Source organism: Trachurus trachurus (assembly GCF_905171665.1).
Source record: "Trachurus trachurus genome assembly, chromosome: 4".
Classification (NCBI taxonomy): Eukaryota; Metazoa; Chordata; class Actinopteri; order Carangiformes; family Carangidae; genus Trachurus; species Trachurus trachurus.
The window spans coordinates 27,612,385-27,746,573 of NC_139898.1; the positions used below are offsets into that span (position 1 = coordinate 27,612,385).

Below are 134,189 nucleotides of genomic sequence, written 5' to 3' on the forward strand. Positions count from 1 at the left end.
AACTGTATTCTGAGTCAAGAAAAAATCAAGGCTGCTCTGCCCCTCTGCACCGGCCTTTTCTCTCTTTTTTTGCTTTGTTGAATTCAGAAAACCCAGATGAACAACATGGAAAAATGATTTAGGCTGTTAATTATAGGTCATTAGATATGGGTGGCCTACCTATAGCTCACATCTTTATGTGCAGCAAAACCTTTCTGGATCCGCATCGTTGTTATTATTTTTTTTAATTAGCTCCGTCAACTCATGGGGGCGTGTCGACACGTCCAGACTTCCATACGTGCCTTCAGTCATATTTCGCAGCAAAAACATAAATAAACAGGAGGATTTAGCCTAGAGTAGCCTGATATGTGCCCGTTATGCAGCAGCTAGTCCCCGTGAAGGAAAGTTTCACAACAAACGGGCGTTGTGCATGTAGGCTATGGACGGTGCCGCTATTAAAAAAAAAAAAAAAAAGCCAGTTCACAGTCGCCTGTCACTCACCAGCAGCTGACTGCGCTGCATGCTGCGCTGTCAGAGGAGCTCTGCTGCTCCTCTCTCTTTAGACACTGGTGTTTGGCTGCACTCTGTAGGAGTTCAGTATGAAGATCTAACCTCCATCTGAATAACGTTACCGGCCATGTGGCGCTGCTCCGCTAGTGGTGTGTTAACGGCAAAAAAAAAAAAAGAAAAAAAAAGACCGTCGGTCGTCCTGTCAGGAGGGAGGCACGAGCCAAAAAAAATAATGATTGTTCACGAGTCTCAAAACACGAGTCCGAGTCGAGTCTGAAGTCTTTAGGGCACGAGTCCAAGTCAAGTCTGAAGTCTCTGTGGGTGCGACTTAAGTGCGACTCGAGTTCGAGTCGCAAACTCGAGTCCCCATCTCTGGTAGAGAGAGGCGTGATGAATCGTTATTCTGGACAGTACTATACTTTTATATCATTATGTGAACTCAACTGTAAATGTGTAAGATTAGAGACAGAATAAACTCAAACAAAAACACTCAACTCATGGACAAACTGCGCTTTTTCATACAAAAAATAAAAAATAAAATTACCAGACTGCAGGTTGAGGTGGGCTTGAGTGTTGTCACACTCTCCATCCAGAGCCGTCAGCGTCAGGTTATAGAGCTGACCACAGTGCAGGTTGGGAAGCTGACAGCTGGTTTCGTTGCTCATGCACTCGGCTTTGTGACCATCGGGCCCGAAGGCCTGAACCGTGTAGGAGGCGGCGCTCTCGTCTTCCTCCCACGACACCACACCTGTGTCGTTGCTGCAGATCATCTCTGCGGTGACCCCCTGTGGTACACACGGCACTGCAGACAGACAGACAACAGGGCTTTAATATAACATGCAATATGCTTTACAGATGTTTAATAAAGGTGTAAAATAATTGATGACAAGCAGATAGACACCATCCTTTCGACTGTGCGTGCAGTAACAAGGGAGATAGAGCCGTATCGCCCGTAATTAGCTTAGCTCAAACACTGGAAGTGTATAGGTAGTGTTAGCCTGCCTCCTACCAAGCCGAAATCAGCAGTCAGAAGCTGATTTCATTTTAGCTCTAAACTCTGTAAATATATCACTTCATCAACATTTCAAACATTTTTAGGCGAGAAAGTAGCCAATTAGATCAGCAGTGTGTCGTTAATTTGTCTGAATACCAGCTGTTTACAATTTTGTTCGGACGAATTCGGCGCTACTCAAGCTAGCCGTTGTGACCAACGCACTTCCGGTTACTTTCACAAAATAAAACACCTGTTGCCCTTTATATACAGCAGTGCTTTTACTTTGAAATAGGAAGCTAACCTACCCTCGATGTAGCTAGCTTGAACCAAAATAAACCGTCTTTGCTTGAACCCTCCGTTTTGACCGATCTCGTCCCGTTAGCGGCATTTGACCGCTCAAGATGCCTTACAGCTCTGAGACGAAGATCGGTCCGTTTAGAGTTGCTGAAGAGTTTCTCTGATGACTTTATGTGGAGGCAGCTAACACAACAGATACACTTCCAGCGTTTGAGCTAAGCTAATTACGGGCGATACGGCTCTATCTCCCTTCTTACTGCACGCACAGTCGAAAGGATGGTGTCTATCTGCTGGTCATGGACTCGGGAGTGAGGCAAGACACATAAAAAAAAAAAAATGTTGGCGTATCCCTTTAATAAAGGTGTAAAATAATTAATTGATTGATCTTACATGTGCTGATGTCCACAGCCGAGCTTCCAGCGCTGCTGCACGTCCCGTCTGAAGCACTGACACTGATGGAGTAGTTGTGGCTGCACATCAAGTCGGTGAACAGGCACGTTGAGACGCTGCTGTTGCACGTCGAAGCATAACCGCCGTTGCCCTGGGCGACTGTGGTGTACGATGTCGCCCCTCTGCTCGGCTCCCACGACACGGCCACGTCTCCAGATTGGCAATCCACCCGGGCCTCCACCCGCTGTGGTACACAGGGCGCTGAGAGAGAAATAGGAACCTTGTTTAACGATCCAGGGTCAATATTTGTCCAATAATCATCTATATTAGGAAATAACTAACACTGATAAAAAAAAAAGAAAACACGACACAACTACTTTGCTCAAATCAGTTTCATGCATTTAGTGTGTAAAATCACAAATATGGAATCTGTAAAACCACCAAAATGTTTTATTTATTTCACTTTTAAAGTCAAATCAAACACTTTTATATTTCGAATCCTTCCAAATATGCTTTTAAATCATCTGCAGTAATGACATCTATCACTGTACCTGCTTGTAGCCAGGTGATGTTGCTCTGTGTCACATTGCACACTTCGTTAACGGCAATGACGCTGACGTTGTACGTGAAGCCGCAGACCAGGTCTGGGAGGACGCAGGACTGTGACGTCGTCTCGCAGGCGGATTCGTGTCCTTCTGCGCCGAACGCTTGGACGATGTAGGAGTCGGCCCCACTGCTCGGCTGCCACTCGACCTCGGCCGTGTTATTGTCGCAGTCCACGACAGTCACTACGTCCTGAGGAGGACAAGGCACTGGAGGAGGAAGTGAGAGGAGAGAGGTGAGGTCACTGAGCCAATGAAACAGAGGTAAAAGCTCATCTGAAAACTGAGACATGACTCCTATGACCCCTATGACTATTACTGTTAGTTTCAAGTCTACTGTTTATATGTACGACTCAATATTTAGTTTTGTTATTCAAATTCATCATGAATTACACAATCTTTTTATAAGGAGCAGATCATTTGAGCTGAAGTATTTTGTTTTTCACATTAGAGATCTTCATCTGTTCCACCATCTGTTCTTGTTTTACTTGACCCGAGAGCAGCATTTGATACAGCTGACCATGCAAGTCTCCTGGACAGACTTACAGTAATACCCTGGTCGGCCTCTCTGGTACCGCTTTTAAAGGGATAGTTCAACATTACGGCAAATTGGCCCATTGCCATAATCCCTATAGTTTTAGCAGTAGGTTTGTTACCTTTAATTGTCGGTGCAAGCTGTTTTTAGACCGGCGGAGCAGAGCGGCGAGCTGCTCAGAGCTACACTACAGAGGCTCATGGGATTTCTTGGTTTCCCTCATCAAACTCATCAAATACACAATCCAACAACTCCAAAACGCTCTGGTGGACAAGTTGTGACCTGCACATTCACCACGCTATGAGATAATAACAGAACGTTACGAGACGGAGTTGTTTTAGAGGTAAATTCATGCAAAACAGCTGATGTGTGTTCCTGTCAGGAGCAGTTTTTCGGCAAGCAGTCTCTGCATTTACCTCGAAAACAACTCCGTCACTGATAATGAAACTTCGGACAGAAAAACATTATTTGTGTACTTCCGAATAACGTATTTGGGTTCAGGTACATCCCTAGTGTGTGTATGTGTGTAAATGTCCTCTCTGTTTTTATTATTATTCTTTTTTTAATCATGTAAACGCCCTTTGAGCTACTTCCTGTATGAAAAGTTTGATTGATTGAGAGCTCACCTGATTCCACCTGTAAGCTGTAGCTCTGAGGGCTGCTGCACATCTCATTTGAGGCCACAATCACCACATCGTAGATCTGACCACACTGCAGGTTCATCAGCTCGCAGTTGGTGTAGTTGGTGTTGCAGGAGGACACGTGGCCGTCAGAGGAGCGCGCTGTTGCGTTGTAGTCCACGGCTCCTTCGGCGTTGTGCCAGTCCAACAGCGCCGTTTTGGTGTAGCAGTCGATAATCACTGAGCCGGGGGCGGGCGTGCAGGGAACTGACGGAGGGAGAACGGCATTAGGTCAGTGACTAGAGGAGATGTAGGGCGAATTCCAGTTCCTACTGTATCTTAACCCTCAACCTCTAAAATGTGCACTCCTGCGAGGTGCTAGTGCTCGATTCTCAGGATGTTAAGTTGAGGGACAAGTTTTAAGGGCTGTGTAGCCTCAATATTGAGATTCTCCGACACCACCCTTGGGAGCAAGGACTACTCAGAATGCAGTATTTTCTCTGTTAATAGAGATATAAATAATATGAAAACCACTGCATTATCTTAGTTTAGGATTAGGAGATTTTATGGATTATTTACCTCATTGTTCCATAACAATTATTTTTTATTTTACGATCTTTTGTCAATAGCCGGCCGGTGGAGACAAGCCATGTTGCGATCGTTTAGTTACAAAATTGTCATTTTTCTCGGTGGTAATGTAGTTGTTAAGTTGTTTCATCAAGATACAGCCTACTACGTAAAATGCTTCTGCCGATAATGTTATAAGATGACCGGGCTAATGTCATCTCCCGTAGCCGCCGAGTTATCTAACGATAGTTACAGTTAGTGTTTACCTTTCAATAAGCCGTGGTATGCGGTGACTTTCAGCTGAATATGTCCGTGGTTGTGGTATTTATACAGATTATTTGTTTGAATATCAATTTATAACTAACCCAACTAATGTATAGGCCACAAAAAAACTAATAACCAAAGTAATAACTGAAGGATAGTCCACAACAATTTCAAAAACATAGACCTGATGGACCCGTCGATGATAGCTGTGTTTGTGGCTTATGATTAAACTGGAAGGGTTAGACTTGACAAAGGCTGAACAGGCCGAAACGTTAAAAAAACTCTCTGCAACTGGAGCTGAGTGTGCAGCGTTCCTCTTTTTCTTTCTTCAATTTTATCCATCGCCAGCACCTCCACAACCTAGGGTGTGCGTTGTTTCTCATCTAAACTGGAAGGGTTAACAGTGTAAATATAAAAAAAATAATAAACTAAGTCATGAAATAGCCCTAAACACTTGGTTTTGAGGGCTACTAAGATGAAGGGTTGAGATTGAGGGTTAAGTGAAATGCTGTGACTTCAGTTATTCTACCTGATAAGAACTGTGTGGGTGGGCTGGGCAGACTGGAGCAGACGTCGTCTTGCGCCACCACACGGACAAAGTAGGACCGGCCGCAGGTCAGGTTGGTCAACGTGCACATCAGACCTGTGGTGTCGCAGGTGGAGACGTCTCCCTGTGTGCTCTGAGCCCGCGCAACGTAGGACAGAGCGCCGTCGCTGGCGCTCCAGGACACCAAGGCTTCGTTCGCGGAGCAGTTGACCGTCACCTCCACGTCGGTCGGGACACACGGCACTGGACACACACAGGACAGGAGGAAACGGAGAGTGAACATCTGATCCACACTGCAAAAACTCAAAATCTTACCAAGAATATTTGTCTTATTTCTAGTCAAAATGTCATTTCTAGTGAAAACAAATCTCATTATACTTAAAATAAGACTCATCACAATAAAAAGTAGCTTGTTTTTAGACACTTTTTACTTCTTTCAAGCATATTTTCACTTGAAATAATCTGATAGTGGGGCAAGTTTTTCTTTCTTATTACAAGAAGCACAAAAAACTTGCTTTCACTGGCAGATTTTTCTACTTATTTCAAGTGAAAATTAGTTTGAAACAAGTGAAAATTATCTAGAAAGAAGTTGATTTTTAGGTGATGAATCTTATTTTGAGTGGAAAGAGATTAGTTTTGACCAGAAATGAGACACTTTGACAAGAAATAAGACAAATATTCTTGGAAAGATTTTGAGTTTTTGCAGTGCAACAGCGACCGACAACATTAAACCAATAACAAGTCGCAGCGATATCAGTCTGCTCACAAAATATTCACTGAACTGAGCATAAAAAAAGTTTTCGTTTACATTGCTCATCACTCACTTGGCATGGACTTTTTTGCATTCATCAAATGCTCTAAAATATTTATTGTCTCAGATTTTCACTAGCGATAATAATTTCCTTACAGATTTCATTGGAGTTTTATTTTATTTTCTATATATAATTTTCAAACTTTACTTGAAAATATATGCTTATGTTTCTCTTCCTTCACAGTGTAGTATATTCTAAGAAATACAAAGCTATACTCACTATATTGTAAAAATAAGGAAACGTGTGGGGTGAGAAACCTTTAAAAAAAAAAAATGTTGTCTAAGTTAGAAGGATCAGCTAACCATCTGGTTGAGAGAGAGTGATAGGTCACTTCATCACTTAAACATTTAAGCCACTTAAATCTTTGACCTAATATTTATACAGTACATATTGTTTAAAAGAGAAATTGCAATAACTGTCTTTCACTTTAAGTCACCCTTAAATCGCTTCTCTTTGTTAAAGCTTGGAAATGTTGGTCTTAATATATTCATATTCATTTGAGCTTATTCAATAATTTCATTAATTTTATGGCTTTGTCTGGTTTTACTTCTTCTTGAAACGCCTCAAACTGTTATTAATTATAGTTCGACACATACTATATAGTCATTAGTTTAATAAACCATCATCACTGAATGTAATTCACCTGACTGCAGCATGTCGGCGTCACTGGGGTCAGAGTCACACATCTCGTTGGAGGCGACCACGGTGACGGTGTAGCTCTGTCCACAGTCGATGCCCGGCATGCCGCACTGGGTGCCGTCGGACGAGCAGGATCTCCACTGGCCGTTGTCCTGCGTCACCGTGGCGGTGTAGTAATCCGCCCCAGCCGAGCCGGTCCACGACACCACGGCGACGTTAGCGAGGCAGTTCATGTAGCTGGAGACATCGGTGGGGGGGCAGGGCTCTGAGGGACACAGGGAGGTTAGACCGAGACATCACAGGGAATATGTGACTTGTATCTGGGACGAATTGTAATTTTGGATATGTAAACAAATGTGATAATGAATCATAAATATTCACCAGTTGTTGTCGACTATAGTTTCTTTTTTTTTCCAGATTCCATGTTATATATTTTTTAATTTTTTTTATTGTTCAATTCAAGTGATATAGAAAAAGAGAGGGTTGCCCGCACACTCTTAAAGGATGTCACAGTGATTTTATTAGCACTTGCACAAACGTTTTAGACCGTGTGTGGTCTTCTTCAGGTGCCAATTCAAGTGATAAACATAAAGACAGGAAGGACCTAACACCGCAACACAGTAGCCAAAAAATAAATGAATTGAGAAAAAGAAAGAAAGAGCAAAACAAGAGAAGCTGAAAAAATAAACATCAGCAGCCAATCAAAGAGTTAAATAATTAAAACAGAACAAACCTTTCTCTTTTTTCCCCTTTTCCTTCATTTACCTTCCTTTCTCCCCTTTTTTTGTCCTCTTTTCCTACTCCCCCTTTCTCTATAGACTATAGTTACAACTATGCATACATATATACTGTATATACTGTATATACGTATATATATACACACTGTATAAAATATTGTCTAAATTTAATTAGTTAAAGTTTTAAGGCTTAATAATAATTCAAATAGATGAGTGAATTTAAGTCATTTAGATATGTGAGACTAGACTGCTAGCTGTCAAAGACAAACTTCTGTTCCCTTCGGTGTCAGACAAATAAAGTTTCTATTCTAAAATGAATGACGCGAATCCTTGTACAGTAGGTGCGCTTGTTTTATGTGCTGCCCCTTTCTTTAAAAGTGATAATGAGAAATAAAAAGGTCAGGGTTAAGAAGTAAAAAACCAACCGGACTTCATCTTCACAGGCCGACTGGACTGGCTCGTGCACTCAGGGTCGACGGCCTCGACAGACAGGAAGTACTCTTCGCCACACAGGAGCTCGGAGATGTACGTCCAGGTGTCGTTGGTGCTGAGCTGCACTTTGTGACCGCTGTTGGTCTCCGCGGTCACAATGTAATAGTCTACATTCTCAGTGGCGTTCCAGCTCAGCGACGCCACCTTAGAAACACAACACATTTTACATTTAGATTATAACATAATGATAATTAAATTGGTTTCAAAACAAAAGTCACACATTGCAGGGTAAATATTCACCTTTATAGAGCAGTTCAGAGAGGATATCAAGTCCACTGGTGCACATGGCGCTAAAAGTAGGAAACAAAATGTTTAGTTGTGATTAGGATGGTAAACACAGCTGTATTCATAATCGATTCATCTCCGGATCATTATCTCACTAACTAATCTATGCATCATTTGTTTTATTAAATGTCAGGAAACAAATTCCTGTTACAACGGAGCAAAACAAATCTGATTTATTTGCTAATTTCTTTGTTTCTGACCTTTAAGGTCATTTACGATGTTCTATGGCATTTTACAGTGTGTTTAATCATTTTATGGGTGACATGTCAAAACACCCTAAAAATGTCCAAGCCCTTTTTTTAAAAATTTTTTTTACTTTTTACTTTTCTTTACTTTTGGTCCTGCTTGTTTTATGTCGTCAGCTTTTGTTTTCTTTGTCTGTTTTTGGTCAGTGTATTGTCAGTTTATAAATTGTGTATGTCATTGCCTGTTCCCATTATAAATAATAATAAATAAAATAATCTGACTTCTCGGCATTTGCACCAATAAAGTCACGCTTACCCATCCGTATCATGGTGCTGTTGCTCGGCATGCTGCTGCACATGTAGTCCATGGCCACGACGTTAACGGTGTAGATCTCTCCACAGTGCAGGTCGTCCCAGGTGCAGCCGGTGGTGTTTGTGACGCACTCGTGGGTGTGGTTGTCCTGTCCCGTCGCGATGGCCAAATAGGATTCGGCCCCGTCGCTCATGGCCCAGCTGACCGAGCCCCGACTGGTCTCACAGTGTGTGTAGCTCTGGACGTGGATGGGGACGCAGGGACCTGAGGATGAGGGTGAGATGTTGAATCATCATTCATGAATCCAAAACACATGGATGCTGTTGGAGGAGAGACTGGCTTATAGTCTTATAATGTTTTTTGAGAAAGACTTATACCTCACATAAACCTGTTATTTTTGTTTTTACAACTTCAACCGACAAATGTGAAACATAGTTATAGTACTAGACAGGCCTCAGGAAACAACTTCACCTTGCCTTTACCTAGAACCAATGCACTCAAAAGGTCAGTTATCTATAATAGACTACTATTAAATTATGTTAAGTTGAAATCAATCATGTTAATACATCTGCGTTGAACAACTTGGTACATTAATGCTTCAGGTTATCTCATGTATACTCTTCTATAATCATGTAATTATTGTATAATCATGTAAAAAACGATATTATTCCTCTTGATCATGTTATATTTACATTGTACTATTTAATATACATTTCTATACTCATGTTTATATATTCAGGATAAATGATTTTATGTAATTCTTTGTATAAACACTGTATTGTTGGAATAATTGTTTGATTTAATGTGGACCCCAGGAAGAATAGTCTTCATCTTTATGAAGACTAATGGGGATCCAAAGAATACAATAAACAAAACAATAAACCCACATTACTTCATGAGACATAAATATAAAAGAGTCCCTGTACCTGTTTTGAATTGTACAGGCAGACTCACGGCGCTGTCACACCGATCATCCCGGGCTTTTACAGTGAAGGTGAACAACTGTCCACAAAGCAGCTCGACCTCCACCGTCGTGTCGTTGGTTTGGAGCGACGTGCCGTATCCCAGGTCTCCTTCCGCCGTCACCATGTAACCTGTTGCTCCTTTAGCCGCCGCCCAGTCCAGCAACACCGTGTCGTTGTAACACGACCCTTCGACTGTGAGGCCTGTTGGCTGGCACGGTTCTGGTGACGGGAGAGTTGGACACAAATGTCAAATTACAACATAAAACTGTGTAGAGACAGAGTGTTTGGGCTAACAGCCGTCCTCAGCACTGATATGTGGGTGTGTCTCCGTTTTAAACAGAACCAGCTGGTCCAAATCAGTCATCACGGTATAAAACACATTCATATAAATCATTCAAACAGTGATATATTCGATAATGCATCGTAATAGTTTACTGTACATATAGCTAGGAAAAAAATGAACCATCATGAATATCCCAACTATGTCAGAAAATAGAAGCTGTTACGCACAGAAACAAGACAATAGACTCTAAGCTTGAAAATATAATAAATAGAAAAGGAAAAAAAGACAATTATAGCATCACATTAAATCTCAAGATACAGTTGATTAATCACTTGTTAAAACAAAATGTCCTTAAGTAGAAAATAAGTGACAATCACAATTTTCTAAAACCAAATAAAGACTCAAACCCCAGATGATCATAGAGGAGTGAGTAGTGATGATTCGCTTCAAAACAAACTCACTACATAGAGGAAATGACAAATATTTATAAATAATAGTAAGTATTCATTATTAAATCTCATAAAAATTAGATCTTATTAACATTCTCGTTTGTCTGCTCCATGAAAAAAAAGAAAAACATCAAGAAAATTAAAAAGTTGAAAAAAAAAAAAAAAAACAAGAACAGAAGAGAAGCGGAATGAAGACTCAGAAATAAAACAAAGGCTTTAAGGAAAGCAGATGGATGTACAATTTATAGAAGAGAAAGATTCACCATTTAACCAGCAACCAACATCTACACGTAATCAATCAGGCCCCTAACTAGTTAATTGATTGATGATGATGATGATGATGATGATGCCCTGTACCTGTCTGGATCTCCACGGTGCTGCTGGTGTCGCTGTAACACATGTTGGCGTAAGCGGTTACGGAGAACTCGTAGGTTTCCCCACAGCTCAGGTTGGGGAAGCTGCAGGTGGAGTTGGTGGAGTTGCACCGCAGAGTCGTCCCCATGCTGCAGGTGGCGGTGGCCAGGTACAGCTCCACTCCCTCGTCTTCCTCCCAGTGCAGGTTGGCCGTGCCGGTCCAACACTGCAGGTCCACGCCCACACGCTCAGGTTTACAGGGACCTGGACAAAAGGTTTTGTATGATTGAGGAGAAATGTTTGGTTCTGGTTTTACGTAAAGGGATAGTTCAACATTTTGGCAAATTGGCCCATTGCCATAATCCCTATAGTCATAGCAGTAGGTTTGTTACCTTTAATTGTCGGTGCGAGCTATTTTTATAACGGCGGAGCAGAACCGCGAGCTGCTCAGAGCTACGCTACGGAGGCTAATGGGATTTCTTGGTTTCCCTCATCAAACTCATCAAATACACAATCCAACAACTCCAAAATGCTCTGGTGGACAAGTTGTGAGCTGCACATTCACCACGCTATGAGATAATAATGTAATGTTAGGAGTAAATTCATGCAAAACCGCTGATGCGCGTTCCCGTCGGGGGGCAGTTTTTCATCAAGCAGTCCCTGCATTTCCCTCTAAAACAACTCTGTGTGGTAACGTTGTGTTATTATCTCATAGCGTGATGAATGTGCAGGTCACAACTTGTCCACCAGAGCGTTTTGGAGTTGTTGGATTGTGTATTTGATGAGTTTGATGAGGAAAACCAAGAAATCCCATTAGCCTCCGTAGTGTAGCTCTGAGCAGCTCACGGCTCTGCTCCGCCGTTCTAAAAATAGCTTGCACCGACAATTAAAGGTAACAAACCTACTGCTATGACTATAGGGATTATGGCAATGGGCCAATTTGGCAAAGAGGATCAGCAGCTTGAGACGTCGCTCTACTCACGTGTGCTGAAGGTCACATTAGTGTGCATCTCAATCTTGCACTGGTCGTTAATGGACGTTAGGCAGACGGTGTACGTCTGACCACACTGCAGCTCCGTCAGCTCACACCGGTTCTCTTCGGTCTCGCATGAGGCTCGGTCGCCGTCGGCTGCTTGGGCCATCACCTTGTAGGAGTCGGCTCCACGGGCCAAGCTCCAGTAGATCACGGCTGTGTCGTTGTCGCAGTCAAAGTCAGCCGACACGTTTGCAACTGGACAGGGAGCTACAGACAGGACATGGATACAATTTTAACCAAAAACACCCATTAATTAAGCTGCACTTATCTTTACATTATGGTCCAAATCAGAGTTTACTTTGGGGAAATTTCAATTAAATTACAAAATTCAAGATCAGACGGGTGTTGAAGGGATACTTTCTGTAAAGACACACTGTAAGCTCTTAAAAATCAGATGGGACAGAGCATTTCCGATGCCATGTGTCCATACATCTACATTATATCCATCAGAATTTAAATGTAGAATGCTTCTTCTACACCAACAAGGTGTCACCATTAGGCTTTGTTTGCTTGTGTTTCCAACCTAAAGCATTTACAAAGCCATTTTAAACCCATGTTGTCTATTTCTGAGCTTAGTTAGTAAAGATTACTCTCTCTTCTCTATTAACGCCCCCACTGGTGGTTCTTTTTCTGAACATGAAAATTTACCTTGTGTGTTTTCCTGAACTAAAACAGAGAGATGTAGAGGATGCATTGTCCATACATGTGTTTTTGTAATATTTATCCTTACACTGCCTGTCAAATGGATCCACATTAAGGGAAAAAAAACACGAGAAAAGGGAAGTGAACTCATACCTGTGGCCAGCAGAACAGTGGTGGAGGCGCTGCTGTTGTACGTCTCCCCGATGGCGACGACGGTGGTGTAGTAGACGATTCCACAGTGGAGACCGTCCACGGAGCAGAACGTGTCGTTGGAGTAGCAGGACAGAGAGTGGCCGTCGCGCCCGGCGAGATGAGCCACGTAGCCCACGGCGCCAACACTGGCCTCCCACGACACGGTGCCCATGTCGCTCCGACAGTCGACGTTCGCCTCCACGCTGTTGGGCGGGCAAGGCTCTGTGGGCAGAACAAAACGATGCACGGATGAAACACATACACATTCATGTTATCTATTTATTTTTAAACATACAGTAACATCTGCATCTACAGATACGGTAAACATGACATTAAAAATGCCTCCTACATTTTTTAACCTGTTTGCCAGATTTCAAAACTTTTTCCAGACTTCTCTGTAGAAAAATTTAAATAATTTGTGACATTTGAGTAATTAGATGTGTATCATGTAAATAAATGATGCAATTAATTTTATTTATTGATTTTCATTATTCTGAATTTGTATGCCATTATGTCACCAAATAATTTCCAGGAGATTGTAGCTATACAATAGCGCCAGCAGAATAATTAACCCAAATAACTTCAGATGAGACCAAACCCAGATAAGTATTAAGACAAATATATTTCCATACATTAGTTTCCATTTTCCATACTTTTCCAGACCTGGAACGGTATAAAATAAAATTCCATATTTTCCATACTTGGAAAAAGGAAAAAGTTCATGAAATGCTGTGAGGCGTATTTTCTAACACCACTAAAACAACTCTTTTGTGCATTTTGCCAAAACAGTATTTGTTCTAAGTGGCCGAATGGAGAATCTGCCAGTACTATCCTTACTAAAACCTGCTTTGTGATATTCTCATCAGCTTTGGTACAGTTATAGTCAAGGAGTTGCTGAATGCATTCAGTCACATCCCATACATAGAATCACTGGTATCATGGTGCTTTCCACTGTGTAAACCAGAGGATAAAAATGTATTTTTTCTTTTGATCAGGCATAGGAACTGTCACAATGTTACTGACACTGGATTTATATTCTCTGAGGTCTTGACTAACCATTAAGACTAAGATGATGCATATTGACCTGATAATTGTGCAGCTATTCTTGATTTATTTTGGGCAGGTCTGTTTAGGAACCTGACATCAGATGGATTTTTTTCTATTTCTCTTTTTTCTTTCTGGTTTATCACCTGATATGTACGTACGTATATGTACCCATTACATGACTGTATGATTTTTTTTTTTATACCTGATGTTGTGTCATGTTACTGTTATCATAGCATGCTTGTGCACACATCTTTTCATATTGTGTGTTCTATAATTATGTAACTTTTTTGAATATTGTGCACTTACGTGTGTATTTTGTCACATGATCATTCAGTTGACTCATCATGTGGGTATATTAGAGGTTTGCTTTCCCACCTGTTTTAGTCTGAGGAAGGGTTTCTAACCCGAAACGTCACTCCCCTTTTGGGTGATAATAAATTATTGCTCTGGAGCTTTTGTTGGTGCGTGGACTTTCCTTTTTCTTACGGTTTAGGAACCTCCAAAAACCCTAGGGCTTAGGGGTTTTGGCATCTGACATGATGCTCTCAGATGTCTTAGTTTGACTAATCAACACCCTGAGATCTTCAATATTTAGTTCACCATGATATAAAACAAAGAAAGTCCTCAAAACTGAGAAGCAATAATAATTGTTATTAAGCTATAAGTTTTAGTGACACAATCACAGCAGACTCATCAGAGACAGTTTGGGGTTTTCTCACCTGTTGCGATCATAGCAGGTTCAGTCGACATGGACACGTCTCGGCACACGTGGTTGTTTGCCGTGACACTGACGTTGTACATCTGGCCACATTTTAGATTATACAAGACGCAGTAGGTGTCGATAGTGGCGCAGGAGACGCTGAGACCCTGCTCCGTTTCCCCCTCCACCGTATAGTCGTCGGCGCCCGCAGCCATGTCCCACAGCACCTGGCCGATCGACAGGCTGTACTGAGTGTTGATGTGTTCAGGGATGCATGGAGCTGGAGGAGAGGATGGAGGAAAGCGTGGAGGAGGGGTTAACAAAACAAAGATGAATATCAAAGATGCATTTATAAAATAGAGATATAAGAAGAATATTACTTCTGAAAATACAGAAGTAATGATGAGTAAGTGGTATGATTTTAGTTTGTAACACTTGGAGGAAGGAATCAGTTCCTAATGTAAAACAGACAGTGAATAAAGACTTATTGTTCATTTATTTATTAGACTTAGATATTTTGATTTCTAAAATCCTCAGTATAATATATACAGTTCTTTGTCCAAATGTGTCTCACAGAGAAGAAATGTACCAGTACATTAGTTTAACGATGAATTAAATCACTCTCAGATTCTTTTAATTTCTTTCGTAGCTGTGTTTTATTAGAGCAAGTGGAAACAATGATATAAATACAATGAGATAATTTTAAGGTATTTCCACCACAAACTGTGTTGTTTTTCCAATTTTGTTTTCTTTTTCTTTGTTCTAGTTTTGTATCAAAACAATGACGCTTAATTAACTGATTTCTCACACAAGTTTATTTGAATTTATAGAAAAAAATACTTAATAAACTGCATGTTTTTTGCAGTTTATATTGGTGGTGGATATATTTTGGGGGCATCTGCAACTGAGGAGCTCTACAGTCTTTTTTAACTCCACACAAAGTGAAGTTAAGTTGAGCGATACAAATTTTATTATACTGCAAACAATCAGAATCTTTCTAAGAATATTTGTCTCATTTCTAGTCAAAACTAATCTCTTTCCACTTAAAATAAGACTCATCACCTAAAAATGAACTAGTTAATTTTTACTTCAAATTTTTAATTGAAATAAGTAGAAAAATCTGCCAGTCAAAGCAAGTTTTTTGTGCTTGTAATAAGAAAGAAAAACTTGCTCCACTATCAGGTTATTTCAAGTGAAAATATGCTTGAAAGAAGTAAAAAGTGTCAAAAACAAGATACTTTTTGATACTTTATGTATAATTAGATTTGTTTTGACTAGAAATGACATTTTGACTAGAAATAAGACAAATATTCTTGGTAAGATTTTGAGTTTTTGCAGTGTATTAACATTAATGTATGCATGCAGCACCATTGTTAAGCCCATGTGTTGCTGCTCACCTGTGATCAGCGGTCCCATCATGTGAGCGACGCTGCTGCAGCTCGGGCCCACAGCTTCAACAGACACGGAGTAGCTCTGGCCACAGCTCAGCCCCTCCAGTTCACAGCCGGTGGCGTTGGTCTCACAGGTCATGTTGCTGTCCGATGCGTGGGCGGCCGTCAACACGTACGACACGGCTCCGTCGCTCGGGTACCACGTCACCAGGGCCGACTCCGTGAAGCAGTCGAACACGGCCTGGATGTGTCGTGGCTCACACGGGACTGACGGAGGGACAAGATGACAGATAAGACGTCAATATGAGTCAAATATATTTCAACCAAAAAAAACAAAGACAAACCTGTTGATCATCATAACAGTAAGTGTAAATTATATGATCATTAAAAGGTAAAATTAGAGAGTGACAACAATAGGGATGCAATATATTTCAATATATTTAAAGGGATAGTTCAACATTTTGGCAAACTGGCCCATTGCCATAATCCCTATAATGTTAGGAGTAGGTTCGTTACCTTTAATTGTCGGTGCAAGCTATTTTTAGAGCGGCGGAGCAGAGCCGCAAGCTGCTCAGAGCTATGCTATGGAGGCTAATGGGATTTATTGGTTTCTCTCATCAAACTCATCAAATACACAATCCAACAACTCCAAAACGCTCTGGTGGACAAGTTGTGACCTGCACATTCACCACGGTATAATAATGTAACATTACGAGTTGTTTTCGAGGCAAATGCAGAGACTGCTTGCTGAAAAACTGTCCCCGACGGAAACGCGCATGAATTTACCTCTAAAACAACTCTGTCTCTTAACGTTTTGTTATTATCTCATAGTGTGGTGAATGTGCAGGTCACAACTTGTCCACCAGAGCGTTTTGGAGTTGTTGGATTGTGTATTTGATGAGTTTGATCAGGGAAACCAAGAAATCCCATTAGCCTCCGTAGCGTAGCTCTGAGCAGCTCGCGGCTCTGCTCCGCCATTCTAAAAATATCTTGCACCGACAATTAAAAGTCACGAACCTACTGCTATGACTATTTTCTAAAATGTTGAACTATCCCTTTAATGCACTGACAACTGGTGCAATTAGACCATCAAATACTGAGAATAAAGGCTCTATTTTTTAATGTAACAATATAATGAATCCGTTTATTTTAAGCATACCGGTGGGTGTGTCCACCACAGGAGTGGGCGGGCTGTCGCAGTATCCATCGGAGGAGACAACGGAGACGGAGTAGATCAGACTGCAGCCGACTCCCGTCACGTTGCAGGAGCCCTCGGTCGTGGCCTGACAGGTCGTGGTCTGTCCGTCGCTGCCCTGCAGCGTGGCGACGTAGGAGTCGGCGCCTGCGCTCTCGGACCAGGACACGACCAGAGTGTTGAGCTCACAGTCCATCTCAGCGGAGGCGTTCGCAGGTGTACACGGCACTGGTGAGAAGAGATGGAGAGACGATTCAGAAGGGAACTTAAAAGTCTTTTCTGTCACCTTAAAGAGTTTTTAAGTGAATATAATTGAAATTTTATTTTGAAGATTATCCCTGGTATGGTTACAGAGAGATTTTAAGCACAACTTGCTTTGAGACTTTGTAAATCTCAGTTTCACAGACTGAACAAACTATAAAGTTATATTATTGAGTTACATTGACCACACATACTCTTATATAACTCAGCAAGAAAGAAGAAACTAAATCCCTAAAATTTCACAGTTTTCCTTATGAACAAAGGTTATTTACCAAATGTCATGAAAATGTTACTGTTATTCCTCCTGATAAAATAGCTTAAGATGATACATTGTATACACAGAAAGAGAAAGACAGACTAGGTTGCCTTTTATCATCAGGCAGAGGGACTGGCGATGAAAACTAGCTTTTTTAGCTAACTCGGGTGCATTTACATTTGTTTGTTTTTTACAATGTTTATTAATGTACATTGCCCCTTGTCAAATAAATTAAACTGAAACTATATATGAAAACTTTATTTGCATTCATAGTCTGTGATAATTTGTTGTATGCAGCTGTGAATAACTTTTTACAGGTGAAAACTTGCACATTTTGTTAATACCAGTATTTCAGACTTCAGTAACGACAGTAGGCTACATACCTGTCTTGATCATCACACTGTCACTTGGTTTGCTCACACAGTCCATGTCTTCTGCCGTCACAGTAGCTGTGTAGTACTGTCCGCAGTGCAAGTCTGTCAGGTCACACCGGTTGTCAGGGGAGACGCACTCGTGCTCGTGGCCGTCATCGACTGCCACTGCTGTAACTCGGTAAAGCTGCCCTCCTCTGCTCCTGTCCCACGACATGGAGACCACGTTGTTGCTGCAGCTCAGACTCTCTCTGAGGTTCAGTGGAGTGCAGGGAACTGATGGGGGAGAGGAAATGAATATGGAAGTTTACAACTGCATTTTTTCATTTTTTGATTGATTGATTTTCACACAATTATTACATTACAGTAATTCAAATGAGGTTCAAATAAGGTTTTGAATAGAGTGAGAAGCGCAGAAAGTAGGATAAAATGCCTCAACTTCTTCTTTAAATGTGCTTGTAGCGCAATGTAATGTAATAAATCTTCACCTCATGATGTAATAACAATTCATTCTGTTGTAATCTGCCACATTTTGTAACGCAATATGTGGCAATATGTTCGTCAACGCAATATGTAATAAACTTTGTCGCATTTTGTAATAAGTTCCTACATAATGCACCAAATTATTACATTTTCTTCATTAAAAAAAGTGCAACACCTGCATATTGTAATATCTGATGCAATATGTAACAACTTATTACATTACAAAGCGCAGCAAAGTTTATTACATATTGCGTGCAAGAATTTTACTACAAAATGTGGCATATAATTACATAATGCGGCGTTATTACACAATGTGGTGCTACAGTGCTTATTTTATAAATCCTGACAAATGGAAACATAATTTCTACCAACAGTGTTTCTAAGATGAATGTGTATGCCACCGTACCAGTCCTGGTGATGTCCCCTTCGCTCTGGGAGCTGTTGCAGGTTCGTCCCTCGGCCGTGACGTGCAGGATGTAGGTCTGACCACACGGCAGGTCGGTGACCTGACAGCCGGTGCCCGGTGAGGTGCAGCAGGTGGTGCCTCCGTTCATCTCCTCCAGCGTGGCCATGTACGTCACCGCACCGGGAACGGGGGACCAGGCGATGCTGATGGTGGCGTTGTCGCAGTCCACTAAATTCTTTACATCCTCAGGAGCACAGGGAGCTGAGGGAGAGTAAAAACACTTTGAGGTGGAATTTCAAAATGAACTTCCTGACTATTTATCTCACCCTGTACAAATCAGAAAAGAAATGACATGTCGAACTAGAAAAGCAGAATTATTAGGAGCCCGTATCAACATGCAGTCAGGAATAAGTTACAAAAGTGATAAATGAAGAAAATTGGAGCCGTTCTTAAGAATAAGTCAACAAGAACACAATTCATTTGAATCTGTCATACTATATCATACAGTACCACCCACTTCCTCATCACTGAATAATTTCATGTCCAATTCATGTACTGTAGATATTGCAATACAACCCTGCTGTAAATAACATATACATATATAAATGTATCCAGTATTAATTATTTATCTCATTGCACTACTACCTCATTGTTTATTTGCACTCCTAACTGACCACCTTAATCCACATGCCACTTTACTTTATTATGTTTGCATTGTACGCGTTCTCTGTTGTATTGTGTTATTGCTCAGTTGTTGCTGTCCTCAGTCTGTACGTTTTTATATATATATATACTGTATGTGTGTGAACAAGCGAATAAACTGGGGTCAAATTCCTTGTATGTCTGCACATACTTGGCAAATAAATCTGATTCTGATTTTAAAACGCTCGTTAAAGCTACTTAGCTTGAAAATATTGAAATTCAGAGACTTTTTTGCTTTGAAGCTACTGCACCTCTGTCTGTGCTCCTCTTGACCTCACCTTGCTATGCCTATGTTTTTATTTATTTATTTATTTGATCAGGACAATGCACATTAATCAATATATCAGTGAGAAGCATCAATATAAATATGCCGGCCTTTCATCCATTGTCCTAAGGCAGGTATCATAAAAAAAAAACATACAAACATTACACCATGACAATTAGATAAAACATGTAGAAATCTTATAAAAAATAACTGTTAATATATATGAATTGTCTAATTTAATTTTGATTCTTGTTTAATGTCTTGTTGTGTTTTCCATTTACCCATCTCAGTGGTGATAGTGTTGCTGGGTGGACTCGGACACTGCTGGTCAGTGGCCTTCAGGCTGAACGTGAGGTTCTCGCTGCACTTCAGCTGTGGCAGACCGCAGACGCCCTCCGACGTGGTGTTACAGTCAAACATCTGGACGTCTCCCATGCTGTCTGTCACTATGGCGATGTAGCCTTCAGCCCCTGCAGACTCATTAAATATCAGCCAGGCCGAGTTCGTCAGGCAGTCGATCTCCACGTCAGTCAGCACAGGTGTGCAGGGAACTGGAGGTAAAACCAGAAAATTAGCTGTGCATAGTACACACATTCATAGATTTTACATGTATCTGTACAGTACAAAGTATTATGTTGGTAACCCTTTAAGTTACAGGCCACAAATTGAATGATAATGTCAAGAAATAACAAGTAATTGCGTCATAATGTCTAGAAATAGCCTAGAAATAACGGCCAATTTCATAGTAATGTCGAGAAAAAGCATGAAAAGCATGTGTAATCTTTTGCCTTTATGAAAAAACATGACATTACAATGAAACTGAATGTTATTTCTATGCTATTTCTTGACATTATTATGCAATTAATTGTTATTTCTTCATGTTCTTTCTTTCAATATCACGTAATTAGCGGCCTGTAAATTAAAGGGTTACCAAAGTGTTTTGTATCCAAGTAAAAATCGATATGTTATTGATCCTTGCCTGTTCTGATCAGTTTCGTGGGACTGTCCCTGCCCACGCATCCGTCCCTGGATGGCGTGATGCTGACGTTGTACTCGGTGCCGCACTCCAGCATGCTAAGATCACAGCCGTCGTCATCCGTGCCGGTGCAGTTGTGTCGTTGCCCTGTTTTGTCAACCGCAGACACGGTGTACGAGACTCCCGCCGCGCTGTTGTTCCAGGTCACAGATACAAGTCCGGTTCTGCAGTTCACGGTGGGAAGGAAGGACGGCAGAGGGCAGGGAGCTGAGCAGAGTGAGAGTGGAAACAGAAGAGGAGAAAGGAGGAGAAGTTCAGGTTGGGACAAAAGAGACAAGGTTTTCACGCTGAAGCAACTTTTCAAAGGGATAGTTCAACATTTTGGCATATTTGCCTATTGCCATAATCCCTATAGTCATAGCTGTAGGTTCATTACCTTTAATTATCGGTGCATGTTGTTTTGAGATCAGCGGGGCAGAGACGTGAGCTGCTTAGTGAACACAATGGAGGTGAACGGTACAGGTCGCCTGTCCCTCATCAAACTCATCAAATACACAATCCAACAACTCCAAAACGTTCTCATGGACAAGTTGTGACCTGCACATTCACCACACTATGAGATAATCATGTATAAATATGTAACAAATACTTGGAACTACTTTTGCGCTTTTGAAATCTCTCCGCACAGCAGCCGTGTCTGGGATGTAGGCTGCATTTGCCTTGAAAACAACTCAGTCTTGCAAAGTTACATGATTATCTCATAGCGTGGTGAATGTGCAGGTCACAACTTGTCCACCAGAGCGTTTTGGAGTTGTTGGATTGTGTATTTGATAATTTGATGAGGGACAGGGGACCTGTACTGAGCAGCTCTCGTCTCTGCCCCGTCAAAATAACATGCACCGATAACTAAAGGTAATGAACCTACTGCTATGATGACTATAGGGATTAAGGCAATAGGCAAATTTGCCAAAATGTTGAACTATCCCTTTAAAAATCAGACCTTTCATTGATGCCCACTTGTTTCTAATGAGATGAACTGAAAGCATCGCCTGGAGCGTCACCTACCTGCAAGCACCTCCTCTGTCGGGCTCTGGGAGCTGTTGCAGCTCATGTCTTCAGCCATCACTGTAACGCTGTAGGTCAGATTGCACTGTAAGTCCCCGACCACGCAGTGATGCTGGTCCGTCCTGCAGCCGCTGACGTGACCTTCGCTGCTCATCACGGAGGCGTGGAACCGTTCAAAGTAACCCACAGACTGCCAGGTGACGTTGAGGACGCCGGCCAGACAGTCGAGGTTGTTCTGTATGTCCTGTGGCACACATGGAGCTGGAGAGAGAAGAGAGAGAAAACATCCTGTCAATGAATGTTCACAAGTTTGATTCTGCTCCTCGTGTGAGGCCATTATATAAAATATAAAAATATATATATTAGGAAGGTTTTGTACTGAGCACTGCCATATACAGAGAGACCTGCATGATCAGCAGTATAGTAGGCTGCAGTAAATGCTACTTAGAAAAGACACGTACATGTTACAGACGAGCAATAATATTAAATCAATGCCTCTCAGTCATTAATAGCATAGAACCACAGAACTGTTCTAGTCACTTATGTGAATAAATGTGAATAAACATAACATTCAATGTGTTTATTTTCTAAAATAGTGGAAACTTTTTAAATTACTTTTCTGTTATTATAGCAGATTAGATGAGATTAGTTTAGAATATCATGTCATAGTTAGGAACACAGAAATACTAATTTGAATATATGATACGTGATATGATACGATATGCCAAAATACAAGTCGCTTAAGTAACTTTTCTGTTATTATAGCAAAATAGATTGTATTAGATTAGAATAATATCATGTCATTAAGTTAGGATTCGGAACACAGAAAATGTGAAATAAACTCATAAAAAAATTGCTTTTGAATGTGATTGATGCGTACAGGTTTAAACACAATTCAATTCAATCAGTCTTTGCAAGAGTGGTTGATTGTCTGTGCAGCAGTGGTCAACACTTACACAACACCCAAGTCAACGCACATACAGAGTAAAACCAGCACACTACAAATAATACATGCCACGATAATTAAATAAATAAATATTCATACAGTGGGTATGTTAGGAGGAAATACTTACCCGTCCTGATCATCTCAATGTTACTTTTGGCTCCAGCACAATTTTCATCGACACCAACAGCATAGACCTGGTACTGCTGTCCACAGAGCAGCCCAGATATCTGGCAGCTGGTGCTGCTGGTGTTGCAGGACCACTTGTATCCCTCCGCGTTCACAGCCATGGCTACGTAGGAGACCGAGCCCTGCGAGGGTTGCCACGACACCGAGATATTGTTTGATTTGCAGGAAGAGTTGACCCTGAGGTCGGTGGGAGGACAGGGAGCTGAGGAATGAGAGAGGAATCTTCAGTAACGTAATTTACCCATTTAAAATCAAGAAAAAGTACAGATGTAAAGTTATTGATAATTCAGTTGTATTGAAAGGAATTGAACAATATGCAGTGGGTATGGAAAGTATTCACGCCCAATTCAATTATCACCATTTGTTTTGTTGCAGCAAAATTGATTTTTCATCAATCTATACTCACCACCCCATCATGACGGCACAAACCCAGAATTTTTTGCAAATTAATTTTTTAAAAAGAGCTACACATCTCGTAACGTTCTGTTATTATCTCATAGCGTGGTGAATGTGCAGGTCACAATATGTCCACCAGAGTGTTTTGGAGTTGTTGGATTGTGTATTTGATGATTTTGATGAGGGAAACCAAGAAAAACCATGAGCCTCCGTAGCGTAGCTCTGAGCAGCTCGCGGCTTATGGCAATGGACCAATTTGCCAAAATGTTGAACTATCCCTTTAACTTCCTCTGAAAAATCACTGACATTAACACATCTGACTGGAGCATGACAGGTTGTGTCGATGAAGGGAACTTGAGCTCATGATCTACCAGCAAAGTTAGTTTAGGTCTTAACCCACTCCTACTTAATTAGCATATTCAGTATAAGACTTTCAACTTTCAACTTTATTGTCCCCAAAGGGAAATTCAAGTTACCTGTGATGATTCTGTTCCAGTCCTGTGCCGGACTCGGGCAGTTGCGTCCCTGCCCGCTGACGCTCACCCTGTAGCTCTCCCCGCAGCGCAGAGAGCTGATGTTGCAGGAGGGGCCGTCGGCGGAGCAGGTCTGCAGGTCGACGATGTTGAACGCATCGGCCGAGGCGTTGTAGTACTGCATGCCGCTGCCGGGCGTCCAGGAAATGACAGCTGTGTTGGTCTTGCAGTCCAGTGCCGTCTTTAGACTGCTGTGGGGACAAGGACCTAGACGTAGATGGAAAAGTAAATATGTAAATATAGGATCATGTAGATTAGCGGTGCCGAAAGTAATTGTTTCAAAGATGCATCGAGATTCTTGATGGGCCGATTCATCGATTTGAATCGATGCAGTTGCGTCACATAATACTTTTTTAAATGCAAATAATTCATTCAAATTTGATGATGTTGTTCACATACAGAGACTTATGTTTTGTTTTTGAGAAATTAACAAGTGCACCTTTAAGTAGGCTAAAGGCCTTTTCTTTTTCTTTGTATGTTCAGACTCCAAGGAAGAAATTTAAATGACATTTTCAATTTTATTTTATGTTAATATAAAGTTATCATATTTATCTGACTATGTGACATTAAGCCATGTGTGGCAACATAGAAAATTGGGGATGTTATGCATCAAGATGCATCGTATAATCGAATCGAACCGAATCGTTGACTGATGAATCGTAATCAAATTTAATCGTGAGGCCAGTGAAGATGCACACCGCTCATGTGGATATGCTTTATGTAAAATAAAAGTCTAAATATGTAAGTGTTGGATTTTAAATGGTAACAGGAACTCAAGACTTTTCTGGAGGAAAGTGACATCAATTATTTTCAAGATCATCTGCATCTGTTTTATTTGCTGCTCTGCTTGTGTCGTCTTACCTGTAGCGGTAGTGTAGGTCTCACTGACCAAACTGACGCAGGAGCCACGACGAGCCACCACTGTGAAGTTGTAGTCCTGCCCACACGCCAGGTTAGGGAAGTTACAGTTGGTGTCTGAGGGGTTACATTCAGCGTTGTGGCCGAGGCTGCCCCGAGCGTAGACGGTGTAAGAGGTGGCGCCGCGTGCAGAGTCCCAGGTGACCACGGTGATACCGGTGTTGCAGTCCACTCGTGCTGTGAGGTGGGTGGGGACGCACGGAGCTGGAGGAGGAGATAAAGAAGATTTTGTTTTGTTTTTTTTCAGTCACACTGGTATGAATGAAGCTACACCGACTGGATTTGCAGATTATTTACCCATCGTGTGTCTTTGAGCAACAGCTGGGTCACTGCTGCATGAATTTGTGTGGCCGATCACGCTGATGTCGTAGCTCTCGCCGCAGAGCAGCTGGTCGAAGGTGCAGTTGGAGCCGGTGGAGTTGCAGGTGGTGACTCTTCCTCTGCCGTCGGCTGCCGAAACAACCTGAGTCTGATCTGGGCCAGAGTTTCCCCAGGTCACCAAGGCCATGTTAGAGCTGCACTGTGGATTCACCAACACGTCGTCTGGTTTACAGGGAGCTGGGTGATTTAGAGAAGGAGGAGAGGTAGAGCATGAGATTTAATTAAAGAAATGGGGAAATAAGAGTGAGGAGATATGAGTTTGACATAGATTAAGTGTCTAGTTGAGAGACATATATCACAAAAAAAAAAGTTATCAGCCATCTGCAGTGTCACATCAAGTCAGTTTTGAGTAACTGAAGCCTGAATTCAACCTGTTTCTAATTAAAATCTATTTCAAAGACTTGTTAAGGAACATTTTGATTAACATGCAGGACCAAATTCATATAATCATAGAGCATTATGTAGAATAAACAAAGAAGATACAGATACAGAGGTGCTAGTTAGCAGAGTTGATTACCCTTTTCCCCATTTCCAGTCTTAAGTGCTAAAGTAAAACAGCTGCTGGCTGAAGCTTCATATTTACAGATTAAGTAAAGAAGTGTTTTTTTATCTTCTCATCTATCTCTCTGCAAGATACTTTTAGTGTAGGTGTCTTTATCAGAAAAGAAATGAAGCGCAAGACAATCCTGAATCATGAAAACACAAGACTACTGAATTTTGCTGCAGTGGGATCAAACGAAAATAACTCATCAAATACACAATCCAACAACTCCAAAATGCTCTGGTGGACAAGTTGTGACCTGCACATTCACCACGCTATGAGATAATAACGGAACGTCATTTGTCTCTAAAACAACTCTGTCTGGTAACGTTCTGTTATTATCTCATAGCGTGGTGAATGTGCAGGTCACAACTTGTCCACCAGAGCGTTTTGGAGTTGTTGGATTGTGTTTTTAATGAGTTTAATGAGGGAAACCAAGAAATCTCATTAGCCTCCGTAGCGTAGCTCTGAGCAGCTCGCGGCTCTGCTCCGCCGTTCTACAAATAGCTTGCACCGACAATTAAAGGTAACGAACCTACTCCTAAAACCATAGGGATTATGGCAATGGGCCAATTTGCCAAAATGTTGAACTATCCCTTTAATAATGCTGTATTTCAAAAGACAGTGAAGCTCTTGCTACCTGATTGCAGCGTGTAGTCGGAGCCCTTGATAATTCCACAGTCGACTGACGACGTAGTGACGACGAGGTGGTAGGTGAGGCCACACTGCAGGTTGGTGATGGTGCAGTTGAAGTTTGCAGAGTCACAAGTTGCACGTGTGCCGTCGCTGCCGATGGCGATCGCGGTGTAAGAGCCGACTTCGCCGAGCTTCGCCCTCCACTGCACTGCAAAGGAGTTGGCGGTGCAGTCCAGCTCTGCTTCCACCCTGTCGGGCAAACAGGGAGCTGTAGGGACAGGGAAAAATATTCAAGTCACTGGTGTTGAGGTTCAAAACAAATGACAGCAAATCAAATAGTTTTAAAGAGAAGAAGCAGCTTTCACTTACCTGAGTTGAATGTCAGATTCGCCCCTGTGCTGCTGTTGCAAGATGCACTGGAGGCAATAACGACTGCGGTGTACTCATGTCCACAGTCCAGCTTCACGGAGCAAGTTGTTGTGTTGGAGGAACAGGAAACTACGTGGCCGTGGGTACCGGTCACTGTAGCCGTGTAAGAGACAGCGTGGGCACTCGGGGCCCAGGACAGGACTCCCATATTGGTGCCACATTCAGCAGTGGCGGTCAGGTTGGTTGGTGCACATGGAACTAGAGAGGAATAAAGTAAGGAACAATGATGGTTATATCCAAATCATCCATCATCAATCATCAATCCACTCCTGTTATGAAAATCATATGCAGGGCTCCAGACTGCCCCAAAATGGAGGCATTTTCCCCCTAAAATTAGAGGTAGTGCAAGTAAATATTTCATCTGCTTGCAGTAAATTTGCCAACACAGGTTAAATGTGGAAAAGGCGACTCAAAGAATCAGGAAACTGCCATTACAGGTGGCAGGCCAATGTGTGTGAGGATCATTAATGAAAAGGAAATGTGAATATTTGCTGTGCAGGTCAATTTACAGTGTTCACCCCTAGATTTTCTGCTTGTGCTACTAAAGTTAGGGGCCGCTGTGCTCCTAGGAAAACAAGTTAGTCTAGAGCCGTGATATGCCAGTTGGTTTTCCTCTATTTTTGCATTTGATCACATGAAACATCAAGGTAACACTTTATTTTAAGGGGTCCTTGTTCCTGTGTATCTACCTAATTAATTACAGTGTAATTACCTATGTAACCGTATGTAATAACATGTACTTACATTGTAAATACATAGTGTATTTTGGTGTATTTACAGGTCCTTGTTACACTTGTAATAAGAAATGCCAAAGTGGCCTCTCTCTGCACAAGCATTTCTTATTACAAGTGTAACAAGGACTTGTAAGTACACCAAAATACACTATGTATTTACAATGTAAGTACATGTTATTACATACGGTTACATAGGTAATTACACTGTAATTAATTAGGTAGATACACAGGAACAAGGACCCCTTAAAATAAAGTGTTACCAACATCAATTAGTAGTTGCTTTCTGAGGATGAAAGACCTAAGATACATTCAGATATTAACCTGTATCTGCTTGTATGGGACTGCTGAAGACGCTGGTGCACTCAGAGTCCTTGGTAGCGACGGTGAACGTGTACATCTCACTACACTGCAGCCCGGTGATGACGTGGGACGTCTGGGTTGTAGAGTAGTTGGCACTGGCGCCGTCATGGTCTCGGGAGTGGAGGATGTAGCTGACGCCACGTTCAGGACTGGGATCCCAGCTTACTGTGATGTCACTGTTTGAGCAGTCGGTCGCTGCAGTCACGTTGGTGGGAGGGCAGACGACTGAAAACAAGAGAGGGGTGGAGAAAGAGACACTTTTTAAAAAAAATACTGAAAACAAAACAATAGCAAATCATAAAAAATGCAACACTGGTTTGTATGAACTTAAAGCAGAAGTAAGCGATCCGGTCGTTTTGGCTAACTTCCTGTCAGCCGATGGAGTTAGCAGTCCCCGCCCTCGTCCCTACGTCACCACATTCACGCGCATCCCTTGGCTGCACACACAGAGAGGACCGCCCCTTTATGCCGTTCTCTCTCCTCATTGGATAAAGGTTGTAGGATACAAGGAAAGTTTTCTCCTCGGCTTACAGCAGAGCAGAGTGACTGACAGACCCGTGTTTCAGACCAAACACTCTATATAAGTAATTGCTGTCGGAAGATATAACTATTTAAAGGCCCCATGCTGTGCACTTTTCTCTGGGTTTATTTACCTGCTGATATCCCTAACAAGATGTATCATTGGTTTTGAGTACCTGTGATCTGCTTAATATCGTTTATACTGCCCCTTTCTGTTGCCTCTTTCTGGAGCTCTGGCAGGCACAGGTCATTTGGCCAATCAGAAGAGAGAATGAGAACCTCTCCTCTGATTGGCTGACTGTTTTTGAGTGGAATGGTCGGGCCAATCACAGGCAAGTAACTGAAACCTAAGCTGCATTCATAAAAATTGAAAAAAAACAACTGGTCACGGTGGGCGGAGTTACCATGTGTGTGACATCACAGAAAGGAGGAAGTGCTATCAGCTCGTCTTAAAGAGAATGTTCCTACAAATGGGCGGTGTGTGTTTCTCCGTTTATGAACAGTTTGATGCATGGGGCAGTATATACGTGGCCCAGAGACCTCCCCAAGCACGAAAAAATAACCAAAATCACATTTTTCATGCCATGGGGCCTTTAAGACTTATATTAACACAAATATTCCGCTTACTTCTGCTTTAACACTTAAAATATTACAAGTATTATATTTAAAATTCTGAATATATGCAATATATCTCGACTCTCGACCCTCACCTGAATCGAAGGTGATAGGTGGGCTGGGCTCGCTCCTGCAGCCCCTCTCGATGGTGACCACGGTGAGGACGAACGTCTCGCCGCACTCGAGGTCTGTGAGGACGCAGCTGGTTCCGTTGGAGGAGCAGTTGTGTATGTGAGCATCCACAGCCGTGGCCAGGTACAGGTCTGCCTTCAGGGCGGGGCTCCAGGTGACGTGGCCCAGGTTACCAACACACTGCACGGACAAACTAACATCGGTGGGCGGGCAGGGGCCTGGTGGGGGAGGAGTTGGAGAGAGCAGTGTTGAGTTAGTTAAAATTAAAATCAATGTGTGAAATGATTAGCAACGATTATTAATGTGCCAGTTCTTGAAATAACAACTTGGATGCTTTGACACAAGTCAAACTATGATGTGTGTGTGTGTGTCAGTGTGTGTTTGTTTGGTTTGGTTTGGTCATCTAAGGCTGGTGGTGAAGCTTTCAACATGAGTCTCACAGTCTTTTCATGTGTTCATGGTCGGGCTGATTTATGTGAATTTGCTTGAGGGTGTGAAAGAAAATCAGATTAACCACATATCTGACATATCTGACCATGATACATCATGAATCATGAAATCATCATGAAACTGCAGTATTTTGTTTTCCCACAGGAGTAAATAATAACTATCTGGGATAGTTCAACATTTTGGCAAATTGGCCCATTGCCATAATCCCTATAGTTTTAGCAGTAGGTTCGTTGCCTTTAATTGTTGGTGCAAGCTATTTTTAGAACGGCGGAGCAGAGCCGCGAGCTGCTCAGAGCTGAAGGCTCATGGGATTTCTTGGTTTCCCTCATCAAACTCATCAAATACACAATCCAACAACTCTAAAACGCTCTGGTGGACAAGTTGTGACCTGCACATTCACCACGCTATGAGATAATACTAGAATGTTACAAGACAGAGTTGTTTTAGGGGTAAATTCATGCAAAAGAGCTGATGTGTCGTCCCGTCTGCAGTTTTTCAGCAAGCAGTCCCTAAATTTACCTCCAAAACAACTCTGTCTCATAACGTTCTGTTATTATCTCATAGCGTGGTGAATGTGCAGGTCACAACTTGTACACCAGAGCGTTTTGGAGTTGTTGGATTGTGTATTTGATGAGTTTGATGAAGGAAACCAAGAAATCCCATTACCCTCCGTAGCGTAGCTCTGAGCAGCTCTGCTCCGCCGTTCTAAAAATAGCTTGCACAGACAATTAAAGGTAATGAACCTACTCCTAAAACTATAGGGATTATGGTAATGGACCAATTTGCCAAAATGTTGAACCAACCCCTTAAAATGTGCAGTGTTTACTACAATAATATTGTAATTTTGGGCAAATGTTCAAGTCTGTTATGTGGCGTTCCTCACCTGTCATGTAGGTGAAAGGGGAGCTGTCGCTGCCCTTGCACTGACTGGAGAACGGACTGACGGTGATGACGTAGGTCTCGGCGCAGTGCATGTTGGGTAGGTCACAACTCGTCTCATTTGTGGTGCAGTTTTTCATATCGCCGTCTCTGCCGAGTGCCATCACCGTGTAGAAAAGTGCTCCGGCGCTGGGCTGCCAGCTCACCGCCGCCGTGTTGTTGTCACACACCAGGGAGGCGCTCACGTTCATGGGAGAACAGGGGGCTGATGGGAAAGCAAAGTGGAGAGAACATCATGCATGGAAATCAAAGGAGGTTGTGTAAACTCTTAAGTATCATCTTTACTCTCTTACCTGTCTCTATCTGTGTAACTCCAGGCATGCTGCTGTTGCAGTGCTCAGCCACAGCGATCACTTCTACGTCGTACACGCGACCACAGAGCAGTGAGGTCAGGGAGCAGGAGGTCTGGGTGGTCTTGCACGAGGCCATGTCGTCTCCAGAGTGGGCGTGGGCGTAGAAACTCTTCCTGCCCAAAGTCTCGTCCCAGCTCAGGAAGGCGATGCCGGTCTCACATGAATATCTATCCTCCACGTTTGCAGGGGTACAAGGAGCTGAGGGAGAGGAGAACAGTCGATTATCAACTGAACTAACTAACTTTGACTTTCCATCCTGGTAACGCTTAAATAAATATGTGATAATGTCAAGAAATAGCCAAGAAATAACGGTCAATTTCATGTTTTGCATGTCATATTTTTCATAAAGGTAAAAGATTACGCATGCTTTTCATGCTTTGCATTTTTTTGGGAAAGGCCAGAATTTTTCTCCAAGTCCTTGCAATTGTCAGTTACAATCAATTATTTCTGGGCTATTTCCACACAATAAATCATTATTTCTTGACTATATTTCTCAACATTACTATGAAATTGAATGTTATTTCTAGGCTATTTCTAGATATTATGACGCAATTACTTGGTATTTCTTTGCTATTTCTTGACATTATCACGTCATTAGCGGCCTGTAAATTAAAGGGGACATATTATGGAAATATCACTTTTTGAAGGCTCTTTAACATATATTTGGGTGTTTGTCTTGCCTTCCGGCCCCCAAAATGTGAGAATTGACAAAAAAATCTGTAATTTTCAGGTTCCCTATAGGTTGAAATCCATGTGGTTTTACAAGCTGTTCCCTCGGTTGTCTTCCAGTGATGTAACTAGGTTTCAAATTTGCATAATCCCACCCCTACCTGGGACCAGTAGAAGGGGTGGGGCAAGCAGTGGTTCATTTGCTGGGGACTATTTTAATTTGTGGAAATGGGGCATAATATGTCTCCTTTAAAGGGTTGCTCCAATCTTACATTAAAAAGATAATCTGTTTTAAATACAAGTTACCTGTGACGATATTAAAAGCTGTGCTCGGTTTGCTCGGACACTGGACTCCTTGTGCGACAGCCTGGACCGTGTAGTTTTGTCCACACTGCAGTTCAACCAGGACGCAGCTGCTGTTGGTGGACGAGCTGCAGGACGCCGAGTGTCCCAGGTCGGAAGTCGCATTGACGGTGACACTCAAGGCATCGTCGTCCTCGGCCCAGGTGACCGTGGCGTGGTTGGAGACGCAGTCCAGGGAGTGGTCCAGGATCACCGGAGCGCAGGGAGCTGGACACGCGGATTATCACTCATTAGTTATTAATTTGTCCTGTGGGATGATTTTTACTAATCGTTTCTGTGCAAACAAAACAGAGGAGCGCTTGTCTTTCTTTACCTGTAGTTACATTCGTTTTGGCGAGCGCGGAGCTGTTGCACTTCCCGTCCCCAGCCAGCACGGTCACAGTGTAATCCTTCCCACACTGCAGCTGCGTCAGTTCGCAGGTCGTGCCGGTGGAGTTGCAGGAGTCAACGTGTCCGTCGGCCTCGGCCACGACTGTGTAGAAATCGGCTCCGGCGCTGGTCCGCCAAGTCACCGTCACCACATCAGTGAGGCAGTCCAGGGCGGCGGTCACGTTCGTAGGAGTGCAGGGAGCTGGAGGAGGATGGAGGAGATGAGCATCATGAGTATGATGATGATATTGAAACATATGTTTTATATTTGAGGTATTCTGGTTGGACTGCAACTCCATAGTTTTTGAATATGTTTTAAACAGTTTTAACCCTCTGGGGTCTATGATCAGGACGCCTTGAAAGCGCCATAAAAAAAACGAAACTAGAGCGCAGTTGAAAGTGCAGTTTTTAAACTTTTTTTTTTTACTTTGATAGACATCATAAAAATGGAGATATGATTGTTTTAATTTGATAGTACAAAAAACATGTGATGGGATGGGAGGGGCAGGCGTTGCATTTTTTTCATATATTTGGGACAAAGTGGTCGAATCAGCTGATGAATATACTAGGGCTGCAACCAACGATTATTTTCATTATCAATTAATCTGTCGATTATTTAAATGATTAATCGATTAGTTTTTTGGTCAATAAAATGTTAAAAAATGTTGAAAAATGTCAATCAGTGATTCCCAAACCACAAGATGACATCCTCAAATGTCTTGTTTTGTCCACAAACCAAAGAGATTCTAAGTTTATTGTCATAAAGGAACAAAAAAAACAGAAATATTCAACATTTAAGAAGCTGACTTTTTTTCTTAAGAAACTATTCAAACCGATTATTCGATTATCAAAATAGTTGACAATTAATTTAATAATCGATTTTTGTTCGATTAATCGATTAATTGTTGCAGCTTTAGAATATACCAGAGACATCTGACGTGGATAATAATAATGCTAATAAAGCAGGTTAAAGTGGAAAAAATAACTATCAGATCATAAAGACAAAGTTGTGTTGAAAAAAAAAAAAGATACCAAGGATGGGCATGTTAAACATTTTTTTTATGTGGTATGTAAAAGCCAAATCAAAAGTATTCAAAAACAAAATAGGCTCAGACTCCTAATTAAACACTGGAGCTCGAGATACATCAGTTATGTTAAAGGGATAGTTCAACATTTTTGAAAATTGGCCCATCGCCATGATCCCCCTAGTAATAGCAGTAGGTTCGTTACCTTTAATTGTTGGTCCAAGCTGCTTTTAGATCGGGGGAGAAGAATACCGAGCGGCGCAGCTACACTACGGAGGCTAATGGAATTTCTTGGTTTTGCTCATCAAACTCAGCAAATACACAACCAAAAAACTCAAAAACGCTGTGGTGGACAAGTTGTGACCTGCACATTTACCACGCTATGAGATAATAGCGGAAAGTTAAGAGAAGTGAAGCAAATACTCGGAACTACTTTCTTCAGTGAACCACTGGTCGGAGGGACACAGTGTGCGCACCTCAGCCAGTGCCGTAGTATACGGACGTATCTGCAGTAAACAGGCGCTTTTGAAATCACTCCGCCGAGCAGCCGTCTAGAGTGTAAAGTCCGACTTTGCCTCTAAAACAACTCCATCTCGCAACTTTCCGCTATTATCTCATAGCGTAGTGAATGTGCAGGTCACAACTTGTCCACCACAGCGTTTTTGAGTTTTTTGGTTGTGTATTTGCTGAGTTTGATGAGCAAAACCAAGAAATTCCATTAGCCTCCGTAGTGTAGCTCCGCCGCTCGGTATTCTTCTCCCCCGATCTAAAAGCAGCTTGGACCAACAATTAAAGGTAACGAACCTACTGCTATTACTAGGGGGATCATGGCGATGGGCCAATTTTCAAAAATGTTGAACTATCCCTTTAAAAAAAATATAACTTTAATTCTGGTTTTGGACTTCTTGCTGTCTAGTCTTACCAGTTCTCGCAGACATCATGTCGCTCTTGGAGCTGTTGCACATGTCGCTGAGAGACATCACACAGAACATGTACGTCTGAGCGCACTGCAGGTCGGAGAAGAGGCAGCTCTGAGTCCGCGTAGCACAAGAAGCAGAGAAACCTCCCGCTCCCTTCAGCGAGGAGACGTAGGACCACGCGCCCGGAGCCGAATCCCAGGACACCTGCAAAGAGTTGGTGGAGCAGTCGACCATGCCCTCGACGCTCATAGGAACACAGGGAACTGAGAGGGAAAAGAGGAAGGAAGAGAAAAGCTGAGATTTGTTTGTCCAGAAAGAATGATTGAATGAATGAATCAATTTATTTTGAACATAAAAAAATAAAATTTAAAAACAAAAAAAAGAATACAAACATAAGAGCAGTGTCTGAAAAGAAGCAGGTAGAAGTAAAGCTTATATGACCCTACCCCATTCTTACTTATATAAATTAAACAGCTTCATAAATCAATTTACAACTATCCCCAATTTATTTACAATCCAAATTAAATATATAAATTATTTACAATCTTAATATCCCCAGTGAATATTAGTAATAATTAATAATAATTATATAATAATTAATAATCTAACAAAACAAACAGATTTCTTTTTTGTATAATTTTTTTAATTGATTTTTCCTTTTTGAACGAACACAATGTTTTTTTTAATTACAGTTATAAGTTATAACCCCCCTCCCTGTCACAAAACATTTTCTGAATATTGCCCGGAAGTGAATTGGTTCTTGCTTTAAACATATTTTGTGCAGTTTTACATTTGACTAGATCCCAGAGATTATGTTTTGTATTTTGCACCACGCTTTTGCACCACTTTGTTCTGCTGGATTCACCCGAACAAACTCACCAGCATCGACGATCTGTGGGACGCTGCTGTGTCCGTCACACGTGCTGCTCACGCCTCGGACCGTCACCGTGTACCGTTCCCCACACACCAGCTCTGGCAGCATGCAGCTGGATCCCTCTGTGGTGCAGCTGAGTGTGTTTCCGTTCCTATCCACGGCGGTGGCGGTGTAGTTCACCGGCTCTGATCCGGGAGTCCAGCTGACGGTTAGCACGTTGGTGCTGCAGTTCAGGGCGGTGACCACATCCTCCACGGCACACGGAGCTGACACAGGACGCAGAGTTAAAGTCAGTGGTAGTGCATCGTTTGTATGAAACGAACTGAAGTTGTTGAATTGAAAAGATGCAATAACTGATTTTGATTTTTGGCCACTTGAGGGCAGAAGAATACCACAACACACTCATACACACACACACACACACACACACACACACACACACACACACACACACACACACACACACACACAGCAGTGAAAAAAATCATTTGTTCTTGTTGCTATTGGACTCATGAACGGCACTTCTCTTCGTTTTGCACTTTTTATTTGTTGTTATATTGCTGTTGTCTCTGTTATTGTTGTTGTCTTTGCTGCTAGCTGTAAAACTAATTGCCCCAAGGGGATAATAAAGATATCTTTGGCTTATTTTTTCTGTAAGATTTCTACATGTTTTATCCATTTGTCATGGTGTATTGTCTGTATGTTTTTTATGATACCTGCCTTAGGACAGCGGATGGAATTTAGCAATTGTGCTAACTCTGGTGTTTTTATATTGATGCTTTTGCTGATATGTTGATTAATGTGCATTGTCCTAATCAAATAAATACATAATAATAATAATAAAAAAGATCAGACTTACTCAACTGTAAAATAAGTGTGCACCACATAATGGAAATAAAATATATATCAAATAAATGCTCTTCTCTATGTTTATTTGTTATAACATCCTGTCAGGTTTCCAGATAAGTCCGTTTTAGTGTTTAGTGTTTTATCTTTTTTTCCAACAGTACAGGAAATTAATATATAAATAAATGTAATAAAGAATAATCTTGACTTGTGAACCAGTAGCTTGACAAAACAATACACAAAAAACAATGTCTAGATGATCTTCCCAGTCAGCAGATGGATGCTCAGGAACAGGAACTAAATGGATCGTTTTGCTTTTTGTCAAATGTTTTTTTTAAATTGGGGTGTTTGAGGAAGAGGAATGTGTTTTTAAGTCTTCTTCAGTCCGGTTCAGGAAAAAGGAAACAGAGGGTAAAAACAGGACAGTGAGTGACAGGATGAGAGTAAATGGAGAGAGAGCAGAGGTGGCACTTCCTCTCACCAGTTGTGCGTATGACGGGCTCGCTGTCGGGACTCTGACAGTCGCCGTCTGAGGACGACACGGTGAAGCTGTACTCTCTGCCACACTGCAGACCGTCCAGCTGGCAGCTCAGCCCCGCTCCTGCATCACAAGTCACGTTACGCCCGTCGCTGCACACTGCCTTGCCGGTGTAGGACACGGCATTGGGGCTCCTGTTCCAGTACAACATGGCGGAGTCGGTGGTGCAGTTCACGGAGACGCTGAGCTGCGTGGGAGGGCACGGCGCTGAGGAAGGATACGAAACAACATGGATGACGTCCGTTAGACCGTTATATTATGTAAAGTATTTCAGAGTTTCAAAACGCTGATTTTTTTCTGCTAATCTTTACCTGTCGGCCCCTCCACCACAAGGCTCGGTGCGCTGGTGCAGGTCTCGCTCACAGCAACCACGGTGATGTTATAGAGTTGACCACACATCACGCCCTGCAGCCTGCACGACGTCCCGTTGGATACACACTCCAAGCGACTGGCATTTCTACCCACGGCGACTGCAGTGTAGTTTTTGGCGCCACGACTTGCCTGCCACGTCACTTCCATGAAACTCTGGCCACAGTTTTTCTTCGCCATCACATTAGTAGGCACACATGGTGCTGGGAGAAGGGAAAAAACACTTTAGTCAATACACTTCCTTGCATCCGAGTAGACATATTGCCTCTTAAAGGGATAGTTCAACATTTTTGGCAAATTGGCCCATTGCTATAATCCCTATAGTTTTAGCAGTGGGTTTGTTACCTTTAATTGTCGGTGCAAGCTATTTTTAGAACGGCGGAGCAGAGCCGCGAGCTGCTCAGAGCTACGCTACGGAGGCTAATGGGATTTCTTGGTTTCCCTCATCAAACTCATCAAATACACAATCCAACAACTCCAAAACGCTCTGGTGGACAAGTTGTGACCTGCACATTCACCACGCTATGAGATAATAACGGAACGTTACAAGACAGAGTTGTTTTAGAGGCAAATACAGAGACTGCTTGATGAAAAACTGCCCCTGACAGGAACGTGCATTAGCGGTTTTGCATGAATTTACCTCTAAAACAACTCTGTCTCGTAACGTTCTGTTATTATCTCATAGCGTGGTGAATGTGCAGGTCACAACTTGTCCACCAGAGCGTTTTGGAGTTGTTGGATTGTGCATTTGATGAGTTTGATGAGGGAAACTAAGAAATCTAAAAATAGCTTGCACCAACAATTAAATGTAACAAACCTACTCCTAAAACTATAGGGATGATGGGCAATGGGCCAATTTGCCAGAATGTTGAACTATCCCTTTAAGTCACTTTATGCCTAAATAATATATTACCCATTTTACTGACAACATACAGGACTAAACTTCGCTTACCTTCTTGGACAGGTACGACTGAGGGGAAACTGACACAGGTGCGGTTGAAGGACATCACCTTCACTGTGTAATCCATCCCGCACCCCAGCGTGTTGAGGCTCAGCATCGGCTGTGTGGTGTTGTGAGACGTGTACGTGCTGCCGTCTGAGATCATGGTCATGTAGCCCTCTGCGTTTCTGGACGCGTTCCAGCCGATGGTCACTCCTCCACCTGATGCACAGTCCACGTCGGCCTGCACGTTGTCCGGCCCACACGGAACTGGTCAGAGGGAAGAAAGGTGGGACAAAATGAATTAGTTGGTTATTATTGTACCATGAAAAATGGCATTTTAGAGTCTAAGGGCCGGATTTACTAAGATCCCAGATAGCGGGCGCTATATTGTTTGCGCCCGCTATAATATTGCGAGTTTGGTTAGTGCACGCAAAACAGGTGATCTACTAAGAGTAACCCGCTAAATGAAAACACGTGCAAACCGCAATATGTAAATGAGGGTTTTGCGCGTAGTAATCGTTTCCGCCATGGAGAGACTGGACAGAGAGCTGGATGGACGAAGGGACAGAATGACATTTGATCCGATGCATACAGTGACATCACGTGTGTTCATCTCTCTCGCGCTCTGTTTAGATAAATAAACACAAATCGCTACAGGGCCCAACTCGTCATATAGTGACGAACAGGCAGCCGCTGCAGCGACAATCACACACCTATAATAGCCTATGTGTGTGCCGCCCATGATCGAGTGGATTAATAGAGAGCTCAGGTGGGACACACGGATCTAAACGCTCTGACCACTGACCAGAGGGATCAAAGACGGGTGAAGGCAGCGGTGACGTGTCTCAGTCCGGGACCGGGACTGAGAGACGGAGCCGAGCAGCCAGGTACTGGAGAGGAGAGGAGAGGAGAGGAGAGGAGCGCCCCAGACGTGCCCCGTGCGTAACGGCGCGTAAAAGACTTTTAACACGGCTGAAAAACTGTTACCCAGTTGAACCCAGACGTTTACCCAGACGTGAGGAAATGCAGAGATGTAAGATCACGGGGCTCTGACAGGTATCAAATCAATAAACGCATAAGTTTTGGCGAAGTTGTATCAGTTAGTACATGGTTTTCAGACGTGGTAAATAAAGACGCAAAAACAGCCACCGCAATCTCTTCCTGGTTTGGTAAATCACATTGCACGCGCTAAATAAATCTATTTGCATCTACTCCTCCCAGTATTTTGCACGTTCTGGCTGAAACGCCCATATTTACATATTCATCAAGGCAAACACGCTAAATGGATCGCACGTGCTATTCTGCCCGTGTGAGGGACGCAATCCTCGGTGCGTCCGGTTAGTAGATCAGGTTCCACATGTGTTTGCGCGTGCAATCACGTTTGCACACGTTTTAATACACGCAAACCTTTAGTAAATCCGGCCCTAATTGTGCAGTTTGATCTTCCAGACATTGTGCTGAAAAAAATAGGGACATGCAGAGATGTGAAGTCAAGTTCCTTTAGTGCAGGGCTGCATGTATCCAGGCTTTAATGGTCCTTACACATGAATTAGAAAACACAGTATGGATGTAAAAATACCTGCAGATCATTGCAGTTGTTAGATCCTCACCTCCACTGTGGTGATTAATTAGCATTTCGGCCTGAGGGTGGCGCCCAAGGAAAGGACATATTGTTGCAGTAATCAGATCTATCTTATCTATTTCAGGACCAGTTTTCGTCAGAGCTGCACTTTGTTAACTCCTGCTGCAACTAGCCGAATTTTTATACAGGCAATACAGAGACTGGATGATGATGCAAGGCTTGATGAGTAACGCTCTACAGCTCTAGTGTTATCTATCCAGAAATCTCCTTAAACTCTACACATAAACTCTTAAATTATTTTTTTCTTGGTGTCTACACATATATTTCATGTATTGTGATTTGTTTGACGTTGACCTTAAACTGCTCATAAATTAATTTTATTCAGTAATGAGGTATATTCTCGATAAAAACAAACAGTTTAGGGCCACTCATACCGCAAACTATTTGTGCTGTTTATAGCCTGTTAGTAGTGGCAATTACAGTAAAGCTACAGTGACATGAAAGTAATGGTGTAAGATGTATTTTGAGCAGAATGTGTTCTTACCAGAGTCCAAGTAGATGGCGTCAGAGGGCATGCTGGGGCAGATGCCATCGTGGTGGCAGACAGTGATGGTGTAGAGCATGCCACATTTCAGGTTTTGCACCCTGCAGCTTGTGTTAGTGGAGCTGCAGCTGAGCAGCCCCTGGTCTTCGTCCACGATGGTGGCAGTGTAGGAGTTCATTTGCGGCTGACCGCGCCATGAAATCAGAGCCTCGTTGTCAGCACAGTCCAGGAGGGCGCTGATGTTGTCCGGAGGGCAAGCAGCTGCAAGCAACAGAACCAAAAACAAAATATTAAACTTGTTATTTTGTCGTTAAAGGGATAGTTCACCCAAAATTGAAATTGCACTCATTATCTACTCACCCTCATGTCGAATAAGGGCTGGGAGTTTCAGAGTCCTCCGTGGCTTCTCTGAGTTACAGGGGGTCTCGGCATAGCAGTGCATGTCCATATAACGGTTGCAAATGGATACCAACTGTCTTCGTAACAAAAAGACACACCAAAAAACATCCAAATACCTCCATGCTGCTCATCTGTAATGTCCGTCTTGTATTGAAGCCCCGAAATGCGAAACTGTCCCGGAAAAAAAAAAAAAAGTCTATTTTTCAAGCTTGTTTGTCACGTAAGCTCCTCTTCCCGGTTCGTCAAATTTGGACGAACCAGGGTCTGTCCTCTTCCCAGTTCGTCCAAATTTGACGAACCGGGAAGAGGAGCTTCGAGAAGCTTCCGCTACAAACAAGCTTGAAAAATAGACTTATTTAATTTTTTTCGGGACAATTTCGCATTTCGGGGCTTCAATAGACGGACATTACAGACGAGCAGCATGGAGGTATTTGGATGTTTTTTGGTGTGTCTTTTTGTTACGAAGACAGTTGGTATCCATTTGCAACCGTTATATGGACATGCACTGCTACGCCGAGACCCCCTGTAACTCAGAGAAGCCACGGAGGACTCTGAAACTTCTCCCAGCCCTTAGTCCACATGAGGGTGAGTCGATAATGAGTGCATTTCAATTTTGGGTGAACTATCCCTTTAAAAGCCTTACAGCAATATTAACCCAAAAGGAGAACAAGCATCCTTTTCAGTACCTGTCTCTATGGTGACCGCATCACTCTCAGTGCTGTTGCACATGAAGTTGGAGGCAATGACGTAGACTGTGTAGTTGGTGCTGCACTTCAAGCCCTCGATCCTACAGGTCAGAAGCATGGAGTTGCAGCTGTGAACGACGCCGTCGCTGTCCCTCGCCATGGCGACGAAGAAAGCTGCACCACCGGACCGGCCCCAGGTGGCGGTGATGGAGTCTGCTCCACATTCCTTCACCGCCGATACGTTACGAGGAGCACACGGGACTGAAAGAGACGAGACCAATCAAAAACATTTTGACAGTTTATTTAGTTGTTAACACTCACAATCAACCTGATTCTCCTTAAAGTAAAAGTATATTTATTCTCTTTATCTGCCAATTATATTTTCTATCGCTGTTTTTTTTCTGTTAAACACCTGGAAATACTGAAAAGGCCATTAAAGTGCTTGTTTTATCCAAACAATGGGAAGATAGATAGATAGATAGATAGATAGATAGATAGATAGATAGATAGATAGATAGATAGATAGATAGATAGATAGATAGATAGATAGATAGATAGATAGATAGCAGTAAATCCCTCACATTTCACAACCGAGTTTGTTTAAAAAATGAAACTTTCAAGGGGTACTATGCAAGACTGGTCGCTTTTCTGCTGTTTTGCTAACCCTCCTCCTGGCCATGTGCATTTGTTTTCAGAGAAGCCGGCAAGAAAGTAATCCATGAAGCGCTGGATAACGTTATACTCGTTACAATGTGTATATTTGTGTAGTCTTATCTGTCATAAACAAGAGATTACTAATTGCGGGGTGATTTTTTGCGCGGTGCCCCCAAAACAAGAGCTGGGACACCGGGTCGGAGGCTCTGATTTTGCAAGGTTGGTTTCCGGGCCAAGAGACGCTATAGGTGGAAGGCAGAGAGCCTCCATTCTCCCTGTAGTAAGCTACAAGTCATTTATTTAATCATCACAATGACTCTGAAGCTGTTTAATTAAGGTAAAAAAAATCTTGCATAGTTCATCTTTAACAGCTGCTCATGAAGAAAACAGTCATTGTTTCAGCTTCAAAACAAAAACCCCTAAAAGCTCTTGGTGTGAAGTGAACAGACACTTTCCCAGGATTTGGATACTTCATCTAATAACCAGACACCAGCAGCGTGACCTCACCTGTTTCAGCCACAGGCCCCAGCGTCCTCGGACTGGCACACTCATCGTCAAAAGCTGTGATGTAGACACTCAGATACTCTCCGCAGTGGATGCCCTCTATAGAGCAGCTGTTGGACATCGAGGAGCAGTTGTAATAGGCGTTGTGTCCCTTGTTGCCAAAGGCCTCCACAGTGTAGCGCAGCGCCCCCTCTGCCAGGTCCCACTTGCTGAGCAGAGAGTCCGTTTTACAGTCGGACGACGTCTGCAGATTCTGAGGGATGCAGGGAGCTGGAGAGAGGCGGACGAGTCCAAAGATTGTGTTACTTTAATGTTTTTTTTATTTGCAGTTTGCAAAAATGTTGGCAAAAGAGGTATAATTATACTGTAGAAGCTGCTGAAAATATAAGATGCCTTTCATCACATTGTCAAAAATCTATCTTGTCAGTACTGGGCCTGTACATTTGAAACAATTCAAAGTGAAGAATAAGACATATTTGTGAAGCAACTTATTCCTACAGAACATTAAAAATCAAGAAACAAGGCTTTATCCCTCATCTGTCATTTCTTAGAAATCCTTAAATTTTACTTAGTGGAGTCTTATTTGCAAAAACAAATGTAGTTTGATTTGACTGGAGGTTAATTTTATTTATGTAAAATCCACAATATCTCAGATAAATAGGAATTCCAGTAAAACTTCATCCCTGTTCTTTATATCAAATACTTCAACTTTCCTGTTCTGACTTAAACATGTTGCTTTATCCCACGCCCAATCATGATATGTCATCATTATTCATGGCTGGTTACAGAAGTTGTGCTCATCTAACCATTTAAAGAGACTCTGCAGCTAGTTGAACGATATTTTCATATCATAGGAAATGTTATAAGTAGCTTTTATTCTTAAGTTTATTCCTAGTCTTACTCTTTGTGAATAGGAGTCACAGTGAGGATGTTTCACCTTTTGTTTGATAACTACAGATTCACATATAAAGCACCTGGTTAAGACTATAAAAGCTTCCACCAGAGTTTGTTGTACAAAAGGTTGCAGCAACTTCAATGTATCCGTAGATATTTTAAAAAAAAGTGTTTGATGTCAACTTTAGTATTCATCTTGGTACAGTCAGACATAAAGTTTTGATACAGCTATGAGGAGGATGTGCTGTGGTTATGTGGTCATACCTGTGCGGACGTCCACGGTGTAGCTGACCTCGCTCCTGCACTCCCCGGACAGCGACACGACGGTGAAGTAATAGTGTCGTCCACACACCGTGTGAGTGAAGAAACAGGTGTTGTCCTCCGTCAGACATTCTCGCACCATCCCCTGGGAACAGAGAAACCACAAGTAAAGTAGTCAGCAGCACTTACGATTGTGTATATAAACTTGTTTTGATTGCACACAGCAGCAGCAGTAACATGAACGCGTTTCAGCCCTAAGCTATCCTCAGCGTTACGAACTGAAGTTGTTTCTTTCTAGTTTCTGTGCAGGGAGCATGAAGCTACAACTAACAGCACTGGCCAGCTAAATTTGTTTGTTTTTGGCACTAACTAAACCTGCACCAATCAGCACCTCAAATTATCACTAATAATAACCACTTGGACAATGTTTTGTACAGATTGAATAAGCTAAATAGAGTGAGTAAAGGTTTTTAACCTGTTTTTACTGACAGGATGTATCCAGTCTTTATGCTAAGCTAAGCTAACTAGCTGATGTTTTTTTTTAACAGAGACAGAAAAATGTTTCCCTCCATTTTCAGTCTCAGTGTTAAGCTAAGCTAACTAGCTGCTGGTTGTGGCTTGATATTCACTTATGATGGTATAATCTTCTCATTAATGAGCAATATATAGAGTGTGTACAGTTTTTTAACCTTTTCTACAGAGCCAGGTTAGTGTTTCCCTCATTTTTCAGTCTTAATGCTAAGCTAAGATAAGCTAAGCTATCTAGTTGCTGGTTGTGGCTTCATAAGTTACTCATTTTGCCGACGCAATAATGGTATCAATCTTCTCATTATTCTCATTATCAGTCTTCTCATATTCAGATTGTGCAAAGTGTTTTACATTTTTTCACACAGACAAGCTAGCTGAATGTTTCCCTCCATTGTCTCTGTGCTAAGCTATGCTAAGCTATCTAGCTACTGGTTGTAGCTTCATACTCATTTTGTGGACAAAATGAAGGTATCAATCTTCTCATTAAATGAGCAATATTTAAAGTGTGTTAAGTTTTTAACCTTTTCTAAAGAGCCAGGATGTTTTTTATCCCCCACTCCCCTTTCAGTAATGCTAAAATATTCTAACCTAATCCAACTATTGGTTGGTTGTAGCTTCAAATTGTACACAGATAATGATCCATGGTCCAGCTCTTAACAAACAACTGTTTCTTAATACTGAGATAGAGAGAGTCATAGAGAAAACACAATTAAAAACATACAACAATATGTTTAATTAAAATAAATAATACAGTCAGTACCTTGGAGTCCACTGCTTTGGCCAGGTAATAATCTGTGTTGTTTGTGCGGTCCCAAGAAAAGATGATAACATCGTTGGCACATTCTCGCACCAGCTCCAGGTTCTTGGGAGGACAGGGGACTAGAAGGAAAAATAATGAAACACATTATATTTCATACACTACCCGATAGATAGATAGATAGATAGATAGATAGATAGATAGATAGATAGATAGATAGATGTCACCTTTTTTTTAGTACTAACACTTAAGATGACTCTAAAAGTGTAATTTTGTCCTTTACATATTTAAGATATTAGATGAAATATTCCAGCTGTGTGGTTATGCAATGTCTGATGTGTTATGTTTTTATTTGATAGGATTTGAGGCCGTTAAATAAGTTTTTTCCGTTACTATCAATAATGTTGTTTAATCAGTTATTTCTTGTCAATCGAGTCTGATCAAACCATAGATAGATAGATAGATAGATAGATAGATAGATAGATAGATAGATAGATAGATAGATAGATAGTACTTTAAGAGATAAGAGAGGCAACAGAAAACAAGTAAATGGGGTTAAATATCAACATCAAAGGTGAGCGTCTCAAATCCCGTTTCAGGTTTAAAACGCCCTGATACTGAAGATTACGCTCCACTGTGGCTTTTCACTGTATGAGGTTTCAGGTTCAACACAAACACAGGTTTCATTCTGAGCGTCCCTGAACACAACACAATATGATATAGACAGTAGTGCTCAATAGGAGACCCAGTTTTCAAAGGCGATGCACTCAAATAAACGTGTGAACTTAGACGCCAAACAAAAGCGGTGGGGGGGTGAGTTGTAAACAGCTATTCCCAAATGATTTATGATTGATATGACCTCAGTAATTCTTGTCCTGAGGTAAAAGAAAACAAGGTGGAATATATTAAAAGAAATGCGACATAAGAGTGTGACCTTATGACCCATTTTTATAACCCCTGGCCCTAATGTTTAATGACATTTAATCAGCTTTGTGTAATTGTAATCGGCCTACACTTCATTCCAAGACTATAAAAGTTCAATGGGAGCTGTATTATTACACAGACGCGTCATAATCACCTTCTTTTGCCTTCAGGCCTTTTCCCAAAAAGGTTTTATATCACCAGATTGAGTCTCAAATATTAAGTGTTCGTTGACGTGCAAAGGTTGTTTGTCATAAAATCATATTGAGCATCATTCAAGTCGCAGTGGAAACAGCAGCTTAACGGTGCACAATGCGGCCGCCACCGCCTGGGGGGGTTGTGGTTGGACAGAAAATCTCAACCAGGCTCTCAAACAGAAAAGATGTGTGATATGTGAGATGAAAGGATTAACTGCCTGCACAAAATAGATGTCAGGGTGGAGCGGTTAAGACGTGGTCGTCAACCGGAGTGTTCGTAGACCAATTTCATTTAGTTACAGTATAGTTTACTTACTTGCACTCGGGGCTGTGATTGTTGGATTTATTAGTTTACAGAGAGCATAGACCAGGTTTTTGCACACTTTTGATATTATAAGTTGTTCTTCTGACTTCACTTGAAGAGAACTGGCATTTAAGTAGTGGATAATTAGTCAGATATTAGGCTACTTGTGAATGATCAAATTGTATAAGAGAAGAATTAAGAAACAAGATGATTGAATTGGAGGAACCTAAAGTAAATGTAAAACATGAAGCAACATTTTGGGTATGTTTTTCCCTCTACATGACTAATAAATTGCAATCAAGGAGAACAATTTCCAAAGCTTTATCAAGAGTTGAGGCTTGTAATGTGCCAACCTCAGATTTAAGGGGCCCTAGTTTCGTCGACCAGGTGAAGTCTGTGATCAGCGCAGCTTCGCCACGTCAACGGGGTGTGGCCCAGGTCCATTTCGCAAGATTCGTGGGCCGCGCAGTCAGACTTAGACCGGCGCAACCCCTCCCCTCGTCCCTCCCACCGGCGCAAACGGCGAAGAGGGAGGAGAGAGGGCGGGAGGGAGACAGAAGGAGGAGAGAAAGGCGTGGAGTGGGTTTGACACAGCCGAGTCAGATCTTCACCAATCAAAGGAGCTCCTCTCCTCACCTTTAACTGCGCGGCGGGTGATGCGCGCTGCAAGTTTGTCATTTTATACTTTGACATGGACGGAGGAGACAGCGACGCCAGAGGCCGAACCTCTCCCCGGAGGAAACAGCTGTTTCCCCGGAGGTCCGAGCTCAGAGTGACCAATAATGAGTTTACTAATATACTTAACCAGGATTGATCTGATACACTGAGAACCCCTACGCAATCTAAGAAACAACAACTAATAAACTAATAAAGAAACTCACATTTATTCAAACCCTGTGTATAAGATCAGAGGTGTAGGCTACACTAATCACAACATAAACACACACCATGTGGATGAAATCAGCAAGGACGCGCTCTCTCTCTCTCCCTCTCTCTCTCTCTCTCTCTCTCTCTCTCTCTGTCCTCCTCTCTCTCTCTCTCTCTCTCTCTCTCTCTCTCTCTGTCCGTCTCTTTTTTTCTCTTTTTTTTTCTGTGATAGAGATGCTGAGTACTGTAGTAGGCTATATACTGACTGTCTGATACCGAGGCTGTGGTGGACTAAGAGAGATGATGATTTGTGTTTTGTTTTTCATTACGGCCGCGTGATGCGGTCGCACGTGCTTATGAATTAATAAGTAAATAAATAAATACAGCGATCATCACAAGGGCAGAGTGGTATCTCAACACGGCAGCGACATGCAGTCATCCACCCTCAGTCCTGCTTGGGACATCCACAGCTGCTTTTCAGTGCCAGTTCGTCCCTGCTGTGTTAATTCAGGTGGAGTTTCCATTACGCGCCGACAGCCTTTGATCTCTGCTTTGATCTGACGTAAGATGTGACGGGACAATCTATATAGATATAAATTCACGTGTTGATTCCGTTAGTTGCATTAAATAGTGGTTATTGTGGATATTTATTGCATTGAAATGTGTCTGGAACTGTGGAGATCTGCCTGTGAGGTCTTGGTGACGTGTGTGCACTGCAGGTCAGTCAGCCAAACTTCCACTGCACCTGCTGCGCTCCGCGCTGCGCTGAGACTAGACCTGGTTGGAGGTGGCGAGCTTTCAGCGCAACCTCGGCGGGACATTTTCGGACGAAACTTCCACTGCACCAAGCTGAATCTGTGACGCCTCCCCCTGCTGCGCCGCCACGCCTATCTCAGTGCAGCGCGATCTGCCAATCTTCCAATCTGACTTTGCGCTCGGCTGCGCTGGTCGAAACTTGCATTAGACCGGCTGCGCTACCTTGCGCCACCTGCGCTGCGCCAGCAAACTAGGGCCCAAGGTGTTGCCAGTAGATTTTACATATGAACTTTATCTGCCTTTTATATGTGAAAGCTGTTAAAGTGTCTTCTGTGTCTCAAAAACTCAGATGTTGTAACTTGTTGTAGTGTTTGGGCTTGAAGACGACACATTTATAACATTAACCCTCTGATCAATGTAAAGAAGGGCGATGGTTTAAAGATGTGATCGATGATGGTGCAATGAAAGATGATGTTGTGTGGTGATGTGGAAGTTGAAGGATTTATCGTCATAGCTTTGATTTTGCCTGTACCAAGCTTTCTGACGTAGTGAAGCAGCATCACCCAGAGGTTTCCAGCTGTTCCTGCCTCCATGTCTTGTTTTAGATACTGAGCTGATCTCAGGAAGAGTTGAAGAGAGGCAGGCAGCTGAACAGATCTTGCTGAGTCATTTCAGGGGAAAAAAACAACAACATCCACTTCTTTGTGAAGAAGGGTCGACTGTACAACAATGGCCGAGCTGGCTGGTTATGAGAAGGTCGCATTGTCTCTATTGAACAAGCTTGGTCAGAGTGGACTGTGGGAAGGATGCCAGTGTGTGTGTGTGTGTGTGTGTGTGTCTGTGTTTTTATAAATGTTAATCTCTCGGTGGCTCTATCATTGTCTCACCTGTCTGAAAGCTGGCCCAGGTGTTGTTCACCGTGTTCTTGCAGTTCTCCGACATGGGCGTCACGTGCACCAGGTACGTCTGACCGCAGCTCAGTCCCGTGATGTCACAGCTGGTGCCCCGGCTGGTGCAGGTCAGCGCCGTGCCGTTTTCACACATCGCCGTCGCCTTGTAGGAGTCGGCCCCGAACACGGGCGACCAACGCACCTGGGCGGACTGATTGGTGCAGGTGTAGTCCACCATGACTGTGGAGACTGGCGTCAGCTCTGCAGGGGATAGACACTAGTGCGTTAGGTGTTTACTTCTCTTTTTTTTATATTCATAGTGCACTGACTTGGCTTGTAAGTTGTTTTTCAGAGGTATCACATTGTCTCTTATTGGGGACATAATGGACACGCACACTATAAATCCTGTCGTAAAGTAACAACGCATCCAACACTTGTAAAATGACCTGACAGCACCTTTGATTTCTGTCTTTTCCCAGGTTTATGTTTACATGACAGCCCTCCGCAACAAGTAGGTTGTCAGGGCATCCGAACCAGTTTCCCCTGAGGATCATATTCTTGCGTGTCTGAAAGGAACGCCTGAAGAGAGAATAGCTGACCTAGATCCTAATCACAAAGTTATTGATATTGGTTTGGCTCTGCCGACTCACTGTTGGTGGAGTATGTGTAGTCTGTGGATTCGCCCAGCAAAAGGAATTTGTTGAATGAGGACACTGATATCAGATAGGTGGAGCAGGGGAGGATGCCGTCGACATCCACCACGGGCTCCGAGACGTTCCGCACAAAGGGAGCTTCGCCGGGCTCGTCCAGGTTCTGGATGACGACCTGGTACATCAGGACGTCCTCCACCGGCTGCCACGTCACCCGGGATGTGCTGCGGCTCATCTGTTCTGCTGTCACGTCGCTTGGAGGCTGCATCACTAAAAGCAGAACATATTGTATCATAAATATCATATCATATCATAAAATCTAACAATGAACATTACTGATTCACTTTTAATTAACTACTGTTGAGGAACATTGAAGAAAAAGTCACAATCCAGTTTGAAAATCCGACCATATGGATCCATTCAACTAAAATCGCAGGAAGTGTGTCCCTGAAGGCATCAGACAACAGCTTTAGGTTTATGTGCTGGTTGTTTTGAGATACCCGCTGCTTTAAATTTACATTTTAAGGAATTATTACAGCTCAAGAAAAACTTTGTTCTACAGTCATTAGAAGCTCTATAAGAGATCGATTTGGATATTGTTATCGTATGTCAACTGATGCCTCTGTGAAGTTACCTGTATTTGTGCCGTTATATGTATTGTGTTGTGATCTCTGTCTTTTATTGCATTTTATCCTTGTTGTAAAGCACTTTGTGATTTTATCTATGAAAAGTGCTATATAAATTAAATTGACTTACTTACTTAAATTTACTTATGTGTTTCTATCAGTCTGTTGAGCAACATAATCCCACTCTCGTTTGTTACAAGGATATAAATTCCGCTATCTTAATCAGACATCCACATATCTCTCAGTACCAGCGCCAAAGTTAATCCAAAACACTTATTAGACATACATGTATAGAGGCTAAAGAGAATGTGTTTATATTTGTTTGTTTTACTGGCCTTTTGATAAATAAGGAGAGACTCTATATGTAAGATAAAATCAATATGTACAGTATATATTATATTTATGACGCTGAAATCAAAGCCTATATGTGTTGTGGAGCAGTTTTGCCAAGTTCAAGTAGCATTAATCTCAATCAACAGAGCTGGATGCAAAATTGTGGCACTTTACATTTTTGTTATCAGCTTTTCTGAACATATATATATGAAACTTACAAACCTTTACTTGTTTTTGATTTAGTAACCTGACCACATGGAGCTGGTTCAACCACAGATTCATTCAACCAAGCCTGTCTGTCTAAAGAAGCTGTAACATCCTTTAAACTCTCAGCCTCCACAAGCACGGACTCAGATTAACTGTTCACTCACGGGTGGTGACGGTCTGCACTTTGCTGGGACTCCCAGACCCGGCCTGGTTCACCGTGTACACGTAGCAGTCGTAGATGGTGGTGGGCTGCAGGTTCCCCACTACCGCGCTGCTGTTGGTGGTGGTGGTGATGTTGAGCGTCTGTCCGGTGGCCTGAACGCGCACCAGCAGGCGGTAGTAGTCCGCCGAGGGCACCGGGGTCCATACTATGAGGATGGAGGAGCTGGACAGCGGCCGGCCGAGGAGGATCTGCGCTGTGTCGGGGACTGAGGAGAAATCGTCGGTTAGAGATGCTGCATAGCTGCGCTGTGTCTGTGCGTAATGGCGCGTTTTACGCACAAAGGCTCAGAGTGAATGGACAATGACTTCATACAAGTAACATCACGAATACATGGCAGCTGGTTAAATCTATATTTCTGAATCCGAGGACAAATAAGGTGATAATGCTGCACAAACCAAAATAATATTTCACGTTTCATGTCGTATCCGCACATATCACGGAGAAGTGCTGCTGTGTCTGTGCGTAATGGCGCGTTTTACGCACGAAGGCGCAGAGTGAATGGACAATAACTTCATACAAGTAACATCATGAATACATGGCAGTTGGCTGTATCCATAAATGAATACTCTGTTTTGCTAAATACATATTAATAAATGTCCGAATTTGACGTCTGAAGACAAATAACGTGATGAATCTCCACAACCCAAAATAATATTTCACGTGGATGTCGTGTTGACTCGTGTTTCTTTACCTGTGGACGCTGTGATTGTATCCGCACACACCACAAAGAAGTACTGGAAAACTTTGAGAGTCACGCTGTACTCGGTGCCCGGTCTCAGGCCGTTGACCTCCCGCTCTCTCGCGGTCGATGGCAGCGTCACCACGACCGGTGCAAAGTTTGTATTGTTTTTCACCCGAAGATCCAAAAAGTAACTCGTGGCACCGACGTGTTCTTCCCATTTTACCAGAATGGACGAGGGGCCTGAGGGGGTGGCCGACTGGAGTCTGCACCCTGAGAGGATGGAGAGACATGGCGCTGAAAACTGCAGCTTTGCCTTGAGGAATTAACTTTGACACTGACATATTGATGAAATAATGATTAGAAAAGTAAATCCAGCCTGTATGAGGCCTGAAATATAACATCAGTTAGATTTCCTCTATACTCACCCTCTGCACCATTAGGTATCTGTAAATGACAAAAATAATAATAATGTAATCAACACACACTGCATTAAATCCAGTCAGAATCACAGGTTTTCACAGAAGGATGATATTTACCTGTGTTAGAGATACTAGTGCTAAAGAAAAGCCTATGGCTCCTAACAATCCCATCTTTGACATTGACTGCAGGGTTACATTTAGTTTAGTAAAAAAGGGTTTCAAGTACAAAAGGTGCTCTTTGTTGTTTTTTAGCTTCAGCCCAGCGTCTGTGGGAACCAATCAGTATTTCCCAAATGGGGGCAGGCTGTCCCACACTAGCCCCGGGCATCAGAGCTGCCCTGAGAACACAACAAGAGGGAGGGATGGAGGCGGGATGAAGGGATGGATGGTGAATCTACCTGTCCTGAGGATGAAGATGATCTCTCTCTCTCTCTCTCTCTGTCATACATCTGTCTACATCTCTATCAAAGCGTATTGTCCCATCACTGATCAGTCTGCCTGACAATAGCACTAATATGTTTCTGTGTTACTCTTATTTATAACCTTTAACTTTCTATTAGAATTCAGAAAACATTATTAAACCTATTCTGAGGTTGTTGTGCACTTTCCTGTTTTACTATTATGTTTTCAGACAATATCCTTCTGATTGATCGATCAGTTTAAAACTTCTTTGGAGGGCCACTATACAAAATCATATGTTATTTTGTCACTTTGGCTCTCACAGTAGTCAATAATGACATTGTTATTTCTGTTACTTTGTGATTGTTTATCCATTCGTTCAAAACGCTGTATGTTGCTCATGTCCTTTACAGGTCAAGAGGTGAAACACCTGTGACCCCGAGACATCTGGTGATGCAGAAGGGTTCCCAACAGGATTATCCAAAGAAGACCATCAGTGAGGGAAACCTGCATCAGCCTGTGTAGTCCGCAGTTGCTGCTTGTGGCGAAGCATCTTTAATATTTATCTCACCTTACACAAACTATATAAAATACATTTTTTGAAATATCTACTTACTTGGTGCAATATCAGTGATTTTATTTTTATTTAGGTCAGAAGAAAAGATAAACACTTCTTTAGCAATCAAAATTGTATTAACCAAAATTAATTAAGAATTATAGACATGTTTATATATAAACCTGAAGTCACCGCCTACAGTATCTCCAGGCCTTTCAACTTTCAAGTCAGTAAGTTGATTTTGAGACATTATTTTTTATATTTACTTTTAAGTAAGTAATCTTTATTTCTATAGCACTTTCACAGCACAGCATAAATACAACATAAATATTGTACATTACATTAAAAAATACAAAAACATACCAATAAAATAACATAAACCAAGGCATACAATCAACTAAAAGCTTGTCTGAATAACATTGTTTTTAGCTGTTTTAAAGAAGAGTCAGCAGAATCAGACGCAAAGATACTGTTGGTGTAAAGGTCACCTCTTGTTTTTTTAGTGTTTTAGGCACAGACAAAAGATTGAGACAGAAGACATTCTACATTGTGGATTCAAACTGAAGACATCAAAACTATTAAGAAAAACATATAGAGTTATGTTGTTCATTAAAACCAAAGTGTTATCCGTCACCCGACCTAAACCCAGCTGAGATGCTGTAGGCAAAACAGCCAACAAGTCCTCAGCTCCTCTGGGAACTCCTTCAAGACTGTTGGAAAAACCGTTCCAGGTGACGACCTCATATGATGACAAAATGTCAAAAAAAATATGGCATACCCAAAGAACCTAAAATCTAAAATACTGTATATTCTGCTTTGTTTAACACTTTTTTGTTTACTGCATGATTGCATATGTGTTCCTTCATAGTTTTGACGTCTTCAGTTTGAATCTACAATGTAGAAAGACATGAAAATAAAGAAAAAACGGTAGTGTATATGAATTTTTTATTTTTTATTTAACCAGGCAGAATCAATTAAGAACAAGTTCATATAATTCAATAATAGGGTGAATTTTTGGTGTTCACTCATTGAAATAGAATCTAATCATCAAACTCACAAAATGTTCAACATTATGTAAACTGATCACTCAGCTGTGAACTGCACATGTTGAACTTTACAGGTCAATATATGTAACACTGGGGACAACAATAAAAGACAAAAGAAGGAGGAAAAAGTACGAGATGATCCACTTTAAACTTAAGTAATTCAGATGAAACCGATAACATGCGTCGACCAACATTGATCTTTATCGCAGTTGTGTCATCACTTTTGTATCCAGAGGCCACAAGTGACTTTACTGACCTACTAACAACACAACACAACACATCGCAACCCGCCCCTCGATCACAGCATCGACCCCAGACCAGAGTTGCATAAAATTGTCCAGATGTTACAGACAATATATCATCGATTTGTTTTCTCTTATGTGAGATTTATTTCCCTCTTTTACTCTGTGACTGTTTCTATCCTCCTCTTCCTCCTCCACTCCTCCCCCACTTCTGAGTTACTGTAAATATCACAACTCATGGAGAGCACACGCAACGACTCCACACATGAACTTGTTTCTGAGTTAAGTGTTTTTTGTTTTTTTCTTCATGCCGGTAACAATACATGAGAACACAGTGAATGACCTGAGCCATAGAGATAAAGGCTTTTGGGAGGGGCCGCACCAGCAGAAAAGACACAAGTGCCACTGAAACTGAAGTTAAGAATTCAAACTTGGGAACTGGGATTTCATGTAAATAGTTGCACTTATATAAAACACATCAGGGCTTGGAGCTGTTTATAAATTGGGGTTTGTTTAAACTTCCAGTTTTCCAGTTTTTGAAGGTTCGAAGGCATTTTGGTGATTGTTTTTTGGGTGAATTACTAAGTAAGTTTCCTCCTAGAGAGACTAATCCCCAAGCTGGCTGTATGTAGGCTACATGCCGGGCTGAAAAGGATCTTTTATCACAGGAACATAAAAGACTATCACCTCCTCAGTCATCCTCGTTGTGTATTAAAGGAAGTCAATATGAAAGCGGACACTGGCCGCAAGAAACTTTAGCCTCCTCCCCAGCGTGAAACAACAGAGCAATTTTGAAACATGGTGAATAAGGACAAGTGATGTGAACACCTTGATATTTCATTGTGTCTGTGATATTACCCCGAAGTAGACACTGTTACAGGTCACAGGCAGTGAACCACTTATGATGCAACTTGCCATTTAACGTCGTCTGCACCTGCTCCTAGAAATGACACCACAATACAATAAGGTTAAGTATTTTGTTTGTTTTTTATTATTGTGCTGCTGACTCATCTGAGGTTTTATCAGAAAAGACGTGGAGACACTGGAAGAAGTGAGTCAGTTTCATTTAACAGTAAAACTTCCTTGTCCTCATTCAGAATGAAAAAGACGGACTGTACTCATTCAACCTTTATTTAAGTTTCATTTTCAGTGACGCTGAGATAAGAGAAGAAAAACACAAACCCTTCAGTTCTGAAGAAGCAAATGTACAAACAGTTAACAACAATACAACAAGACTGGTCCATAATTATAATGCAGTGTAGCCTGTACGACATGGTGAAATACAACAAAATAACATATGATATAAACCTCATTTCCTCAGTTCCCAATATGAATAATAGTAGCTATGTGATCTATTTAGATCCCGATTACTACCAAAAGCTCCAGTGTCTTCTTTCATTTCTGCAGAAAAACGTGAGTCTTTCCTTTGATACAGTGTCCAAGTCACGTCCTGCCAAACACAATTGTATTGAGACTGAGACTATGTTGTGAAGTATGTGGCCAGTTTTCTTTTCTTTTCTTTCTTTCTTTTTTTTTTTTTTACCAAATCCAATTACCTGCAGTAAGACCTTAAAACTAAAGGTTTAAACAAAACCCAACTTTGAAACAGCTCCAAGTCTGATGTGTTTTCTCAGTCCCGCCAAATTCCCAAGTGTAAAGCAGTGCAAACAGGCTGATCAATTAAGAGCTAAAACCGCTCTGATGGAGACTGATGTGTGATGGTGTGTGTGTGTGTGTGTGGAGAGAGAGACCCTCATCTTTTCATCCATCCCCCCATCCCTGCCTCCATCTCTGGTGGGACAGCCTGTCCCCATTTCGGGAATACTGATTGGTTCCCACAGCGACTGGGGCTGAAGCTAAAAAAACAACAACCCCAGAACACCTTTTGTATTAGATTTTTTTTATTTTTTCTATTTACTAAACTAAATGTAATCCTGCAGCCAATGTCAAAGATGGGATTGTTAGGAGCCATAGGCTTTTCTTTAGCATTGGTGTCTCTAACGCAGGTAAATATAATTGTTGTGTGAAAACCTGTGATTCTGTGTGGATTTAATGCAGTGTGTGTTCATTACATTATTATTTTTTTTTTTGTCATTTACAGATACCTAATGGTGCAGAGGGTGAGAAATCTAACTGCTGTTATATTTCAGGCCTCATTCAGCCTCCACTTACTTTAGAATAAATATTAATTGTTCTATCAATATGTATGGATCAGAATGGATCTCTGCAGCCAGTGTGTAATGTAAATGTAGATGTAGACAAAACGAAGGCATGCTTCAGTTGTATTGTTTCCTGTTTATTAAACATCGGTGACAAAGCTGCAGTTTTCAGCGCCATGTCTCTCCATCCTCTCAGGGTGCAGACTCCAGTCAGCCACCCCCTCAGGCCCCTCGTCCATTCTGGTAAAATGGGAAGAACACGTCGGTGCGTCGTTCTATTTTTTGGATCTTCGGGTGAAAAACAATACAAACTTTGCACCGGTCGTGGTGACGCTGCCATCGACCGCGAGAGAGCGGGAGGTCAACGGCCTGAGACCGGGCACCGAGTACAGTGTGACTCTCAAAGTTTTCCAGCACTTCTCTGTGATATGTGCGGATACAATCACGTTGTTCACAGGTAAAGAAGACGAGTCAACACGACATGAAACGCACATCATTTGTGCTCGAATTCAGAAGATTTAACCAGCTGCCATGTATTCGTGATGTTACTTGTATGAAGTCATTGTCCATTCACTCTGAGCCTTTGTGCGTAAAGCGCGCCATTACGCACAGACACAGCGCAGCTATGCAGCATCTCTAACCGACGCTTTCTCCTCTGCTCTTTCCTCTCAGTCCCCGGCACAGCGCAGATCCTCCTCGGCCGGCCGCTGTCCAGCTCCTCCATCCTCATAGTATGGACCCCGGTGCCCTCGGCGGACTACTACCGGTTGACGGTGCGCGCTCAGGCCACCGGACAAACGCTCAATATCTCCACCATCGACACCGTCACTATAGTGGGGAACCTGCAGCCCGCCACCATCTACGACTGCTGCGTGTACACGGTGAACCAGGCCGGGTCTGCAGGACCGAGCCGAATGCAGACCGTCACCACCAGAGGCTGAGAGCTTAATAAAGGATGTTACAGCTTCTTTAGACAGACAGACTTTGTTGGATGAATCTGTGGTTGAACCAGCTCCAAGTAACTAAGTCAAAACAAGGAGAGGTTTGTAAGTTTCCTGTTGTATTGTCATTAAATTAAATTACATGTGTTCATATGACAATAAATATTAAATGCAAATCAAAACTGCCTCAATTTTCCATCCAGCTCCTTTGATTGAGATCAATGCTACTGGTACTGGGTCTTATAAAGATATATATATCTCTTATAAAGGTCTTGATTTGACTTGGACAATGAGGTATTAAACTTCCTTTTTCTGATCTGAACAAAATCTGCAAAAAACACAACAACAGCATAATCAGTCTTGTTTTTGTGGGTTTTTTTGTTTGTTTGTTTTTACCCCTGAGGTACCACGTCCCCTCAGGGCCGTTGCTAGGAATTCTGGGCCCCCTTAAAGAATACTAAAGTGGGCCCCTCCCCCTAACTTTTCCTTTTTTTTTTCTTAGACTACGTACAGTATGTATTATCGTTTTTTATTTAGCCTTCTTTGTTTTGATGCTAATGCAGCATTACACTGCAAAAACTCAAGTATCTTAGCAAGAATATTTGTCTTATTTCTAGTCAAAATGTAATTTCTAGTCAAAAAAAATCTCATTCTACTTAAAATAAGACACATCATATTAAAAGTAGCTTGTTTTTAGACACTTTTTGCTTCTTTCAAGCATATTTTCACTTGGAATAAGTAGAAAAAATCTGCTAGTGGGGCAAGTTTTTCTTCCTTATTACAAGCACAAAAAACTTACTTTCAAACTTACTAACCCTTCACTGGCAGATTTTTCTATTTATTGTGAATTTAAGTGAAAATGATCTAAAAACAAGTTAATTTTTAGGTAATGAGTCTTATTTTAAGTGGAAAGAGATAAGTTTTGACAAGAAATGAGACATTTGGACAAGAAATAAGACAAATATTCTTGGAAAGATGTTGAGTTTCTACAGTGTACTATGAGTATTAGTCAGGGTCTTACGCAGAATAAATCAGTCATACAAAGATTAGACTACTGGGGTTTTTATGGGCCCTACTGGGCGCTGGGCCCCTAGAATTATCATCACCTTTCTCCCCTATATGGCCCTGCGTCCCCTCCTGAAATGAAAAGACTGGCTTGGTTGTGAGTGTTTATATAATATAAGACCTTTGTTTCAGATCTCTTTGATTCAGTCTTCCATATCTTTTTTTGTCCGACAACACAATGGGACAGTCTGTCCCCCGAGGTATCACATTGTTATGTGAGGGAACCAATGAAAGATCTGAACAAATAACCTGAAATGATCCAAAATAAAATTAACAAAATGGTCACAACAAAACCAAACAAACTACAGTGATAATAAAGTTTCCTATCCCCAAAACTGCGCTAAAATCTATAGTGATCTGTATAATGCATCGCAATCGAAGAATAAATCGAAGAATAAATCGAAGATATTAAATTGAGGCAACCTTATGAGATCTGTCCAACTGTTCATTAACAGAAATTCCTAATCGACCAATCACATGGCAGCAACTCATTGCATTTAGGCAAAGTCCTTACAGGACAACATAGAACGTCTCTGATTTAGGTACAGTAGACATGGTCATGATGATCTGCTGAAGTTCAAATTGAGCATCAGACTGGGGAAGAAAAGGGATTTAAGTGACTTTGAATGTAGCATGGTTGTTGGCGCCAACTGCAGAGCTACTGGGATTTTCACTCATAACCATATACTGTAGGTTTTATAGATAATTGTCCAGTATCCAGTGAGGAGCAGCTCTCAGCTAAAATGTCTTGTTGGTACCAGAGGTCAGAGGAGAATAGCCAGACTGGTTTGAACTGATAGAAAGACACCCCCCCCCCCCCCCCCCAAAAAAAAAACACTTGTTACAATTGAGGTCTTCAGAGGAGCCGTTCTGAATGGACAATATGTTGAACGTTGAAGCAGATGAGCTCCTGTCAGTTCAAACCAGGAAACTGAGGCTACAAATTACACAGACTCCAAAACCGGACAAAAGAAGACGGAAAAAACATTTCCTGATCCAATGAGTCTCAATTTCTCCTGCAACAATCGTCGGGTCTATTGGGGATATCGTGTCTTGTATCAGTAGTTGAAGGCTGGTGGTGGTGGTGTCATGGTGTGGGTGACATTGTCTTCGCACGTTTTGGCCCTCGGTGCCACACACTGCCCGAAAAACACTGAGATGCAACTGTAAAGTAACTTCCACCAGAAATGTGTTCCCATTATCACACCACCACCATGAAGAAAAGGGAACCTGAATGTGAGAGCCATCTGCTGGGATTAGTCATTATACTGTGACAAAATATCTTTCACGATACTGGCATGAGGTCAGATCAGATAGGGTCAAAAACAACCTTTAAAACATCAAACCGCATTTCTTATTTACCGGGAAAGAAGAGCCTTAACACGAGGAAATCAACAAAAAGGGGGAAGGTGCTCAGGTGTTCGCACATGTGGTGGTAGGTGTCCACAAACATTATATAAACAATCTCACTTGGTGGTGGTAAGTTACATAAGCTGCTACAGGAGCTTTGAGGGAGATTTGGGTGGAGAGATCTCTCAAGGTGTGTGTGAATCCATTTGGCTGAGTCATGTTCCATGTTTCAGTTGTGAATGGCAAGTATTCCCCTCTGAGAGTCACCTCAGTGTCATTATTGATAACCTATATTGTTTAAAAGATAATGCCAGAACTAGGCCTTTTGTGTTGTGAGGGACTTTAGGCCAACTGAAACCTGTGTTGTTAAAAAAAAAAAACGTGCAAGGCAGCACAGTGATTGGCTCGTTGTGAATGTGGAGACTCAGTGGGTTTTAAATGATCTTGGGGGATCTTATTGGCTGAAATGGAAAATAATATTCATAATTGTATTGTCATAGTGTATAGTGAGTCAGTGTGATCATCTAAAACTAAGAATCATTGTGTTTTTTTCTTAGTATGGTCAGATATATATATAAATTCTTGAACACCAAACACTTGGTGGAGCACTGTTCAATAACTCCTCAATAAGGCCTGGAAAGAGAGAGGTTTAAGAGAGATGTCAAATTATCTGTTAAAGGAGCATTAACGCAAATCCAAATTCTTAATTCGGCCACTAGATGGAGCCAGTGGCGGAGCATATAAGATATAAACAAGCTCCTAAGTGTTCAGCCATTCTCAAGTACTGGTACTCGCAATGCCACCGACCTCCCAAAATAACAAAGACAAATTCTGCATTTGCCCCACAGACACTACACTGTTGGCTATTTTCTTTGTAAATTTAGTTATGGCTCCGCCCGACCTATCTTTTGCATATTTCAGCTTATTTTATGCTATTACTGCTGTATTTGCAATAATGCTCCTTTAATACATCAGAAATTACAATACTGTACAGTTGTAGTTGCTTTCTCGTGTGGCTTCTTTGATTGTTTGAACATTAAATATGGTGTCCCCCAAGGCGCTGTTCTTAGACCTCTCACTTTCATATGGCCTCATTTATTAGGTTGTGTAAAGCAACATCTGGCAATATGCTGATGACATTCAACTATTCTTTATGTTTTATTCTACAGATGAGTTTTAAGCCTAAATTTGTTTTATATTCAATATAAGTATGGAGGTTGCACTAGTATAACGAAAAAAGTGTGACTGATGACTGAACCTGAAAGGACACTAAAGTGGCTTTTTATTAGTTTATGCAACAATATTTATATTACAGGTTGAATATGGAGAATGAGCAGAATACCACCATCTATTGGTCAAGATAGGCAACAACAACAGAAAAATAATTCTAGCAGTCGGTTGCCAGACCATTGCTAAGTAAAACACATACCTACTATCAGTGATATTGTGGTAATTTAGAAACTGTTTTTTAATTTTGTGTGTTAAGGTGCATTAGTCATTTAGGTTATCTGGATTGACAAACATACCATTTAGTTTTCTTAGGAAAAGGCTGAGTTTATTATCATTCTAACCACATCTTGTATTATTACAAGAATGAGGGATTCTCAACATCACAAACACAGCAGGGTAAATATAATAGATATGGGTTTTGCAGACAAAACCAGGTATGCCCCAAACCTGTGTTTGCGTGCCCATGTGCATACCTGCGTGTGTGATGTGTGTGCGCAGGTGCTCATGCTTACGCTTCATGCCACCCCACCATAAGTCAGTACCCCACTTGGGCCACCCCTTTCAAAAATGTCTGGACACGCCCCTGACAGACTTTAGCTGGGAAAATAGTTTTGCCTCCAATCAATTCAATCAATGTTTGAATTAAACAAATTTCATAGGAAATTCTAACATCAGTTTATTGGTGATGATAATGATAATTAAATTTGCCTTCCACACCACAGTGGGTGTCCCTGGTTAAGAAAGTTTGGATGTTTGTTGGGTTTTCTTGTGACAGATTTGTTGATTTTGTTGTGGATCATTTCAAGTTATTTATTAAAATCTTTCACTGGTTTCTCCATCTAACCATCGTGTGTGTGATGTCTGAGCAGACAGAGACAAGTTGAATCATGGAGGTTTGAAAACAAAACATCTGACATTAACGACAGCTAAACGTCTCTCTTTCCATCACAGGACGAAGAAGTTGGTACAAACATACACACTACATTACAGTAGCTACAAAACAAACCATAAAACACACAGACAGTGCTGGGAACTCTTTATTAGCATTAGAAAGATGCATCAGGTTTACAGAAACCACAGTGACACAAACTCCAAAACACTGAATTCATCCAGAGAACAAGCAGCAGCAGCACAATGTCTCTGCCTGCCACTCATCATCAGGAGGCTTCCTACTTCGGGCTGGAGCTATGAAAGTTATTTTTCAATTTGGTCTCAAATTAATTCTTCTTATAATGAAGAGGCGAAAGGTTTTATAAATGCTGTAAAAAGTCTTTTGGGGTTCTGTTGCTGTTTTTTACTGATTGATCTTTTTCAATTTTCAATTATCAATCAGCAGTTTTTAATTTAATCATTTTGGATAAAATCAATTTGCAATTCTCAAAGTTTGATTGTTATAACTTTAACAGTGCAGCAGATAAATTTAGTTTTTGTTTTTTTTCAATTCCAGATGCTGCAGATTACCTGTTGATCACTTGTCTGTGCTGTTCTTATATTTAAGTACTCGATCGTGTCTGTTGGGGTACAATAATGTTTTTTTTTCTTGGCCATGATACATAATTTAACATCATAGAATCTCAAACATTTATTTTATCATTAATTTCTATCATGGCCAACAGACAGGCGTGTTTGTTCTTGGTTCACGGTTGTTCTTCTGTTTCATTGTCAGATCGACTTCGTCCATCTGAGTAAGGACAGTGCAGGAGGAAGAGGAGGATGAAGAAGATGGAGGTGTTGTTGTCTGGAGTTTTCTGTAGAGAAGAGGCTGTCAAGATAAAACAACAGGTATCACATTATATTTGTTGGATTTTAATGTGAGTAGGCGTAAGTTGTTGCTTACCCCACAGTCCTGATCTTAAAAAAAAAAACAGGAGCCCTTTTAAAAATCTACTAAATATATTGATTATGTATCTTTCATATCTTACCTTTGTTGCTTTTTAAAATAGAAATTGTAATATTTGCATTTTAAAAGCTCACCTCTGAGCTTTTCTAATTCCCATGAATATATTTTTTTCAATTTATTATTAATTGTTTTTGAAGATGACAAGAGAAAAGTCAAGAATAACAAATAATAAGTGTCATTTCTGACTATCAAAACTTTTATCTCTTTAATAAATCATTAGGCTTATCCTCCAGATGCAACGTACTGTATGTTCTTACCATGGGCTAGTCGACGCTTCTCTTTCCCCTGTAAATGACTGAACAGATTGAAGTGATATTAGAGAATTGATCATCATAGATTACATCCCCTTTCAATATTCTCACATAAAGTATTAGAAACTGTTAAATTCAGATAATTTGAACATGGTAACTCACCTGTGCCAACGTTGCTGTCCGCGCATGTGACTACACAAACAGAAACAAACAAGGAAAAAAGAGTCAAAACGTTGTTATTCATGTTCATAATGTTTCAACTGTGTGTTAATCCTGCACACACGGTTCATAAAGCAGCATAAAGAAACCGTCCCTCATGTGCAGACGGTGCTGTCCATCCATACCTGAGTACACTCTCTGAGGACAGAACAGGACTTTGCTGCCCTCTGCTGTGAGCGGCGCCACCACCACATGGTAGATGTCTCCGCACTGGATGCCGCTGACGTCGCAGCTGTTTTCCCCGGGAGAGGCGGAGCAGGTGTAGTTGTTGCCGCTGCTCATCATCTCTGCGACGTAGCCGTGGCTGCTGCCCGAGCTGCGCCAGTACACCCGCAGAGAGTTACCCGCCATCCTGTAGAGCCGGACGCCCGAGGGACAGCAGGCGCCTTTACGAGACAGAGACAGTGATGTGTGTCGTTAAACTGCATTGTGTTATTCTCTGCAGACGCTGAAGAAGATACTCAACAAACACCCTCCACTGCAAAAACTCAAAATCTTTCCAAGAATATTTGTCTTATTTCTTGTCAAAATGTCTCATTTATAGTCAAAACTAATCTCTTTCCATTTAAAATAAGACTCATCACATAAAACTTAACTTGTTTTTAGATAATTTTCACTTGTTTCAAACAAATTGTCACTTGAAATAAGTAGAAAAAGAAGCACACATGGCCAACTTGCAGAATTTATTGCATTGCAATGTTTCGGTGCTAGACCTTTTTCAAGCAAGTTGCTAGTCGAAACCGAAACGTTGCAATGCAATAAATTCTGCAAGTTGGCCATGTGTGCTTCTTTTTCTACTTATTTCAAGTGACAATTTGTTTGAAACAAGTGAAAATTATCTAAAAACAAGTTAAGTTTTATGTGATGAGTCTTATTTTAAATGGAAAGAGATTAGTTTTGACTATAAATGAGACATTTTGGCCATGTGTGCGGGAACTCTTCTTTTTCTATTTGGACTTAATTGTCACCCTCCGACGCACCTGCCAAAGAAATAGATGTGAGAAGATTTTTGCTTTTACTTGAAACAAGTAGAATAATCTGCCAGTGGAAGCAAGTTTTTTGTGCTTGTAATAAGAAGAAAAACTTGCCCCACTATCAGATTATTTTAGGTGTAAATATGCTTGAAAGAAGTAAAAAGTCTCTAAAAACAAGCTACTTTTTTTGATGAGTCTTATTTTAAGTATAATGAGATTTGTTTTGACTGGAAATAAGACAAATATTGTTGGTAAGTTTTTGAGTTTTTGCAGTGTCCTGACTCACTGGAGGAGAAGCCCTGGTAGGAGCAGTTGGACCTGCGCCCGCTGTGGCTGTACGCCTCCATGGTGACGGTGTAGTTTGTCCCGCAGGTGATGCATCCCATGAGGCAGTGGGAGTCCTGGGTGTGGCAGCGTGCGTGGCCTCGCGGCGACGTCAGCGAGGTGATGAACGAGTGCGCCCCTTTGGCGTGAGACCACGAGACGTTGGTCATCGCCTGAGTCACCTGAGCCACTATGAGATTCACCGGGCAGCACGGCTCTGGAGAAAGAGGATGGACACACGAGTTAGGGTCTGCAGCCAGCAAAGGAATAAGAATACCATTTACTATTTACTAAATGTTGTTTATGAGACTGATAGCTGCAGGAATGGACGACCCTCTGAACATGTTGGGTCTGCACTGTGGTACTATTATATCTGTGTCATGAAGGCAACAACATGAATTAACAAAGACTGAACCAGCTATTTTCAATAACCTGACCTTATACAGGTCATGGAGGTCAGATTTTGGCACACACAGTCACAAATTTCCAGGAAGTGACAAAAGAAATGGAGCAGATAAAAGAAAAAATACAAACAGATTCAATAAAACGTTTCATTTAAGTGTTGAGATTAAAGCTGCAGAGTTTAGGATGATAAAAGTGCACGTGTGGATGTGTTTCCTTACACAGTGTCGACATGAGGCTAGTTTGTTGTCAACCACAGTACAAAGGTATTTGTACTGTATACATCTGCATCTGTTTGTTTATGTAAGACATAAACATCTGGATTTAGCTGGATGATACACTCCTCAAACATAATGTAAATCTACAGGCTTTACCTGCCAAATAACATATTCTATAAATCATGCATCTGAACTTATGTAATAATAAAATTGAACTACTCCATGTGCAAAAAAATTGTCTAAACTGAGTCCAAATAAAAGCTGCAAATCTATAAATGGTTCCGACACTTGCTGAATGAATACAAGGCTCGGTTGTTTGACCAGGTTGCATGGCTTTCTTTAACACTAGGGCCCTAGTTTCGTCGACCAGGTGAAGTCTGTGATCAGCGCAGCTTCGCCACGTCAACGGGGTGTGGCCCAGGTCCATTTCGCAAGATTCGTGGGCCGCGCAGTCAGACTTAGACCGGCGCAACCCCTCCCCTCGTCCCTCCCACCGGCGCAAACGGCGAAGAGGGAGGAGAGAGGGCGGGAGGGAGACAGAAGGAGGAGAGAAAGGCGTGGAGTGGGTTTGACACAGCCGAGTCAGATCTTCACCAATCAAAGGAGCTCCTCTCCTCACCTTTAACTGCGCGGCGGGTGATGCGCGCTGCAAGTTTGTCATTTTATACTTTGACATGGACGGAGGAGACAGCGACGCCAGAGGCCGAACCTCTCCCCGGAGGAAACAGCTGTTTCCCCGGAGGTCCGAGCTCAGAGTGACCAATAATGAGTTTACTAATATACTTAACCAGGATTGATCTGATACACTGAGAACCCCTACGCAATCTAAGAAACAACAACTAATAAACTAATAAAGAAACTCACATTTATTCAAACCCTGTGTATAAGATCAGAGGTGTAGGCTACACTAATCACAACATAAACACACACCATGTGGATGAAATCAGCAAGGACGCGCTCTCTCTCTCTCCCTCTCTCTCTCTCTCTCTCTCTCTCTGTCCTCCTCTCTCTCTCTCTCTCTCTCTCTCTCTGTCCGTCTCTTTTTTTCTCTTTTTTTTTCTGTGATAGAGATGCTGAGTACTGTAGTAGGCTATATACTGACTATCTGATACCGAGGCTGTTGTGCTGGACTAAGAGAGATGATGATTTGTGTTTTGTTTTTCATTACGGCCGCGTGATGCGGTCGCACGTGCTTATGAATTAATAAGTAAATAAATAAATACAGCGATCATCACAAGGGCAGAGTGGTATCTCAACACGGCAGGACATGCAGTCATCCACCCTCAGTCCTGCTTGGGACATCCACAGCTGCTTTTCAGTGCCAGTTCGTCCCTGCTGTGTTAATTCAGGTGGAGTTTCCATTACGCGCCGACAGCCTTTGATCTCTGCTTTGATCTGACGTAAGATGTGACGGGACAATCTATATAGATATAAATTCACGTGTTGATTCCGTTAGTTGCATTAAATAGTGGTTATTGTGGATATTTATTGCATTGAAATGTGTCTGGAACTGTGGAGATCTGCCTGTGAGGTCTTGGTGACGTGTGTGCACTGCAGGTCAGTCAGCCAAACTTCCACTGCACCTGCTGCGCTCCGCGCTGCGCTGAGACTAGACCTGGTTGGAGGTGGCGAGCTTTCAGCGCAACCTCGGCGGGACATTTTCGGACGAAACTTCCACTGCACCAAGCTGAATCTGTGACGCCTCCCCCTGCTGCGCCGCCACGCCTATCTCAGTGCAGCGCGATCTGCCAATCTTCCAATCTGACTTTGCGCTCGGCTGCGCTGGTCGAAACTTGCATTAGACCGGCTGCGCTACCTTGCGCCACCTGCGCTGCGCCAGCAAACTAGGGCCCTAGTGGTTGTGTATATAGAGAAAGGGGGCGACATTTACATAAAATTGATATGAAAATGAGTAAAAAATTGTAGATTACTGATAGTAGAAGACTGAGAGAAGGTTATGAATACATTTAGTTTGACATGTCTATTAAATAATTCAGTAATTGACTCTCCTTTGTCCTTCCATCAGGTGGGTCGGTCCACTCACCTGTCTCCAGAGAGTCAGAGTAGCTGGGTAAACTCTGGCCGGCGGCGCTGTTCGCTGTGACGCTGACCTCGTAGGTGCAGCCACAGGGAAGGTCATTGATGTCGCAGCTGCTTCCAGTGCTGGTGCAGGTGTAGCTGCCGTCGTCTCCCGTCGCGCTCACGGTGTAATTCGCCGCCCTGTTGCTCGCCGACCAGCTCACACTGACGCAGGAGGAGTTCTTCGGGTCCAGCATCAGATTCATGGGCATACAGGGAGCTGAGGGAGGCGGAAGGAGCAGTGATTAAACATATAACTGAGTCCACTGGGCAGGTTTCAGGTTCATTTCTACATCATCACATCAATTATACAATTATACAATTACAGTCATTACAGCTAAATAAACAGGCTTTTATCATACAAGCTTCTTTACAAAGGTCATTATACACTCAGTGACCACTTTATTAGGTACACCTGTGCATTCAATGGTATTCCTACGGCTCTGTTGCAAATTCAGCTTTTATAAAGCTTCTTTTTACATTGTCATATCAGAGAGGTGATGAATCTAGCTTAGTTTGTGCTTATTATTAATTTGGCACTAAATGGTGTTGTACTGGAGTGTGTTATATTCAAATTCAGTATAACAATAGCACCTCTGAGGAATAGGGATCAAGTAGAATCAGCTCCTTTCTGCCAGTGACAACAAAAAAACTAGGATTTTATTAAGCCTCAAGAAGAAAAGAAGAAAGAAAAGAATTCAGAGCTGTTGTATTGTATCATGAGACTGGTTCAGTGTGTTTATGACTCCATCTAATGTGGTACTTTAAACTTTATACCTAAAAGTTGAGCCTCGTTATGCTTTTAGTAATACTTTTAAAGGGATAGTACAACATTTTGGCAAATTGGCCCACTGCCATAATCCCTATAGTCTTAGCAGTAGGTTCGTTATCTTTAATTTTCGGTGCAAGCTATTTTTAGAACGGCGGAGCAGAGCCGTGAGCTGCTCAGAGCTACGCTACGGAGGCTCATGGGATTTCTTGGTTTCCCTCATCAAAGTCATCAAATACACAATCCAACTATTTTATCTCATAGCGTGGTGAATGTGCAGGTCACAACTTGTCCACCAGAGCTTTTGGAGTTGTTGGATTGTGTATTTGATGAGTTTGATGAGGAAAACCAAGAAATCCCATGAGCCTCCGTAGCGTAGCTCTGAGCAGCTCGTGGCTCTGAGTTTGATGAACGAAACTAAAAATAGCTTGCACCGATAATCAAAGGTACGAACCTACTTCTAAAACTATAGGGATTACAGCAATGGGCCAATTTGCCAAAATGTCGAACTATCCCTTTAACAAAGTAGCTTGTAGCTTTAATCAAGATGAAACATGAAGAAATTTGGTGCTTGTTGTATAAAGCAATACCTTATCTTTTTATCGCCTTCCATATTGAATTTGATGTGAAGTTTCTTATACAGTATGATTAAGATTTTGATTCTGTTTATTTTTATGTGAACTCTAAGAAACACAGTAAGACAGATGAGTGTACCGCGTGCAGTCTGTTACGCAGATTTATGTGCTGTAAATATAAATACAGAGTTTTCTACCTGTGTCTTTGGTGTGAGCTCTGCACGCTCGGTTGCATCCGCTGATCTCATTGCAGGGCGTCACCACCACGCTGTAGGAGCTGTCACAGCTGAGGTCGGAGAGGGCGCAGACCGGGGCCGTGTCGTTACACAGGATGACCTCTGAACTGTCCACGGCCCGAGTCTGGTACAGCTCCGCCCCCCTCGACGCCGTCCACATGATCTCCAGAGTGTCGGGGCTCACCAAGGAGACGGACACGCCCTCTGGACAGCAGGGCACTGAGAGAGAGACACAGGTGATGATCACTGTTCTCTCTAAGGTGTTTTACTGTGCAAATGCACACTGCTCCCCACCTCTTTGCCCAGAAGACAAAAAAAGTTGCACACTCAAATATCCCCGACTAGTTTACTGTTTATTTCTCCCTAATGTGCGCTTCGAATTGTGAAATTTATGACCTTAAGCGTGGTCTGTAGTGCAACTACAATTTACGTTTTTGCTTGAGAATTATTATTAGGCTACTGTTCATATCAAGAATGCTTCTGTGCCAAGAGTTGATGACACCAACTTGATTTTAGTTATTTTTTTCATATTGTTCATATGGTAATAAATGCAAAATCTATTTTGCATTAATAATATTGTATTTTGTTATCATTAACTGTAACTGACCTGGATATGGAGTAGCCTAGGTAATGTTGTCAAAATAATCTGTTATTAATCATAATAGTAATAGCCAAATGTATTGGTTTTTAACCAATTTTTATACTTGTATGTGTCCTTTGTTTTTAACCTTTGCTGCGAGTACTTGTACTATGTGTGGTTGTAGGAAATATGTATTATTATTGTGTTGGGTATGGCTGTGGTATGTATGTGTGGATTGTTGTTTTGCACCTGCACTTTTGATGTCCTTCCGCAACGAAGTTCCTAACGGAATAATAAAGTACTTTTGAGTTTGAGTTTGAGTTGAGTTAATAGTAATAGCCAAATGTATTGATATTTGGAGTTGGAGAGGTGAGGCCATAGCACCAGCATGTGGAAGTACTGTGTACGCTTAAGCTGTCACTCACAGTCGCTCAAGCAGGTCATCAGGGGAGTTGAATTTCTGCTCAGGAGTTTTGAAAATTAGAGGGAACATTGGTGATGATGCAAAGGTGTAAACACACAACAAGACAAGATGGAGAAATAAAAAACCTTAACACACTCTGCTGCGACTTACAGGTGGTGTAGTTGAGCATGTTTCCCGGGGGACTGGCGCCGGCCTGGTTGAAGGCGAGCACGGACATCAGGTAGGTGTAGCCACACTGGCAGTGGTAGGTGCAGTTGTTGCTGGTGGTGTTGCAGGTCTCCTCGCCACCGTCGCTCCTCTTGATGAACGCCACGTAGCTGTCAGCGTGAGGCGCCGTGTCCCAGCTCAGCGTGCAGTTTCCTTCGGTCGGCTCCGTCAGAACCAGAGACTCTGGAGGGCAGGGGACTGACGGACGGCACAGGAGCACGGTGAGGTTAGGGAGAAGAATCTGAGCTAATACTGTCTCATTATGGATCCATAACTATCACTGATGTGCTAGTGTGGTGTTAATAACATCTTAGAAACATGTAGAAAATGTTATGGATGGATGTTCATTATATCTTTACCAAAACTCTTTTGATTTATCAAAAACGAATGATTTAAATTTTCATGAAAATTCACACTGTACTATGATTAAGTGTGATGATTAGAAAAGGAGCAGAAAGAGGCGGAATGTTAATTTATCTGGTGAAAAACTTTCTGTCTCTTTCTTTCCTTTGTGTTTGAGGAAAATATGACAGTAAAATAAACAAATTAAATCTCAATTATGCACTGTGTGCTGCAGCTCATATATGTATACAAACCTTTTTTCCCTACTGTAAGTCACACAGTTTCCAGAGAGTCCCAGATTTAATCTCAAACAATTACACCACTACCAAACTTAATAATGCACATTTTTCCTAAACTAAAGCAGTTTACTCCACACATCTAAAAAAAAAAAAAAAAAATCTGCAGCTTTCAAATGAATTTCCCAAAAAGGACAATAAACTAACTAAATCTGTGTGGACTCACGGTGTCTCAGTTGGTTTCTGATGCTAAACTGAATCCTAAAAAACTGTTCTTGTTGTACAACCATTACCTACTACTATTCAATTAAATGCAAAATATGCACATAGATATACTGTATATTTAGATATTTTATGTAAGGCACATGGATAATGGTATTTTGTTTCACAATAGCAACATTTACTGTAATCTAATGCTTTTTTTCTCCTGGGTCGAAAAAGGATCTGTCTGTTTCTATCTCTTTTGTTTTTTTTATTATCTGAGCCCATTTCATCCAACTTGTATTTGTGCAGTATGTACAGTGGGGAAACACCTGATCCCCTGCTGCCCTTATTTCACTTCAGCCTTTATATGATTATATTATTTCTGGATGTTTTGTTGATATTCTGTGTCTTTGATAAAATAAACTTACCATAAAAACTACAGACCGTACATTTCTTTGTGGGGGAGCACACTTGCAGAGATCAGCAGGGGATCAAATACTTATTTCCCCCTCTGTAAGTCAAAATAAATCATTACCAGCTACTACTGCTACTCACAGGTGATGAAGACTTGGGGGCTGGAGGGGAAGCTGGGCCCGGCCTCGTTGGCGGCGGTGACCTGGATGACGTGCACCTCTCCGCAGCCGACCGGAGCCAGGGTGCAGGAGCTGGACGTGGAGTTGCAGCTCCGGTTCTGGTCGCTCGTCACAAAGTACTCGACGGGTCCGTAGACGTCGGCCTCCAGCTCCCAGGACACGGAGAGCCCGGCCACGTCGTTACTCCACACCACAGAGACGTTGACAGAGGACGGTGTTGGAGGTCCTGTTGAATCATGAAGACACAGCGAGTGAGGCATCAAACACACATAGAAACACACACAAACACATTTATACGCATACAAATCAATATGTTTCATACAACTATGGATCTAGACGCAGTATTTCTGATATCATATTACTTTTTTAGGTAAAGACTAAAGCGTAAGACTGTTAGCTCATAAGATATGATGTATTCCTCTCAACACAAACACATTACAGTGACATTTATCTATTAAATTTTATTTCATAGCTTTATTTTAAGCCTTTCCCTGTAGAGCTTATTTTTTCCTGTGCCTCTATCCAGTCTATTATGTGTTGCAATAAGCCACTTGATGCTTGACTGTATTATGTCCTGAAGTGTCTGTTTTGATTTTACCACTAGGAGGCGCCAAAGTTACACAATTTAACATAAAGGAGCTTCGATTTAAAACTTTTATGTGTAATGAAGTGTTTTCTATTGTGGTTTTTCTACTTCAGTAATGGTTGAAGGACAATATACTTTCTATTCTTAAATGTAGAAACATATGAATTAATTCTATTATGTCTTTTATGTTTTTTGGGGAGTTTTTATACTTTATACTTAGCCTACCTACTTACTTTTATACTTACCTATTCTATACATCACCTAAGTCACCTAATGTGTATAAATCCAAATGATCAGACAGATACTAGAGATTTCTTTGTCACATGGCTGCCTAATATTGCTTTTTTATATTTAAAAACATATCATGCAACAGGATTATTGGTTATAGCAGCTGTTGTTAGTGTCTGTGTGTCCTTACGTGTTGTCTGGTTGACGTACGCGCTGCCCTCTCCCTTGCGGCCCTCGGGGTCCCAGGCGAATCCCCTGATCATGTAGAGGGAGCCGGCGTCCAGGCCGGAGATGGTCAGGTTGGCGTTGGAGGTGTTGTGCTTCGTGTTGGTGCTTGAACCAAACTGGTAGACGGACAGGGTGTACTGGACCGCGTGGGCGACGGGGGGCCAGGTCACCACGATGCTGTCGTTGCTGGGGGAGGAGGTGGAGAGCTGAGGAGGAGGCAACACTGTGGAGGAGAAGGAGGAGTTGGACATATGTGAGAGAGATGTTCAGGGGAGTCTGTGTTGCATGTGTGTAGGTGATAAATAACTCCATACAGGTTGTAGTTACAGTAATGTAAAAAAGATTATTTGTCTGACTGGGACACAAACAAACACAGATGCTGTGTTTTTGACTGTATTAGCAAAAACCAAGTTAAAGCAGATATCAGTGGAATGTTTTTGTTAATATAAGTCCTAAATAGTCCTATTTTCCGTCAGCAATCACTTACATGAAGTATTTCAGCCTAAACACGAGTCTCTCCGTCACTCTGCTCTGCTGTAACCCGAGGAGAAAATTTTCCTTGTGGGATACAAGTGTTATCCAATGAGGAGAGAGAACGGCATGAAGGGCTGTGTGTGCAGCCAAGGGATGCGCGTGAATGTGGTGACGTAGCACGAGGACCAATTGATGCCTGACAAGGGCGGGGGCTGCTAACTCATGGTGCGTTCAAAGAAACTCGTACTTTGTGTTTTTCCTTCCTGTGAAGTCATACCAGTTCGATCTGGTACGAGTTCACGGGTCGGAAGTTACGAGTGGCCGTTATAGGGAACTTTCACAGACAACAGGATGGTAAAAACACGAGCTACGGGTTACCTGGAACGCTACCAAGTCGTAGTTGTGACTTGAAGCTGTAACTTACGGTTTCAAAAGCCTGCCTTGAACGCAGCATTAGCCGAAACGGCCGTGAAGCTGATATCTGCTTTAAGCTTTCTGAGTACTAAGACCTAACACAATATGGACTTTAATGTGTTTAAGATTTTACATATTTACAGTAGCCTACATGGGCCTTCAGGCTGTGTGGTTATGCAATGTCTGATGTGTTGTGTTTTTATTTTATAGGATTTAATTGAGTCAAAACTTGACTCAGTCCAAGTTAAAGGCCTTTACTATGAATAATGTTAATGAATCAGTTATTTATTGTCAATCAAATCTGATCAAACCACAACACACCATCCATTAATAACTCTAAGTAGACAGATAGATGATGATTTGACTTTTCATCTCTGAATAGGTACCTAGAGATGTTTTTTGGGGGGTTTCTTTACTTTAATTATGACTCATTTGTAATTTTATCACTTGTAATTCATATTTTAGAGAAATACTTAAAGCAGAAGTAAGCGATCCGGTCGTTTTCCGGCTAATGCTGCGTTCCAGGCAGGCTTTTGAAACCGTAAATTACAGCTTCAAGTCACGACTTACGACTTTGTAGCGTTCCAGGCAACCCACTCGTGTTTTTCCGACCTGTTTTACCTGTGAAAGTCACTATAACGGCCACTCTAACTTCCGACACGTGAACTCGTACCAGATCGAACTGGTACGACTTCACAGGTCGGAAAAACACGAGTTACGGGCTGCCTTGAACGCACCATAATGTCTTGTCAGCCGATGGAGTTAGCAGCCCCCGCCCTCGTCATGGATCTATTGGTCCTCGTCCCTACGTCACCACATTCACGCACATCCCTTGGCTGCACACACAGCCCTTTATGCCGTTCTCTCTCCTCATTGGATAAAACTTGTAGGATACAAGAAAAGTTTTCTCCTTGGCTCAGAGCAGAGCAGAGTGACTGACAGACCCGTGTTTCGGTCCAAACACTCTATGTAAGTGATTGCCGTCGGAAGATATAACTATTTAAGACTTATATTAACACAAAAATATCGCTTACTTCTGCTTTAAGATTTAAAGGTAAGACTATTATCATTAAATGCCATGTGAAATGTATTCACATAACTACCGGTAGTTGTTTATAGGAGTTGACAAAGACATGATAACTGCTCTTTATCCGTTTCCTGTTCTGCTGTAACATGGATCTGGCGTCTTTAAAGTCGTATCTCAACTTTACTATGAAAAAAAGAAGACATTAATCACTCTCTTAAAAGTCTGCAGAGTGATCCAAAGAGGGAACCTGCTGACTGAACTGAGGCAGGTAACTTGTCACAGAGTTTGGGCTGAGACGTTAAAGTGGCCTTTGTCCCAGAAATAGGATAAATTGTAAAGATTCATATTGCTGGTTGCATGTTTGTTGAGTTCATTCGGATCATATTTTGCCCCCTGAGGTAGAGGTGGAGGTCTGAGGTGAGAGCTCTTTTGTGTGTTGTGTGACACAGGACAAGAGGGTCCGGTTTGGTTTCCAGATCCCTGAGGGACACTGACTCATTCCTCAGGTACACTGAATAAACACTGAATTTACCGTAGATGATGCGTGTATAGGTTGATAATCTCTCTGTCTGTGAGGGACAATGAGGCAGATCAGGTGACCTCTGCAGGGCATGAGGAGCAATGACAAAAGTGCTCAGTGTCTCTCAGTGAATACACGACTCACTTCTACCCATCGGGGATTATTTGCTCCATTTTCTGAAGTTTCGTTTCCCAGATGTGGACGAGGAAGAAGAACAGCAGAACAATAACGTGTGACGTGAAACTACCTGTCTTTGCAGTGATGCTTGGAGACGGCTGGCTGCGGCCTCCGCTGTTGACGGCCATGATGCTCAACGTGTACTCGGTGTACGGCGCGAGGGACCCGATCTCGGCGGGGGAGGAGGGCACTGTGTCTTCTCTGTAGAAACCGTCAGAGTCCTGGATGCGTATGATGTAGCTCGTGGCCCCGGCCTTGGGGTCAAACTCTGCTATCAAGGTCCTGCTGTCCTTCGGCTTCACGGTGTGGATGGCAGACATCTCCTCAGGGGCTGAAGGAGTCACAGTCACAGAAAATACAAACTGTAAGATTCAACCAAATGGGTTAGTGAGGTGCAAAGAGATGGCCTCCACTTCTAGGAGTCGAATAATGGCAAATTATATTTATTTTGGTGTAAATCTGGGCCTATCATATACTGTACTGTACAGTGGCATGCAAAAGTTTGGGTGCCCCTTGTCAAAATTTCTATTACTGTGAACAGTTCAGCAAGTGGAAGATGGAATGATCTGCAAAAGGCATACAGTTAAACATGAAACAATCTTTTTTTGCAATATTTTAAGCAATATCAGTGTATTATTTTTGTTTTCTACAGATTTAGAATAATAAAAGGGAAAACAAAGCAGCAGCCTGCAAAAGAATAGGAAACCCAGGAGACTTGAGCTCTCAGATAACTTTGACCAAGGTATCAGACAAGATATTTGATGCTGCAGGCCCTGCTGCAGGCCCTTTACCTTTTATGTTATTTTGAAAATGTCAAAGACGAAATAAAAAAAAAAAGATTATATTGTTTAAAATGTAAAGGGAATGTGTCATCTGTAACTTTATGGCCTTTTGGAGATCATTTCATCTTCCACTTGCTGAACTGTTCACATTAACTTGCCCAAACCATTGCATGCCACTGTATGATATTTAAGGTATTTAGGTAGGAATAAGCCGGTATTTCAAAACAAACAAAAGACACAGGACATCACAATAAACTTAAAATAACACCATTATATCACTGAAGCACTATAGATACAGTAAAATATTCTGTCCCTGTGTGGGAGCAGGTGTTGACCTCACCTGTGGAGGACTCAGTAGCAGCAGAGCTCAGTGTTTGCTGAGTATCATCCAGAGCTTCGACCGTGAAGACGTAGTCGATGTTTGCGGACAGAGAGTTGATGGAGCCCATCACCGTGTTCGGACCAAACGTGGCGAAAGCGATGGTGTTGCTTGGTGAGCTTCTGGCGGCGACGGAGACTTTGTAGGAGGTGGCTCCGGAGAACCTGGTCCACCTGAGGATGGCAGTCTTGGATGAGACTGAAAACACTGTGACTTCCACAGCTGATGGGAGATGAGACGAGAGAAAAGGAGCTCATTGTAGCACATGTCATCACTTTGAGACGTGGATTCTTTCAGATAAATGTAAAAAATACAGACTCATTCATTCTCAAAATAAAGTATAATGTTAAAAAAAGAAAGAATATACAATACCTGTCCCAGTTGCAGCCTGCAAATATAGATGAGAAAATATTATTATTTTTCTGTTACATATTAATTTTCCTTTTTCCAACATAAATAAAATATAATTACTTTACCTGTGAACATATACTCAGCAAGACAAAAATCCCCAGCCACGTCATTGTGCCCATTCTTCACGTCTTTCTCTACAATAACTCCTCTCACTGTTTCTGACAGTGTGCAGCTTCCTTTAGTTTTTTTTTTTAATGCTTCACTCTTTACAGTTTTACCTTTTCTCTAACATACGTGGTGTCTGTGTTCCTTGAAATACCTGCCATTGGCCCCTCCCACTGGTAGCAAATGTCCAATCATAGCGAAGCAGAGAGATGTAACTGTAGGTTGAATAGCAGGAGACCCAAACACCTTTGTGGCTAAAGGCGTGATATTCAATATTCAAGGATGTAGTTGAGATGCCAGGAAATACAGGGGTTGGGTAGAGGAGCTGGACTTCCCCCACCTAGAGGCCTTAAAAACACTCCCTTTCACACTAGTATGAATACATTTACTAAATTTGTAATTAGTTAAGCTAATTGTATAGAAGCCCTGTTGTGCCAGATGTTAGTATAAGACAAACAGGCTGAGCACATATTGAAAAACATATTCACAGGAACTGGATCCACACAGGAGGGTGTTGGACATGCCTCTATGAAAAAGGTAAACATGGACAAAAAATACATTAATATACATAAACATACATAACTACACTAACATTAATGCAATAATATAAGCAGTGATACATATGTATAAGTATGACTTTTAAAATAAAATAAAAATCATTACCTATTACGTCATATTTTGACTAGGATCATCAAATAAATTTGTTGTTTTTCTATTACAATAATAACTTATAATTTTGATTAGTATCGCAGAAACTGGTTAAAATGGGGGCGTTTACTAACACTTTAATTGTTACTTGGTCATTTGTTTTTAATGTTTTCCCAAAACACTTGAGATCTAATGGAAAGTTTTGAGAGGGTTTAGGTTCAAATGGGTCAAGCCTAAATCCAACTCTATTAGTATTAGCCTACGAGAAATGAGTTTCATCAACAAAGTCTCCTACTATTTATTTGACTTTTGACACTACCTTTTTTTTTTTAAAATGTGCAGTATAATATTGTAAAATTGCATCAAACATTATTTGTCTTTTACCTACTCGTCGGTTTGGATGAACATTTGTGGCTGTCTGTCTGTGGGGAGGGGGAAAAAAAACTACAACAGCGTCCGACGCACACTTGATGACGCAGATTACGTCAGAGCCCGTGGACACGGGACAGGAAGTGGCGCGGAAGGAAAGAAAAAAAAGATGGCAGCGGGTTCACAGTACGGGCTGAAGAGGATAGTTTGGAAAAGTAAGTTCACCCCCACTGAGATAACTGTGTATAACCCAAGTGACACTCCTTATTACTTGTTTTAAAAGACGTTAAAGTTGTTATAAGTGACGCCGCGGTGTTTGTTTTATCGACTGTTTCCTCCCCTGTGACTTTGCATGTTGAAGTGTCAGTGAACGTTACACTTCATTCTGTAGCTCGTTATTATTATTGTTTTGTTTTTTGTGTGTTTGTTTGGACAACGGAAGTTCGGGGATAGTCGACAGGTTGATAATCGTGGGAAAACGTGGGTGGCCACACGGAGCTGTCGTCGTTTGGTTCAGGCTTAGACACTGGGCTGGCCCGGACACTTGTAGCCAGTCAGTCCGCTTTTAGCCCGGAGTGAGGTCGCTTTCCGCCCCGAGCCCCGCCTCGTATCTCCGGGCTGCAGTGAACACAACACACCGGCCAACGTCAAACTGGGGTTGTAACCTAGTATTTGAGACCATAGACATATACGTTTTATGATATGTATATGTGTATGTTTGAAACCAAATGTTCAAGGTCTTGTCTCGGTCTGAGCTGGACCTGGGATTTTCTTTCTCAAGACCAGTCAAGACCACAGCTGCAGCGACACCTTTTTTTAATTGCAAACGTCTCTCTATCACTCACTCACTTTGGTTTATGTAATATAATTCAATTATTTTAGAAAATTGTTCTACAAAAGTTGGCTATATTCTTGTGTAATCATCCATCTGTAAAACTTGGTTGCACCAGTGTCAACAGTGGGAGGAGACTTTAGCAGGTTCATGTGCTGTATTACTCTGTTCAATCCAAACTTGGTTAGTTTCAATTAAATATGGTATTATATTTTACACCAAATTATATTTTCTTTTTTAGCTGAGGAATAATGTAAATATCAAGCCAGTGCCACATGATTATTATTAGTAATGATAAGTAATGGTCTTGAAAATGGTCTCGCATTGGTTTGGTCTTGGGCTTGTTGGTCTTGACTATAACACATCAAACCGACACAATCGTCTGTTTTGTATTTGTTTGTCATCCATGTACAGTTACAGTAAGGCATGATTTTGATTATCTACCATGCTAAGGTTTGACTCTACACATAATCTGTTAAAAGTAGTGTTGTAGTCAAGATCATCTAACCCAAGTCTGAGACTAAACCAAGTGAGACCATTTTCATGACCATTAGGCTACTGTATTCAAATCAGTACCAGTCCTTATAATAATCATGTGGCTTGATATTTACAATATTCCTCAGCTAAAAAGAAAAGATAATTTGATATAAAAGCTAAACCATATTTGGATTGAACAGAATAACACAGCAGCAGCACACAACCTGCTAAAGTCTCTCCCACTCTTAACACTGGTGCAACCAGTCTGATGTTTTTCAGATGGTTACACACATGCATGCTTTTCTGTAGAACACTTTTAATCATCTTAAAGTTGTTGAATTATATTACATAAACCAAAGTTGAGTGGGTGACAGAGAGACATTGTGATTAAAAAAGAAAAGATGTCACTGCAGTTGTGGTCTTGACCGAGACAACACCAAGACCAAGCTGTGAAATGTCAACTGACACTGACTGAGCCCTTTGTCATGTAGAGAGAGTCTCTATTAAACATTATTGGCTTAAGTTTATATTGGATTCAGGCATGTTTTTTATCTGATTTCTTGGATTTTCTTCATCGTTTATCAAGCAATCAAGGCGCAGCAATAAGGCTGAATGAAGATTGCAACCTGTCAGACAGATTCTCTCTTTAATTATTGATTGTTCATTGCAGTAGAAAAATAAACCATTGTGTCTATGTGGTTTTTCTGGTTATGCACGATACACACCACCAGACACAACTGCCTTAATGTTGTGGCAGGACAGGGAAGGGACATGACATTTGTTGTGAAATGTAACGTGCCACAGTCTCTCTATTATATCTCTATCTCTATTATCTTTTTTCATAATTATTGGAAGCCAAAATCCTAATCCGTAATACTAAACCCTAATTGTGTCTATAAGATACTCATGAAGTGCTATGCTTTTAATAGGATCCAGCGTAAGAAAAGTAGATATGATGGCACTACACATGTATTTTAGAAATTTCTTTATCTGACAAACCATCAAAATAACAAACAAGTTTTGACTTAGGGTACTTGGGAAGAGGGAACCAGATAATGTTTTGGATTTTTCCCTTTCAAAAAACAAAAAAAAGTCACTGTGTTGTTAAGAAATGTGGTTTAGGATTAAAGAAGAGCAAACATAATGTCACACTCAGCTGTACTTAACACTGACTCAGCAGCAGTAACTAACTGGTGAGTAAAAATAGCCCTTTTCCTTTTCCTGGTTGTAGTCATGTTGTTTCTCATGAGTCATGCTCTGTGTCTCCTCCAGGGATAGAAGACACCATTATCGCAGACTGCAGAAAATCTGAAGTATGGAAGGTAGGACGAGACCCACGGTGCAGAGTTGAAACAAAACAAGCACCGCATCGTTTTGACTCAAAACACAGCTCTTATCTCTCCATCTTTCAGTGTTGCTTCTTTTCACATGGAGCGTGTGTGGAACATGATTTTACTGACTGCTGCTGTTTCTTTTTCACAGATTTTGATTCTGGATTCTTTTACCACCAAGCTCCTCGCATCATGCTGCAAAATGTCAGACCTGATGACAGAGAAAATAACAAGTAGGCCCCTCTTCCATGATTTTTCATACTGCACCTTTAATATGCTGAATAAATGAAGATGATATGTTATTGCCTTAAACTGCTCTGTTAATATCAGGGATGCAAACAGCGCGCCGAAAAGCGAAACTCGCTTTTTTCATGACCAATTAGACCAAGTCTTAAATTTGTTGAATTATTGTGTTCAAGACTTAAATAAGACAGCTCTTAAATTTTCGTATGCCCACCATGGGCGAGCATTTCGCTCGCATTTGCCCCTAAAAAAAAAAAAAACATGTGTGAACCAGGAAAATCACAAAAAAGAAAGAGCACAACCTGCGATTGGTCAAAAACTACAAATCCCACAATCCTCTGGCCTCAACAATAACAGTAGTTAGTGTAAGTAAGGGAGAGTGGAGCTGTCGGTGAAAAGAGGAAACAACGCCACGTCTGGTCCTGTTCTATGTTGTTGGTTCACACCGTCACCGCTTATTCGTTACGTCCGCGGTGTAAAAGGCCGTGACGCAAAGACGCGATTAGGCGCGAGACGCGGTAGACGCGACTTTTTTTTTTTGCGACGCAATACACGCGATTCTTTTATGGCGACGGGACCTTCGCGTCTTCGTCTATTTCATCGTGTTTGGTGCCAGGCAAACACGAGGAACGCTTTTTTTTCGCGCGAGCTTTTACGCGCAACCAAACGCGAGATACGCGAGATACGCGATTTAGCGCTCGTTTTCACTCGTTTCAAAAAAAAATTCACGAGCCCGCCCATTTTCACTACAACAATTTTTTTTTTTTTTTTTTCAAAGGAGGTTAAATCGAAAGCAACTGGACTTAGTTATTTACTTATTATAACTAAGTCCAGTTGCTTTCGATTTAACCTCCTTTGAAAAAAAAAGTCTAGGAAGACGTTTCACCTCTCATCCAAGAGGCTTCATCAGTTCATGTAGCATCTGACCAGGCTGGGACTGGTCCAACTATCTGGTGTGGAGACTCAGTATAAGTCCAGTTGCTTTCGATTTAACCTCCTTTGAAATACTATGACCTGGACAAATGAGAATATGCACAGGCCTACAACAACATTTCTGCTCTCACCAACCATGGTAACGACGCACAGTATACTGTTATGAGACACATTATGCATCCCAACTGTCTTTTTTTTAGAGGATTTTTTTTTTTTTTTTACCAAGAATGCGCCCAAAAAAATCATGATCCAGGGGCCAAAATTCGAAACAAATATATATATTTTTTAATCATAATTCTCATTATTCTCCTGATGTCGGTTTAATGTAAACAGATTGCGCTGATATGCGTCATGTGACAGCGGGGCAGAGCTGCAGCTGCTGTGCTGTGATGGACCTGATCAGACTGGTGGTGGTCCACAGTCAATCAGTCCCAGAGCCTTCCTATTCACCTCCAATGTAGACGCGACGTGCGCGCTCGTTACCCAAAGCGGCGCGTATCCGCGTGCATTCGGTGCGACGGCGCCGCCGTTTCCCCCCCCCCCCCGTGCATGTCCGTTGCTGTGTCAGGCAGGTGTCTCCCACGGAGCTCTGCCCCGTTTCTACGGTGAAGGAGAGACGTCGCCTCCGCGATGTAGAATGTGTTCAATTAAAGTGAAACTAACACATTATATCGGCTTTATTTCTTCAGTTTATTTTAATAGTAATAATTATGACTAACATTCAGTGAAGACCTAAAAATCAGTATCTCCAAAATTTAAATATTGCAATGGTTTTTATTTTTTTAAAGCATTTTTAATATAGAAATGTTGGCCTTCTGAAAACTGTCCATCTATATGCACTCAATACTTGGTTGGGGTTGAACTACTGGAAATAGACTTTTCTGTGATATTGTTAATGGTGATTCCCCCCCCCCCCCCCGACAATTCCTCTCTTTTTTGGTCCTGACCCGTTTGCATCCCTGTAATATATAAATATATTTTTAATTCTCTAGTTGTGGAGGACCTGTTCAAAAGCAGAGAGCCTGTCCTAGAAATGAAGGCCATCTACTTCATGTCACCAACCGCTGAGGTTTGCCGTTATAATCCCATAACGATCATGTGGCATTTTTGCATTTTTGCAGTTTCAGTCTGATGATTTTGGCTTGTAATTTCTAAAAAAAAATATTTCATTTTACAGTGTGTGGAAGCCTTTATTGCTGATTTCAAAAACAAACCCAAGTATAAAGCAGCATATGTTTATTTCACTGACTGTAAGTAACCAAAAACCAGCCATTCATGTATCCCTAGTTGTAAAAAATAACTCATAATTATCATGAAATGTTATTTATTTTTTATTTTCTTCAGTTTATATGCAAATTAAAAACACTTTGGTCCCACAGACTGCCCCGACAGCCTGTTCAACAAAATGAAGACGCACTGTGCAAAGTACATACGAGTCTGTAAGGAAATCAACATGTCTTTCATGCCGCAGGAGTCACAAGTGAGTGTCTGCAGTGTTTTAGTTCTTTTTAGCTTCTTTTGTAACGCTTCATTTCCTCTTTTCGTGCAGATTCTTTCGCTTTCTATCCAAGCGAAAATTTCCAGTGTTGTAGTTTGTTGTGGTTTGCCTTTGGCATGACATGCCTTGAACATGTTGCTGCAGGGAGGAACAGATTTACAGTGATGTCAGGTCAATGGGTGTTGTCCACTTGTTGCTATGATGTAATGACTTTACAACTAGTAACTGTGTGTTTTTAAAGGGATCGTTCAACATTTTGGCAAATTGGCCCATTGCTATAATCCCTATAGTTTTAGGAGTAGGTTCATCATTACCTTTAATTGTTGGTGTAAGCTATTTTTAGAACGGCAGAGCAGAGCCGCAAGCTGCTCAGAGCTACTCTACGGAGTCTAATGGGATTTCTTGGTTTCCCTCATCAAACTCATCAAATTCACAATCCAACAACTCCAAAACTCTCGTAGAAAAGTTGTGACCTGCACGTTCACCACGCTATGAAACCAAGAAATCCCATTAGCCTCCGTAGCGTAGCTCTGAGCAGCTTGCAGCTCTGCTCCGCTGTTCTAAAAATAGCTTGCACCATTTCAGTTTATATCTGTGCAATATATTGCTCTGTTTATTTGTATTTTATATTTTTGTGTTGTGAAGCACATTGAGTTGTCTCTGACAGGATATGTGCTATATAAATAAATTGTCTTCTTCTTCGTCTTCTAGTGTTAATAATAGTGTTGTGGATTTTTTTTTCTTTTTTCTTTTTACAATTAGGTGTTCACATGTGATAATCCAAAGGCTTTCAAGAGCATCTACAGTACAAACAATCCGGACAAGAAGAAGACACTGGAGACACTCGCAGACCAGCTCGTCACGCTCTGTGCCACGTTGGACGAGTACCCAGGGGTCAGATACAAGAAGTAAGCCAGAGAAGAAAGGATTTAGTTTCTCAGTTTAAAGCACACAACACCTCAACCCCCGAGCGCAGTGACACCTTGTACAAGAAAAGCTAGAGAGCTGAGGCCAGAGAGTGCGTTACCTAACAGCTCAGAGCTGCGTCATACTAGAAAAGACGTTTGGTACCATGTGTTGTCTGACTGAGTACACAGAGAGGAGCAATGATGTTTAAGTATTGCTTCACACATACATATCACATTAAAGGGATAGTTCAACATTTTGGCAATTTGGCCCATTGCCATAATCCCTATAGTTTTAGCAGTAGGTTCGTTATCTTTAATTGTCGTTGTGAGCTATTTTTAGAACAGCAGAGCAGAGCCGCAAGCTGCTCAGAGCTACGCTACGGCGCTACGTTCTCATGGACAAGTTGTGACCTGCACATTCACCACGCTATGAGATAATAACAGAAAGTTACGAGACGGAGTTGTTTTCGAGGTAAATTCATGCACAACCGCTGATGCGCGTTCCTATCAAGGACAGTTTTTCAGCAAGCAGTCTCTGCATTTGTCTCGAAAACAACCTTGTCTCGAAACGTTCTGTTATTATCTCATAGCGTGGTGAATTTGCAGGTCACAACTTGTCCACCAGTCGCGTTTTGGAGTTGTTGGATTGTGTATTTGATGAGTTTGATGAGGGAAACCAAGAAATCCCATTAGCCTCCGTAGCGTAGCTCTGAGCAGCTTGCGGCTCTGCTCCGCCGTTCTAAAAATAGCTTGCACCGACAATTAAAGGTAACGAACCTACTCCTAAAACTAGGGATTATGGCAATGGGCCAATTTGCCAAAATGTTGAACTATCCCTTTAAAAGTGACAGAAAACACCATTAGTGTATTTCAAAACACACACCTCTGCTAACACACTGCCTGATTAACTAATACTGGTATCAGAGCGACCTTGATATGTATTGATTTTAAACTCACGGCGATTGATCTTTTTGTCATAACCAGAGACAGCAACATGGAGAACGCCAAGGTCCTCGCAGAGCTGGTGGACAACAAACTGGCGCATCACTACGAGCTGGATGACAGTGGCAAGAAAAAGGTGAGACGCCCGCTGAGCTGAACAAAGAGTGTTGACAGAGTAAACACGGTCTCAGACCAACGAGTCAGTGGAAACTGGTAAATACAGTATAGTCTTTACCTACCTGGTGGCCTATCATGTAAAAGAAAAAGAAGCACACTCCCTCCTTTGCGATAAGCAGATTAAGGTTTTGTTGCCCTTGACATGAAATTTGAAAAGGGGGAAAAAAATCACAGTTGGTGCTCAGTAGCAGCTCAATAATATAGTAGTATTAGTAGTAGTTTATTCGATCTTGTGCACAAATTGTTACAGTCAGGCATCAATCAACATTCAATAATGCATTCATTAATTCAATCTTCAATTCATAAATGTTAGATAGATCAAAAAGGTGCATGTAAGCTTGTAAGTGCCTGCCCTTTAATTCTTCATTTCAGTGAAACCTTTGGAGCTCTTTGTGGATTCATTGTAACAGAAAGTAGCAGAAATCTTATAATCAACAGATGAAGCCAAAACAGCATTTAAGTTGCAGTCAAATCCCAAATGATCAATCCAGTTTATAGCTTTCTATCATACTATGTTTTAATTTCTTTATGAAAGAAAATTAGGAAAAAATGCATTTTTATCTCAAATGTTTTTATCTGTGTGTTTCCTCCGGTCACCAGGGTAAGACTCAGGCCCAGCTGCTGATAGTGGAAAGAGGCTTCGACCCCGTCAGCCCCATCCTGCACGAGCTCACCTACCAGGCCATGACCTATGACCTCATTGATGTCAAGGAAGACATCTACAAGTAATACAAGCTTTTCTCACTGTGGTTCTCCATAGATTACCCTTTTTTTTTTTTAGATTGAGACAATAGAAAGCTGGTTGAAAATGATAATCTGTCTGTTTTTGTTTTTGTGTTGTGTCCAGGTACAAGGGTAAAGATGGCTCGGAGAAGGAGGCTCTGCTGAACGAGGACGACATGCTCTGGGCGAGGCTGAGGCACAAGCACATCGCTGAGGTCTCAGAGTAAGTAAACAATACCCCAAAAGATTGATGTGCCACTTTTTTATGTTCCTACACCCAGTCATGACCCCCTCTGCTTGTTTTTTTTTTACAATAGACAAATTCCCAAGATGGTAAAGGAAATATCTGCTAGCAAGAAACAGCCAGATGGGAAGGTACAGTTCTGTGGCATCTGCTCATTTGCTACTTTTATCTCTTCAAATTTGTACTTATAGATAAATATTTTACATAAAATGAGTTCCTTGAGCTTATGTTTTTATGTCCTTATCCGTCTAGATCTCAATCAGTAATTTGGCCCAAATGATGAAGAAGATGCCGTCGTTCCGTAAACAGCTGACAGAGGTATGTAATAAATTATATTTATTCTATTATATATAACCTTGTGACCACAAAGTTCAACTTGAATCAACTTCCAGGGTTGGATGGACATTTTTGAAGGTATCTGACATGTCATTGGTAGATGTACAGTATCATTTGCTTCTGGCAAATTACAGAGCTGAGTGATGGTGGATGGGTGTGGCGTCTCGAAAGCCTGTTATTATGTGTGCTGCTGCACTTATGCATTTTTATTTCAGCAAAATGTATATCATTTGGCTTCTATGATAAGTATCTCTGTAGCAAATAATTAAGAATATCCTTTTTTTTTTTTCTTATAGAAAGCCGTTCATCTGCAGTTGGCTGAGGACTGTATGCAGCAATTCTCAAACAACGTGGAGAAACTCTGCAAAGCTGAACAGGTTTGAAAACTGACATTAACTTTCCAGGTCCGACCACTGGTCATCTCCAAAAGCTAAGCTCTGTTTTATTATTATTAATGTTTTTTACTGCACTGTGTAGGACCTGGCCGTGGGGGCAGACGTGGACGGGGTGAAGGTGAAGGATCCCATGAGGACCCTGCTGCCGGTGCTGCTCCACCCTTACAGCACCTACGACAAGATCAGAGCTGTGCTGCTCTACATCTTCAGCCTCAATGGTACGACTTTCAGACTGTCTGAGCGTTAGCAGTCTGTCAGGTCTCTGGCTTTGTACACATACACTGCTTAGAGACCATTTAGAGGGCAGACTGTTAGTGACAAATAAAGAACATCAAGGCAGTGACACCAGGTCACACAGCCAGGATATAAACTGTAGGGCTGCTCATTTCCTCAGGATGTTTCTAGTTAAGAAAAACAGAGAATTCCTCCCAGAAACAACTATAAAATGGACCTAAAACCAAGAATCCCTCATGTCGACCGGGCGGACAATTAGTTATCCAAGACGATACAGCTTCAATAAACCACTATAGATTTTCACACTGGTTTGTTTGTTTCGTTGTGAATGAACAGGAACAACGGACGAGAACTTGAACAAACTCATCCAACACGTAAAGATCGAGGCTGAACGAGAATTTATCCTGAACTGGAAAGAACTGGGCGTCCCCATCATCACAACGGTGTGTGAGGAAATAATTGATTGTGTTTGATTTTTGTGATTGTAGATGAGTTCTTTATCCTGTGTGTCATCGTGTTCACGTCTTATTGTTTCATGTGTTTTTGTCTCCAGTCTAGCATGTTCTCTCGCAAACCAACCAGGCGGGATCGTTCCCAGGAGCAGACGTACAACCTGTCCAGATGGACTCCCGTCATAAAAGATGTGATGGAGGTATGACCAGGCATGCTGTACATTTTATTTGTTCTATTGTTATTAGCTATTGTGCGTAGCTCCAGAATAAAACAAACTGGATGCAGTGAGGATTTAAAAGTGGGTCATACATGGGATGTAGAGTATGTCAGATGTGATGTAAAGGTGTAAATCTCACATTTATCTGGATCTGGGCCACTGTAGCCTCTGAATTCGTGAGAAAACTAATGAACAGAAGTGTGAAAGCACGACAAAAGCAGGTTATCAGATTCAGGTCATCTGTGAGTCATACTGTATGTTTGTGTTGTTTTTCTTGTTCTGCTTTATTCATTTGTAAAGAACAACATCTTGGGGACGTACAAGGCAGAATAAAGCAGCACTTGTATGTTGATCCCTTGAGATTCTCTCTTAGCGCCTTCCCTTTGTTTGTACTGATCCTCACATGCCTTTTATTGTACGTTAAATGTGTCCCGTAGAAGCAGCTTTTATAATAAGACGATGTGTTGTAGGTTAAAAGACAGATAAGGTGTCACAGTCACCTGTCGCCATATTGTAGATGCAGTTGTCTCATTTACCTTTTCACTCTGTCTTATCTTAAAGTTTGCTTGTGGCTGTTTGTTTTGAATGTGGTAAGTTTTATGAGTTGTTAACCACGAGACACCGATGAAATTATATTATTTAGATTATTTTGAACGCTGCTGTCGAGTCCAGTTCTGGGAAATCGATTGGGAACTGAGAGGCAGAGATATCACAGTGCCGTCTAGTCATAAAATCAGGTTATTTCCAAACGTACAAATATACTGAGTCTCAGTTCTCTAATTCTTAAGTAGTGATATTGTCAGGCTCATTGTCTGTTACTTTCCAGTTAATATGTGAAAAGTGATCTGATAGAAGTGAGCACCTGCAACCTGAGCACCTGGTTTCCTGTCAAGTGTGGTGACCAGTTTCCAGCAGGAAATAAGATTGTTTTTTTGATGTGTTGCTTCATAAGACATGTGATATAAGTTTAAACCAATCGGCTCCTTTTGAAATTGGGAATTTGGGAAATTAGCGTTCTTGTAAATCTGGTGGAGGCATCTTTTTATCTCTTTAAATAATGAATGTCTCTGCACTGTTATAAACTAAAAAAAAATCTGTATTTATCAAAAAAAAATCCATTTGCCAAGAACAATGAGCCTCACCAGTTCAAAACACACTCAACTAAAAGTTTAAGTACGAGACTATGAAAAGCAGCAGAAAGTTTCTCTCTTTTGATCTGTGTTGTGACCCCCACCTGCACCTCGATGCTTCCTGTGGTTAGCAGCAGAAATAGTAGTGTAGTTTTTCGCTCTCTCTTTAGCTCCAGTTAAACACCTGCAGATGGAGTCGTTTCTAGGTCACGTAACCTTGTAGCAGCTGTGAATAACGGCACCACAACCACGTTCGTCTCGGTTCTGTTCAGTGTAAATGATGTGGATCTTATTTTTTTATTTTATTTAAGGACAATGTGTGCTTGCATTACAATAAAACATTGCTTACAGAACATTCAATACACACCCAACATTAAACCACATGCACTACAATAGCAGAACATACCATACTATAAATAAGTAGTGTTTAGTGTAAGGCAAGTGTAATGTACAAAATTTGCAAAGGTGCTTGTTAGAGAAGATAAAGTGCTGAGCATGTCAGCATCTTGAAGTTGTTTTTCTTTGAGTGAAAGGCCAAACTAAAAGAGATGAGTAGCATCTCTATAATACTTACTGTACATACAGTGTGGAAAATAAGTATTTTATTTGACTTGATCAAATGTAGATTAATTTATAACCTTTATATGATTATATTATTCCTTTTTGTTAATATTCTGTCTCTCTCTGTTAAAATAAACTTACCATAAAAACTAGAGATCATCCATTTCTTTGTGGGGGAGCAAACTTAGAAAATCGGCAGGGAATCAAATACTTATTTTCCCCACTCTATGTCTGTATGACTCTAAGCAGGACACCTCATAATATGTACCGACAAAATCAAAGCTTAGATGATGATGAAAGAAGTAACTTCTACAAATATGATAAGATATGATAAGGATGTGTTTTTCCTCCTTTCAGGATGCCGTGGAGAACAAACTGGACACCAAAGAGTGGCCGCACCAGTCCGAGTGTCCTGCTGCCTGGAACGGCTCTGGGGCCGTCAGGTGGGTTTCCAGTAAACTGGGTCAATACGCTTCTGATGATCTGAAATGAAACACTTGTGATTATGTAAAGGCCAAACACTTCCTGGTTTTTTTAAAAGTGTTTCTTGCTGCACGATATTCTCATATTTCTTCACACCACTGGTTATTTTATTTTAAGAGGCGGCTCTTTCTCTTTCATTTTCATCTGACGCAGACAGTGAGAAGGTGATGAGTTGGTGCCCTCCACTGATCACTTGTGCTACTGCATTCAGCTTCAGCTTTGTCATAATGCCTTTGATTTTTTAACTCTCTGGGTCTAGTTTTGGAATATCCATCCACTGTCTGCCCTTGTCCGGATGTTTTTCTGATTATTTCCTTAATTTGGACCTGAAGCCAGCATCCTCTTTTAAATCTTTAAGTCTTCATTAATCCTCTATTCAACCATCCATCTATCCACTCTGCTCCACAGCGCTCGTCAGAAGCACAAAGCCAGCACCCAGGACGAACGCCGGGGCGGATCACGCCTCATCATCTTTGTCATCGGAGGAATCACCTACTCTGAGATGCGTGCGGCCTACGAGGTCACCCAGGCGGTCAAATCCTGCGAGGTCATCATAGGTGAGCGTTCACACAAGAGTAAAATCACCAAACCTTTTTCTCTGGTGCATAGAAAGAATTTGCATCTTTGAGCACTTTGATGTCATTTCATATCTCATAGTTAAAGCAGAAGTAAGCGATCCGGTCGTTTTCGCTAATGCTGCGTTCCAGGCAGGCTTTTGAAATCGTAAATTACAGCTTCAAGTCACAACTTACGACTTTGTAGCGTTTCAGGCAACCCACTCATGTTTTTCCGACCTGTTTTACCTGTGAAAGTCACTATAATGGCCACTCGTAACTTCCGACCTGTGAACTCGTACCAGATCAAACTGGTACAACTTCACAGGTCGGAAAAACAGGAGTTACGAGTTTCCTTGAACGCACCATAACAGTCCTCGTCCCTACGTCGCCACATTCACGCGCATCCCTTGGCTGCACACACAGCCCTGCATGCCGTTCTCTCTCCTCATTGGATAAAAACTGTAGGATACGATAAATGTTTTCTCCTCGGCTCAGAGCAGAGCAGAGTGACTGACAGACCCGTGTTTCAGTCCAAACACTCTATGTAAGTGATTGCTGTCGGAAGATATAACTATTTAAGACTTATATTAACACAAATATATCACTTACTTCTGCTTTAAGTGGCTTTCATCTCTCTACTAAAGTATTTATCCACACCATAATTTGGGATCTAATTGTTCTTTATATGTTGTTTTCAGGGTCTTCCCACATCTTGACCCCCATCAGTCTCCTGGAGGACATCAAGGCCCTGAGCAGAGGCCCCATGGAGATTATGACAATAGATGAGAGGAGCAACGCCTGAGCGGTCTGACCCTCCATCTAACAACCTCCCCAAACTCCCTACATCTCTTATCACCCTGCACAGTGCACTCAACTCAACTCGACTTCCTCATCGGAAGACTGAAGGGAATTTACCTTACGCTCAACTTTATGTTTTAATACTCTTTTTTTCAAATCTAATGCACATTTACAGTAGGTATGAGGACACATTCTCTTCTAAGCAGTTTTTTTTTATTGAAAAGCTTTTGCCGTAAGACTGCAGTCTACTTATGGCCCTTAATATACACAGCTTCATGTTGACATTCAATGATATAGATCACATTAAAAGTGAATTGACCTCATCCTACTAAGAGCTTTTTAAAGTAAAACACCTGCTAATCTTTGTTTGCTTTTGTCCTTGAGAGAAAACTGATGATGATACATGTTGAAAGACCCGAGATTCTTCAGAGGCGAAATGGTCGGGGGGGGGCGGGGGGATAGCACAAAGCTAATGTATATACTGTATGTAAGCACTGAGTCCCTGCTCTGCCATTTTGACTTTTTCAGTCCCTGCTGTTTATAAACACTTAAATGTAATTTTTGAAGAGTGTTTTTAACATAGAATATTTACGTTTTTTGTTTTTTTGTTTTTTCCTCTAAATTGAACAACTGACTAATAAACGGATGAAGTGGTTCAAGACAGAAGCCTTAGCTTCACTTTTTTGTTAACGGTTGTGACAAGAGAGTTAAAAAAAAAACACTGTCAGGGAATTAGTTGAGTACTTGAATTGGCAAAATAGACGTGATAACAACTATACTACAGGAATTTATGTATGTGTGTATTTGGATAGTTAACAAAGTCAAAATAATCATAATAGCATTTAATAACTGTGGAGAGTCAGAAAAATAAGTATTTTAATATTTATCACCAAAAAATGACCGACTGAAGAGGTAATAGGTGAAACAAGGATATTAGGAGATTTGTAATATTATAGATCCCATCTACCCTACTTCTTCTGCAGGTATTATGCTATAGTTACACTGTATCGAGTTTGTTAACCACATACTAAGTCTGTACACAATACAGGACAGTGTACATGTTTCCTGTGTGTTTTCAGGACGACAAACATGGGAGGGGTGTTGAATCTTAAAGTTGCTGAGGAGGCTTTGTACTGTAAGTGAATGCAACGGATGCTTCAGTGAGCTACATTTATAGAAAGAGAATTAATGGATGGATCCTTTAACCCAGTGGTGTAACTTAATAGCAATGAAAACAAAGGCACGGTATGAAATTAAGAGCCTTATTTAACTCACTTATTTAAATAAAATAGATGAAGATGGCTCTGAACTAGTCTCTAGTACTACGAATAGTAAATTTAAACCATAACTTAATCACATATCATCACCTGGTTATAATAGTGGGGCCCAAGACTTGAGGCAGAGATGTGTCAACACTTATCAAGGATGTTTTTGTGTTTATATTTTGCCAGTGTTTACAGTTTTTTTTAATTTTATTTTAGGACACTTGAAGAATTATCCGAGCAACGAAAGAATTTAAGGTGAAATATCTAAGAGTCAGCCACCATTACCTTAGCTACTCCAGTGACAAAGGCTGAAACTAGGCACTGCAGTGTCGCTTACAGGAAAGGTTTCATGTAACACACGGTCTGAATGCACACACTCACAGGGTGGTCCTGCCTCACTAATCCTATACAGAGGGCCACTTACCTGTAACAAGGTGATCCTGCTCTGTCACAGTGACCTACTTTCACTCTCCTCTTCTGTTTCTATTGATTTATCACCACACAAACTCGCTCTATTGTGAAAAACCCCTACATCACCTACTGGGCGGAGAGCAGCGGCCCAAAATCCTGGGTTGATTTCCATATTCTAATTATTCACAGATTTGTCAGAAAATTATATCACTCCAGCATGGTCATTCAAGGCGTCGCCAGTGAAAACATCCAGCTGGAAAGTGCTTTTGGTTATGCCATTGACTGTGTGTTATAAAAAATTATAATACATATATAGTCAATGAAAAATGTGATGATGAAAGGCAGGGTGTACCAGAATTAGGTACTAGCAACAGCCCTGCATTCAAGTCCAAAATCATGTCCTCCATTCTCTGTAGCTTGAATGAGACTTTTACTTTAACTTTAGTTTATTAAGCTGTTTTTTCATCTTTATACTTCACCTCTAATAACAAATATTATTTCAGATCCTAAGTGCTGCTTGTAGGAAAGCAATTATGAGGAAGTGGTTAAAACTAGAAAATGACATTTTCAAAATGGAAAGAATTACCTTTGCCATAAAGCCAGGTGTGTTTTTGAAAATGATGTGAAAGATGCATTATGTGTAGGCTATGGCGCACCAGTATGACCATCTTTTATCTAATGCTAAGTTTTATGCCCCCGGCCGCTCCCCCTCTTTTAACCTTAACCCCTTTTGTAAGTTTTTTTTTTTCATCATAATGGTATAGCCCTAGATTTCATGTCTTATTATAGCGTAGAAGGACCAATCAATTCATCTCTGTATTATTTATGGAATTGCAAATATGCTGCTGTGTCATTATTTACAGATGAATGGATGAGAATGGTTTGTTCTGCGCATGTGCGAGAACTCACCTCCTCCACCCCGCCCGCACAGGTTCTACTGTTGTCATGACAACTTGCGTTTAACGTTGCAGAGTCAAACTTCAAATCTGATCGTGATAGTTAAAAGTTTTCTTATCTAATGGAGAAGCTAACCTTTAAAACTAACTCTAAACTGTAAAGTCACTGCTGCTGTGCTCCACTGGAGTCAGGTGAGTGACTTCCAGAGAGGATAACGTTACTACTCACCACCGGTTAAAATGCAGTCGACGACCTGTGAAGGTGCCGAGGCAGCCGGGGGGCGTGAGGAACCGGAGCCCGAGCCCGAGCCCGAGCCAGGGGCGGGGATCGGCAGCGATAGCAGCCGCCACAGAGGAGCTGAAAGCCGGGAGGAGAGACCAGCAGGGCTCGGTGTTCAGGTGTGGCCCGACGGATCCAGATATGAGGGAGAATTTGTGAATGGGCTCAAACACGGCAGAGGAAGGTACACGTGGGCAGAGGGTGAGGTAACTAATGTTCACATCAACAAAACCTGCTCTGTATATTTATATTTCTTCTTATTTATTAATTTAGTCTTAATCATAATTTATTATAAATACTGCTTTCTTTTTACTGCTATTGCCATCTGCTATTAGCCTGTCATACATTTCTTTTTTCTGTTTTGCTGTCTGCTGCTGCAACCCTGTTAATGTCCCTGATGTGGGACAAATAAAGGATTATCTTCTTATCTTAACATATTTTACTAAAAGTGAAAGCACTCATTCACAAAGTGGCTTCTGTCTGAATTTCCTTTGGGACCAATAAAGTATCTCTAAGTCTAAGTCGATAGATAGATAGATAGATAGATAGATAGATAGATAGATAGATAGATAGATAGATAGATAGATAGATAGATAGATAGATAGATGTACTTTATTGATCCCCAGGAAATTACTATACTGAAAAGTATAGCTGCTGAAAAATAAATGTATTGATAATACCTACACACAATTGCATTATATTATTGTAATATAATTACTTATACACAGCTGTTGCTTTATATCTCATGTATTTGTTATCAATAAAGTATCTAGGTAAGGGATAATGTATAGTTCGGATGTTGTTATGGAGAAATAAACCCCGACAGAAGGCTTCGCGTCGGGGTTTTAATACTTCATGAGCCCTGTAATAATCTGTAATAACATATGACAATGTCTTTCATTTCATTTATTTCATTTATTTAGATCTCCATTAGCTTTGGCAAAAGCCATCGCTATTCTTCCTGGAGTCTACTTTCACAGATGAACTGTCCATTGCAGTCGATAAATACAAAAACACATCACACCATAAACACAATAACAACATCCATAACCACAACAACTCACAACGATCTACAAGACAAAACAACAAAACATAAACAATACAAACTTGATAATTATATGAAACTGATCTAAATCTACAAAGTAGCCAAACTCAAATATGTAAATAAATCTGAAATGTAAGTACCTCAATACTGTATGGTAATGTCAATGACAATATAACTAAGAGAAGAAACAGAGCAGTTTTGCCAACTCACCAAGCTAACTGAGCTCAGTTTTAATAATGTAATGCGTGCGCTTCAACAAAGTCTGGTAGCTCTGAATTTTTACTCAATCTTTGCTTTATTTTTGTTACGTTTCTGTTGGGTTTTGTCAACTACTGATGGATACCTCTGTGGGGAGAGGAGTTTGTTCAGGAGATGAGCTTCTTTCATTGAAAAAAAAAAAAAGCAAGTCTGGAGGATGCCACCCTGTTCCAGCTGAGATGAAGGGATGTTTTCGTGGTTGCCGTGCTGCTGGTGCAAAGGTCAAAGGCATTGAGGCCCTTTCTGTCGTCAGTCATCATATGTGTTACGTCGGCGGTGTAAAAGTCCGTAATGCAAAGACGCCTAACACGCAACTTATATTGCAATCAATTTCTAATTTTGTGACTCCGCATTTCTTTTGTACGTTTTTTATTTGTCATGATAGGTCTTAAATTTCATCCATAATGGTCTTAAAAAGGTCTTAAAAAGTCTTAAATTTGAGCTGGTGAAACCTGACCTGAAGACCCTGTGGGAAATGTCAACTCTCTCTGCCCAACAACAGTGATGAGCTGGAGATATTGGTGAAGACTCAGAAAGTAGACGATTTGAAATCATCACAACACTTGTTTACATCCCATCCATGGCAACTGCTGAAGTTCTCCATGAGGTCGTTGCTAGGATACAGATTAAACATCCTGAGGCATCGGGAGACTTCAGTCATGTTTCCCTGATGGGTTCACTGTGGGATGTGGTGGAGAGATGCACAGTACTGAAGATGGTGGAGGCCACTGAACAACTCAGATCATCCACTTCACAAAACCTTGATGTACCATGAGAAAAACCAGCGGTGGTGGACGGCTCCTCTCTCTTCAGCACTGACGGCAGAAAGGACCTACAGTTCATCTCCACTTCAATACCTTTGACCTTTGCACCAGCAGCACGGCAACCAGGAAAACACCTCTTCATCTCAGCTGGAACAGGGTGGCATCCTCCAGACTTGCTCCGTTGTCACTGAAAGAAGCTCCTCTCCTGAACAAACTCCTCTCTCTCCACGGAAGTATCCATCAGTAGTTGACAAAATAGACAAACATACAAAAACACAACAAAATAATAAAACTCAGAGCTGCCAGACTTTGCTGCTCCCAGTTGAAGCGCATGTTCATCTAGAAAAGAAAAGAAGATCTTTTCTACCTGTCTAGCTTTTTAATTCTTCTGCAAATGGTAGATGAGCTGCCAGACAAATTATCTTATCTTATCTTTAGAAGTGTTATCATGGTTATGTTTTTTATATATATTTATTTATTTAAAACATGTAAAACAAAATAAGGCATAATTTCAGTTTGTTCCTTTGTCTGTAAATAAAATAAACAAGTTGATAAACAAAATTTGGAAACAAAAACACATAAGCATAATCATACATATTCGACGTGAGAAGACGCTGTGCTTATTGAATCCCACCCCTTTTCCACAAATCATTAAAAAAATCGATCGATCACTTGTCCCACTTTCTTAATTGCCCTTCATTACACTATGTTAGGGAAAAAAAGAAAAAGAAAATGCGTAAATGGCAGAAGTGATTTATGTAAAACCTAATGGCATTTTTCTGTCTCCTGGAGTTACTCCAAATAACGTCGCTATTTGACATCCCTGTCTGCTCCTTTGTGTAGATCTATGACGGCTCCTTCTACAAAGACTACAGACATGGGGACGGGGTGTACTGCTGGCCCACAGGCCAAAAGTTCACCGGCAAATTCTACCTGAACAGAAAAGAAGGATATGGACAACACGTGTTCCCTGATGGATCCACCTTTCAGGTAAACTACATGGATGGTGGCAGAAGATATTTGAGTAGTTTTTTGTTTTTCAAGTTTCTAAAAAAAAAAAAACTTCTCCTCTTCTCTCAGGGTTTGTTTTATGCCGGCCAGAGCTTTGGTCCGGGCGCTGTTAGTTATCCTGATGGCTGTCAGGATGTGGGTCTGTGGCACAGTAAACGCCTGCTGAGGCTCTGCACTGCTCTTGAGGACGGCTTCAGCCTGAAGAACTTTCCAGAATATGCTTCCTACATGGACCCGGCCGCCACCACAGATTTGACTCAGGTACCTGGTGACCACCGTGTCCCTAACCCACAGAGCCACTGATTAAAGCAGCTGCATTAGTATTTGGTGATAAATTGATTTTAAAACAATGATCCAGCCAAGAAGATGTAAAACACCTCTCAAAACAACACTACATCATCATACCTGGACTTATTTCTTAAGCCCGTGGAAAAACGTTGCCTCCGAGATGCAGAATGTGTATTATTCATGGGTTGCAGTGACGTCACGTCGAAGGGACCGCCGCCATATTTGTGTCCGATTTGACAGGTCTCCTCATATGACAGCATGCAAACCGCAGGATGGAAATGACAGTTTCTTGACAAAATGACAGGGTTTCATACATCCTGTCTGGGTTTATATCTCTATAACAACAGACTAACTCTATATTATCCCACTTATTACACAGTTTATTAATTAATTAATTAATTTGAGACGTAATGTTGATCAAAGTCCTTAGTCCGGTCACTTCTCCGCTGTTTGCTCCTCACCCTCCTCTCGGTCGACTCGTGTGTAGTTGTTTTCAACGAGCTTTTGATAATCAATCAGTAGATTGATGAATTATCATGTAAATGTTACGATGTGCGCATTTATGTTGTCCTGTCTGTCATAAGAGATGACGGTTACGGGACACGTTTGTGTCACGGACTCGCGGTGGCACCATAGAGACACAGCTGGTCACAGCTGTGACACTGCGCTGGCCCGTCCGCTCTGATCGCAGGTTTGGTTCCAGCAGCGGTGAGGGAGGCAGAGAGCCTCCACTCTCCCTCTAAAGCTACAAGTCATTTCTCTAACATCACAATTAGTCTGAAGCTGGTAAAAATGAAACACAAGGTAAAAATCCTTGATAGTTCTTCTGCCCTGCTCCGCTGATCAGAGTGGCGTCCCTAGCAACGGCCCGTTTTACTTAGCAACGGTCTGTTATACAGAAATAAAAAACCCTAAATGAAGAATCAGTGAGTAATTAATAAGAAAGTAATCAAAATGCAGAATTCAATATATCCATGTTGTTAAAAAAAAAGTGAATCCACTCTTATTGTGAGACTTGTCACAGCCCATGCTGCCACTGATAGATGCCTGCAGTCAACTATTTATTCCGCCTATAACTTTACGTCTTTTGGGATGGAATAAAACTGCAGTCCGGGTTTTTTTTCAACAGCACAATATAATCCTGGCATCTTTCAAATAACGTCAATTTTCGGTCTCTTGATTTCCTCCTACTACTCCACTTGTTCTGGTAACGTGACGCTGTGATCTGTGTCCAGATCGCCCTGATTCGGACACAAATATGGCGGCGCAGAAACACAGTGACGTCATGTGAATCTAATGAATAGAAGAGAAACACACATTTCAGACAGGACCGCTGACTTGTATCATCAGAACAGACAAATGTAATCACAGAAGGCTGAAAATCACTGGACATGTCTGTTGTAACATACAAATCAACAGTATAAAGTAGAGCTGTCAAGGTGTATGCAGTAGTTAATTATCAAATATACTTTACCTACAGTATCACTCCTATCGTTTCCAATGTAAAAAAAAAAAAAAATCCATCGGAAAAAAAACAGGCAAAAAAAAAAGAATCCAGCGGGAAAAAGAAAATCTATTGAAGAAAAAAAACGGCTAAAAAAATAAAATTAAAAAAAGCGATGGGTCGGGTCCGGGCTATCTTTTGGCAAATTTGGGTAAATTCTGAGCAACAAACAGGAGAATAGGAAGGCTTTTTTGGCTGGCCCTAATACTCCTTCGTAACATTCACTATGTAGGAAATATAATGTAAAACAAAAATATGTACTGTTATGTACAAAAAATATTTAAAATAGAGAAATGTATATAAATACATTATACTGTATATGTAGTGCTTATGCAGTCAGTCAACATTTTTACTGTAAGTGACCTCTGTCTTTCTTTATTCTCCTCACCAGCCTCCCAGTCTCTCTGCCAGTCGACACACAGAGGTCAGGATGCGCTCTGGGGTAAAACACTGCTAGAATCAACCATTATGTGACATGTGCAACTTAACAGCAAGTCAACTCCGTTTCAGGTGCGAGCGGACAGAGAGCTGCAGATAGATGAGAAATTTATCCTCCCCCCCGACATGGAGTTTTACTCAACCGACGCCGACCACCTGCCCCTCCCCCCCGGCCGCAGACGGGAGCTGGATCAACACTTTTACGCGGAGCTGTGGGAGCCGGAGGTGAACCCGTACAAAGGCTACAAACGATTTCCACTCAACAATCTGCCCTTACAGGCCCGCATGCAGGCTCACATCCACAGGAACAGGTCAGTCGAAAGATGTTACACTGTGAAAAAGAAGAAAAGAGACTTACACATCCTGCAAACAAATGACTAGTGTGTGTGTGTGTGTGTGTGTGTGTGTGTGTGTGTGTGTGTGTGTGTGTGTGTGTGTGTGTGTGTGTGTGTGTGTGTGTGTGTGTGTGTTTCTCAGGCGACTGGCAGAAAACGTTGGCTGGGATGTGGCTGCCGTTCTCTCTCTGAACAGGGACGGTTTCGGTCCTGAAGGTTCTCTGGAGCTCGGCTCGGAGCAGATGATACAGCACGCCGCCCGGGGGGAACGGGAGGCTGTTTTTCGTATCGTCCGCGCTGGTTTGATCCACCCTGATGTTGCAGATTCACGGGGACACACTGCACTGATTGCTGCCACGGTAACACATCACTAGTTTTTTCTTTTTGCCCCTTTTGTTTGTTTGCTTTGAGAAAAAACTGTTAAAATCAATATGTTTTAGGTTTTTTTGAGTGGGGTTTATATTCTCACTCTTTGACTGCTTTCTGTTTGTTGTCCCTCTCTGACCTGTCAGGTAAACTGCCATAATGACGTCATCAACCTGCTGTTGAATATGGGTGTTGACATTGACAAGCTGAACTGTGAAGGCATGTCTGCCCTGGCCGTGTGCCATGTTATCTACTATCCTTTTCAGTCTCTGCACACCGCTGTGGCTGAACCACTTGATGAATCTCAGGTAAGACTGAACAAATTGCAGTTTAGTGGTTGTTTAATGGTCATTTTTATCGATATCCACAATGACCAGAGTGTTTATCCATTAGACCTTGGTGATTATCTCCACATCTTTCTGTGACCATGATTCTCATCATCATCAAACTTTGCAGAGACACTTGTGGTTCCCAGATAATCTATTCTAATGACAAAGTGTTCCTCTAGCTCCATCCTCAGGTCAAAATCTGAAACTTCATCATAATCTAACTGCAGAAGAAATTACATTTACTTTACTTCACCCGCAACTTTGCTTTGTGTTAAATAAAACTAAGCATTGTCATTGTGAGCATGTTAGCATGATGTTAACACTGATCTAAGCTCTATGCCTGATCAATTTCATATATGACCTGTAGTTTATATATGAAACTGATAAAACTTCTACTGTAATGTGTCCTCAGGTTTCCAGGTCTCCATCTGCGTGTGAGAACAGTTCCCAGATCGACCAAGTGGGTTTCACTGCAGAGACACATCATGACAGACCCCAGACCACTGACCAGTAAAGATACAGCAAATACCGCTGCTTATATCATTTAGAAAATGTCACATTTACACATGTATGGCTCTTAAAGGCATAGTTCAACATTTTGGCAAATTGGCCCATTGCCATAATCCCTATAGTCATAGCAATAGATTAGTTACCTTTAATTAATAATAATACACAATCCAACAACTCCAAAACGCTCTGGTGGACAAGTTGTGACCTGCACATTCACCACGCTATGAGATAATAACAGAACATTACGAGACGGAGTTGTAAATTCATGCAAAACCGCAGAAGCGCGTTCCTGTCGGGGACAGTTTTTCGGCAACCAGTCTCTGAATTTACCTCGAAAACAACTCTGTCTTGTGGCGTTACGTTATTATCTCATAGCGTGGTGAATGTGCAGGTCACAACTTGTCCACCAGAGCGTTTTGGAGTTGTTGGATTGTGTATTTGATGAGTTTGATGAGGGAAACCAAGAAATCCCATGAGCCTCTGTAGCGTAGCTCTGAGCAGCTTGCGGCTCTGCTCCGCCATTCTAAAAACAGCTTGCACCGACAATTAAAGGTAACGAACCTACTGTTATGACTATAGGGATTATAGCAATGGGCCAATTTTCCAAAATGTTGAACTATCCCTTTAACAACAGTGTTTCTCAAAAACAAGCTGATGTGTGTGTTACAGTAATGATCCCAGTTTGTTTTATTTCTTTCAGGACAGCAGGAGAACTGACAAAGCACGAGACACATCACAGTCAAGTGTCCAAAGACAGTGAGCTCATCACCGAGCTCAGGCCTGGACTAAATGACCCCGAGATGCCCGGGGACAGTGGACACCAGCTGGAGGAGGAGGAGAGAGAAGAAGACAGGAAGGAGACACAAAGAGAGGGAGAGGTTCAAGAGAGAGAAGAAGAGAGCAGCCGTAGGGCGGATGAGGGAGGGAGCAGAGGTGAGGAAGGAAAGAGGGAAGATGGAAGTGAAGGAAAAACAATGGAGACAGACAGCGAGTCGGGAATGGAGGATGTGGAGTTGAGAGAGGAGGTTGAAGAAGATGTGGAGGAGAGAGTGAGGCATGTTGTTCACAAAGAGGGCGAAGAGGAGAGGGGAAGTGTGGAGCACTCCATTCAGGTGTTGGACGGACACATCGTACTGGGCAGCGTGCAGTGGAAGGAAAGCCGAGCCGAGGTAGCAGCCGTCGTTCAGGCGTAAAACACAGAGTTCCCCCTCCTCCTGTGACTGGTTCGATACGTCGGTTCGTGGTTAAACTTGCTGTCATCTGCTCCTCTGTTTGTTTGTCTTGCAGCAGGGCAAAGACAAAGAGCCGACCCACGATCATCAGACCTTCGACTCTGCCTGCTCCGTCAGCAGCTACAACATCCAGGTCACAGAGGAAGTGATGCAGCGAGCGGCCGAAGCTCTGAGTCGCACGGGGTTTCCCCAGCGCCCGGACACGCAGGAGACTGTCCGCAGAATGGCTGCGATGAAAATGGAGTCAGTTCTGTTCCTCTGTCTTCTCTTTTCTCACGCTGTTTGATAGGGCTGGGACTATATGCTTTTCTCCCGATTCGCCGATTCTTCTATGATTTTTTTGGATGCCGATTCGATTTAAATTGCGATTCTACGATATTGCAGATTTTCTCGATTTTTAGTCTGCATTTTTAACACCAGTGAAACAGTTGAATGATTATGATTGTCTACAGACTATTCCAGGATAATACATATATACCATATACCATATTTCCCCCAAAAATACACATCACATGTAAGTCAGTTTTTAAGATTTATTCAGCAGCAATGTTTACTGGACTGCATAAAAGAGGCAAAAAATAAAAGAGTATAGAAAAAACAGGCTTCTGAAACCTTTCTGACAAATTGAGATATAGACTGAGATAAACTGCTACATTTTAATATTTATCTGCACACAAATACTGTAGGAGTCTATAAATTAACATACTCCGTTATAAAGTGAACTTAAACCATTTTCAAAACCTGTACTCTCTGTATGTAAAAAAGGCGAACAAATGCACATTGCACAATATGATTTAAAAATCGTCAAAAAAATATCACAATACCTATGTGAATGGATTTTTTTCTCCCACCCCTACTGTTTGATACCTGCTCAGTTTGTATAATGTTTCTCTCTGTGTAAGTTTTATGTGTGTCGTGTGCCCAACTGACCAGACACCGCCTCCGTTTGAAAACCATCAAGCTGTTACTGGATCGAGGAGCCGACCCAAACGTGTCCAAGGTCCCCATGCCCGTCCTCTTTTTAGCCGTCATGGCCGCTGACACTGAGGCCGTCAGGAGGCTGCTGCTGTGTGGGGCTCGCACCGACATCCCCCTCCCACCTGAGGTAGGAATTAGTGTTTTACTTCCTCCAGCAGAAGTTTATTTACAGAGAAACCAAAGGAGTGATATGTGAGTAAAAATCTCATATCTTGAAACAAATGCACAAAACAAAAGTATATTTCACTGTTCAGCCCCTCAATCTCTTATCCTTTCTTTAGAGGAAAGGTCTTTATCCCCTGCATGTAGCCGCAGCACTGCCAGGTCCAGCAGCTCCCACCATCACAGAGCTGCTGCTGCACACAATCCCCGACCCAGATGCACAGGCGTGTGACCAGGATGAGATCTATGAACCAGATAAGGTGTGTGTGTGGGTGTGTTTGTTCTTGTACATGAAGATTCATTTGATTCCCTAGTACAGTAGTTACTGTTCTACCAAAACGTTTCACTCTCCGCTCTCGGTCTGTTACAGGTTTCCAGGAAGACTCAGAAGCCGCTGAGCACAAACCAAGCGCCACATCTGAAAGAAGGAGGCAGGACGGCCCTGCACGTGGCCTGTCAGAGAGACAGCGACTACCAGGTCAGCAACACACACTCACATCCACAACAACACAGTATACACAAGCACTGTCAGGAAACATGAGGCCAAAAGACTGTTCAAATGTGTAGCATGTTGCACAGATCATCACACCACAGACTGGTCGGGGACATATACATATAATGTTACAAGGACCAGCCATGCATGCAGAATGTATTATGGCATTTTACATTGAATAGTCTGACAATACACTGTCTGCTAATGCACTTTAGGAATTCACTACTTTTTTTGTGATTCTCTAATAGCACTTATACTGCACTTTAGGATTTCACTACTTTTTTGTGATGCAACTCTTGTTATGTAATGTATTTGTATTGTAACCGAGGTTTGATTTACCGTACTGTGATTGTATTAGTGGACTGTGGGACTACAGATGGAAATAAGCTCCAGAGCTAAATCTGGCATATTTACAACAGTTTTTTTGTATGTTCATGAATATGCAGAGTCCCATTACAAATAAATGAAAAAAAAAGTATAATTTTCATCCGTTTTCAACAGCTGCTGGGTATTTAATGCAGCACAGAGATTTGTGAGAACATTGTGAGTTTTTCCTCTCAGTTATATGTTGCTCCCTTCAGTGGCTGTGTGTGTTTGTTGGTCTGCAGAACGCCAGTAAGGTTGTGGCCCTCCTGCTCTCCCACAGAGCCAGCACAGACCTGCTGTGGAGTGGACACTCGCCTCTCTCCCTGGCGATAGCAAGTGGCAATGACCTGGTAAACCACATACACACACACACACAGATTGAGAGACGTGCACCTACGACACAAATGTCCACAAAAACTTTTACTCTTTCTGGTCCTGTTCCTTTTCTCTGCTCAGGCGGTGGAGGAGCTGTTGAAAGGAGGCGCGGATCCCAACATCCCCCTCGGCCACGGGGTTGGCAGCGCCCTGTGTGCTCTCGCAAATTTCAACTACCACTTAGGCGGCAACAGAGTGAAGCTGGTACTGAAACACACACACATTGTCTGGCGTTTCTAAACTTCCAGCATGCATCTTCCTAAGAGAATTTAAATTGTGTGTATTTTTGATTTTGTACTTATTTTCTTATCTTACCCCTGTTTTGTTTTTTTTACTACTGTCTTGTGTTTTTGTCGTGGTTGACTTGCACCACCACAGAGTAGAGCTTACACTCTCAATAAAGCCATTCTGATTCTGATTTTTAATTAGTAAGCAAAGGAATATACTTTGAATCATCTTCTCCGAGGATCTTCAGGTAAAACCCAGTCTCTGTTATGAGTCATTCACTCACGTGTCTTTGTGTCTTTGTGCTGCAGTTGAACATGTTAGCCAAGGCTGGTGCCGACATCTTGATGCCAGTTATGGTGGGAGATATTGTGGGAACTGCAGTCGACTATGCGCACTCCTCCTTTAACCAGGTAACGCACCTTTTGTGATGACACTCTTTATATTTAGTTGAATTCAGCAAACTTAAATTCATTCACTCAGTGGTCTTGGCCCTAAATGTATTGCACAAATATTCCATGTATGGAGGTAAAATCTGCCTAAGGATGCTTAAACCTACAGTGTTTTCTTTACAACCATACTGTTTATGTGCCTTTTACTTGTTTTTATGCCTCTTTTGTTTCTTTTAAACTCATTGAATGATCTAACGCAGTGGTTCTCAAACTTTTTTTTATATCAAAGACCCCTAAACTGACCACAAACCCCAAACTTTTGAAATAAACACCAGAAATACACAAATATTTGTTCTGAGACTGAATAATGTAACTTTTCTTAGTCAATGTATGTTCAAATTACTGCCAATGGCATGAATTTTTGGAAAAACGATGAGAGATTTCTGGGAAAAGAGTAATATTTCTGGGGGGGAAAATTGAGAAAAAGTTGGGGACCCACTGATCTAACGCACTACAAAAATAAATTTGCATGGCTGAGTGCAGACACACATACTGTACAATACACTAGTTAATACTGCATTATGTTATATACACCCACACAGTCATATTGGTGCATAACACTACAACTTCAATGACCCTGCAGAACAAGCTTGTGAGTATTTCTTTCTTTCTTTTCTTTTTTACGCTGTATAATTTAATCTGACCATCTGTCTGTTCGTTAATATCCAGGACTCACGTATTGCCAACACTCCCTTCCACGCTCTGAACATGCGGGAGAGGGAAACGTTCAAAGCGCGGCGCCACCTGCTGAACATGATGAGGGATCTGCTGAGGCGGAGGGTCGGCCAGCTGGAGGCCGAGGCGGAGGACAGAGAACGGCAGCTCGCCCTGGATGGTCAGTGCAGTGTATTTGTGTTTTGGTTTGAAAAACATAAGACCGATGTTTTGCTTTTTTTGTTTTTTGACACATGGTTTGAAATCATAGTGGCTGTGTGTGTGTGCGTGTGCTTGTGTGTGTCTGTGTGTGTACTAACAGGTTCCAGTAGCGCTGAGAGTTTTGTGGACAAGGAGGCAAAGCTCAGCTGTAAAGGCCGACCACAACACAGGTACGCACACACCTTCATATGTGGCACCTGGATACAGTCACTTCTTCTTCTATACCCTATCATACTGACTCTTAAAGGGATAGTTGGCCCATTGCCATAATCCCTATAGTCATATCAGTAGGTTTGTTACCTTTAATTGTCGGTGCAAGCTATTTTTAGAACGGTGGAGCAGAGCCGTGAGCTGCTCAGAGCTACACTAGGCACGAGGCTCATGGGATTTCTTGGTTTCCCTCATCAAACTCATCAAATACACAATCCAACAACTCCAAAACGCTCTGGTGGACAAGTTGTGACCTGCACATTCACCACCTATGAGATAATAACGGAACATTATGAGACATAACATGCAGAGACTGCTTGCTGAAAAACTGCCCCCGACGGGAACGCGCATCAGTGGTTTTTCATGAATTTACCTGGAAAAACAACTTTGTCTCGTAATGTTCTGTTATTATCTCATAGCGTGGTGAATGTGCAGGTCACAACTTGTCCTCCAGAGCGTTTTGGAGTTGTTGGATTGTGTATTTGATGAGTTTGATGAGGGAAACCAAAAAATCCCATTAGCCTCCGTAGCGTAGCTCTGAGCAGCTCGCGGCTCTGCTCCGCCGTTCTAAAAATAGCTTGCACCGACAATTAAAGGTAACAAACCTACTGCTATGACTATAGGGATTATGGCAATGGGCCAGTTTGCCAAAATGTTGAATTATCCCTCTAATATAAATTAAGCCCAACTTTATGTTTTCTTTCTTTAGGACGCCGCTGTTTAAGTTCTGCTATCACTGCGGCCGCTCTGTGTCGGTGAAGCTGACCCCCTGTAGCCGCTGCCACAAAGTCTTCTACTGCTCCACGTCCTGCAAGCTGAAAGCGTGGGACGAAATACACAAGGAAGAGTGTATCCGGGCGACAGGTGTGCATTAGGACCACTGCCCCCCCTCCCCAACCATGACAAGCCAGCGAATGCAACCTCTGAAATCCTGACTCAGCAGCACTGAAGCTCAGACCAGACATATCACAGAATAAGCTCCTAATAAAGTAACACTGTGGAAATTTGTCATTATGTTTTGAATCTCACCTCAGATGTGCACTGAAGTATCGAGACTTCCTTCCTTCCCTTCAGCTTCTTCCTCGTCAAATCATGTTTCTGTAATGCCCTCATCTTTGCAAAGTTTGCTATAATCTAAAATAAATACCGACCATTAATGTAAAGCTAACTAACTCCTGTAGAGATGAGTGATAGATGCAAATTTGAAAAACAAAACAAATTCTCACTGTTGTAGAATCAAGTCCAACATATTGGGACATTTGGTTTTAGATTCTGGATGATTAGAGGATGTAAATACTCTGTCTATCTGTCTCTCTCAATCCAGCGTCTGCAGATGGCGTCCAGAAGAGAGTTGCAGTTGCATTTAAAGCCCAAAAAGGGCCCAGGCCCGCGACTGTCAAGTTGAAACCCAAAACAGTCCCCAAGCCCACAAGTGTCAGGCCGACACCCCGAAGCCTCGCCAGGCCCCTGGGAGCGGCACAGAAAGCCCTGAAGAGCCAAGTCAACCTGAGAGCGGCAGAAAAAGTCCCGCAGAGCCAAGTCAACCCTGGGCAAAACTACAGCCACAACTGAGGAACAATGAAGTTTAACTTTACCTACATAATATTGCCAATGGACTTCTGTTATGCATCATGTCTTCTCTGATTCTGAGTCTTAACTTTATATATTTGGCTGAATGATTATGACAGTATTTTGTGCCATAATATAATAATTATCCCTTTGGTATATTTATACCTGAAGGTTTGCAAATCTATAATAATGTCAAAATGAATGAATCCAGTAGGAACCAGATTTGCTTTTTTTATCGCCATTTTTAAATGCTATGATGACTGATCTATACTTCTGTAATATAGAGACTAAACCAGCTTCACACGTCATTATTTCACAGCAACCGCAATATTATACTGCTTCTGGTTATACTTTGAGGACTGCAAGTAAAGACACCGGTTCAAACAAACCTCCTCCACAAACAACATCAGGCTGGTTCAAGCCTTTTAAGAAAACAGCCCTACAGGTGATGACTAATGAGTATTGACGCAACTCATAATGTAATAACGGTTTATAATGTAATAAAATCATGAGAGCATAACGTAATAATAGCTTTGTGCATAATGTAATAACTTATCACATTAGGAGCCTTACTGATGTAGCTCATAATGTGATAATGGCTCATATTGTGAGAAAAGTGTTGCATAATCATCAGTTTAGAGTAAGTGCTCAAAGATGGCTGGCCAGCCTTCAGTAGCAAACTGACACTGGTTTAATATGTGCAAGGAAAGTCACATCCAGTAGTATGTCCAATACTGATTGATCCTCGATATGACTGATTGTCCTGAACACAGAAACTCACATTCACAGAGAGATTCTGAGTTGTTTGATGAAAAAAAAAAAGCCCTGATCTTAATTTGTATAGGTCCAGAGAAGAGAGAGATGTGTTGTTGTGTGAGCGTCTCTTCAGGTGAGTTTTCCAGTCTCACCAGTGCAGCAGCACCACCCACATCTGATAGGTTGCTGTTGTGACTCCTGCCTTGCATCATATGCGTATTAGTCATCAGTGGGACGGACGGGCAGCCGTGGACCAGACTACTGTGCCCGGACATTTGCAACTTTGCCGGAGAAGCCTACACCTGTAAAGACGCAATCATTCATAACCACCGGAAGAAACTACTGTACTTCTTTAGAGTAAACACCAGCTCACAGTCTGTCCGAGAGGCGGAAGTGTCCTACTGTACACTACACCGCTGTGCTGTGGTGTTTTGCATGTGACTGTGTTCAGGTTCAAAGCGGCAGAAATGAGCAGCAGCAGCGACCTGGAGGAGCAGGAAGACGAGCTGCTCGCCCTCCACAGCATCTTCAGCTCGGAGGAGTTCGTCCGGAACGAGTCGAAACCTGCCGGAGAAATCCGAGTGTCAGTGGAGCTTCCTGCGGACTTCACTGTGGCTCTGACAGAAGGTAAACAAAACCAAATACAAGAAAATTAACGTGTATTAATTCATATTAACTGAAAGGATTTGGACTTTCTGAATTGTAACATGTTGTTGTGAGATATTTTCGATGCTCTACATGGCTGTCACTGTGTATGAGAAAATACTACTAGGCTACTGACTGAATGTTGCCACTATTTAATGACATCTAGGCCTAAATGTGTCACTAAAATAAATGTTTGACCTCAATAACCACGGTTAACCTAATTTGAAAATGAAAAAACTAAATATAAAACATAAATAAAAGGAGAAAAATAATATTATGTTATTATTTAGCCTACTGAAAAGGAAATTTACATCATATTTCATCATTATGTTCTTTTTTATGGGATTTTTGTGTTACTGTGAGTTATTTGTACGTTGTTTTGTATATTTTATCACTGAGTTTTATGCAAATTAGCTCAGGCTGTATATGCTTGACATTTGAATCACCAAATGAATATATAAGCAGTCTAAAAAAAAACATTCATATAACTATACAGGCTAATTAAGACAGAAAGAGATAGTTTGTTAGGTATTGTGAGGTGTAATGTACTTTGTTCATGCTGTCTTGTTGTTTTCCTTCCTAAGGTGACGCAGTGAGGCGGTATGACATATCGTTCCTTCCACCTCTTCTCCTGACCTTTGAACTTCCTGATGATTACCCAACCTCCTCCCCTCCCTCCTTCACCCTCACCTGCAGCTGGCTGACACACACACAGGTAATCAGTATGTGCAATACTATTGTTTACATTTACAACCCCCCGCCCCCTCCAGTGTGTGTGTGTGTGATTACAGATGATCTATAAAGATTGCCTCAGTCTGCTGTGTGTGTGTGTGTCCGCCCTCTCTCTCCCTGCAGCTCTCAGCGCTGGCCGCTCAGCTGACGGAGCTCTACCAGGCCACAGGAGGAGCTGTGGTGCTCTTCTCCTGGGTGCAGTTTCTTAAAGAAGACGCCCTCGGGTTCCTGGACATCCACACTCTGCTGGAGCTGCACTCTGACGAACACAGAAACACTGCACCCTCAGAAACAGACAATAATAAAGACACTACTGGTCTCAAGTCAGGTTCCACAGACGACCGAAGCTGTGAAGTTTCAGATCTCCCTGCGTCACCCTTGGAGGATCAATGCCTGAATTTGAGTCTAGCTGATGGACAAAGTCAGTCAATCTCAGACCAGAGTGGTCAAAGCTCAACTACACACGCCTCGGATGTAAAGGAGGCTGGAAAAACCTCCCACAGTTCAGAGTATAAGGAGAATTCCTCAAACGAAGACGATGTTTCGGCCTCATCTGTGCTTCCCTCCGGCTCCTTGGGTGAAGATCAGAGTGGACGAGAAGGAGCTGCTCCTCCTGCATCCTGTCAAAATAAAGCACGACGACCTCGACCCCCCTCCTCCTCCGGTCCGTCCCTGACTCCATCTCAAGCTCTGCTGTCCCAGCTGCTGATCCATGACGCGGCCCAGAGACAGAGGGCGTTCGCCTCCACGGTGTTTGACTGCGGCGTGTGCTTCGTGGGCTCGCTGGGCTCGGACTGCGAGCAGCTGCCTGACTGTGGACACGTCTTCTGCCGGACCTGCCTGACCCAGTTCTGTAAACTCCAGATAACGGAGGGGAACGTCCAGAGCGTCACCTGCCCTCAGGCGGACTGCACAGCCAGCCCCACACCTGCACAGGTACTATCCTCACCTGTCTGTCTGTCTGTCTGTCTGTCTTTACATTCATTAAGTGAAAGGCTTACCGGTAGGTCCAAAATGTAAATGTAGTAGTGTCAAAGGTAAAAGCTCTAAATAAACATTGTTATTTACTTTTCTTGTCTTTAATATTTCATCTTTTTGGTGTTGTTTTTAGTTTGACCTCATTTGTGAAAAAAGCCACCGGTCATCCGTAAGGCAAAATAGCCTACTTCGAAGAGGTGCTGGAGCTGAACTCTGAAACTTAGAAAACAACAAAATAGCAACCTCACACTCAAAACACTGTGCATATATCAATTTATTGCAAGCTTTCGGTCATTGTGACCTTCTCACAGTCTATGGACCTTCTTCAATGACCGATTGATATATGCATATATACTGTATATGCACAGTGTTTTGAGAGTGTGGTTGCTATTTTGTTGTTTTCTAAATTTGACTTCATTTAAAATGTGTTTATATATACAGTATACTGTATATTGACCCGTAGCTTGTGCAGCAGCTTTGGGCAACAGAAGTTGTATCAAATGTGGTATTTGAATTAACTTTGACTTTGATGTATCAGTATACAGACCGGGTCCGGGTCACCAACGACATGCAACATGTGAATTATACCAACTTCAGTATTTAATGTTTTCATCTGTAACAATGTTTCTCATTTTGTAAGATGTTGTGTGTTGTATTTATTATAATCTGTGGAGTGAAGAGTTAGATAAAGTCAAAGACAAATACATGTGGATTAAAAAATAAAAAGCAGCGAAAGATGGAAATGCTGAAGTACAGTGCAGAGTTTCCACCTCTGCAGATGTGGCCAGATGTCAGACATTTGCTACTGTAAAAATGAACGGATCAGTCTGATATGTAATGATGATACTTTTTTAAAAATTTCTACAAAAGCATTTTTACCATGCAACTTCTTAGTATCCATGACTAACACAGCTGCAATCAGCTGATATCAGCTGATATCCTTGGTCTAAATCAACAAAACAACATATTATTTATTGGAAACAGAAATCTCCTTTGTTTTAATCCAGTGTTTCTATCTTTTTGTGTCTTTCTTCTCTCTCTGATTTTCTAATTTTCTGTTTTTCTGATTTAAAGGTGAGAAGTCTGGTGGGGGAGGAGCTGTTCAGCCGCTACGATCGTCTCCTGCTCCAGTCCACTCTGGACCTCATGCCTGGTGTGTTTCTCTTTATTGTCTCAACTCAAGCGCCTTTTTACACCAGAGTGACTCTAATATGATTTATTTTCTCTTATGTGCAGATGTGGCGTACTGTCCTCGGCGCTCCTGTGGCTCTGCCGTCATCCTGGAGAAGTCCAGCACTGCAGCCATGTGCTACGTGTGCAGCTTCGCTTTCTGTGTCACCTGCAGGAAAACCTACCACGGAGCAGGCGACTGTCCGCAAAAGAAGGCCGTGAAAGAACTGATCGAGGACCTGCAGCAAAAACACGCAGAGCTGCCGGAGTCTCAAGGTACACAAGGACACATGGAAATGTCACTGTGTGTATTTATTCAAATGGTAGAAGTATTGAACTGTTCTACATCTGATACAACGTGATAGAGAAGAACAAGTTTTAGAGAAACCGTTCATCAAATAATCTGGATTCTTTTATCTTTCAAGTAGCAGAGAGGAGGTATATAGTAGAAAACCTATTTGTCCTGCCAGAGGGTCCCATCCGGCCTGTGGGATTATGTGAAAATGACATAGAAGACGAAGATGAAATTGCACATATTTGTCTCAAGAAATTTCAGATTGTTCATAATGTTTTATAAAAGGATAGTACATGATGTTAACATCTTAAAAATGTACTTAAAAAACAAAGGGAAAAGTTTTGAGTTCTCGTTATTCATAGGTTATTATTATGCCCCTGAACTAAAATGAGTTTGACAGCCCTGCTTTAACCTCTAATGGGAGTCATGTCACAGGAGTGAGTCTTCAGATTGTGTGCATGCAGATGTGTCTGAGGCACTGGCTCTTGGTTGTGAGGTATATGTGTATGTGATACTGCTGTTTTAAAGTTTAAAAGCTCTGCACTTCTTTGTTGTTTACACTATTATTGCATTGTATTATAATTGTTTTAACTATTGTAAAGCACATTGAGTTTGCCTTGTGCATGAAATGCGCTTTATAAATAAAAATTGATTGATTGACTGATTGTTGCTGTGTGTGTTTTCCTCAGAGGGGATGCAGGCGCTTTGGGAAGACTACGCCAGTGGCAGCCAGGAGAGGCAGCGCCTCCTGCAGAGCCGCTACGGCGCCTGGGCGCTGCAGTGCGACCTGGAGGACAGTCTGAGCGAGCACTGGATGGAGTTCAACTGCAAGAACTGTCCTCACTGCTTCTGCAGGATTCAGGTATCTGCTGTTCGCTCACCTGTCGGCATTTACAGGTGCATCTCAATAATGAACTAGAGTATCATGGAAAAGTCCAGTTCAAGTCAAATAGCCACTAACCAAGTATGTATTGCATATAGATGGACTTACTTTTCAGAAGGCCAACATTTCCATATTATTTCCATTATATATATTTTTTAATTTGTCATATTAATTTTTCTTTGAGATACTGAATTTTAGGTCTTCATGTGAGCCATAATCATTACAATAAAATAAATTAAATAATATTCTGTGTGTAATGGATCTGTCTAATGTATTAGTTTCACGTTTTGAATTGAATTACTCACATAAATAAACCTTTCTATTCTATTTTATTCAGATGCACCTGTATATGCACATATCAGACATATGCACTCCTGAGCACAGTGTGAGAGCAACGTCTCCTCTAATACCGATGCTGCTGTTTTATGTTGCAGAAAAACCAGGGGTGTAACAGCATGACATGCTCACAGTGCAGGCGGCACTTCTGCTGGGCCTGTCTGGAGAGAGATCCAACGGGTGGCCACTTCAACGACAATCCCTTTTGTCTTTATGAATGGAACTGACCCAGAGCTTCAGCCCCGTTGACCCTGGAGGGAGCCGAGTCAACACGTTACCTGTGTTATGCTACGTTAACTGCACAGACATTGGCTGCACTTTACAGTTTATATAAGTTGATTGGAGTTGATTCTCATAAAAAAAGGTGTAAAAATAAAACAAAAACAAATCATGACATCAACGCAATTTGAAATATAGCTCTGAATAAACATAAACATTAGACACTTTATGGTCTTTTGCTGCAGATGGACAGTTTATACACCAACGGCCAAAAAAACATACAAATGTCACAGTAGTCCCACTGTCTATTTACATTTTAAAACAAAAATATCAGTGATTTCCAGTGAAGCCAGTCACAGACGTGTTGTGACCAGTAGATGGCGCTAAATACCAGGAAGTTTTAAACAGCTCTCAAGCATCCTGATGAGATTTCCATCTAGTCATATCTAAAAAAAAATTAGGATCACCAACTGATTGTTGATTTCATTTCCAACCATTTATTCCAATTATTTATTTGATTAATTGCACAGAATTGAATATGAATCATACCGTGAGTTTTTCCAAATGTCCAAGGAGTTCACAGCATGAAAGAACAGAAGCGAATATTCACACTTGAGAGGCAGAAAATCACATTTTGCTTTAAAAAAAATGACGTAAACTGAGAATTTGAGACTCCAAACTGTTTGTTTATCAATTGATCGACTAATCAATGAAACAACAGATCATTGTAGCTGCAGTTTAGAGGGCCGTCAACTCAATTATTTTTTAAATATTGTTAAATCTTTCTGAAGATGTCCAACACCTTCACTGTCACTCCCAGTTCTTCAGTCGTTTCTAAAGGAAACCGGGTACTTTGTCAGGTACTTCATGGGACCTTCTTCTTCTTCTCACTGACTGACTTCCTGTTTTTAAAACCCCACTCCGTCCCTCCTCCTCCTCTTCCTCCTCCTCCTCTCTTCCTCCACCGTCCTGTCACAACACTGAAACAAAGACCAGTGCAGCTCGTCCCCCAGGCCGACGAGACATGATCGGAAAGCTACAGCTGTCTCTCATACGAAGCCAAGAAATACTGGCCCTCTGTCTTGTTGTCTCTCTTTGCGTGCGTGTGTGTGTGTGTGTGTGTGTGTGTGTGTGTGTGTGTGTGTGTGTGTGTGTGTGTGTGTGTGTGTGTGTGTGTGTGTGTGTGTGTGTGTGTGTGTGTGTGTGTTTCTGTGTCTCTTCCAGGAAAAATCCAGTTTCCACATAGGGGTCATCACTTCCCCCATAAATGTCTAAACAACTGTTTGCCTTACTGACCCACAGTCCTCTGCAGCAGGGCCTGGAGCTGTGGAGCTGTGGAGCTGTGGAGTTGGACATGTTCTTGTGGCTTTTTACAGTAAAAAAGTACAAAGTCAAAATGGACAAAGTTTAGTATTGTGCTCCAAAGAAGTCAAAATATAACTCAATAAAAGCACAAGTAAAAACAACTCACAGATTCTTCTTCCGATGAGTCCTGACAAGATTCATGTTGGAAATATGAACTATTTAGCTCAATCATACCGAGGTGGAAAAGTTTGTCCTCACATTTAAAGAGGAACTGAGCAGGATTTTTAGCTTAACTATGCTACATTTTTACCTTAATTAAACCAAGCACCAAGACACAAACGCACCCCGTAACCCCATAATAGATAAGACTATAGTTATCGTATAACTTTATTTCCCGCTCTATTGATTGATTTCTCGCTGGCTTCGTTGAAAACAAATGCACCTGGCCGGGAGGAGGGTTAGCAGAACAGAGGAAAAGCGACCGGACTTGGATAGTTTCCCCTTTAAGTTGTCACCTCTGTTTAAGAGTCAGTGGCCGTTCTACAGCTCGCATTTACACTTCCATAGAAATAGTTTCTGATAAAATCACTTATTTAAATCCTCTCGGCATGGAGCAAATACTAATTCCAAATCTGAGATGATTTGTGTTTTTTACCACAGAGACCTCCCCCCTCTTTTTTTTAAGTTAAAATCTAAAACTGGGGATGATTTTGAAGCTTGATTAGGCCAGTGGTTCTCAAAGTGGGGTCTGGGACCCCTAGGGGTCTTACCTTTATTTATTTATTTTATAGAATTTTTTAACTTTTTTTTTTTATAGATATTTTACCACTTTTTCCTAGAAATTTCTCAAAATTCTTTCCAAAAATTCAGGCCATTGACCATAATTTCAATGTGAATTGACTAAGAAAGTAACGTTGTTCAGTCTCAACAATTATTTGTGTATTTCTAGTGTTTGTTTCAAAATGTTGTCCAATTGGGGTACATGGTCTAATTTGTGTCAATCTAGGAGTCCTTGATGTAAAAAAAAGTTTTAGAACCACTGGATCAGGCGACTGCAGCCAGACCCCTCCTATACAGTACCATCCACATTCCTCCATGTTGTGTTTAGACCTATTGTTAGAGCTGTATAATCTATTTCACACATAATGCACATCCTGAATAGATTTAGAAATGTTAAATGATTTCACCTTGAGGGTCTTGGTACAGGAAATGCTGCCTATTGATATCCATAAATGACCTTTAATGTCTTGATTAACTGTGATTTTAGTTTATGTTGCTCCTCATAGCAAGGTGTGTTCAGTCTGACAACTTTCTCCCGTGTGGTTAATCGACTGCACGGCCTATTTCTGGCCTTAGATTGTGTTCAGACGCCGCTTCCCATGCTGGAGTGTGTAACAGATCAGAACCAAAGAGAGATGACAGCCCAGTGGTGTGTTTGTTCAATCTGCTCTACAGGAAGTGTTCGTATTGATGTCTGAGTGAGGGATGGAGCTGTCAATCATCCTCCTTCAGCTGTCTGTTTGAAGCGAATGCTCACCGAGCCCTTTGTGAACCGCAGTGACAGACGCAGAATTATTGCGAGCCGTGGTTGAGCTGCATGCACGACTGCTGACTATGTAAGTGCAGAAAAAACTACTAAGTCATTGAGTTTTTTTTTTTAGGGTTTGAAACTGAATTTTAAATAAAGGTGGTGTCTTCAAAACCAGCAGAAATGACACCTGATGCATTTTGAGGACATGACGTTTGATAAATTATTCACATCAAGGAGGGGGGAAAAAAACTGATTTTGGAAGGGAGAGCAGAGATCTATAGTTTTATTTAATAGGAAAAACTGCTTGTTATGCATTCGTTAAAGTAATAACAGAGATCTAATGCACCGCTGCTCCATACTGCAGCGTCCTGACCCAGTTTGAGCACTGATTTCATATCTAGAAATGTAGAAAAAAAACATTGTGGACCATCACTAAAAAAAAAACAACAACTAATAACGTCACCCTGAGGCCAGTGCAGCTCATTTCAGACAATCTGTTCAGGAGATTTGTGCGATATCTGTCTGACAGACAAAGAAAACTACCGGCGGCACAGGAACAGCTTTTCATGGCAGAAGTAATAACACGACTAATGAGTAAATCCTGGTTATCAGCGCTGTGAAAAACTAGGCTACAGAGACAGAGAGACAGAGAGAGAAGAGAGAAGAGAGAAGAGACAAGAGAGAAGAGCCTCCTCCCTGTGAGCCAATAAGAGCTTCAGATATAGCAAGACGCTGATTTCCCCCGGAGCTGTGGAGGAGAACGCACACACACACACATTAGACACACGTTTACTGTAATAATCATGGACTCGTATCAGTTATTTATATCATCTGCACGTTTATTCATCTGTCAGAAAACACACACACATACACACACACGCACACACACACACACACCACAGCCTCATTACATCAGTCATCCATCCACTCAGTCAGTCAGTCAGTCAGTCAGTGGTGTATTGGCAACGTTGTTCAGAGGCACTGGAAGTGTGCTGAGGTTTTCACAGAGTACAGGAGTTTATATACTGTATATGTATGTGTATATGAGGTGGTGGTGGTGGTATAGTTGGGGGGGGGGGGGCAGCAGGGGGAGAGAGGGGTCCTAAAATCTGTCAAGATTGACTCAGTCTGCGGACCAGGATACATGGGGCCTTTATGTGAGACAAACTGACCCCCCTACCCCCCCACACAACCATCCTATACTGTATGATGTGAATGAGCCACATTAGAAACCAATGTAGCTACACTGACATTACATCCTGATAACTTCCATCGTCTGGTGCCAGTTTCACAAAGACATTTCAGTCTTAGTCTGTTAGTTAGTTTGTTTTGTTTTGTTTTTTTGACCCAAAAACATCAGAGTGAGCTGGAGATAATGAGTTTAAAAGAGAGGCAAAGATTCAATCTGTCTTCATTTCAAACTAATTGTTTCATTTAACAGCATTTTCAAGTTAAACCAGGATTTAATCTGGTTTAAGTATTCAACCAGATTTACAGTAAAAACTACAACAGTAGCGGTATGATTGTGGAAGCTGTGGACTATTTATCTATTGAGGCTTTTTACTGTATATTGCTACTGTTTTGTATCATATGTTGTTTCTGTTGCTATTGGTTTTTATTGCACTATTTATATGTTTTAAGGGCTGAGAGGGAGCCAGGGCAGAATGCATTTCATTGCACTAATAGTACATTGTACTTTTTAATGTATATGACAAATAGACTAAGCTTGAAACTTGAATTTGAGCTTGTAGTATCTTGTAGTATTGTAATATCCCACAATGCATCATGAAAAGTAGTGTTTGAAAGTGTTTTTCCATTTATGCAGCGAGCTCGCTACACACTCAGCTACAGTTACATTGAACTTCCTCCTCCTTCACCACCAACAAGGATTAAACTGGTGTGTGCAACAGAAATGATTATTCAGACTTAGATCTGAAGTCTGACTTTGTGAAACTGACCCCAGATCAGCTGTGTCTTATTTAATCTCAGTGTTTTACAGTATGTCGCCCCCATCTACCCCGGTCCGATTAGTCCAACAGTGCAACAACTCCTCATGGGTAAAAAAAAAAAAAAGAAACTACACAGAATTACAAACATGATTCACGTCCAGAACGGCTTCAGCTTCTCCCACTGTGTAAACATGGCAAACAAAGACAACAGAAGCAAACCACACAACATATGGTCGCACAATCATCTCTATAAACATTGTCTTGACTTTTCTTTTCTTTTTTTAATATTCAGTGCAAAAACCAGTGATTCTTCCCGACGCCCCTTTAGCAGATTCAACCAGTCATGAAAACAAAAATCAAATGTTTCCTCTTCTTTCGATAGAATAGAAACGTCTCGGTTCAAGTTATTAAGCACGACATGCACAAAATAAACCAGATACAACTGATACGGTGCAATATGTAACACTTATAACGAAGCTCATGAGTCATGGTGCTGCAGTTCATCAGCATTCACACACCAGCGCTGGTTCATAACAGAGAGCCCAATAGTTATCAGTATATTATTATAGTTGCCAACCAATGAACAAGAAAAAACACAGTTAGATGAGAACAAACAGAAGCACTGACCTCGGGTCTGTTTCAACATAAATATCAGAACAATAAATAAATGCTTCTCCTTTTTTTTCAATTTTAGAGCAAATAAAAAGTCCAAAAATATTAAATAAAACAGTTTTCAATTACTGTCCATATGTTCATGTAGATGCTGCTTCATTTACCACAGTGGTTTTTACTGGTTGTGGACATATTTAGATGTAAACTATGTTGTTTCAGAGCAACAACAACCTCCATCCACAAATAGTTTTGTAATAAAAGGAGCATTTTGTTTGTTTTATCAGCTACAAATTGCATTTACTTTGTTATTTGGGTTTAGTTTTTTAGGTTTTTAGTTTTTTTGATGTTTTTTAATCAAATTAAATAATCTTGTTTAAAATGCCATTAAATCGCCACTTTCCTCTTCCCCCTTTGAAATCATCTAGGATCATTTCTAACCTTCCCATACAGAAATGTAATATAAAATCATGTTGCCATATATGTAATCTATAAGAGGATATATTATTATCACATATGTACATACATCCTCTGCACATAATACTACAGTATATGAAATATCCATAGTAAAATTTGTCCATGTGCATTCATTAAAATATCTATGAATACTTTATAACATGATGCAAACCTAGATGTTAACAGTATATATTCAAATTATGCAAGTTCATTTAAAAAAAACAATAACATACATGTAAAAATTTGATATGCTTCTATGTTTTTACTATATATATATTCAATTATGGGATATTTATATATTATCTCTTTATATGAACAGGCTTTGGGACGGATATGTTATTTACATAATATATGTCTACAGTATTGAATGGACTAGATGTATGTAAATTATGTTGTTTCAACTTATATATAAATTGTTTTTACATTTTTATATGTTACATTTGTGTATGGGATTCAGAGGCTGTGCAGAACCACATTAACTTAAGCCCCCGGGGCCCCTATTGATCCCCCAGCTCCCTTTCTGTATAAATAGTGTATGTAACCTGTCACCTCCACCAAGTGCCCATTAGGCTCAGTGCAATAACATCGGCCACTAAAATAAATGTCTCATAAGCACATGTACGGTGTCTGGGGCCCAGTGGCGGCGGCTGCCTGCACAGCTTAACCAGATGTAAGAAATATCAATCTTTGGTTGAGCTGCTCATAACTCACGTCCACACGCTGTAACGGGCGGGCGCCACATTTAGTAAAAGGGGGTTAGGGTCCAAACACCCTGACTGCTGTCTGCTTCCTTCCTCCACTACACTTACACTATCTCAAATACTGTCCAGGCCAAAGTCTGTGGGAGCCAGTTCATTTCCTACAATCTCCTCATTTCCTCCACTCACTTCCCCCTCTGCAGGTTTTTATTATTTCATGCACTTTTTGCCGAAGGTGTTCGTCAGCCAGCCGGCGCTGGAGTGTGACTCTCTCGTTATAAATCCAGGAGCCTGTCAACATAATAAAAGGTTATGCTACCAGCGCTTTCATGTAAGACAAAGCCTGTTATTTCTAGGAGGTGGTGGAGGAAGAGGAAGAGGAGGAGGAGAAGGAGGAGAGGGGTGAGCGCTTTTAAAACCGACTGCGGCTGAGTCTTAATGTGAAGACTCTCTCCCTCCACGAGCTGCGTGTCTCACCCACAGCTTTGGTTACAGCTCTGCTTTCATCAGCTGCTCTTTGTTCTGAGTGGAGTAAACCACACAGCACAGTGGGCTAATGAAACAGCCGCCTGGCCTTTTTTTCATTTATTTATTTATTTATTTTATGTATTATTTTCAAGGTTTTGTTTGCCTCTGCCTCTCGTATTTAAATCCCTGAACACCACAGTACTTTGTCCTCACAGTGCTATTCTCCTGAGTGTCCTCGTCTGTGTGCATGTGCGTGTGTGTGTATGTGTGATCAGGTGTGTGTGTGTGTGTGTGTGTTTGTGCTCTGGAGACAAATGTAGGATGTAAACAGCTGCCTCTCCCCACAGCCAAACAAACTGGGCACAGAGAAAAGCCTGGATGCTGCTTTCCTTTCACTTTATAGCACATCTAATTATGTGACCCGATCAGACCCTTTGACTGATTGAATTACGTGGGAGTTTGTTTGCGTGTGTGTGTGTCTCTGTTTGTGTGTGTGTTTGCTAGACAAGCACATTTAAAGAAACAGGAATCTACTCTATTCTTGTATATTGTAAAAAAGAAACATGTTGGCATCTGAAAATTTGAGATGAAAATACTTTTTACCACTACATAAGTCGATTTTTTTGGAGGCTTTGCATTTTTATCAATCTATAAATCACTATTTAAAAGACAAAGTGAACAAATAATTGTTGTTTTTTAATCCTATCATCTCTGAACGCAGTCGAGTTAAAGGTGCAGTGCAACACCTTTGTTAATTAAAAGTGTGTTATGACTGTGTAACTTCAGATGCCTCGTGTCGTGACTGCACCGCGTGTTCAGCTCAGCACCACTGACCTGGAACAGAAACTCAAATAATAGCAACAGAGACAGAAAATCTTTGTAATTTGATTCAAATTATTACGTAAGGACATGAGGGCTAAACGCTGGAAAACAGCTGGACCTGCATGCATCATCCTCCTCCAAAAAAAAGAGGAACAGAAAACTCCACTGCAGTAAAAACCTGGTTACAACTCCCTCCCCTCCCCTCCCTCTGGGAATCGAACTCGATTGGGGTTTTAAATTAAACGATATGTCTCCCTTTTACAACCAGAAACATCCACGAGCTCTGTGCACTTTCATTAGCAATTTGCAAGCTAATTAGAAATAGAAAAGTGTGAGGAGCTGAATGCTTTCTCTCGGCTGCACGCCTCACTCTGAGTTTCCAGCGTGTTGCAGCATCTCTTCTTTCCCTTTAAACATTTTTGTTTTGTTTTGTCTTTTTGGTAAAAGTGGTCGCTTCATCTTCCCTTGGCAACGTGGTCCTCCTCCTCTCTGCACAGTCAGAACATGATGATGATGATGATGAGACGAGATGAGCAGCTTCTAACTAAAACAGACGGGTCGGTTACTTCACCACTGGACGAAGGCACCACCACACAGGGGTGGTGTATATATTATTATACGTATGGAGGAGAGGGGGGGGGCCTATACGGGTTAAAATCCACGCACAAACAAACATACGCATGAGTCCGAGAGCTCGACATTCAGTCAGTGCACACTTTGTAACAAGATTCCTGATAATTATTAAATAGATGATGAGTATTTACAATATAATCTAGGCTAACATTAACCAAAAGAGTCAACAGTATTCATGTATATTATATTATAATATATTATATTTACATCTATAATGGTAATAATCATTTGAGGATATCTACATTAGATTTATGTGGATTTGAAGATGACACAGAATATAGAAAAACCCAATCAACACCGCTGATTGGTTTCTACTATATTGCCAAATGGCTATAGCCGAAGCTTACTCTTTAGCCTCGTTCCCACTGAAGGCACGAACAAGGCTACAGCCAGCAGGGCTTAGCCTTTTTTTTTTTTTTTTTTAGCCTGATACACACCAACAGGACCAGTAAGAGGTCGGCTAAGGCTCAACAGGTTCACGTACTGTAACGCTGTCTCTACCACATGGTGTTCATTGTGCTTTTGTTTCTTTTTATTATCAATTAGCAAATATTACTTTGGATTTTATCACCTGTAGGTATAAGTTTAGAAAGATGATGGTGGATTTTGCTCCTCATGGTCGGTAAACAGGGCTGGTTCGCACACAGCAAGTCTCAAACTTTAAAGTCCTCACTGATGGTTTGTTTTTCCCAGCGAGGAGGAGACTTGTCCTCCTGACCCTAAGTGTTTGCCTCTAAGCCTGCTCCACGTTTAGCATCACCTCATCTCTTTCTTCTTTCTTTTCCATGCAGCCTGAACTGAACGAGCTCAAGATTTACCTGCAATTCATTTGTATCCATCTACCTGTGTCATGTCAGGATGCAGCCCACTCAAAGCCCTGCAGGAGCAGTCTGAGAAAAGCCTGTGGTCAAACACATGACCTCTCTTTGTTTTTTCCCAGTGATTTAAAAAAAAAAAAAACATCTTGAAAGTTGTATATTTTAAAAAATCCACCTTTTTTCTTTTTGCAGAGGTTTATTTCTAGGGTCTGACTTTCAAAATAAAAGCCCTGCCAACATCAAATAGATCTGAATCCGGTTATGGCTAGGATTAGGTCAAGCTTTTGATCCTTATATCAAATGAATTGCAATAATATCTCGAGGGCCAGCTGAGCTAATCCCTTCACTAAACATGCCCCTCGGACACAGGGCGCTACTTCCCTCCTGCACTTTGGTCTCGTTTTGGCTCCACAACTTTTTTTCTGTCCCACTGGTTCTCTCAACCCTCTCTCCTCTCCCCTCCTCTCCCCTCCTCCTCCTCCTCCTCCTCACGTGTCCTTTAGCTGTAGCCCAGGTTCTCCATCTCGTGGCGGTATCTCAGCTCCGACACTTTAGCTTTGTGCTGCTTGCTCTCCAGGTGCTGCCTGAAGTCTGTCTCCTGCTCGGCTCCACAGTTGCACATGGAGCAGTAGAACTGTCCGCTGGGAGTCACGCACATGGCCAAGTCCCTGGGGATGCGCTGCCTCGGTCGGGGGTTGTAGTACGGCCCTGACAGGGGGACAGAGGTAACAGTCACATACAGTATAACAGAGGCTGATTTGACAAGATGTCACTTAAATCTAAGATTAGCTCTGTCAAACTAGATTAAAAATTAAAGGGATAGTTCAACATTTTGGCAAATTGGCCCATTGCCATAATCCCTATAGTCATAGCAGTAGGTTCGTTACCTTTAATTGTCGGTGCAAGCTATTTTTAGAACGGCGGAGCAGAGCCGCAAGCTGCTCAGAGCTACGCTACGGAGGCTCATGGGATTTCTTGGTTTCCCTCATTAAACTCATCAAATACACAATCCAACAACTCCAAAACGCTCTGGTGGACAAATTGTGACCTGCACATTCACCACGCTATGAGATAATAACAGAACATTATGAGACGGAGTTGTTTTAGAGGTAAATTCATGCAAAACCTACTCCTAAGCTCTGAACAGCTCACGGCTCTGCTCCGCCGCTCTAAAAATAACTTGCACCGACAATTAAAGGTTACGAATCTATTCTTAAAAACATTGGGATTATGGCAATGGGCCAATTTGCCAAAATGTTGAACTATCCCTTTAAGACAAGAAGAGTTACACAATTTCAAATCAAAGTCAGTTTAGTAAAGCCAAATTTAAACACACACACACACACACACACACACACACACACACACACACACACACACACTGATACATCCTCACAAGTGATTTTGAATACAGATCAGCATCACTTCATTGCAACCAGGTGAAAAATAGTTGTTCGTACGTGCATGTGTGTGTGTGTGTGTGTGTGTGTGTGTGTGTGTGTGTGTGTGTGTGTGTGTGTGTGTGTGTGTGTGTGCGTTAATATGCCAGAAAAACAAGAAGGAGATAAGGAGCGAGATAAAAAGACAGCGAGACAGCTGCCGCAGGAGAGACAGTGCAGCTATTCTGGGGTTTGTCCATCAAGAAAACTGATTAAATCAGCAGAATGTGTGTGCGTGTGTGTGTGTGTGCACTGTTGTACCTATCTAAGAGGGGACATCGGCGTCGTTACACATTCACCAACAGGGGACCAAGCAGCCAACAGGGGACTTTTTTTAGGTCCCCTCTTGGACATGCTTTAAATCAACTAAAAATCATGTGAAAAACCTTCTGGTTAATTTTTTTAACTTTAGCCAAGAGGGGACCTGAGTGTGTGTGTGTGTAAAATACCATTTTCAGCAGTGCCCCGGCAGGCTGGAGCAGGGTTTTTAACGACTCATTCACACACGTCGTTTCTTACACTCCTCCATAGTGTGAACGACTTGCAGCCCCGGCAGCCTTTCAGACTGTAGAGAGGCTATCAAACAGGCTCCTTAGTGAACAAACCAGTACCTTGAAACATAATTTGTTATTCTTTGTAACAAAATATAAAGGTTCTGTTTTCATGGATGTCTTAAGTTTAAACTCAACACTGTATTAGGTATAATAGATATTTTAAAATATTGAAAAAATTGATCACCCATAACAAAATTTTAAATAAAATGGTAATTTAGATCATTTCTGTTGAATTCTGATTAAACATTAAAAATAATTGACCTTGCTATTGTTGCTTGTCCAGTTTTTTTAAGCGCAGGGTTTCAATTTTACAATATACACGTGTTCTCAATCTGTATAGGAATTATTAGTTGACTTACATTGCAGAAAAAGGTCCACACTTGGTTTATATGGAATGACAGGCGTCCACTGTTGGTTGGTGCATAATGACACACGACCCCACTTAGTTAGCATGGAGTGACATACACACTCCATCATGTGAGTGTGAAGTGATAGTTTTTAAGAGAAAACTTTCATCAAAACTTAACACAAAAATTTATAATGAGTAGCACCAATAATGTTGTAATTATTTTTAAAATGTAGGATGTACTACTGCAACACACATTTCTACAGTCTATTAATTTTTTAAGAGAGGGTTTTAGGATTTAGGGTAATCTTAATGTACTTGCATCATAAATATGTATTCATAAGGATGTATTTTATTTACTGTTTTATATTACAGAAAACTCAATGGCAACCTATGATGATATATTATGTAGAAGTAAACCATCAAAGAGTAACTGATATTAAAGTATTGGCACGGCAATTTGTTATCTTTGGGGAAAATACAGAGGGTTTGGGAGATCATCAGTTTGTCAGAGATACAAGGGATAATTCATTGAGAGGATTAATCTCACAAAGTCCCTATGTTAAACTATTGCCAGACACATTTCTACAGTCTATTAATTTTTCACTGTACTGGTGTTTTATACTACTTAACTGCATTATTGTCATGGGAAAACACAGTTTGACATGGCCTGATGGCTCAGAGCCACAAAAAGTTATTTTTTGGCCACGTACATCTCATATAGATAAAGCCCTGTTGGGGGCACCTATTGTCAGACTTTTACTTTTTAAATGCATGTGATTTCAATTAATTTTAATGTATTTGCATCATAAATCTGTATAGGAATTATTTGTTGATTTACGTTTTAGAAAAAGGTCCACACTTGGTTTATATAGAATGACAGGGGTCCACTGTTGGTTGGTGCATAATGACACAAGTGCCCACTTAGTTAGCATGGAGTGAAATACACACTCCATCATGTATGAATAAGAAAGAAATAAGCAAAAGTGATCATCCGTAAGATAAATTTTTCATCAAAACTTAACACAAACATTTCTAATAAAGTAGCACCAATAATGTTGTAATTATTTTTAAATGTAGGGTGTACTACTGCAACACACATATCTACAGTCTATTATTTTTTCCCCTACAAGAGTTTTATACTCCTTGACTGCATTGTTCTTATAGGAAAAATATTTGAATTAAAACTCAGGGTTTTAGGTCATTTTAATGTACTTGCATCATGAATCTGTATTTATGAGGATGTATTTTATTTACTGTTTTACATTACAGAAAAAGGTCCACACTTGGTTTATATGGAATGACAGGGGTCCACTGTTGGTTGGTGCGGAGTGACATACACACTCCAGCAAAGCAGAAAGGAGAGAAATTGCTGAGTTTTAAGATACATTTTAAATCTAAATTTAATACAAACATTTGTAACTATTAATACACACAACACACACAAACACATGCAAACACACATATTTCAACTTAAGTAGCACTGGTAAAGTTGTAATTGTAGTTTTGTTTTTAAACATGGGGTTAGGGTTAGTTACTGTGAAAACTCAATGGCAACCTTCCATGATACTTAAGGGAATATTTCAGTTATTGACATTTATGGCTCAACAATAAAACATGTATGGGAAAATAAAAGAGGAGCTGGGGGGTCATCAGTTTGTCTGAGATACAAGGGATAATTCTTCTAGAGGATGGATTAACCTCAAAAGCTCAAAACTTTCATCAAAACTTAATACAAACATTTATAATGAAGTAGCAACGGTAATGTCGTGTTTTTTATGTGGGGTGTACTGTGAAAACTCAATGGCAACCTACGATGATATATTATGTACAAGTAAACCATCAAAGAGGTACTGATATACAACAATTTGATATGGGAAAATACAGAGGGAATGGGGGATTATCAGTTTGTCAGAGATACAAGGGATAATTCATTGAGAGGATCCCTATGTTAAACTATTCATTAGATTCACATGACGTCACTGTGTTTCTGCGCCGCCATATTTGTGTCCGAATCAGGGCAATCTGGGCACAGATTACTGCATGTCACGTTACCAGAACAAGTGGAGTAGTAGGAGGAAATCAGCAAGAGACCGAAAATTGACGTTATTTGAAAGATGCCAGGATTATATTGTGCTGTTGACTGTGATAGCAGTCGCCAAAGAAACCCCGGACTGCAGTTTTATTCCATCCCAAAAGACGTAAAGTTATAGACGGAATAAATAGTTGACTGCAGGCAGTCTATCAGTGGCAGCATGGGCTGTGACAAGTCTCACAAAAAGAGGGGGTTCACTTTTTTTTTTTAATAACATGGATATATTGAATTCTGCACTTTGATTACTTTCTTATTAATTATTCACTGATTCTGCATTTAGGGTCTTTTATTTCTGTATAACAGACCGTTGCTAAGTAAAACGGGCCGTTGCTAGGGACGCCGCTCTGATCAGCGGAGCAGGACAGAAGAACTATCAAGGATTTTTACCTTGTGTTTCATTTTTACCAGCTTCAGACTAATTGTGATGTTAGAGAAATGACTTGTAGCTGGTTAGAGGGAGAGTGGAGGCTCTCTGCCTTCCTCACTGCTGCTGGAAACCAAACCTGCGATCAGAGCGGACAGAGCGGACGGGCCAGCGCAGTGTCACAGCTGTGACCAGCTGTGTCTGTGCCACCGCGAGTCCGTGATACAAACGTGTCCCGTAACCGTCATCTCTTATGACAGACAGGACTACATAAATGCGCACATCGTAACATTTACATGATATGAGGAGGGTGAGGAGCAAACAGCGGAGAAGTGACCGGACTAAGGACTTTGATCAACATTACGTCTAAAATTAATTAATTAATTAATAAACTGTGTAATAAGTGGGATAATATAGAGTTTGTCTGTTGTTATAGAGATATAAACCCAGACAGGATGTATGAAACCCTGTCATTTTGTCAAGAAACTGTCATTTCCATCCTGCGGTTTGCATGCTGTCATATGAGGAGAGCTGTCAAATCGGACACAAATATGGCGGCGGTCCCTTCGACGTGACGTCACTGCAACCCATGAATTGCCACACACATTCACACAGTCAAAATGTTTCAGTTCTAGATTGGACTATTGCAATGCACTTTATGTTGGCGTCTCCCAGTCTTCGCTCAGTCGCCTCCAACTTGTCCAAAACGCTGCTGCCTGTCTTTTAACTAACACTAATAGACGTGAGCACATTACTCCTGTTCTTAACTCCCTTCACTGGCTCCCTGTCCCTTACAGAATTGATTTTAAACTTTTAATGTTTGTTTTTAAAGCACTTAACGGCCTGGCCCCACTGTATTTATCTGAGCTACTTTATTAGAAATGTTTGTGTTAAGTTTTGATGAAAAATGTATCTTAAGGATGATCACTTTTGCTTATTTCTTTCTTATTCATACATGATGGAGTGTGCATTTCACTCCACTTACTTACATTCAAAACAGACTGACTGAAACATGGGTACATGCAATATAGAGTCACAGAGCATTTTTATGAGCTACCATTCTCTGCCAGAAATGTTGTCTGGGAACAACATCTTACTTAACATGGCACAAGAAATTAGGATTCATCAGATTGCCAAAGATACAAGGGATAAGGCATTGTGTGGATGGAATAACCCCAAATAGCTCAATGTTGAACTGCTGCAACACAAATAAAAAAAGTTGACAGTGGTGTGGACCGTGTCTGAGGAATATAGTTCTTGCTGTGTCCTAATTGTCCTTTACAAGGCTTTGTAAGGCTTTGCATGTGTTTTTATATTTATGCGTTCCTTTATTTCCCTTGATTTTCTAAATACCTTTTAATGAGTAGTTTAACAGGGTTTTTTGGGGGGTTATTCCATCCACACACTGACATATTCCCTGTATCCATGACAATCTGATGAATCCGAATTTCTTATTCCATGTTAATTGTTGTTCTCAGACAGCATTACTACTAGCAGACAATGGTGGCTCATATAAAGGCCCTGTCACCGAATATTATAACAGGTAATTATTACACACCTTCACAAAACTCATCAAAGAACTGACAATTCTTTAGACAAAATGGAATATTGCTGGTACACCCACTCTTTACAGTTGCCACAGAAGTTGAATCACCAAAGGCCATAGGTGCGTAGGTAGCACATGGCCAACCTAAGACCTGGGAATACCTGTGTCTCAGTCGGTCTGATTTGGATATAAGATGTTGGCTGAAAGAAGGTAGAAACTCTGAAGCCCAACCTGAAAATACCTAACGACCATCGTCAGCTACGACAAACCATCCCCCACACTGCCCACACTAAAGGACTGACACAGGTCATCTGGCACTCACTCCGCTCTCACTCCATTCACTCACTTCTCAGATCCCAGTTCAACAACTCTACCTTAAAGTTAGGATCTGTGAAATACATGAGTGCTGGTGACTTAACTACTTCAATGTAGAGGAATGTTTTGTGCCCACATCATAGACTGAAACCCCATTAAAAATGTTCAACTCTACTTAGAAAACTGTGTGTAAATGTAATGAAGTCACATTGCTTACTACAACATGCACAAGGTTATACCTAGATAATAAGGAATATACACACTTGTGTTTAGCTGGGTACTGAAACGAAAGAAAATCATTAGGAAACAACCAAAATAGATAACAAATGAATTACTTAAAATATAAATAAATTAGATAACGTTTTACCATCTTCTGAACACAATTAATTGAATTTGTTTATAATCCACTTCAGATGCTATGAATAAGGTAATATGGGATTGTTGAATGTACAATCCACACATCCTGAAAGCAACCAGACCCATTTCTGCTGAGCACCAGTGTGAACTGAATACAGCTTTTATTGTGTACTTCCCACTTAATATAAACTCTCTGACCCTGTGCCAATCCTGTACCTTTTGACAACTTTAAATTAGGTTTCAATTCATACACCAATTTCATCTATAGATGTGTATGACTATGTGATACAGTGTGTAATATACAGAAGGAAAAAGAACACAAATTTAGTTTTAGTTTTAACTTTTGTTGTGGACCAAAAATATGCAGACAGGTATACATGAACTCCAGTAGAGCTAATAGTTTGGTAAGTAAAAATGTGTGTTGCAGTAGTTCAACAGTGGGTATTTTGGAGTTATTCCATCCACTATAGCTGATTTAACCCCTGTATCTCTGGAAATCTGATAAATCCTAATTTCAGAAACATTTCTACTGGCACACCATGGTTGACCATATAAAGGCTGACAAAATATTATACTGATCACAAGGCATCACACACCTTTACAAAACTCATCAAAGACTTGACAGGGTGGATTATTGCTGGGACACCCACTCTTTACAGTTGCCACAGAAGTCCATAGGTGTGTAGCACATGGCCAACCTAGGACTGGGGAATTCCACTGTCTGTTAGTCTGATTTGGATATAAGATCTTGGCTGAGGGATGCTAGTCTTTTCCAGGTTGCCCTTCAGAGTTGCTAACGACCATCGTCAGCTACAAGAAACCATCCCCCACACTGCCGACGGCCAAGGACTGACACAAGTCGTCTGGCACAGATTTAAAGCCCTCACTCACTTCTCAGCCAGTTCCACATTTAGAGTGGAGAGTGGAGGTAGAGTTAAGCCTACCACACACATAAAGATAATCGGGCTGATTTTGCCCCGATCTTCCCCCTTCCGACCAAAGACAAAAATCGGCCGATTATCCTAAGGTTTTAAGATTATTTTATGAGATTCTCTTGTAGTGTGTGGTGTGTTAAGAGTCAAAATTCTCACAACAATCGCCTCAGAAAACGGTCGGCGCTGAATTGATAATCGTAAATATTAAACATGTTCAATATTTACAAATCAAAAGTCATCTTGCATGTGGAAAGCTGGTGTTGTGCTGAGAAGTGCCAAGCTCTGCATGCTGCTCGCGGCAAGCCACTTCTCGACACAACACCGGTAATCCCACAGAGAGCCACGGTGCAGCCCTGGCATTACATGAGGTTCACACAGACATTCACGCATACACGGGAGATTTCCTGATAGCCGATAGCAAAGACGGTAGCGATCATAGCCAGCAACAGCCAGCAATAGAGCAGCCATGTTTAAATGATCATGTGACCGCCGCTCACAGCCGCTTGACTGCTCGGCCTCCGAAGCCACAGACACACACAGATGGTATCGTTGTAAAGGCTGAAGTGTCCCGCTTTCATTTAAAAAAATTACATCACTCTCATTGTCCATTCCGGAAATAGACCCGAAAGAGTAGCTACAACAATACTGATCTCTTTCTGAGTTTTCTGACCGGAGGGTCACGACTCTGAAAAATCTTAATGTGTGTGGTGTGTTGTGTTTGGAATATCACAGCACACCACACACAATACGATCAAAACTGTTCAATCACAGATTTTTTATCTTCACGTATGGGGTCTTTCACAGATAAAAAATTGGTTGAAATTTAGAGAATCTTTATGTGTGTACCAGGATTTAGGATCTGTGAAATACATGAGTGTTGATGACTTCACTACTTAAATGTAGAGGAATGCTTTTGTGTCCACATCATAGACTGAAGTCTATGGGTGGGAATTGAGAACCGGTTCCTCTTCAGAACTGGTTCCCACGTGATAATTTCCTTGGGATTATGTGCGTCCATGCTTAATGATTCCGCTAATCTATTTTGCTTTTTTTCCTTTGCAAATGTGCATGTTTCTAACCCAAACAACACATGCCGTGTTCAGGTCAGAACGAAGGCAAACACGGCGTCGAGACAGAAGCGCTCTAAAGTGTCGGGGTAGATGTGATGTGACAAAAAATATTCAGATTTATAAAACACTGCATACACACACTTGCAAGTAAAGTGCCTACAAGGCACATACAGTTAAGGTCAAAATTATTAGCCCCCTTGGAACTTTTTGATAATTCTCTAAAATAATGCCCAATGTTTGCAATATTCATACAATTTAATTCAGTAAATCATTCATCAATGACATGACCCCTTTTTGGTACACTTTGGAATGTAAAATAAATATTCAAGATTTCTTTATGACAAATCTGGTCAAAATTGAGATGGTCAAAATTATTAGCCCCCATGGGATTTTTTGATTTCAAAACAAATGCACTCAGTTTGAAACCATACCTGAGCAGTCAATTAGGTCTGAAAACACACCTGAGCAATCAATTAGCACTGAACCTTATTTAAGTGACTCCAAGAAGCAGAGTTAGTATCACTTGACCACTTGAATGAAAGGGATACTCTGACATCTTTGTAAGAAGCAATATCACCATGCCAAAAAGCAAAGAAATCAGCCTGGACCTCAGACAGAAGATAGTGGATCTTCATCATCAGGGGGAAGGATATACTGCCATTTCCAAGCGTTTCATGGTGTCTAGAACAGCTGTCCGCTGCATCATTGCAAAATACAAAGAAACAAAGTCTGTTAAAAACAAACCTGGCCGTGGCCGAAAACGCAAGATTTCCAAAACTTTGGAGCGCAAAATAATCAGAGATGTCAACAAGAATCCCCGGACCTCTGCAAAGACGATTGTTGCTGAACTGGCTTCGTCTGGACTTGATGTTTCACGCAAGACTGTTGTGAGGGCCCTTCATCGTGGTGGACTTAAAGGTCATCGACCAAGAAAGACCCCTTTGCTCTCACGGCGGCACGTCAAAGCCCGACTGAACTTTGCCAGAGACAATTTGAAACATGAGGGTCAGTTTTGGAAGTCCGTACTTTGGTCTGATGAAACCAAACTTGAGCTGTTTGGGCATATGGATGCTGCTTTCGTTTGGCGAAGGAAGGGCGAGGCCTTCAACCCTAAAAATACTGTCCCCACAGTGAAGCATGGTGGTGGAAGCATAATGCTGTGGGGCTGTTTTGCTGCTTCAGGCACAGGAAACCTTGTCCGGGTGCATGGGACCATGAAAAAAGAGGATTATGTGGATATTTTGAAGAACAACATCAAGACATGTGCTGCCAGTCTAGGGTTAGGTCGGCGCTGGGTCTTCCAACAAGACAATGACCCGAAGCATACATCAAAATTAGTCAAGGACTTTTTGAAAAACACCAAAATCAAGGCCCTCTCAGAGCCCTGATCTCAATCCTATTGAGAATCTGTGGAGGGTGCTCAAGGTTCGGGTCCATGCTCGGAGACCAAGTAATTTGCAGGATCTTGAACAATTTGCCAAGGAAGAATAATCCCTCAGGAGACATGTGCCAACTTGGTTACAAACTACCAGAAGAGGTTGTTGTCAGTTTTGGATCAGAAAGGTTACACTATTGACTATTAGTTGTCAGGGGGCTAATAATTTTGACCATGGCATTTTTTTGTTTTTTTCTTGTTTTGGTTCAGCAAACCAATAAAAATGTTCATTTGACCTTATACAGATGTTGTCTTTGTTCTTGTGGACGCACACAAACTATAAATACTTAAGGTTATGGCCCATGTCATTGTAAGGATGAGGATTTTATTTTATTTCATGAGGGGGCTAATAATTTTGACCTTAACTGTACATAATGTAGAGATAGTAAGGAATATACACACTTGTTGTTGTGTTTAGCTGGGTACTAAAACATCAAAAAATCATTAGGAAGCAACCCAAATGTGTAACAAATTAATCACTGAATCAGATTGCCATTCTACTATTTGTTTTCAAAATAAATTTGATTAGAATTAGATTTATTGTGTACCTCCCACTTAACTCATTGAGTGCCATTGACGTACATACTGTATACGTCAAACGCAGTTTTCTGCGGCTGGTAAATGGGGACGCTGTCGCCCACACTGTGAGTAATTTTGGGGTTTCTGGGATGTGTAGAACGAATGAGACTGTAGATCAGAGCAAGAAGTGAAATAGAAGGAGAAGACGAGTGCGATCGCTACACAGAGATAAAAAAAAAGTTGGAAAAAGTTTCTAT

The 134,189-nt window shown here is 41.4% G+C and overlaps 4 protein-coding genes across 4 annotated transcripts; 3 read left to right on the forward strand and 1 right to left on the reverse strand.

Moving 5' to 3' along the window:
- Positions 1-62,272: 62,272 nt before the first annotated feature.
- On the reverse strand, positions 62,273-76,541 carry LOC310985332 (fibronectin type III domain-containing protein 7-like; the record flags this gene model as incomplete). Its single annotated transcript, XM_083970907.1, has 14 exons — positions 62,273-62,425; positions 62,821-62,858; positions 62,977-63,006; positions 63,159-63,419; positions 64,294-64,548; positions 66,996-67,250; positions 68,572-68,829; positions 69,765-70,019; positions 71,159-71,422; positions 72,201-72,461; positions 74,921-75,181; positions 75,973-76,233; positions 76,384-76,399; positions 76,488-76,541. 13 exons carry the CDS (start codon positions 76,539-76,541, stop codon positions 62,827-62,829), a joined length of 2,463 nt encoding a protein of 820 aa, XP_083827033.1. The 3' UTR covers positions 62,273-62,425; positions 62,821-62,826.
- A 1,137-nt stretch (positions 76,542-77,678) lies between these two features.
- Positions 77,679-91,664, forward strand: stxbp3 (syntaxin binding protein 3). Its single transcript, XM_083969618.1, has 19 exons — positions 77,679-77,759; positions 80,126-80,175; positions 80,336-80,417; positions 82,353-82,429; positions 82,538-82,610; positions 82,740-82,840; positions 83,621-83,766; positions 84,751-84,844; positions 85,486-85,610; positions 85,733-85,831; positions 85,926-85,983; positions 86,105-86,170; positions 86,485-86,565; positions 86,666-86,801; positions 87,154-87,260; positions 87,371-87,469; positions 89,536-89,621; positions 90,070-90,218; positions 90,917-91,664. The coding sequence occupies exons 1-19, from the start codon at positions 77,714-77,716 to the stop codon at positions 91,018-91,020; spliced, it is 1,779 nt and encodes a 592-aa protein (XP_083825744.1). The 5' UTR covers positions 77,679-77,713; the 3' UTR covers positions 91,021-91,664.
- A 2,164-nt stretch (positions 91,665-93,828) lies between these two features.
- ankmy1 (ankyrin repeat and MYND domain containing 1) lies at positions 93,829-107,657 on the forward strand (the record flags this gene model as incomplete). The annotated part of the gene is made up of 20 exons (XM_083970908.1): positions 93,829-94,074; positions 96,779-96,925; positions 97,016-97,207; positions 99,249-99,487; positions 99,654-99,870; positions 100,024-100,185; positions 100,619-100,716; positions 101,417-101,529; positions 101,701-101,885; positions 102,004-102,191; positions 102,882-103,053; positions 103,208-103,348; positions 103,459-103,566; positions 104,190-104,297; positions 104,404-104,526; positions 104,859-104,960; positions 105,669-105,834; positions 105,976-106,045; positions 106,795-106,949; positions 107,410-107,657. The coding sequence occupies 20 exons, from the start codon at positions 93,829-93,831 to the stop codon at positions 107,655-107,657; spliced, it is 3,180 nt and encodes a 1,059-aa protein (XP_083827034.1).
- Positions 107,658-108,877: 1,220 nt separating this feature from the next.
- Positions 108,878-113,676, forward strand: LOC310985334 (E3 ubiquitin-protein ligase RNF14-like; the record flags this gene model as incomplete). Its single annotated transcript, XM_083970909.1, has 7 exons — positions 108,878-109,037; positions 109,640-109,770; positions 109,911-110,723; positions 111,840-111,918; positions 112,002-112,211; positions 112,920-113,092; positions 113,548-113,676. 7 exons carry the CDS (start codon positions 108,878-108,880, stop codon positions 113,674-113,676), a joined length of 1,695 nt encoding a protein of 564 aa, XP_083827035.1.
- Between the last annotated feature and the right edge of the window lie 20,513 nt (positions 113,677-134,189).

Coding starts and splice junctions, on each gene's coding strand:
- stxbp3 (XM_083969618.1), top strand. CDS start 77,714: ATGGCAGCGGGTTCACAGTACGGGCTGAAGAGGATAGTTTGGAAAA. Junction 77,760..80,125: donor GAAGAGGATAGTTTGGAAAA/GTAAGTTCACCC, acceptor TGTCTCCTCCAG/GGATAGAAGACACCATTATC. Junction 87,261..87,370: donor GCGTCCCCATCATCACAACG/GTGTGTGAGGAA, acceptor TTTTGTCTCCAG/TCTAGCATGTTCTCTCGCAA.